Source organism: Electrophorus electricus, chromosome 2 (assembly GCF_013358815.1).
Source record: "Electrophorus electricus isolate fEleEle1 chromosome 2, fEleEle1.pri, whole genome shotgun sequence".
NCBI classification, from domain to species: Eukaryota; Metazoa; Chordata; class Actinopteri; order Gymnotiformes; family Gymnotidae; genus Electrophorus; species Electrophorus electricus.
Window position 1 is genome coordinate 15,745,613 of NC_049536.1, and position 105,296 is coordinate 15,850,908.

Here is a 105,296-nt window from a genome sequence, read left to right on the forward strand (position 1 = left end):
ATTCTATTGCTGGAGCCATTCTTTTGAAGTAGTACTGTCCATACAAATTCCTGAACTATCTTCATCACAAACAGCAGAATTGGTCACAGTCACTGCTGCTTGCATTCTGCAAAAGGGATGAACTTGTACCATTTATACTCAGCTTATGCCTAAACTGTATGGCACATTTATGCTCCCGTATGGGCATCAAGAGAATTGTGCAGAATTGTACAGCAAATGGGACAATCAAATCTAAACTGACAAAAACCACTTGAGACACTAGATTGAATTGAGTGGCACCTTGACTTAATGAGCAAATTGGATCACACATTTGATGCTACTGGAAGACCAATGCCAATTCCCAGTGACTGGCCAGAGTACTCAGGCCCACAATTGGAGGGAGAATTTTCAAAATACTTTTGCTGCAGAAACTGCGAAACATTGGTCCTTTTATCAACAGGTCAAAGAATTCAACTTACCCCACAAAGAACTAGTGAAACCAGACAAATTGTCAAAGCCAAACAATTGGGTTTATGTGAAGGAAATGAAAGTGGAGTGAATCAAGGGGCCAGGGACCCTACAAATTCATCTTTGCAACAGCAACAGCAGTTAAAGTAGCTGGAATGAATCCATGTATACATATCAGCCACTTCAGTCTAGTCCAGCAGCCTGCTAGAACTGAGAATAATATAACCATGTACCTGGAAACACGGATTAACAGGGACACAGTGAAATGCTAGTAACCTCACCTCCGGTCTCCAACATGCCTCAGTATGCGGTGCAAAGTCACTAGTGGCAAAATAACCAGGGAAAAAGAACATACTCAAATGCTTGTAGGTAATCTGAAGGTAAGGAAGGGCAGATTTGCAAATGAAGTGAGTAAATTGCTAGTAAAATCTCCTTAATTAACCCGCATGTAACATTTTTCAGTCTGGCAGAGTCACATATAGACTAAAAGAGCAAGAGAATATCCAGTTGAGCCATTAAAGACTGAATGAATATTACCTCACCAAACCCACACAATCAGAACTTAAATGAGTGACACATTATGGATATTGAGATGCATATGATATAATACACATGATTACACAAGGAAGAGTATGCTCGTCTCACAGTAACCCATTATATAGTAAAAAGAAACCCATTCATTTCCTTGGTGCACAACTTATTTACCCCCAATGGATGTGTTGGTATCCCCAAGGACTCTCGTCAGTGGATTTTATCGCTCCAGAGTCAGACACATTATCCCCTGTTATTAAATCCCTGCTACCAGTATATTGCAGAGTTCACTTTAAGATATTATTTCTGGTCTATAAATCACTTAATGGTGTAGGATCAGCATGCCTATCTGATGTTGAAGTGATGCAAGTCGAGCAGAACTCTAAGATCATTAGGAACTAGTCAGTCCTGCCCAAGGTAAAGACTAAGTATAGAGACGCAGCATTTAGCAATTATGTTGTTTATAAATGGAACCAGTTGTCAGAGAATAATAGAAAATTCCCAAAACTAGATGCTAGGTGCATACTCAATCCCTATGTTCAATTTCATTTTGTGCACTTTATATAGTTTATTAATGCAAATATTATCTTTATTTTTTCATTTTATTTATTTAAATTAACTTTAGTATTTTTCCTCTTAATTCATTTTGATTTTTTAATATTTCATTAATTATTTTCAAGATATATATATATATATATATATATATATATATATATATATATATATATATATATATATATATATATATATATATATATAATTTAACTTGATATTACTATATTTGTCTAGTCTAGTGACTAGACAGAATATGATTTCAAAGTCAAAGAGAACAGCTCTATATTTTCAATCAACACCATGTAAAAGGTGTCTGCTAGAGCTGCCAACATTCTCCATGGTACTGGGAAACAGTAGACAGATCCCAGAGATATTTCTGCTGATTGATGGTCAAAGAAATGCAGGCAAGTATTTGATGAGATGTGAGTGTCATATACACATTTTAGTCAACAGCCTCTTTATATCTTGATTTATGAAGACATATTCATATATTTATTTTGGTGGTATGTTTAGACTTCTGAAATGCAACAGTATTTAGAGCTAACATGTGCTGTTAAAGTGAAGAGGGACAGCCACATCTCACATATAATGTTCTTTTCTAATGCTCTTTTATTTCTATCAAACTCCTTTGGTGATAGGACAGCATTAAGACTACTTTCATCAAGTCAAAGTTCAAGACCATGACCAGTCACAATTGACTCAAAACCAAGTCTAAAAGTGCTTAAGACTAAGTCAAGACTGAGTCCAATGAGACGAAGGCAAGATCAGTACTAAGACTTAATTAGAATATAACTAAATCCATTCATTTTTTTTTTTTTGCACCCTAACCATAGTGGGTTCATTTGAAAGTCATCTGAAAGGGTAATAGAATACCCAAGGACCCCATAGAACCAGAGGCCTCAAATGTCCTACCCAACAATGAACACGCCAAAACTGTTTTCTCACTACCTATCCAAAGCCCCCTTTTTGGATGTACCACACCTCAAGCACCACACTGGTAGTGTACCTACACTCTCCCCAACACTATAACCTTACCCAAAGAGCTTTATCACTATGCGAAACAAGAGACATTTCAACATGACAGGTTTTAGTGTGTTTCAAAAATTTGTCTGCCTGTTAATTACACCAGGCATATTATTAAGTCTTTCAAAATCAATGCTTGGATGTGCACCACTGTAGACAGAAAAAGCATGTTTGTGGGATATATTAAAGAAAAAGGTGATAGTGATGGTGGCAGTGGAGGGTATGGATTCATATTTTGATTGTGAAAGTGGAAGATGAGGTTGCACTGTCTGATTTGAAAAAAGTATATTTGATATCTTGATGACGTTGTATAGATTACGTTAGAGTTGTGCCTATACAATTTGTATGGAAGGAGTTATCCCTGTTGCACTAAGGCCAGTGTGTCAAATGTCAAATCTTTTGAAAAGAAGGGTTTGTTCACTAAATTTCAGTGGTTTATCAAGAGAGGTCTTCATGGCATTCCTGGATGCATGCTTAAAGTATGCACAGACAGTTACTTGGAGTGTTTATAGACATTTTCAAACTCTCATTAACTCTTATTTCAAACTCTTATTAATCATTACTTACAGCTGCTCCCAGTTAATACTTCTATTTAACCCCCCCCACACATGCTGATTTCCAGCACCTCACATTTATCCTGCAAACCCTGAAGCTTAGCGTGCTTCCACATCTGACTTTTATGCACATCTACAGAACCTACTGAACTGCTCTTACACTGCCCTCAGCATTGCTTAGTTTTTAATAAAATACTGCTATTGCCTCCAGCACACGTATCTTGCTCCTGTGTTCAGCCATGTCATGAGGACATGAAAATTTGTGCTCTGTACAGCCTGATCCTGAACTTCCTGCTGGGCCATTGCCAGGTGATAAGAATGGACAGCATCTCCTTCACCTCAGTGACTCAGAACAGGAGCACCCCAGGGCTATCTGTTCATTCCTCTCCTATATTCCTTATTACACCCATGACTATAGAGTTACACACTGCTACAATGTCATCATTAAATGATCCTGATAGTATTGATCCCAGACGAAGACGAAACACCCTATAGATAAGAGGTTAGTTCCCTACAAAAAGACAAAGGGGCTGATAGTGGACTTTAGGAAGCTGGAGAGGGAATACACACCCATTCCTATTAATGGGACTACTGTAGAGATGGTCATCATCTTTAGGTTCCTCAATGGATAAGACATGGACTACACACACCATTCAAGTGGTGAGGAGGATGCAACTGCATCTCTTCTACCACAAAAGGTTGCAGAAGCTTACCATGATCCTCGGGAGCCTTGGGACATTTTAAACATGCATTGTGGAAAGCATTACAGTGTGAGGACAGTCCAACATATCATTGTGGTTCATCTTTCTTCACTACTGGAACTGTATACCAAATGCTGTCTGAAGATGTTCAAGAGGATTATAAGAGACCCCACCAGCCAAAGCCACAGTATGTTCTTGCTGCTACCACCTAGCAAATGGTTCAGAAGTATACAACCTAGAGCCAGCCAGCTGGGGGACAATTTCTTTCCACAGGATATCATGGTGCTGAACAGCCAGTAGCATTCCAGCATGGCCTGTACTTACACATTCTCACATTCACTCACACACAATTCTAGCCTCACCATATAAATCCTAGATACGCTGCAATTTATAGGCAAGGTTATATACAATAGCATGGACAATAATACATAAAATATTGTATGACTGTACACCACTACTATAGCTACACCACTCATTCTGTAATGTAATATACAGTGTCTACTCAGGGTTTGCATTGCAACAGTGAGCAGCATGTATGATGAATGTATGATATGTGTTAGATGTTCATATGATAGTGTGTTTGTTAATGTCTGTTTTATGTAGTTTTGCACATCTGTATATTTTATGCTGAATATGATATAGTATATTCACATGTATAGATTGTGTAACAATACTGCAAGAGTGTAAGAAGAAATAAAATTGTATGACTGATTGATGCCATGGTCAGAGTAAGAGACTGTTATTGAAGGTGTTTAGGTCAGTGGTTTAATTTGAGATAGAAAAATGTATTATATAATAGTATGAAGCTGGGTTAACGATACGTGGCAAATAGCAGTTACATTAACACTTCATCAGAGTCTGATAGAATGGGGTATGAAATAGGATTAAGGTCTCTCTTATAGGTGGTAATGCATATGTGTAACATGCTTATGGAATTCACACCACATTCCAGTGTCCATATGGTGGTATTTTTGTGCTCAGACTTTTCAAAGATCGACTGGTCTTATGTATCCTGTACCATATGGGCACATGAGCTTGTAAATGACATTTGCCAAGTTTTTCAAGAGCAATTGCTAGTCATTGGGTGGGGAAATGTAGATGTTTTCAAAATAATATTGTTCTGTTGAGATGAAAATAACAAAGGGGATTTACTATTATAATGACATGGACTACTCAAAAAGTTATTTCTCTTAAATAAGAAAAATGAAGGATCAGTAAAAGTGGTGTCATTTGCAAAGCTCATGATGTCCAAGTGATTGATGACATACTGAATATCTCTGGAGTAAAGGAATTGTATATGTTGGTAAACAGGACTAAATATTTCTTGGGATTGTTTCAAGGGCACAAAGGATAAATTTCATCTTTTACTTTTGTGTTGGGATTCTCCATTGATTGTTCAGAGTAACAGCATTCTACAAATAGTATATCTTACCTTTGGTACTGTGGTCCATGTAATTGATACACAAACTAGAATTAGCAAGGATGGTTCTCATAATGAAACTCACTACAACTTTAAAAGAAGGAATGGCAGAAGCCTATGAATGGAAATTGAATTATGCAGAGCCAGCAGCAGAGTGCCAGATGCTGGCTGGAACGTAACCATCCACCCCTGTGAAAGTTGGATACTGGAGTTTCTACTCTGAAGCTACAGCTGCTCTACGTTGCATCCATGACCAAGTTCAAAGTACAGAAGGCCACCAAAGATCTAAGGGAGGAGGCAAAGAAAGATGATTGCTGATTGTAAATATATACTGGGCTCAGGAAGGGAAATAATGAAAGGTGGTTTCCAGTTGACATCCCTGCAACTAAGCCACAGGCATTTGCAGAATTGCCACAGTAGACAAAAAGAAAATAATTTTTTGTCAAAACTAATTTTACATGTATTGGATTGTCTTTAATTAAGTTAAAATTAAAGTGTCATGATTGGTGCCCCACCCTGCCATCTCTGTCTCCTTGGTTACCTTATCTCATGTCTTTGTTTTGCTTCTGTGTTTTGGTTCTTCACTAGTTTCGTTTTCTCCGTCCATCATTTGTATCACCTGTCTCTTGTTTAGTCCTCATTTGTACTTAAAACTGTCATAAACCCTGTGTTTGTTTAGTATCATCGCTGGTCATTTTGAACCCATGCTTCTTTTGTGTTGCTGTTCATAGTTGTTAGTCCTACCTGTGTATGTATTAAGGCTTTTTTTGTCGTGCTTGCTCTGCCCTTGTATATCCCAGCCTGTGTCATGTTCTCAAGTTTGGATTTAGCATTGTTTTGTTCTAGCCTGTGTTCTGTGTTTTTCTGTGTGTATGTGTGCGTGCGTGTGTGTGTCTCATGGGGGACAAAGTTCACTCTGTATCTGAATTTGGAGGGGAGAGGTGGCATGCTGTCTGTTGAAATAGACAGAATGACATGCCTTTATTTCCAAGTAGGCAGTCGAGTAATCTGTTTGTGAACTAGATCCCTTGGAAAGATGAGCTTGCAAAACCTCTAACTTCTCCCATGTTCCGTGCCCCCAAAGGCTTTTGACACGAGTTTAATTGTTGACAAGGCTTAAAAAACCTTTTTAAAGGCATACAACAAACTGTCAATTCTCAGATTTCTGTCTTTTTAAAGGTACAAAAAAGGACAAAAAGAATGATCTTTTGGTCTGTTTAGGTTGCAGCAAGCATGACAGTTTTTTGTATACAATGCATATTGCACACAATGGCATGATATTTAGAAAAACCTTAAGAATGACAGACTGGGGAGTTGTGTAACATGATTAAATGTCTGTTCAAACTGCATATTTACACTTTAACATATTAACATGCATTCTCTTTATATTAACATGCATTCTCTTTTTATTACATAAAAAGAAATATGTCTCTCATGTACTGACTTCTCTCTCATTCCCAAAAATTCTCTTAACAGCAGTAGTGCTGACCATTGCATAAATGAAAGGGCTGCAAGTAAAGTCTTCTCCTCTACAGATGATTACTATTACTAATATTTGACACAGTGTAATAAGTTGGTAGTAGTGGTCGAAAAATCACGTTTACAGTAGGAAGTAAAACATAAATAACATTTATGTTTGTGTAATCTTTACATGGGAGAGTAAAAGCAGATCTTGTCTGGTCATTGTGCTGACATATTTTAGTGAAAAGTATAAAGAGAATCCTGTCTAACATGAAACACATATTAATGCAAGGTGTAAACAGATTCAGTGTTACTGTATTGTGTACAGTTTAGAGATACTGGTGCATCATCATTATTATTGTTATTATGATGATGTTATACTTATGTAGCGCCTTTCTCATACACAAAGACACTTTTCAATCAACACTTTGCATTTACATCCAATGAACACACACACCAGTGATAAGCAGCAGCCAATCATGCACAGTGTACTCTCAACCGGAAACCATAACCCCCTAGGTGACTGCACTAGACACATGGAAGGGAAGGGAGGATAACACCCAGGACGGAACACCATCCATCACTGGGCATACAGATACACAATCATTCACACACACTCACACCAGGACAATTTAGAGTAACCAACTGACCTAACCTTCATGTTTTTGGACTGTGGGAGGAAATCGGAGACCCCAGAGGAAACCAATGCAGACACAATGCAAACATGGAAACTCAATGTCATGGTGTGAGGATGGGGGTTTTTTTCTTTCATTTTTAATTGGCATGACCACATTCACCATGACATTTTTGTTTATTGAGATATCTTGTTGATTATGGTAGATCCTCTTTTGTTTCAGCAATATTAGTGATATATTTAAAAGTTTAAATTACTGATATTTCATTTCTAGCTCCTAGAAACATCCTTGTATTAAGAATGCCCTCAGCCCATAGTCCCAGTATTTTTTTCCAGTTTTTATTTATAAACACAGTAGTGTCACAGTTTACCCCCTTTGTCACTGTCTGTAAAGTTTACTCCTCTTTATGTCCCCAACCATGCTGTTTTAGTTTTTTTCTCCACCATGTTACCTTGGGTCTGTTTGATCATGTTGTCTGACTGGTTAAATGACTGTGATTCATGGACTGCCAAAAATTAATACATTGCTCTCTCACATATGCATCCTGCACCGACTTCATTTATGACCACAGATCTGGTAAGTGTATAGGTGCTTTCCATATGTTGCCAATGCTGGTTCAGCATGCACACAAGGAAAAACGATGCTTGTTTGTCTTTGGTAAAAGCAGTGATGTCAGGGAGGCAAGAAAATGGGCTGAGAAAGGGGGTCTGTGCTGGGGCTGAAGTAGCAGTCACACTCTAACTCCAGCATCAGCTATTCTCACACACTGTACCCAACCCTGCTCCTGGTCCACTCCTTGTACTTAGCCCTACTTCTTGCCTGGCACTTTGTGGCAGATAATTAGTGTTCTTTAGTCTTGCTCAAGAAACACACAAAGACTAAGTGAAGTTTTAGCCCTCACGGCTGGGGAGCATACATTTATTCAGTAAAAGCTGTCTCCAAACAAGGCACTTCGTACAAACATTTTAAAGGTCATAATATGGGTGCTGTCACATTTTATTGGTCATCAAGGACAAAGAAGATTTAACCAATTGGACACAAAAAATAATTCAGATTCTTCATTTACATTTCTTCCCAATTATAAACAGGTGGGTTGTTGCTTCCTTCATGGACTAGCAGTCCTAGCATTATCTCAGTGTGGTGAAGTTCAGGCATACCATTCCGGGGTGTATTCCCTTACAAAGGCTGGAACAAAGGCCCTCTTACTGTAATGTTGAGTGGTAGGGAGGCATACGAATGCACTGAGAAGAGCAAGTTTTAGTAGAGGCAAATCCAAAGTCATAATCGTTTGAACAGTCCAGTGTCATAGAGCCAACACGCAGAGTCTGGGAATACATAGCTAACCAAAAGGAAACAAAACACATGATGACAAACAGGGGCTAGGAATAACACAGAGGCTAAGAATCACAACAGCGACTAAAACAAACGAAGGCTATGTACATGTCATCAGCTAGGCCATAACACAAACAAGGCACAGATTAACAATGACCAGCAAGAAGACTGCACAAACATAGGGATTAAATACATGGTCTAATGAGTACTAAACAAGACACAGGTGCAACTCATGAGGGGCAGAGAAAACTAAACCAAGGAATGGAACCACAAGAAGGTAGTAAAGCAAACCAAGACAAGACAGGGAAACCACAGAGACAGGGACACTAGGAGGGTGGCCAATCAAGACACTTATCCACAAACCCAGAACATTAACTTTTGATAGTACTTAATATGGATTCATTGTGAACACAAAGTGTAATCCATGAGTAAAATAATATATGAATGAAATATAAAAGTATTACTACCACGCCTTGTACCCAGCCCTGCTGCTGGTCTCTTCATCACCTGTGCCATATTGGACCTTATTATTTATATGCCTTATGTTTCATTTAGTCTTTGTGGTCTCTGTTGAAGCTGCTGTTTTGTTCAGGTGGGTTTCCTTGTCTGTTTTTCTCATATTTCTTGCCATGATGTACTCACCTCCATTATTTAGACTGCCCAAAATAAAAAAGGTTTTCTCTCACACGTCCTGCCTTGACCTTCAATACTTTACACCCAATTAAATTGGTCTCTGAACAAGTGAAGAATTATCATATCAAAATAAGATCAGGTCAGTGTGTCAGGTCCATTTTAATTCCAAATTCATAGTGCTATAAAGACTGAAGTTAGAAGATAGAATGTGCAATGTTCAGTGCACTGAACTACACTGTGCAATTTACCATCATTTTAAACACTCCACACACCATCATAAAACAATTGTATCTTTAAAATATAATTTTCTAAACATTCTAAACTCAGAGGCATGAAGAGTTCCGTTGTCTGCACAAAGGCTGAAGACAGCACCTCTGACCACTAAACACTATAGGTTGCAAGCAAATGAGACTAACTGGCCACCCATTGGCTCCCGTGAATTAATCAAAAGCGCAAAATCTACTAAAGAAGTTAAATAAAATGAAGGACATACAAATAAAGGCCCTCGGTTGCCTACAGTTCTCTGCACACGTGCGAAGAGAAAGGAAATGAATATATACATTATACTTACTACTAGTTAATTTTTAATCCCAGAAAACACATTAGGTTGAAGTTCTAGGATGCAAACTGAATGCCGACATTTCTGGTGATGTCACCACTCACCATGCAGCCTCGTTAGACTGTTACAAGTGATCAATAGGCCACTAAGTAGGAGTAGGAACCGTCCCACCGCCGCTGCAGCCTAGGATTTGTGATGAAAGTGATGAAAGCGTTTTACTCAAGACACGGCATTTCAGGTGCCCCCAAATTCAATAAGATCTCTTCTTCAAAATACATTTAAGATAGCTTTGTTGGAGAAACTACACGTTGCTGAGTATCTTGCTAAAAAAAATATGCTGGCCAGCTACCTACCTAATCAAATTGTATATTTTGTGGTAGTTTTCAGATGTAGAACTAGGTAAGATAATGAAACCTAGATAGTGTCAGTTAACTTAGCTAACCTTAACTTCGCTAAATAGCTAACAAATTGTGTAGCTAATTTAGTGGTTCTGGGGAATTCAGTTAGCTAGCATTCGCTATCTCTTAGCTAGCTAAATTGATTAGCTATTAGTTGTGTGGTGGATCTAGCAAAACTGATCTAAGATGAGTTTGGTTTACAACTGTTAAGTTTAGGCAGTTGTGAGTAGTAACTTTCCTTTTGTGTTTGCTAATATTATTGTGTTTCTGAATAAGACTCTAATTAATGATGCCTACTGTACCTTCTTTCTAAGTAACCTACTTTAGAGCTGCAGCTAATGATAACTGTCAATATTTGTTAATTGGCATTTATTAATGCCAATTAAGCAATCATTGGCTATTTCACAGAGCACTAGTGGTTTGTGTTAAGTTGTATTGGTAGCGTTATGGTTGCTGAAACTGAGTATGTCACAAACAGCCAAACAGCACCACCTAGAATACTTTTCAGTAGCCTCCACTGGGGCAGATCAACAATTGAGAATTCTGTTGCTGTCCCTGTCAGGTGAATATCCACACTGGGATGTAAACTAGACAATTGGAATGTAATTTAATATAATTAATAAAGTATTTGAGTTGTTGCTGTTTGTCATACTATAAGGCCATCATTATATCTACTGCAAAATACTACTCCTAAAAGTAAGCCTATTTAGACAAAAATCAAAACAAAACATTAATTATTGCCAAAAATATGTGGCTGGAATTAATGTGCTTAATGGCATGTAGTCATCTGTATTCATGAGCACACACATCAGACAGAGTCTGATGGGAGGTTATTTAGCAGCAGTTCTCCTAAATCAGACTAAATCCTGTGACCCACATATGTCATCAGCTACTTTTGTGATTTACAGACATCCCAAGCTCTCTGCCTTTAAGTGTTATTCTCAGGCTATCATTATACTGTGTGCACACGCACATGCGCGCGCACACAGAGTAACGCTAGATCATGTCTCGGCTAAGGCTTATTATAGCAACACAGTATCTCCACTCCTGGTCTAAGTAAAGGCCTCCGGTCATGAGATCTTGCGCGTGCGCACACGCACACCATGTTTTTGTTTTTGTTTTTTTTACATGTACCCTACGTAAATGCATAAATAGCAGCAGAATGTTCCTCTCAGTAACACTCTGCTGCTGTGTTGAGTGGAAAGGAGACCAGTGTGTGTATTTAGTGTTACTGATGTGATCTTGAAAGCTTTTCTAAATTTGGCTCCATGGGGTTGAACTGGGACCACGATTGTTCTCCCCCATATGTTGAGGCAGTACAGTCACAATCTAAAATTGTCTTCCTCCCAGTGTCCCCTACCATGTGTGACAAAGTTTACCAAGACTTTCTTTCAATGTGTCACTCACTTGGCTGTCCTCTCACTTTCACCCCCTCTCCTGCACTGCTGACCTCTGTCCTATGCACAGGAACAGTGTCATCACCATGTGACAGAAAGCTGGAAATATGACAGCAGAGTGCTAGGGGATGAGGTCCTCTGTCTGGCTGCAGACATTCCAGCCATGCTTCTAATGAGTGACCTTCTATTGGGATGGCTAGACCATGCTACCTCCTGCGAATTTGAGGGAAAAATGGAGGTCAGATCTCAGTGTGCTGTCTGTGGATCAATGCCATAGCAACATTCTAAATAAACTGACTAATGGGATGACCAAAAAGAATGTGTTGAGGAATGTATAGAACCTTGCAAGGAATTACACAGTCTGTGTTTGTGTGTGTGTGTGTGTGTGTGTGCATGTTTGCTCCCGTCAACAGGACACATCTCAAAAAAGAGATGTCTAGAAAGGCACAGAATGTCTGAGAGGTCAAGGTGACTGGGACAAATTTTGATAGACAGAAAGACCACTATGCACATCTTGTCATATCTTTGTATATATATTTTCAGTGCACATTATAAAGACTGCTTCATTATGTAAAGACTCCTTTCAGCCCTGCAATTCACAAAGTACATAGGAATGAGGAATGGGAAATGGGAAAGTCTGTTTCTGGCTTGTTGGATCTCTTTCTCTTTGACTCTCTCTCCCTGCATGTTTTGCAGCAGAGGCCTGATCTATTTATAGCAGTGGCATGTCCACGTAATTCAGAGGAGCAGTTCCACCAGGGTAAATATGGCTCTGATATTTTTTGCCAGGCCAGAGACCAACACACAGCTACAGCAAGTTTCTCTGGCCAGGACTATTTCATCTACCTCATACATCACTCTATATATACACACTGTCATTCTCCCAAGCTCTTTTCCTATCAGATTTTATATTTCAAGCAACACTTACTCTGCAAAGAACTGGGTCTCATTGCTTTTCAGAAAAAAAAGATTTTGCCTAAATAACATTTTTATTAGACAGTCACCATAACCATGTTTTCATCATCTGTTCAGGAATGGACCTTTCACTTGATGTCCCCCATTCACGCTGTAATGCTATCATGGGAATTTTAGTGGAAAAAAGGTGAGAACTCGAAAAATGTTCTGTCCATGTTACGCTATTGTGGCTTGGCAAAGAGCAAGCTGTGTGTGCCACAGTGTACTCTAGAGGTCAAAGGGGGCAACCAACAGCACTCTGGCTCTGGCAGTGGAGAAAGTGAAAGAAAACAACAAGCAGCATTCTTAGAAAGCTTGAATACCAGGGTGGTTTAGACTCTGTCCTCCTGCCTAATGTGTAAATTCACTCTCTCTCAGTCCCTCTTTCTGTGTGTGCACGTATATGTTCATGGGTATAGACCCCTCTGTTTATCATATGTAGGTGAAAAGAAAGTTTTAGGAAAGCTAACTACATGTTTAAAGATTGGTTATTCCATTCTGTCTCCACTGTGCTGCCTGGCTGACAGATTTGCAAGGTTTTTGCTGGAATGGAAGAAGGGTGATTAAAGGGAACTGTCAGTACTAATTTTGACTCCACTTGGACATTTACCCATACAAAAACATTTTTGTTTAATGTTTTATCTGTGTCTTGTTCTTTCATAAATCGTAGATCAAATTTTTTTCTTACATCATTCAGTTGTCTGGGAATCTGAAGAAAACAACTGACATTTATAAAAGAGGCAAAGGATGCTTCTTGAAACATATATTTGGCAATTTTCTCTGTCAGAAATGGAAGATGTGAAACCAAACAGCTGAAGGCAAGGCCAAGATTTAAAAATTGTTTTGTAGATGTGGTTTCCTGTCTATACAAGTTGCCCAAAAAAGCCACACTTGCTTTTGCATTCAATGCTATAAGAGCAAACAAACATATATACAGATATTTATATGCAGATTATGGGAGAAGGGTCACTCTGATGCTGCAGGAGCAATCAAGGGGTTGATGCCCTCAAGGGTACCAGGTGGTACTGTATCAGCAGGCAGTGTTGCTGCTCTCTCTAGGGTCCCAGGCAGTGCTTTCAGCATGGGTAGCTGTGGTGCCCTGCAGGACACCAGATGATGCTGTCAGTACATGCCACATAGTGGTATACACTGGGACACCCAGCCTTTCAATTCATTTCATTGAAGGTGATGACAATGTGGTGGTCCCTGCAGCCTTGTCTTTCACCAACTGCGAGTCTTTGGCCCTTGGTTGTTGCAGGAAAGGCTGCTCCAGTGCGGATTCCCAAGCCCCTGACCTGCTTTTGGCTGCCTTTGGCCAGGAGAAGTCCCTGTCTTCCTTCCAAGGCCTCCCTCCCATGGGCCCACCTCTCCACTCTCCGTTAATCTGCAGTATAGGGACTGTGCACATGAGTACATGCAGGTAAGAGTTCAGGAATATATTTTGTTGCCAAAGACAGGTGTGGTGCAGTGTGCTACCATGGGTCTCTCTCCAAGACCTCTACTTTTAAGGATTCTGGCCTGTGCCTGGCATATGTGGTATGGCCCAAGATTGAGGCCTTGAAGAATAGGGGGTTAAGAAAAGAGGAAGACACAGTACATGGATGTGGGCCACCATTGTCCTCATGGTCTACTGGTCTGGACCCAATGATGACATCTGACTGGTGGTCCTCCAAGGTGGACAGCACTAGAATCAGTCTTTCAGAGGATGACAGACACACAGAAAAGGCATACAGAAACATACAGAGGCTCTTCATTGCAGTGCTACAGTGGAGGTGACCATAGCCCCAACATTCCTGTTGTGTTCCTTAGCTCTGGCTAGTGGTATGGAAGAGTCCATGGGCAGTGGATATAAATGCATGTTATGTCCATTACGCCTCTCCTGTGTGGACAAAATATGTGTTGAGTCTACCATGTCTGTATGGACATAAACATCTGTTGTGTCCAATGTTTGTGTCTCCTTCATGAAGGTTCCATTATTAACTGGTTCTTCCAGGCACAGAGAATCAGGTGCAGTGACAGGTATTTCTGCTGGTACCAGCGCAGGACCATCACCATCTGCTGGGAGAAGTTTAATGACTTCTGCAAGTTCTGGCACTGCCCCAGATGATCATGGGGCAGGTTTTTGGGTTGAGGGTCACAGCAGTGGCACCTCATCTTATCTGCAAAGCCAGCAAGCACTTCAAAAATAAACCCCACCTCTGAGTTTCATAAGTCCACATTCCATTAGCTGGTTCCCAGCATCTCCACAGCCACGCCAGCAGGTCTGGAAATAGGTTGGAGTTTCTTTCAGCTTGCTTCATCTTCTATCTTGATGCCATTTTTTCCTCTGCATTTTTACCTATTTTCAAACCCAGTAATGAAAGTAAATAACACACCTAACATCCACCCACACATAACTGAAGTGGAGCCCTAGCCTACAGCCATGTCTCTCTCCCCTCCAGGCTAGAGAGCCCAGCCTCCACCTAATGAGGACGATACTTATTAAGCACTTTAATACTGGTGCTCCGCCCTTAGGTTATACACAAGCATATGTAACTAGATGCAAACATTTCCAAACCTTGTATGCAAATACACTGGTATCCATAATCAAAATATATTTTAAAACCAGGCTTCCTACAGACAACTTGACAACACATTCTATCTATTAGTTTTCTTTCTTTCCTTCATTAAAATCGTAACCTTAAATGGTAGATTTTACTGATCAGTTGGATGTGATATTGTATGATATTTCAAAAGAATTTCTAATTGGGAGCCACAACCACCATGAGTCCTCTAATACACCCACTAATTACCTAATGTCCCATTTTTCCAGTCTGACCTATTAAAGAACTAAGTAGTATAAAGAGAATAATTTAGTTGAATTTCAAAAAGGTAATAAGAAAAGCTTGCTGCTAAATAAATCCATCCCTAACCCTAACCTTAACTATCCCACGAGTCACCTTGTGTGAATTCCTGCAGATTTGCAATCATGAAATGGTGTTGCAGTTTTTCAGTACTTTCCATACTACCCTGCTGTAGTCTCTGACTCTGCTATTTATTCAAACCTTGTGTTTCTCAGTACACACACACTGGCAACCTAGGAGTGCTTGCTATGGGGAATAGCAACACTGCAGAATCAGGCGGTTTACACCCATTCAAACGGGTAACGGGTAATATTGATCCCACATGCTCAATCCAGCCAGGGTTTGTTAGAACACAAGTCATTACCTCAACGGGTAAACCAGAAAGACAAATATTTGACCTTGGCTGAGGCAGGGAAGTCATGTGATCGGTTTTATGGCACTCAGATTTTCCACCCACAGTGAATGTGGGAGGGTGCAGGGAGTTAAAGGCACCTCCTTACGAGCAAGCACCCATGTTTACTTTAGTATATAACATCAAAAGATTACTAGACACATCAAACATTATGCATGAATATCTTATCACAGTACCATTATATGAGCTATCTGCAGTAAGGTTACACACGTTCCAACACTGATAAGCTGTTTAAGTGTTACTTTGTAGTACTAGTAGTAATGACTTGTACCAAGCCAAAATAACGTTTTGGTTTTTTGGTTTGTTTGGTTTTTTTTGCCATATGGAGTGCCTGTCATTAAAAGGTAAAAATGTGTTAACAAAATGCCAGGATGTCAGCTGGGTATGTCATTTTTCATTTCTAGGTGATCCTAGATGGTAAGGTTTTAGAAAAAGTCCTGGTTTCCTTCATTTTTGGTGTGAAAAAAATTGAGATATAAAAAGTGCTATATAAATAAATTTGAGTTGACATGACAATATTTACATCATCTCTGTTGTCATTTTTTTTCATATAACTAAAAGTTTGTTCTGGTCTAAGCTTTTGTTCTACAGATGAATTACAATGTGTTGAGTCTTTCCTTTCTCTTTACCTTTTCAGTATTATGTACCTTACAAAGATTTTAATCTGTCATGTTATAACAGATTATAATCAATTCTAAGTAACTATAACAGATTAGAATCTGATGGACATGAAGTATTAAAAGGTGAAAAAAGTTAACCTAGAGTGTCTACACAGTGGTCCTAATGGGGTCATTTCAGACATATTAAAGAGTCCTGTGAGAGAAAAATGTATAAGTATATAAACTATATAAGATGGAATAAGTCATAGATATTGACATGAACTCTGTAACCCTTTACACTCTATCCAAAAGGTTTTTCCATTCTAAACTCTTTACCTGAATAGAATTTCCACTGCACAGGCCCACTTCAGAGTTACTATCACAACTACTTAAAACCAGTATGGTAACATAACAAAACTAAATGGAAACCGTTCTGACAACGTAACACAAGAGCTAGCAGTGATCTGGTAAAGGGGAGGCACATTTCCTAGCATGGATCAAAGTGTGTTTGGGATGTCTCAGAGCTTAATAAACCCATGTATCATTTTACATGGGCATGCTGAATCATGGCCCAAAAACTTTCCACTGTTTTAACACTAAATTCTGCTGTTGGTGCCATCCCTAATGGCAACATATGAATTTGGGCTTGAACAGATCACATCAGAATGTAAGAACAAGCAGTGAAACCGAAGGTTCTGGGATGACAGGCCGTAAGGGAGCGTCTACTTTTTCTAGACGTCTGTCTTTGCTGATGTGGAGCAGCAGCTCTCTCTGCAAAATACTCATTTTATCCTCTCTATGAAAGATGAGTGAAACTCACTCTCCTTGAAACTGCAGGTCAGATCGCCCTCCAGTGGCAAAATGCCAAATTTATGAATGGAGACGAACATTTGAAAATGTTCACGTAATACACTTTTTTTTTTTTTAGGTTCATACTGTTGCAGTAAAATATTACTTGATACTTTATCATTTTAACAATCCTCTTCCAGTCAATCGTGGCTCAATCTTTTATTTATCTTGGAAAATCTACTTGACCATATTCTGTTCTACCAACACGACGCGACTACCCCATTGGTTCTTTCATAAATTTATTTTGGCAACCTTCCAGCCATGTCAGTTGAAACTAGGATTCTCCTTGCACTGTAAATAATGTAAGTCACATGGTTCTTACTTCAATTACCTAATGGTGTCAGGTTCTAACCAGTCTTATAGACTACAATAAAATGCCATTTTACCATCAAAGTTGTATATGAGGCACAAATGGCAACTTTCACTGACATGGTATGAGTAGAGCAGACAAAGAGAAAAGAAAAAAAAACTGATGTAATATATGTCATGAGACCAAATGCATGCGACACATAGGAAAAAACAAACAAACCCATCCCTAACTTGTGAAAGTCATTGACGTTCTGAGTATTACAAAATCATTAAGAATTGCTGATTGCGCACCTATACTGGCCCTATGCCATAGAAAAAAAACCCAAAAAAAAAACACCAAGCAATAAGCCAAAATGGCTAAGCAATAGCATACATGTAGTTTCTGCGCGAATCCGCAACCCAGCGATACTTTTAATCAGACCCTCATGATCCCTCTTACTGTAAAATTACTTCAGTTATTTTAGATGAGTGAGAAGACTTCAATTCAGCATAGATAACTGCCTTAAATATTTCATTCATTTCTGATGGCCGTCACTGACACAGGCTCAAGCTAGCTACTAGTTTGGAGCGCCTGCATTTGAACTGATGGGACAGGTGGACTCTTACAGTATATGCATTGTGATTTTGTGTATTCTGTGAGATATTATACAGTTTTGGGGGAGCAGTGGAATTCAGAAATTTATAAGGGATTATAATGGATATAATTTATAATTTCCCTGCTGAGAAAGAGTCAGCAACCACATGAACGGCAAGTAACTGTTAAACACTCAACAACAACAACAACAACAACAACAACAAAACACAACAGCACAGTGTTGTATCCTCAGTGACAGAGCAGAGTCATTAACTCCATGGTCAGTCAATGGCACACACTCTGCAGGCACCAGCTGACACTCCATGGCCTCCTGGGTAAGCCGTGAGGCATGGCTTTCGTCATGTCCGCCCCCTAGCCTGTTCACAGGGGCTCGTTTAAATCCCATCTAAACTTCAAGTTAATGTTTAGCAGTATTATGCCATCGCTACCAGGCTTTGCTGGCAGGGAGTGAAGGTCAATGTAGAGTGACTGAGCCGGTGACTGAGCCGCACAACATTAAAATCTAAACAAAGGCCAGAGACCAAGTCAAAACTACCTTACTTTAAAAATAACCGCCAGCACCCTGCTGGCAATAGGATGTGGGAACTGACGCTCAATCCCATTATTCCTGCCAACAATTAAGAACTTTGTGCTTGGAAGCAAAGCTCTCCCCTAGAACATTATGAGGTATAATGGAAATTCCATATAGCAGACTGCATGGGTTCTTTCTGTGTCTTTAAGCAGATATTCATGTACATGTGTGCTCATGCACATACATACAGCAAGAAAAGGGGGGGGGGAGGATATCTTACTCCAGTACACTGGAGAGACGCACATTTTTGGTGATTGACATTGCCCTTTATCCATTGAAGGCTCTAGGGATTGTGACAAATGTGACATGATCCCTGAATCAACTGGCAACTACCTGAATCATGCACACACACACATACACACACACTGAGTGTGAATATAAAGTACGTGCTTCTCAGCATGTCTGCTTTTTTTAAACTGAGAAAGGGCTTGTTCTGAGTTAACTACTTAATAACTGCTTGCATTGGTTTCTATTATTACATGCTCTCAGTATATAATGATGTGACAGGTGTAAATTAATAATAAATGAATTAATACATTAATTTTTAATAGATGTATTGATCATAGAAGTCCTGTGGACCAAAATCTTAGGAAAGCAGGCTTTTTAGAGTGTTGAGTAAAAAGCTTCATGAAAGCTTATTGTATAAACTTATACTCTAAAGCCAAACTGCTATATAAGATTGTCAGTATGGTGTATTTGATAATATCTCTGTTTTCATATTATAGTCATAATGTGCTCTCAATCTCTCGCTCTCTGTCCCATGCCCTCTCAGAGAAACTTTGACTTCTTTATTTTCATACCTCCCATTTTAGATTTTTTTTTGCCTCCCCCTTTTGTATTCCCTCCTTTATAATTTATGTTTAATGTCCTTAGACCCTTTTCTCCCAATATTTCTGTCTTCTGACTGAACAGTATCTTCTCACAGGCATCTGCACCCCCCACCTCTCCCTCCCTTTCTTTCTTTCTTTCTTTCTTTCTCTCTCTCTCTCTCTCTCTCTCTCTCTCTCTCTCTCTCTCTCTCTCTCTCTCTCTCTCTCTCTCTCTCTCTCTCTCTCTCTCTCTCTCTCTCTCTCTCTCTCTCTCTCTCTCTCTCAGGCAGCTGACAGTCTGGCAGTGCACCATGGCTGAGCTGAGCACTTTTGCAACGTGCAGCTTGCCATGTCCACTGTTGCTATGGGAACCTGCTACACATTGAAACAGTGAAAGAGTTGTGGGTCTTTATGCTGAGAACAGCAGCCACTGCTGGTGAAACCTCAAACTCATTCAGAGAATATACCTCTAACAAAAGCAAGATTTAGCAGGTCTGATGCAATCATGTTATTACAAATTTTAAAATCAGTCAATCAATCAATCTATCTATCAATCTCTCTCTCTCTCTATCTCTATCTTTATATATATATATATATATAAACTAGCACTGTTATTTTAAATCCACTAACTTTTCATTTGCCTTATCTAGTATGAGATCTCACCAGTCAGTGGCCATTTATGTTAACAGGCAACATTTTATGTTCCTGTTCCCTCACTTTCCAATTCTGCATGTATTGGGTGCTTCCATTAAATATGCACAAAATCACTTGGTGTAACGTAAGTTGTGACCAAATGACATCAGGACTCCCCATGGAAAACACTTTGTAAAGATGCACAGAAAACCAAAACTTTTGTTTTTGAGGCTAAAAAGGCTTTAACCTATAAGACACTCATCTTACAAAAGATAACAGTGGCACAGCAGCTGCTCAAAACGAGGAACAAATTTATGCGTAAGTACACTCACTTTCATGGTAGCACACACTGTAATTGGGATCTTGTTTCCAGACAGATCAAGTCTTGAGTTAAATAATGTGCTGTCAGTGATGATTCTCAATTTCATATGCATAGAACTACAGGTCGTGGGCGAGACTTGATCTTTGTCCAGGTTTGTGGGAGTCTCTCCTAGTAACATTTTGGGACAGATACTTCACATCGCTGTAGATTTCATGAAAAAGGTGTGCACAGACACACTGATTGAAACATCATCTGGTTGTATACTAAGTCACGTAGGCTTGATTATGTACTACTACCACATGACTCTTTTACCATGAGTGTGTTCTTACCAAAAAAATAGCTGAAATTAAAACCACACCCTCATAAATCATGAACTATGTGCATTCATGCCACAGTTTTGATTTCTGTGTTCACTGATCATATGAGCCAAAAACTACAATATACCAACAGTAAATATATAGAATTTCAAATAATAATAATAGTTTCGGAAATTTATTTCTGAAAATAATCTTGACGTTTTTGTCACTTGTCAGATAGATGTCACAACAAAGATGTAATAATCTCCAATGTCTTCATTTCACCAGATCACATGAATTAAACAGATTACATAAACATTTCAATACTATTTGGGTAATCTTACCAAAAGAGACCAACTGAACATTTAAGAATTATAGACTTTATAGAAGATTTAAGAATTCAACTTTTTTACATCATATTTTTTTTAATAATCAACAGTCTATAAGCCATAAAACACAGTTTGAGCTTAACAAGTCATTTAGTATTTTTATTCTTTTGTACGTTGCTTTTTATATGAGCATCTGCTAAATGCCATAAATGTGAAATGTAAATATTATTAGTAATGCCTTTAATCTATTAATCCTATCTTGTTTAGAGAAGTCTTCTGAGCCAATCAGTGCTAGGCATTTTCCAAACTGGAAAAATTGCAACCAATCAAAACAAAGCATTCATTAAAGGAGCTGAGCACCACATGATGCACTGCTAGTGAAACCCCTTTTTCCTCTGGCAAGTTTTCATATACAAACACAAACACACACACACACCACCACAAATGTCCACTGCACTGCACTGCACTTTGAGGAAAGAAGGTTATTTTAATAATCTGACCTACAAATACAAGGGCATATACACACTCGTAGCCCCCACCCCACCCCACATACACACACTTAGAGGTGTGATCTACAGCGTGACTTCACTGGCACAGGGGGACAGGGGGGTAGTTGTCTGTGATTGGAGTAGCAACTGTGGCATTGCAGCTGTGTGGGCCTACGTGAGCCTTGTCATGAACACACTCCTCCCGAACTCTCTCCTTCTCTCCTCTACCCCTCCTTTATTCACTTTCTGTCCCTCTTTCTCATTCCGACTCTCCCCTCCTTTCCCCCACCCTCACTCTCCCTCCTCTCTACCACACTGCCTCCCTCCTTGCTAGTGCTCTGAGCTCTTTCCCTGAGCCCTTGATAATGAGCTATGTGTCACTTTCAACCCTCAGCAGATATCAGAGACGTGTGCACAGACACGCAGGGACACCCTACCCAGTTCCCACGCACCTACTCACATGTGCAGGCAAAACCTGGGTCAAAGAAAAAGCCTCTCCTTCTTCTCTCTCTCTCTCCCTGATCCAGAGCAAAAAAGGAATACAAATACACTGAATGACTCTGAATGCAGGAAAGGGTTAAGGATAGAGGAAAAGAAGCTAACAGCTAGTGTTAAAAGTCAGTGCAGTAAACCAAGCTCCACCTGGTGAACACAAATAACCACCTGCCATCCTGTCACAGATCTATATTCTGCAAACAACTTCCACTGCCATACAAAGGACTAAAATCAGACAGACAAGGGTGAAGCCCTGCATTGGTGAATTAGAAGAATTATACACAGGAAGTAGATGCTTAGTTCATCTTCTCTGATGGTCAAAGTAAAAAGATGCACTTTTAGCCAAATCAGTTCTGAATGGTTCCTTATGACAATCTGTAAAACACAAATGATGAAACTGATTTCTGATCACTGTAAAAGGAAATTTCCACCAGCCTTGGAAACAATCTCTAGTTCTCCTTGCCACAATCAAAGACTTGGTCATATCGCCATCCAGTGGTCCCATAGTAGAACTGCATTTAAGTTCAAACAATGTGAATTCCTTATAATGATGCTTTAGGGTGCATTGTTGACTATGGGATATGGAGTCACAATTAAAATCAACATTCCATATTCAGTTTACATTTTGATAGTGCCATAAGATATTCCACAGCTCTGATTTTTATGATCATGAAATGTACTATTAGATTACTTCCAAAAAGCATCAAGTAGAAATGAACTAAATACAAAGACAGTGCAGCACACAGGGTGCTTGGAGTAACTTATCTCCTTCCAATTCTGCTAAACCTTGGACAGTGAGTAGGTAAAGATTTGGCTTGATTCTAGATGCTGAAGCATATTTTATCAGCGTGTAAGGTTAATCACAGGCATCAGATCCTTTGATCCTTAGCATGTTTATCTGATAATACGTGTATAGAGGTTCACTCATTGTCCATTAGTGTTAGTAGTAGAGCAATTAGGTTTGTGCATCAGGGGCAGTGTAGTGAAGAACGAGCACAAGTTATAAATATTGGTAGATGGGTTGAAGCACGAGTTTGGAAACTGGTAGGGGATGTAGGTAGAAAATGATAGGTCCAACTATGCTGAAGCCAGAATTGGCATTGCACTCAAAGTAAATAGATTGTTATTTTATACAGTCAATAATTCCTTTTGATGATGCAGTTAATGAAGCATTCAAAAGAATTAGATGAAATATGGAGACTTGGTGACTGAGGTGAGGGAACATGGGTGGCAGGTGTATATTAGGGCCCTAGAGATCAGTGCAAGGGGAGTTGTAGCTAAGAATGCCATATCTTTGCTTGTGGAATTTGGTTTTAGAAGCTATATGCTACAGGCAGCTGAAGGAATTATGTGAAGTATGTGAGCTTCTGTGGTTTTTGGTTTCTCAGGGAGAGAGGACTGGGCAGGGAAATGAATTATCATGTATAGAATGGTAGATCCAGATGGAACTGTTGGTACCGAGTATGCATTAATAGTGCCAGTAGGGCGAATTATGGCCCAATACCTGGGTAGGCCAGTACAAATTTTACAGTTTCTATAGTGACTGGTTGTGTGGAGGGAGGGCAGTGGCTAAATATATGCAAGTTAATTCAGTGTAATTTGTAAAGTCCATATGGACTTTAATGGTTTCAGGGGGCTTATAGCCTTATTGACCAGGGAAGTCAATATGGGATTATATTTAAAGAGGTTCAGTCTGTGGTTTAAAAGCGAGCTAGGAAGGGGGTGGGTCTGGTAACCTCTAAGACCTAGACCTCTCTGTTCAGCCTTTAGGTGTCATAGTCTTAATTCAGTGAAACAATGATGGAGGGAAATGTCGACCTAACAACCCCTGGTAGGAGTTTGTTCATTTCTATCCAAGGATATCTAGGATATTTGAGATCTCATCTTATGTATAACTAAATTCTGCCTTGCCTGTATGTACCTACCCAATTAATATCACTTAGGTCAAATAATTTAAAAATGCAGTGAAACATTAAAAAGATCAAACTTTTATTCACAATATAAAGTGACAATTTCTAAAGAAACAATTATGCAGTGAGTGGTATGGTATATTTATGACAATGCTTGGCTTGGTCAAAGCAGGAAACAAATGCATGATGATGCAAAAGACATGTCCAAAAAGAGCCAAGATTCAAATTCAGTTCTAATCCATATAAAACTAGTTAGCTAATATAATCTGGAATATATTATAAATTTGGAAAGAAAACCCAAACCCTACCAAAATTATGAGTCAAGTCCTTTCCTTTCTGAAGAGTTGATTGCAAGCAATTTCACTTGCAGATTGCCCCTGAGCAGGAAGTGCTGGACACAGATGTCCAAGCGGACCGCATTGACCTGATTGGCCTAATAAGGTCCAGTATAATGCAAACAGCTGCTATCCAAACACTGTACCCTGATCTTACATAGTAAAATACACACTGCTGGCACAGCACCCAAATATTTCCACAAAGTTAATGGGTATAAAAATAAAACCTGACATCTTTATAAAAACTAAAAGAGGCAACTGAACAATGTGCTCTGTCAAAATTAATTAATTGAGAAATTAAGATTAAATTTGTGTCATTGCTTAGTATAAGTACAAGGCAACAAAATGCAGTCTTCATTGTGAGTTGTGGTCAGAGCGTAGGGTGAGCCAATGTCCTGCACCCCTGGAGCTGGGAGGGTTAAGGCTTCACTCAAGGGCCCAATAGTGGTCGCATAGCAGAGCCAGGATTTGAACCGACAACCTTCCGATTGATGGCCCAAAGTCCTGACCACTAGGTTTCTATGGCTTGCATTCTGAATCTATGCACAAGCCTTTCATACCTATGCATGAAAAGCTGCTTCTACCGTCTGCTTAGAAAGTGATGTGGTAATTCAAATCAGATTACTGCCTCAAGATGGAATATTCTCAGTTTAACAAAAATTAAACACTGAGAAGTTCAAAATTAAGTGTTGAAAATGTAACCTTCATATAGCTCAGCACCAGAGCAGCTTGCATAAGTTTGAGAAAAAAACCAACAAAAAAAAAAACCCCAACAAAAAACACTTAAATAGCTTCATTCAAACATTTATTCAGTGCTGTAAGATAGACTACTAAAGAATGGGACAACGTTTTGCAAGTATAAGTGTTTACAGTACAGTTATTTCAGTGCTATGCCAAAGACAGTAGCTGTACCAGTTTTGGATACTGCAGCTATTTGCAAAACACCAGTTCAGAGTTCTGTTAGGGAATCAGCATATTCTTCCCTTTGATAGAGCATCATTCTTTTCAGTATCTCAGTGAAGTGAACAGACTCTGCCTCTGCCTGCCAGCCAGCAGCCGGGAACACATACCACATGACTACTCCCGTGGGATTGATGGAGACGACAAAATCTGTGGTGTCCTTCAGCATGGGCTGGACCTTCTGTGAGAACACGTCATACACCTGAGACAGCAGGTGAGGGAGGAAGAGGAAGTGAGTCAGAAAGCATAACCTTGCAAGCTTAAACCTTTTTGACTAATGATGTGATCTGACTAAAGATGCCAAGTAATAGTAAGAATGGCTAGGCCATCTACTAGCATCAGACAAACAGGCTGGTAAAATATAGGTAAAGGACCTTGCGACTGTTCTAGGTTAAAAAAAAAAAGAAAGCTGCTGACCATATAGGTGCCTTTAGTGTAATTGAGGGCCTTTAGAGACGTATGGTAGCGGTATGGCATGTCAGTCCTTCGGCTGAAGAAGACCAACGCACTTGCTTGGTTCGACAGTGGACGCCAGAAAACATCTATACCACTCTTCTCCTGAGAGAGAGAGAGAGAGAGAGAGAGAGAGAGAGAGAGAGAGAGAGAGAGAGAGAGAGAGAGAGAGAGAGAGAGAGAGAGAGAGAGAGAGAGAGAGAGAGAGAGAGAGAGAGAGAGAGGAGTGCATGTGAAAATAAAAAGAAGTTAGCGGGCCTTCCTCTGTCTTTTTACCCCACAGGTCTTACCTTTATCAGGCGTCTGCCTTGGATGCCTAAGGGGTCCTGGTTGATGGCGATAGCAGCTTTGTTCTGAAGTATAGCACGTGCCCCACTGTTTATGGTCCGCAAATCACTGGACATGAAGAGAGGAGCAGCCATTATTGCCCACAATGCCATCTGAGAACGTGACTGGTCCATGCTGAGGCCATAATCTCCAATGATCAACTGGGAACACAAAGTTTTCACATTTCCCATCACGACCATAAGTGACACATTAATCAAAATCTGAAATTAGACTATTAGATCTAGGCAAAAAAAAAAAAAAAAAAAAAAAAGATAAGAAGAACAACTAAACAGAACATTATTTTATTTTGTTGATCAGTGTTAATCAAGTCCAGAACCTGGTGCATAAATTTATAAATATTCTTCATATAAAAGCAAGAAATGTAAAACTACCAGTTAGGCATTATGAAAAAGAGTTTCAGATCCAAGCCTTCCAGTCTGTCATTTCCTATTGTTATCTAATTATTTTGTGTGAAGCACTTGGAACTGTGTGAAAAGTGCTACCTAAAGGTACTTTGCTAGCCAGGGCATCCTGTGATACTTTTCATGAAACTCTTATTCATAAAACTCTTATTCACATGAAGTTCAGGATGTTATATTACCCATATAAATTTGCATTTAACATTTAATCCCTAGCCTGAATGAGAACACTCCTTACCATATCAGGGTCATTCCAGTGTCCCGGACCAGCTGCTGGCTGGATGATGTCCTGATGGTCGGTAAACCAGTCCACGATGCTTAGGACACTGTCCCAAGAGTCCTCAATGTCTCCATAATTACGCCACAAGTTACAGATCTCTCCAAGTATGGTGTAGTTCACCTAGATATAAGGGGAAAAAATATGATGAGATGATCAGAGATCATACTACAAAACATGACAGAATTAGTCACAAGTAATTCCACCGAGTTGCTCTGTGTGTAATTCTTGGTAGATTTGCTATTGGTTTTTTCACTCACTTTTGGAGGAAGACCACCCTGGTAGCAAGGCCAGCTACAGGAATAACCAATGGGGCGATCAGTGGCGTTGAGAGCTTTTGACATGAGTGGGTAGCCTATTAAAGAGACAGAGCTGTCTATCAGAAAATAAATACAAAGCACAGTGTGGTTCTGGGTTGCCACATAGTTGAGAACTTCATTTACCATGTGGCAACACAATGGGGGGAAGGGGGGGTGTCTTTATTTTCTTGCTAACTTTGCTTAACTTGCATTCTTTTTTAAATAATTAAATCCACACTCTTCCAGTGGTCCATTTTACCTTGAATGCTGCAGGAACAGAAATTGTTCCACACTGCGTGACCAAATTCACCTTGGCCACAGACTGTTAAATAAAGATCTGCGTGCAGGTGTAGCAGTGTCAGGGCTGGCACCCCCATCTTCAAGAACAATTTTTCATGAAGAACCAGCTTCGACATCACACGATTAACAATTAATCCACAATTAATTCCATTAATCATATAATTAATGGAGGATGGCCATCTTTTTATCTGGATGAATATCTTTGAAGACATGTTTTCTGAATGTCCTTGCACTGTTTTAACCTTACACTAGGTGTCTTGCTATTTCTCAACAGCTTTGTTGAAATCATAGTTGTATATTACTGGTGGTGACTGTGTCCTGTGTTACGTTATATATTGAGTATCATTTTCTCTTTTGTCAGTTCTATAGACAACTATTTGATGCTATTTGAATATTATACATGATCTTACAAAGATACTGTCTTATTCATTGTTTTATAAACCTTGCATGAAACTTGAACCTGTGGCTGTAACATACAATAGTAGGTAAATGCCAAACTATGTCCTTTTGTCTTGAGCATCTCATAATATAATAGAGAATGATTATTTGCAAGTCAGAATGTCATTTTAGTAAAGAGCACAAAGCCTACCCTCCTACCAGCTGCCACAAGCAATTTAGTCTAAAGTCTCTTTACCCAAACTATTTTTTCAAGTTTTGAGCTTCCTGCTATTCTCACTTATCTTCAACCTTTATGTTCTCTGGTCGGTCTCTCACCCTGTTCCTGTACACTGGAGTTGGAAAAGCAGCCATCCAGTTTCAGCATGTCGATGCCCCACTCGGCGAAGGTCTGAGCATCCGTCTCAATTGTGTCCAGGGTGGTGCCAGGGTACCCTGCACAGGTGTAAGTGCCCATGTCTCCGTAGATACCCAGCTTCAGCCCACGGTCATGGACATAACGCGCCAGTTTAGCGATACCACCTGGAAACCTGTTGGTAGTGCACAATCAGATGCAAAAGTACATGAGAACCCACATACCACATTTCAGAATGAAATGACAACTTACTGGCACAACTGCTGTTGGCATATGGCAGATTTGTTCCACAAAGCACATGACAACAACTACACATCTTTATGAGACTGGGGAAGAAAAATATATAAGATAATAAATATCGTAAGACAATGATATTTTCACTTCTGAAGTGGATGAACTTTAAAACTTGCCTCTTTGGATCGGGCTGGAGGCGGCCCTTCGCATCCCTTGTCTTCGAAGACCAGCAGTCATCAATGTTGACGTAGACATAACCCAGCTCCCTCCAACCGTCCTCAGCCAGCCTGTCTGCCATGTCCCTGAATAGCACTTCACTGAGGAGGAAACAGACACGCGAAAAGAAGCAGGACTCAAAAGTGGAGAATGTGTCGAGCACATAGCACAGAGCACTCTGAGATTTGAGATGTCAGTTATAAACCTATACTTACTTAATACAATTTTGCGGGTCATTGTCACAGTCAATATCACAGCGGAATCGTTCCCATGCCAACCAGCCCATGGGTGGGGTCCTCATCAGACCATTGTCCAGTGCCTGGGTAGCTGCTGAGAATGCCAGCAGAAAAACAGCTGCTGCTTGATGCATACCTCAGAGAGAGCTGCAAAGAATAAAATGATGAAAAGAAGGACTCTTGTAACTAAGGAATTAAATATCACATCGAGATTACACAGCTAAATGCTAATTGTGATATACTGATATACTAAAGATACACCAACTTTAAATATTTACTACTGTAAGTGCTTGTTTTTTTTTTCTTGTAACATATATTAAGCAGTCATTACATGTTTACAGTTATCATTAAAACAAATGTTCTGAGAAAGAATAAAAAAGTGTCAGTGATTAAAAATTTAGCAGGCTAAAGGCAAACATTGTCTCACCATCCTAGCCAATCAGGAAAACTCTATACAAGGAGGCAGTCCTACCAGTCTGTCAATTATTCTGTGTGTGCATGTAGCACATAGAAAAATAGTCTGTGTTAAATATGCTTGTGTTTGGAAAGAGGGCTTTGGTGAAAGATTTAGATGTTGGGTGTAGCATTAAAGGGAGGTGCAGGTCAGGCAGACGTTAGCAAGAATTCAAGTGCAATAGCTTTAAACAGACTTAGCAACACTTAATTCAGACTGAGTTACATTGCTGAGGCCAAGGCAATTTACACAAGATTACTCCAATAACTCAATCACTTACATATCACTTATCAAGTGCTGACTCTCAGGAATTTTGTCAATGAAGCAATGAGTGAGATATTACTAATGACAAATCATCAAAAGAAAAAAGTACAAATAAAATGTGTTCACGCAGCCGGACATACTGTTCTTCCTGCATAGGCCTGTGCTGAACATCTTGTAACTTACAAGTTTTTGTCATAACCGTGCAGTTATATGTGCTACTGAACTTTAATTTAGAGCCATGTGAACTCACACCTCACAAAACACAAGTCACACAGGTAAACTATTTTCCCTCCAACATTGAACTTGACTCCTGTATCTTTTTTATATTACTTAATCAGACGACTATAACCATATCACTATAGCTGCTTTATCTAAGCAATAATTGTAGGTAAAAAGACTCAAATTTGATGCTGTCCTCAAAATAAGATGAATAAGCTGAACAGCACATGATATAACCTTATGACTGCTCACCTGACGGCACCATATGTGCCAGGTTCTCACACATTGGAGAACAGTGTACTAAAGGCCATGAGCTTTCACACCCACAAAAAGTCTTTTTATACAAACAGTAACTATAAAAAATAAGTCTGTATGCAACAATGACCCAAAATCTGAGACAATGACACAGATCTGAAACACACTTCTCTCTCTCAGTTCCTCGTTCCATACATAAAGGTTTAGTGATGAAGACCTCAAGGCTTCACCAGTGACTTTATAGTAAACATTTCTGTGTCTGAGCCTACAGAATTTGGGATTAAGACAAAGCTGTTACTGTAAGGTTTTTTTTTTTTAGATCTAGTCAGTTTAAGATGTACCTTATACAAGGGTAAAAACATGCACTGGATCAATTATTGTTCTAAAAGTCACCAAACAATACAGCTTATTTGAAGTTATGCAACAAGGGAAAACATGGCCTAGGACGGCGTCATTTTAGAGAAAAAAAGACGTCGCTTTGATAGTTGTGTTCTAATAGTGAATGTGAACACTAATAGCCTATTTCAGTAGCCTAGTAATAAGACATGTTACCGTGTAGGATATGTAAAGGATGCAGTCCTATGGAACACCCCTAGAAGATCTGAAAAACTAACTTCCCGTTTTGCCGGTTTTACTGCTCTGAGGCTACACATGGCCATTTTTTTTTATCAATATTCATATAATCATCTTTAGTTGTGTGTACTAGTCCACAGCAAACAGAGCAAACTACACGCCACCCTATTTCTGAAAGTGTAAAAACCTCCATAACGGCAAGGTGCGTTTATAGCTTGTGAAAATGCACAAATCAATAGTTGATTTTCGCGCGTATATTGTTCTATTTTAAACAACAGACACCTCCAGACCGATGGTTAAGATGACTGCAAGGCTCGGAGTAACATTTATTCCGGATAATGTACATATAATATAGTAGATAATTCCTATCAATCAGGAATCGCAATGCAACCAATCACATACGGAAGGCGTATTAGACTACTAAGCAATCGCGAACACAAAGTCGCCAATATTATTAGCTAGCTAGTTAATATAGTTTAAGGTAGCTTGCATTTTCGTTCAAAACTCTCCACGATGGACTTGTTACTACTTACCGAATCTACTTTCCTTTCACCTGAAACAAAGTCCTACAAGTCTAGATTATATTATATTTCAAGTATGAAGAAATTCCATCCGCAGCGTTTTTAGAATGAAGACTGATACGGTAAAGTTGATATAGAAAGCAGCAAGGGCTAGCGTGGAGTCATGTGGTCGGCAGATAGATCACGTGCTGACAGTATCAGCTGAGCGCGCGTCAGGCGGTAGGCATGGTTTAAAGGCTTCGGTTAAATGTTTCTAGTGCGCTAGTAAACGGCGCCATTCACGCTACGAGTGTGGAGGGGTCGTGAAAAGTCCCGGTAAAACAAAGTACATTTTAAAACAGAAAACAGATTTAAATAAATTTGATCTCTCTCTCTCTCTCTCTCTCTCTCTCTCTCTCTCTCTCTCTCTCTCTCTCTCTCTCTCTCTCTCTCTCTCTCTCTCTATATATATATATATATATATATATATATATACTTTTAATTTTACGTTGATCAAATTTATGTAAATCTTTTAAAATGTATGGTGATATATATATATATATATATATATATATATATATATATATATATATATATATATATAGAGAGAGAGAGAGAGAGAGAGAGAGAGCGAGAGAGAGAGAGAGAGAGAGAGAGAGAGAGTTGTCTTTTTTTTTTTTTTTTTTTTTTTTTTTTTTTTTTTTATGTTATTAAGCTAACTGAAGTCCAAGGTGCTGGTATTGCCATGTGATCCATTTTGAAACTGTTGACAGTGAGGTTCTACAAGTGTTCTAAAAGTGTTTTTTTCCCCATGCTAGGCAGCCATTCATTTTTACTTTTTTCATGGTTTATAGCACAGTCAAATAAGATTAGTTTTACACATTGGCGTAAAACTAAGCACCACAATATTGGAATTAATTTCAATATTAAGCCTTGCATTCATTTTATTTATTTTTTTTTATCATTATAGTTGTATGGTACTCGTTATCTCACAAATATCAGAAATGTGAAAATGTATACCTGTGTGGCAAGTTTAGAAAACATGCCAGCTAAATTTCTGAAATTGTTGTTTACTAGCTGAAAAATCTCTTTCACTCTTTTCACAGTCATTCAAGCTCTCCTATTGGCTCCCAGCATCACTTATTTATAAATTACTGCAGTGGTGTAAGATCCTCAAATCTAATCTCTTCATCTACATCTATTCCTGTGATTACCTTGCCTCATGTGCATTTATTCACATATGCAAATATACTGATGAGTTTCTACATTCACAGGGGTTAGGGGTGCAGGACCCCAGTGAAAGTGGGAAAACTGAGAATAAACTCTTGCCCCCCTGCCCCCAACTCTACTATTGACAATATTTAACACAAAGATAAAGAGTGTGGTGTTCCTAAACAGATCGCACAGTCTGCAGTTCTTTTGCACACTGAAACTTGTTTATGATGGGTTTTCCAGTCCTGTGGGTGCCACAGACAACTATTTTTTTCTTTTTATTATCAGAGAATTTGATTTATTGATTGCTTTTGGAATGTATACATATTTTAAATATTTTTTTACTTGAAAAAATATATGACAAAAAATGCTTTTACAATAAGGTACCTATGAACTATTAAAGGTTTATTAGTTGATTCTCTTCCTTTTCATACTAATTCAAATAAACTGTGAAATATTTGGTACAATAAAAAATAATAAAATAATTATTTTAGCAATGGCAACATGTGTATTAGGTTGCTGTGAAAAAATATTTGAAAAGTTGCGTTCTGGGACGAAATCATGTTTTCTGATTACAATGTGTTTACATCCTGTCAGTCACTTTACGAGACACTCCTCAGCACCCCATTACTCCATCCCCATCTCCACCTCTTTGACTAAGAAAGCATATGACAGAATCACTGTGTGTCCCGTATCACCTGGTGCTTGCACTGTGGTCAAAAAGAAAAACAAACATATACTATACTGCCAAAAATCATTAATGACAAGAAACAATAATTTACCATTTAGAAAACTGGTAATCAGTTATTTGCCAGGGGAGGGCATTGTAGTTGTAACACAAATGATGGAGTTCAGATGCTTGCAGTTCAAATCTAATAGTTCATGTTTATTAGGAGAGGGCAAATCCAAAGCCGTGAACAAAAAACAAAAACAGGTCACAAGCCAAAAAGGGCAAAAACAAAGAAAAAAGTACAAATGGGGCTGGCAAGAGAAAGCAAAAACAGCACAATTGGGTCACCTAATAGAGAAAATGAGGAAACAGTCCAAAAAGTACAAGACCAGTAATCAGTACAAGTAAGATAACAAACAAGAATGGGATAAAACAAAGGTGAAATCCAGAGAACAAAACAGGTCGTATATCTGGAAGGCTAATATAGGTAACGCTCCGTATGCAAAGATAAACCATGGCAATATTTCATAAAGAAAGAGTGAGATGAGACTGATTAAATAGACAAAGTAAAACAGAAACAAGTATAACACAGGTAATAATCAGGAAGGCAGAAAGCAGGAGCTGGCTGTGGTTAGTGAGACTGGTCGGAGTGATGGAATAAAATTGATGGGCGATATAGTCAGGGACAGTGAGCATGACAGTAGTCTTATCAGGTTGCTTGCAGTTTAATAGCTATCACATGGTTCAGATTTGCTAAGAACTTGTGAAATAATGAAGTATTATTAATAAGCAGCCTCAATGCTCAAAGGTGAAGTCATGACAGCTTTAGTAATGCTTGAAAACTGTAAATGAACTCTGCTGGACACTATAGATCTTGGAGGTGTGCTGTTGTTTATGAAATGAAAGGCAGAACCAAAGAGCAAAAAAAAAAAAAAAATTGTTCCAGTGTTGTTGTGTTCACTCATGTATCCACTAGAGGTCATGTTTCTTGAATGTTGACTAATGTACCTTTAAGAAGAAAAGAATGTGGCCATCTAAAAAACATCTCACAATTTTCCAAGAGAGCAAACTCTGAAAAAATTACTATGGTAAAATAAACAAGAGAAATAAAAGAGCAAAGGACAAAACACAAAGAACCTCTGTCACACCACATCACCATGGGGAAGAGTCCACACCTAGGCAGCACGATTCTCTTGAACCCCCATGCATTCCCCACCTATGTCACATAAACACACAGCTCCCAGTCAGACACGCCTCACCAACCCATACATATTAATACACTGTCCATGTCACAACTTTACTCACACACACACACACACACACACACACACACACATACACACACACACACACACACACACACACACAGACAATAAATAAATAAATAAATAAATAAACTGGCCACTTGTTTACCAACTTTATCTTTGTCCCTCTTACCATTCTGTTTCAGAAGTGTCCTCTGGAGGTTTTGTTGTTTTGTTACCTCATTTTTGTTCTTTAGATTTAATTTTTGTTTTTTTAATTAAGGAGCCTGCTTATGGACTCATTCCACTGAGGCAATACATCTGAATCAAGGTAGCCAGGAAAGTCCTCCAGATACCTCACCTTATGTCTGAACTGCTCAAGTAGAATACATAACACAGCAAAGAGACAAAAAAGTAGCAAGAGCCAAATTGAAGCTTTCTAAGCTTTCCAAGCAAGACCAGATGCCAAACTCAAACCCAAAGCCAATCATGAAAGTTACAAACTGCTCAGCCAAATTAGGAAGATCTTGCTGTTTCACAATGCAGTGTTCTGAAGAACTTACAGTACAAACAGCTAATATCAAAAGTGAAAGCAAGAAAGATTATTAAAGTATTGCCTAGGAAGAGATGCACAACATGAATTTGGATTTTCACATAAGATGATAAAAGCCAGTCAAAAGAAGCCACATTCCTTTGAATACCGGATCAAAGCAATCAAATATGGTAAAATAAAGCCCATGAAGTAAAACTGACACAATTTTCTGAAAGGACCACCATAGGCAGAAGGGATGCAATCACAAAGAGGTTACTTACTGATACCCTTAAAAATCAGTACATGAAATTCAAAGAGGAGAACCCAATGGAATACTGCATTAATGTGCTGTCAAACCCCCTCTAACAGTGCATGCATAAAGCGTGTTCCCTCTGACAAAACAATTACATGAAATTACTTGCATGAAATTACTTGCCCCCCAAACCAGGATGACAGACCTGAGGCATTCAGGGGCAAAACAAAACAGAAGAAAAGGAGAAAAAAAGATGGATATTCACAACTTTTGCATCTGACCACAATAATCTTTTTATGGAACCCTCCAAATCCTTCTTGAGGATTTCATCAGTATGCTTCAGGCAAAAATTAGAATGCATTTGCATATCTTCTAAACACAAGTACATCACACTGAAAAGTCTAATGGAAAATTTGACAAAATACATTGTACTCCAAGCTAACTTTGCAAATATGCCACAGAAATACAGGCAGTCCACTTCAGATTCTCAACAGCAAGTTGAGTCTGCAGTGGTAATAATAAACATATAAACAAATTTGATTTAGTTTGAAATAAAAATATAGCCTGACACTTCATCATACATTTATAAAATTGTGGTTAGCTAGTTTGCTAGTTGTTTATAGTATCTGCAGCTATTACATGTGTTACAGTAACAGTGTAACAAATTATAAAACTACTTGTCTATCATTTTTACCATCATATTCACATTTGTATGATTTATGCATATTTACTTTAGGATATAACTTATTGAGCATACTTATATGCCTAATGGTACTTATTCAGCATAATGTTTCTTCGAATCATCCTAAATTGTTTAGATTCAGATATCAGTATCTGGGCAAATCACATCGAGTGTGCTCAGCTGCTTCTGTACCAGCCCTCATTCTCGCAGCAGCTTTTGCCCACTGTCCATCAGGTTTACGCCTGAAGAAAAAACCTAAAGAAAACTTGGCTGTGAAGCCAATTTCTGATGTCAGTGAGGGACTATTTGGTAAATAGTTTGTTGTTCAGTATGACATTGATTGATATCCAGGCATCATTCAATATGCAGAGAGTTGTTATTAGAATAATGCACAGGGTTAGGGCCAACAGGATTTATTGGCCAGAGAAAGATTACATCATATGGTAAGACAATATTATAGGTCTTATCCCAGAACGTGCGATTTCTAGACATATGATGCTTGCTGACATGGTGTGGAAGGAACTTTGTTCTCATTTTGTCTAGGGATAAGGTTAAACACAGTTGAAATGTATGACTGTTCTATGAGTAATTTCACATTAGTTAAATATTTTGAAGTCTGTCAGTATCTTCATTACATTTTCATTTTTTATAAAAAGTTTGGCATGAACACCAGCATCCTGACAACTTCTTATAGACTTCTGAAATACTAGAACATTGTTTTTAATGTTACTGTTATTCTTTTGTAATGGTTCAGAAAGTTTAGAAATGGCTCAGAATGTTTAACATCTAGAGATGTCATGAAGTTTGTTATATTTGGATGTTAAAATTATGTAAATAAATTTTGCAAGTTTGTCATTACCGCAACATTCTGTCATTAGCAACATCACATGCTGTTAAATCAATGTTTATTTTAATCTTAATTTTTCTTTCTATAAACAATTTAATCTAAAGATAATTAGAAATGTAGTTGATCATTGTCTTGCAATACCTGTAAAAAAGAGGAATACTTTATCTTTTGTAGATATTAAAGTTAGATGGCTGCCCTGATGAGAGCTCAGAGTCAGCTCAGCAAAAATTGGATTTACCTTTTATTACTATCTCTTTTTGCAAATATAGTGCTATCATAAATTCAGTATGATCAACAAACACATTTGGAGTTTCTTTCATCATCCAGTTTAGGCTTTAAGCCAAGTTTTGACATTACAGACAATGTACTCCTTGGGTCTTTTGTTTACTCGTTTAGGAAGAATTGGAAGCACACCAGAGCTCTATGCAGAATCTGACAAAAAAACAACAAAGCTCCTTTGCACAGCACTCTGCTCGCTAATGCTCATTCTCTGTGCAGTGAGCTTTACGAGTGGCATTCACGGATTAGACACCAATGGGACATTAGGAACTACTGTGTTCTGCCAATTTATGTGGCTGGAACCTAATGTGCCCAACTGTGCTGTCACTCTGAAAGGTTTCTCTGTCTACCAACAAGATAGACTGAAAAACTGAGGCAAGTTGAGAAAGCCTGCTGAATATCAAAGTTAGACCCTTCAACCTCCCCAGAGAGTTCAACTCAGTCCTCCTCATAGCTGTTTACATCCCCCATAGGCAAATAAATCTTTAGCCCCTGATGAGCTGTTTAGAATTCTAAATGAACCAAAGAACTCACACCCGAAGGCTGCTTTCATTGTTTTGAGAGACCTTTAAGTGCAAATATGAAGAAGGTTATCCCTATATACTATCAACATATCACTTTTCCCACCAGGGGAGAGCAAACCCTGGACTGCCATAACACACCATTCAGAGGCTGTTACAAACCTATCCCCCACCCTACTTTTGGATAGGCAAACCACTGCTCCATCCAACTGCTGCCTGTATATAGGCAGAAACTGAAGCAGGTAAAACCAGTCTCTAGGGTCATTTACAAATGGAACACAAAGGCTGATGAGGTCTTACATGACTGCTTGGAGACAAATGATTGGCTGCTGATGTTTAAAGATGCTGCTGATGGCAACAACAATGAATACACAAAATCTATCGCAGGCTATATAAGTAAGTGCACCGACAACATTGTCCCAAAAAGCTACATTCTGCCCCTACTTCAACCAGAAATCATAGGTCAGATGAGAGATTTGAGCAAATATTTGAGCAAATAACCTCCATAAGGCCATCAAATATTCCAAGAGGGCTCACAGGAATAGCGTGCAGTAAACTACTATAGGTCTGATCCCAAGTCCATGTGGAATGGACAACACTACATCATGGTTAAAAAAAAATGAAAATGGGGCACTATTCATCCCTCCGCGTTGCTCCCAGGTGAGCTTAACATCTTTTATGCTCGTTTTGATGAGGACAAAAGAACACCTGCCATGCATCCACATGTGGGGGAGGGGGCTACCACCTTGAACCTAGAACAAGCCAACATGAGACAGTCCTTCACATAGATCAATCCCCTGCATCTCAGGCCATGTTTTCAGTGTATGCACCGATCTACTCACAGAGGTGTTCATTAACATATTCAACCTCTCCTTGAGTTAGTCACCACCCCCTTTGAGTCATTCATCTTTGTTCCTATCCAAAGAAACTAACCTATGCTTGAAAAAGAAAAGTCCTCAGTGATAGGCACACCAAGAAACTTAAAGTTGCTGATTGTTTCAACCTTATTCTCACCAATATATATTGTGAGGTTTCCACCTCCCTGCTGCCTCCTGTAATCCACAATAAAATCTTTAGTTTTATTGACATTGAAAAATGGTCCTGGCACCAGCTGGTTGCTGTCCATGATAAGCTCCAATGTCATTGTATCAAAGCAAACTTGAAGATGATATTAGAACTGTGTTTGGTAGCACTGATTATATGATTTTGGACTACTGGAGGCAGTAGGGAGGTGGACACCTCCCCATTTATATTGGTGATAATAAGATTGAAAGGGTCAGCAACTTTAAGTTCCTTTAAATTCCCATCACTGAAGACTTTTCTTGGACACTACACATGGACAACATGGCCAAGAAAGCTCATCAGCATCTCTATTTTCTAAGGACACCAGCATCCTCATGACCTTCTACAAGTGTGCAATTGAGAGCTTGCTGCTATTCTGCCCACAGTCACAGATTACTCCACAGCACATCACTGGCACAGGCTCCCGGCCATTAAGGATATCTTCTACCAATGGTATCTGTGGAAGGCACACAGCATCATCAAGGACCACAGTCACCCTTCAGGTTGTTCTCCTTGTTACCATCTGGCAGACAATACAAGAGCATGGCTGCATGTACAAGCAGGCTTAAGGACAGTTTTTTCCACCTGTTTTTAACATGCTTGTTTGCTCTTCTGCTCATTGCACTATTTACATAAATGCTATCATCTATTTGACTATTGATCATGTTGCTACTGATCACAACTGCTACTTAACCAATATGCAGTACTGCTCAACTTAATCTTCACTTTACTCTTTAATAACAATCCTTCTTTAGTATATGATAATAGTGTAGAAAGAGATATATTCAAGATATATCTTAAGTGTCTCTACTGAAGATTTTTAAGCTACAGATATGTATGTAGAGAGAGAGAGATTTCTATTCCATCTCTTTATTCACCCTCCCATAAATTATATACTGTCAAGCTCTGGTTGGCACCCAGCCAAGAACACACACAAATCCACCAGTTACAGCATGTAATCACTTTCCAGGTCCCAATAATCCACGTACTAATCGCTGAGCACACTATTTCCCATTTCACCTTTCCCTATTTATTCCCACAGGCTCCCCCCTGTCTGATGCTTCACATTAGCCTTATTGAAGACGTTATCTTCCATCCAAGAAGAACATCCTTTCTTAAATTAGAACCTCTTGACTTTTGTGTCCATCATTAAAATTTACCTGACTGGTGCCTTGCTCCTCTGTAGTCATGTCACAATCGCATGATAAACTAAACTAAGTTAAACTAGTTATTAGTAATATCATGGAATCACATTTACACAGCAATAAGAAAATGAAACATTATATTTTAAGTACTGTAACACCTTTTTTAAAATCAAGATTAACAATGCCAATCAGATAAGTTAATTTATAAACAAAAAAATAGAAAATCTTTTTCAGAAGTAAAAGAAAAACAGGTATAAAATGATTTTATTGTAAATAATTTTATTATTGTGACAAGCATTATAAAACTACAATAAATAAGTTTGAAAATTATTTTTGCTCAAATGCTTGAGTTAGTAGACATCCATGGTTTAAGCCAGTCGGTCTTAAATTTGCCCTAACTTTTCAGGTTTTACAGTTTAAGTAACATCTTAAAATTTGACTAGGTCTAGGGGGCTGTTTTCATTAATTTTAAGGAATTTTAATTTCTTTTGCCACAGACATGAACATGCCTTTTATGTTTGCTCAATAACTTTAGATTTCATGAACAACGTGGAACCATGGTTAAGTGCTAGAACAGGTCTTCATCACTTAACTCACATAGATTAGTCACCCCAGACACTGTCACTCTTACTCCAATTCTCAGGATCCCAGGCTAGCACCTAGTCCTTTCACCTCTTTCATCATTCCAGCCATCCAGACTATTAACCATACACCTCTCTGTGTTTTACCATTATCTTGTTTACTTAATTCTCTAAAGTCAAATGGCATTTTCTCTGTTTTTGCATGTTTTCTTAAATTTATTTTAAAAGTTCTTATTTATAGTATGATACCCATATGTTTCATATCCAAATGTTCAGACCAGTCTCAGCTCTTTTCATAATGAGGTACCATTTGACCTGGAGCACTGCATAAAGAAATAATGTGGATTTATTCTTAATATCAGCAAAATTGAAAGGGTAGATTCCATAGATTCAGGAAATGATTGGACTATATTTCTACGCTGTCTTATTGCAAAGATATTAATAAAAACACTGCAAAACATCAAAGCAGATGTGCCCATGCTTTCATCGACCACCACAAGTTAAGCCCAGTTTTTCTCTCAGCGCAGTGGTTATCACTGTCTCTAAAATTGCTCCATATTGTATATACTTTTTAAAACTCTTTTTGTGTTTTGACCATAGCCTGCTTAACATTTTGGCCCATTTTTTTCTGCCCACTTCTTTGGTCACTGTATTCACCTGTGTGACATTGACAGCACAGAAGGAGCAAGAGGTGAGGTTTCAACTAAGCAGTCTTTAGTTGTCCATGACCTAGAGAAAGAAAAGACAAAGGGAAAAGTAGACACAAGAAGAAGTCCATGTTCAGTGCTTGCCGGTAAGTCTACAGTCCATTAAAGTGCAGCGCTGACTTCAGGTACCTGTGGGCTTAAATAAAAAAGAAGAAAATAAGGAACAGGTGTGTTGGATTAGCAGTAAGCTGATTGTGAGCGTAGCAGTTGTGTGGTGCGATCCTGAGCAGGAGTGGGCGTGTCCCTCCTGCTGGACGACTGGCCTACTGTAACAGCCTGCCTACACATTTTACCAACTTCTGCCTGTTTTTTGGATATTCTTTTGCTTGGTCCCTGTATTTTGTTTACTGCATAAATAAAGTGCTCAGTCTTTCACTAGCCTGCACTCCACTATATTGCTATGGCAGTGTGACAGAGTGACATGAATAAATAGTTTAACATCTCCCCAATGGCCAGTGATAAGACTGGTCAAATGTTCACTGCAGTAGGATGAGTAAAGGGTCTGGTAACAAAAGTAATAAAATGAATTCTACCCCAAATCTTGCATCACTGCTGTAAACACATTTATGTCATTAAGTCTTGAAGGCTTTGCCTGGTTTAAAGATTTTTCATATATTTTTGTACAGAATTCTCATTGTGGGAGAACCTTGCACACCTGGGGACATCAGGTGAGAAGTCATAAGGTTATATCATAAAGTTATCATGTGCTGTTCAGCTACTTCTACTGTAACCTGATGTGAGGGCAGCATTGAATTTGAGTGTTTTTTCCTACCATTATTGCTTAGATAAGGTCGCTGAAGTGATAACCCAGCTCACTGCTTAGTTCAGCAATTATGTATTTTTCTAGAAGACCTTTATAGCTGTTATTGTGTCACCTTCTGTAGATGAGTAAACGTGAGATCCCATACTGTGTTTGACACCACCAATATGTTGCCTAATGTGTGAAGGTTCTTATAGCATTTTAATGCAGGATTGAAAGATCAAGCACTTTTACTCATCTTTTCCTTTAAATAATGTAACAAAAAGAAAAGTAGTCAAGGTTTTTTTGTGTTGTTGTTGTTGTTTTTAAAGTGTTGGCAATAAAACAATTAGATCTCCAGTCCAAGATCACTGAACTTAGAGGTGAAAACAGAGTTGGATCTAGTGACTGAGCCAACTGACATGGTATCAGTTATCATTATCATGCTATTAAAAGATAAAGAAATTCTGACCATAAAAAATGCACACAAACAGCAATAATACTCAGGCGGTGACCTTCAAAACAGTTATGTCTGGCATAAGGCGCAGTGTGTGCCAAGAAAACGTTTGCACACCAGCTTGAAATTTTGACACAAGACGTTTGGGTCCATGGATTCATGCTTTTCATGCCAAATTTCAACCGCTATCATCTCCACAGGGCAGAGCACCAGATTCTGGGCCCTGGGCACAGTAGTATGCCCCGGCTTCCCCCTTCATCTCTCCCAAAAAATATGAAAAAGTAAATATATTTACTGTCGTTTTCACTGAAACTGCTGAACAATTGGAACACCTGTTAGCTACCACGCAGCTAACAAAGGGATCCATTTGCAAATTTATTATTGACAAGGTACAAAACCAAGAGAAAACAATTAGAGTAAGGGGCACAGGCTTAGAGACCCATCAAAAAAACAGTACCAAAAACCCACAAGGAAGGAATCAGAAACTGAAGGAAAGTAGTCTCAATAACCAAGGAAAAGTAGCAGACAGAAACCATGGCTCAGAAATGCACACAACAGAGATGGCAAGACAAAGGTATACTTTAATACACTGAGTTAAATACGCAGAGAGTAACAACTCTTAATAGTTAGTGAGACTAGGCTTGTTGTGTTTATTTCGACTTGATTGGTTGAATACATGATTGTGAGATTGTGTGGCAGCACTCCTTAGAGCTTTGGGACATACACATGCAAATGCATATTTTAGTCAATGGCAATAAGCTAAACATGAACAGTAAACCTTTTTTCTAATGCACAGAATGTGATATTGGCTGAATGTGATAATGTGCCATTGGTCATTTAGATGGTTACTAGGTTGTTTGCAAAACACATTTGATTGTTCTACTCTATTTGCATTTTTTTTTTCATTTTGTTGCAGTTAAATTGCCTTTTTAGTCTAGTTAATTCTACAAGTTAGTACATGCTGCCTTACTGTGAACACTGTGGTAAAGGGACTAGGTTAAATTCAACACAATGGCTAGATGTGCACAGGAAAACTTACTATAGTGAAAGTGATATTAATGCTGGCGATGATGTCTCCTACATTGTCCACCAGGTGACAGCCCAAGTTAATAATTAGCAGCTTCAAATAGTTAGGCTACACTCCAGCCTTAGTCAATCATTTGAATTACAGCTTAACAGCAAAACTCAGCCCAATTTACAGTTGAATGCAACAGGCTATTGAATTGAGAACAGCAGAACAATCACCCTTCTCCACCAACCTAGAAATACACTGGAAATATTTGAAGAGTTGACACATCCAGACTGGCTTTAGTCAATTGCTTTATACGAAGTAATCTATTTCCTGATGCACAGCTTATGGAGCTACCCGCTCTTTTAGGGAGTGAACCAAAAAAATGGTTTATGTGCTCCTTGCGCCAGTTTTCTTAGTTGGTCTGCCAGGCTTTTCTGTCCAGAGAAAATCAAGCAAAAATATGGAGAAGGATTTTGGATAGAATGCAGATGCCTGCAGATGCCATCAGTAAATCTCATTCAGCAAAGACAATATACACCAAACAACACACCATTAAGGTAGAATGTCAGTTTAGTTTATGTTTCAACATTGGCTACATTGAGCAATGGAGCATCAGTTTCCATGACCCACCCCTCTACACTGGAAAAGTGTCAGATAAACAAGGGCAGTCAACTGAACTAATCAATTCTGCTGCTGAAGGGCTATGAAAGGTGTATACCATCTATACAAACAATCATGTCTGGCAACCCTAAAATATATCAAAAGAACTGATTAGTGGTTCAGGCTCCAAAGCTTCATACTAAATCAAACAGTGATTCCTTAGACTGATATCCGCAATTCTGTGGAATTTCTCTTTCATAGGTCTTCTAGATCTCTGGCTTGGCAAACTGTACAGTAAACTTTACAGTAAACTATACAGTAAATGTTTAAGTACAAAAGTAACATTTCTTAAATCTTGACAGACAGTTGCCTTGGAAATTTGTTCAGCATCAGTGATGTTATACAGGAAAACTCCCTTGGCAAAAAAAAACAACACAAATTTGTTTGGAACTAAGAGAATGTCCATGATGTGTCATGTGCAATAGGAAGGATGTTAATATTGTTCAGATAAGTGATCAATTGTACAGAAAAATGGTTAGATACTCTTCAGGGGAAGATAAAACATCCAAGCATGATCTGATCAGAGAATGCTACAGAATATTTGAACTTCAATATCAACTGACTCTTCCAGAAAAGGAGACGCTGTCTGACACTTTCTTCAGTCTGCAGGTTTCAGCTAAAGAGGCAGAGTAACACAGGGTTAGCTGAATTAACCTGCCAGTGAGCAGTAGTAATGCTGCTGTAGTAATTCACTCAGGTTTCAGCCGAACGCTCTTTGTGAAACATAAACCCTGAAATTTCTTTCAACTCTAAGCCATCTAACTGAGTTTTCACTAAACCCGCTTTCTGAAACAGGCCCCTGGGTGTACAAGTTTTCACGGACTTTTTCTGGTCTACACTGCGGATGTTTACTCAGTGTGGTTAATAACAGACATGAGTGTTTGTGTGAGTGTTTATTTGTTTAGTCAGATTGTCTATAATTGTGATTTAGATCATCAGACCACTGTTATGACATTGACTAGGTAACAAGGCTGTGGCAAGAGTGATGGGAAAACCGGCTGTCACGGTACAGCCTCCTCCTCCCCTCCAGATGTGTGTGTGTGTGTGTGTGTGTGTGTGTGTGTGTGTGTGTGTGCATGGCCACACCCTCCCCATGTATCAATACCTGTTCCTCGTTTCATGTTCTCACATACACCCCCCCACGCCGCCCCCATATATATATATATATATATATATATATATATATATATATATATATATATATATATATATATATATATATATATATATAAACATTAAATATAAATATATATATACATACAAATAACGGAGTAGCATCAAGAATGGAGTTTTGTCTATTTGTGTGCTTTTAATATTCAAACTCTCAGGAGTTTGATTCCCTCCTGCTCTCAGGAATTTACTAAGGTACTGTGGGGAAAGACCTTTCAGTGCTTTGTATGTCATTAGAAGGATGCTATAATGGTAGGTGTCATCATCACTGGGTCTGACTCCTGAGGACATTATCAGCTCTTCAGGCAGGGTGGTGGTGTCCTTCCTCACACTCATCATCACATCTTTATTGTAGAAGCCTGTGGCCAGGCAGGTCAGGGTCAGTTTGCCTGGGTCACTTATAGCTCTCTTATCCAATGTATATACATCCATTTTAGCTGTAGAGAGAGAACAGGTGCAAACACACAAGTTAACATTCAATCAGAAACCAGATTTCTATCATAAACATCACTTCTGTGAATAAGTGTGTGCACACCTTATTTACGAAGACAAAGGAATGTATCTATGATTTCAGCCTGTTCTCACACAGATGTAAATACTAGAGATGGCACGATACCAGTTTTTCTGTAGCAATCCAATACCAATACCAATACCTTGTATTTGAATGTTGCCCAATATCAATACCAATCTGATATTTTTTCATTAAAAACCTGCAACAGTAAACAAGTTGGTTAATGGTTTGTTCCTTACAAAATAATCTTTTTTTTTTTTCTTGTCTGGACTATCTGGTCTATCCTGAGGTAGTACAGGGAAGATCTCATCTCTGCTGATGTTACCTGAAAAGTATCTTATTCGTGCTGAAAATGACATACAGACAAATTTCAAATTAGCCAAGATTTATCAAGGTAAGACTTAGACTCCTATATTTCATTATAGAGAATTAGCTACAGTATGAAAATGAAAAAATTAATCTTTTTCAAACTGAATAAATGACCGAAGAGTGAAATTCAGTGCCAGTTGAAAGTTACAGCCACCATAGATGAAATTATTTTTTTTAAATTACTATCCTTTAAACTAAATGGACTTCTACATAATAACTTAAACCTACATATAATAACTTGGTCAGTTAGCTGGTGCATTTGGACCTCACCATGCATTTTTTGCAGAAGCTGGAGTTGATCTCCTGCACTTGCACCTGAACAGTAAAACAATATGAGGATATTTTTTACTAATTAAAGGAACAAAATAATGGAACTATATATCACACCTATAAGTCCATGGGCTAGGTACTACCATTACAGGCTTGATCATTTTGCTCTATCACCATTTCTGTCTTTTTACCTTAAATTAATAAGACTTCACTTATTAAAGGAATACGAGTTAATTTACTTGTAATCCAAATGTTTACCATAAACAAAATATATATTTACAAATCTGATTTTTTCCAAGACAAGTAAAACCTTTCTCATGAATCACTGAAACTTGTACACTGGGGCTCTCATACGAACAAGAGACTAGATACAAATATTTACTGCTTCATTTCACCTTATTTTAACACCACACTCAGGGTTTATGAACTGGAAAAAATAGCAGGATCTTTGGGAACTGGGTGCTCTTTTGTCACGGTAGGCCAGTCGTCCACCGGGAGGAACACGCCCACTTCTGACAAGGATTGTACCACTAACATAGGCCTTTCACAATCACCTGTCTTTTGATCAGGTACGCCTGATCATAATCACAACATGTCACTATATATTGCTGCAGGTTTGGAAAGACAGATGGCGGCACTTGAACAACAAAGGCAGGAAATCGGGGAAGTTCGATCGATGGTGCGGATCCTCAGCCAGTATGTTAACCGCCTGGTCGTGAGACCCAAAAGATGAACTACCTCCCCCGCCAGCCCTTCGGTACCTGAAGGGATAAAAGGCTTAATTGCCTCCTCCGAGTCGTATGGAGGAGATCCGTAATCCTGCGAGGGGTTCATAGTGCACTGTTTTGTGGTCATCAGCCGCAGTTATCCGGTCACGCAAAGCATCGTATATCATCTACAGGCTCATGGGTAAGGCTCACGACTGGGAGCGGCTCTGGTTACTAACAGCTCGCCATTACTGAGTGATTACGTGCATTTCGTGGGAGAGATGCAAGTGGTGTTTAACCATCCCCGCCAAGGGAGGCTCTGCGGACAAACGCTGCTACACTTAAAGGATTAAGATCAGCGGCGGAGTACGCTATGGAATTCTGGACTCTGGCAGCGGGGACGCGGTGGAATGAACCCACGCAGATTGATTCTTTTGTACATGGGCAGGAGGCTAGCACGCCGAATGAGGTGGTTCACCTCGGCATAACGTACGACCACCTTCTACAAGAAAAATGTCGGTGTATACAATGGAATTCCCCACTATGCAAGGTAACTGACCTGCCAGACCAACCAACAACCAGGAGGAGCCCATGCAGCAAGGACACAGCCCAAGAGGGGAGATCAATGGAGAAGCAACAGCGCGGTGAGTTGTTCTCCATCTCGCTCCATGTTTAAACTGCCGGTAGAGGTGTCATAAGCTTAGGTTGCTTCCACATCTTCCCTAGTTGACTCAGGGGCTGTGGGGAAGAGGCTGGGGATCAAGTCAATCGCTTTACCCTCTTCGCTAAGCGTACAAGCCCTGGACAGGGGCCTGGTAGGCTCTGGCTACATCATGCATGTCACTCCCCATGTACTCCTCGTCACCAAAGACGGACACTCAGAGCGCATCGCCTTTTTCCTCCTTCCATCCTTCTCCCACTCTAACACATTAGGGCTGCCATGGCTGAGGACTCACAACCTGCAGGTGATGTAGAAGGAGAATCCTGCAGTGGGTGCCCTCAGGCAGCCAGAAGTGCTTCACAAACAAGGCGATGCCACTACAAGCGACTTCAGTAGAGAGCCCCGGAGCCGATAGACCAATCTCCATTCCCCAAGAGTATGAGGACTTGGCACAAGTCTTTAGTCCCACAAAGGCCGCGTAGCTTCTGCCCCATTGGGACTGAGACTGTGCTATAACCCTCAAAGAGGGGGCAATACCCCCCAGGTGCAGAATCTATCCCCTCTCCCAGGAGGAGCAACAGGCAATGGACCAGTACATCACGGAGGCTCTGGAACAAAGGTACATCTGCCCCTCTACCTCTCTAGCCTCAGCCGGAGTCTTCTTTGGGAAAAAAAAGAAGGTTGGGGGCCTAAGACCCTGCGTGGACTACCAGGGGCTCAACAAACTGTTGGTACAGTACCCATATCCCCTTCCCCTGGTTCCAGCAGCATTGGAACAGCTGAAAGGAGCCAGGTTTTTCACTAAATTAGATCTGCATAGCGCCTATAATCTAATCTGGGTTAAGGAGGGTGACGAGTGGAAGATGGTCTTCAGCACATCTACTGGCCATTATGAATATCTGGTTTTGCTGTATGAGCTGTCCACGGCTCCGTCAATATTCCAGGCTTACATTAATGAGGTTCTTAGGGAGTTCTTGGGAACTATATAGATGACATCTTGATCCATTCCTCCTCCTGAAATTGATATGTACAAGATGTACGGGCCGTGCTCCGAACGCTGTTGCAGAACAAATTGTACTGCAAGGCAGAGAAGTGAGTTCCACCGCAAAGAGGTGGACTTCCTGGGCTATGTCATCCAAGAAGGGAGTGCACACATGCAACCAGGCAAAGTGGAGGCAGTAAGGGCCTGGCCCAGACCTCTCATACACAAGGTGCTCCTACGCTTTCTGGGCTTCGCCAACTTCTACTGGAGGTTCATCAGGTCCTTCAGCTTGCTAGCAAGGCCCCTCACTGACCGGCTCCGGGGCCTGGCCCAAAGGATCAAGTGGACTCCTGATGTAGAGAGCCTTCGTGGAGCTCAAGAACATTTTCTCAACAGCTCCTGTTACAACAGCTGGACCCAGAGAGATCTTTCGTGGTGGAGGTAGACGCCTCCGAAATAGGAGTGGGCGCTATGCTGTTTCAGCATGCAGGAGAGGGGGGTGGGGGTCTAAGGCCTATCGCATACTTCTCCCAGAAACTGAGTCTGGCAGAGTGGAACTACAGCATTAGAGACAGGGAGCTGTTGTCCATGAAGCTCACCTTTGAGGAATGGAAGCACTGGCTAGAGGACGTGCTCTCCTGACAACACCATGTGGAGGCACTGTTGACGAGCTTGGAGCCTGTTCTCTCTCCCTCTTGCTTCTTAGCTTCTCTGGAGTGGGAGCTGGACCGACATATAAAGACAGCCAACCCACATCCACAATGCCCACCTAATCGCCTCTATGTACCACCGAGATATCAAGGGTCTCGTTACATGGGTGCACACTTCTTTGGGGACAAGACACCCCGGTGCCACTCACACTGTTCAACTTATCAGGGTCCAATATTGGTGGCTGGCCATGAATAAGGAGATTGAGATACATGGACTGCACCCACAGTAAGACACCACACGTTTCCCGAGCGAGTAAGCTACTACCACTGCCAACACCCCTCTGACCGTGGTCTCACCTGGTGGTGGACTTTGTCATGGACCTGCCTGGGTCTGAGGGCAATACAGTCATCCTAAGTGTAGTGGACCAGTTCTCCAAAATGGTATGTTTTGTACCCTTTGGCAGCCCTGCCTACCACACTTGAAACAGCAGACATATTGTTCTGCTACCTGAAGACATCGTGTCCAACTGAGTCCCACCATTAACATCGCGGGTATAGAAAGAACTGTTAGGTAAGCTGAACATGGTAGTCATAACATCAGACTACTATCCTCAGACTAATGGGCAGGTGGAGCGGGTGAACCAGGAATTGAGTAAGTTCCTACGCCTCTACTGTCAACACCATCTGGAGACATGGAGCATGTTCCTACTGTGGGCAGAGTATGCGCAGAACTCGCTGTGTCACATGGGAACTGGCCTCATCCCATTTGAATATGTTTTAGGCTATCAACTGCCTCTCTATCCCTAGAACACCCCCTCGTCAGACCAGCCAGCAGTGGAGAGATGGTGCAAGAAAAGCAAATGGGTCTGGGAGGAGACACACCAGTGACTACGCAAAGCGATCACTGCCTACAAAAAGAAAAGCAGACAGGAAATGGGGGAAAAACCCCTCTATACACGATTGGACAGAGAGTGTGGGTCTCGACCAAGGACAGCTGTGCTGGTGCCACAGGCAAGCTCAGGGTGAGGTATGAGGGCCCTTACACTACAGGGTTGGCCTGACGTGGAGCAGTTGGGCATCCCGGGCCTTTCAGGTGTTAGCTCTGAAGCCTGTGACTGAGGGTCCCCTCGCCGAGGCGGAAAGCCCCTTGGGGGACCTGCCTCCACCTCTGAAAACGGAGGAGGGCCTGGCGTATAGGGTAAGGACCCTGCTGGACTCCTGGCGAAGAGGGAGGAGACTGCAATATCTGGTGGACTGGGAGGGGCAGTTAGGTTCCGGCCTCCCAGATATTGGACCCTGACATCATTGCCTCCTTCCACAGGTTGTACCTAGTGAAGCCTGCCCCGAGTAGGTGGGGCCGACCACATTCCAGGAGCCTGGTGGTGTCTTTTGGGGAAGGTTCTGTCGTGGTAGGCCGGTCCCCTACCGGGAGGGAAATGCCCACTTCTGACAAGGACCGTACCACTAACATACGCCATTCAATCACCTGTCTTTTGACCAGGGACATGTGATCATAATCACGTCACTATATATTCCTGCAGGTTTGGAAAGACAGTGCTATTTATTAGTGGATGAGACCTTCAGTGCCCGTTGGTGTAAACACTGTGTGATTATAGATAACATATGGAAAATAAAGAACGGTATGTTCTACCTCGCCTCTCGCTTCCTCTGTGCTGCCTATGTCATATTTTTACCTTCAGCAGGATAAGTATTTACATATTCAGAATCAGTTTGTAGCTACTCACCAATCATTACTTTATAAGGACAATGACAATCGCGGCTACAATCACAGCTCCGATCACAAGTCTAATCAGAGTGTTTTCCATTGAGGAGTCACTTTCCTCCATCTGTGTAATTCTCTTATTATAAAACACTAAAATTTAATTTACATTTAAATGCCATAATTCAAAGACTTATGATAACTAAACACAATAGGACCAGAGATATAATCCTATATCCCATATGGATATAATCCATAATCGTTTCACCCTACTTAAAGAACCTCCAGCTAGTCAAACACTAATCCAGGGTTGAGCTACAGAAAGCTTTTGAATATCAATGAATCAGTGGGTATGATGGTTTAGCCATGCTTCTCAATGGGGCATTGAGATCACTGAACACATGCAGGAAAGAAGTTCACAGCCTTATTTTCTGGAAGACATAGAAGCATTTGGTTCTGTGTGAAGTTGCAAAAGAAGGTTAATCAGAACTGCAGCATTCATCACCATAATAAAATGCTTAGGCATTTTGACAGACTTAATCCTGAAGATGTCCAGAAGAGGAGATGGGCTTGTGCTGGGCTGGTGCTACAGCAGCGAGACCTTTCTGGCTACTAATAACCAAGCATCCAGTGTCTCACGAGCACTTTCAACCCTGTTTGAAGATGTTACTGAAACTTCAGAGTACTTTGTACTCAGTCCAGAGACATTCATCTGCTGGCCTTTACCACCTGCTCTGGGGACTGCAGTGTCCTGGGCCAAAAAGAAAAAAAGAAACTGACTGACCAGCTACACATGAGGCTGCACTGTGGCTCAGCAAGGGTTTAACAGACTACTCTACAAAGCCATTTGATGCTGAAATTGGCCTCTTAACAGTGGCTTCCTCACTGGTGGTTGGAAATACTGTAGATGGTATTGCACCAAATGAGAGCACTCACAGATTCTGCAGCTTCCTTGATTATAGGCATTTATTTTGCACATCCATGCCTTCAAACCTCATTGGGTGCATTAACTAAAAGGGAGAAGAAAGGAAGCCACAGGCTCTACAAGTCTTCCATCTTTAGTCAAACTTAAATTGTTCACCAAACCACACAACTATGTTCTGCATGAGGACATGGCAATACAAAGTGTCTCCAACAATAGCCTGACTACAACAAGAACAATTCCATCATAGTTCCTACACCTATGGATATGCTCCTAACCATTTGTCAACTGACAAACAACTACTCCACTAAGATAGAGGTTAACAAAACAAGAAAGGCTTAACCCTATAACTGAGTGATGTCAGCCACAGATTCAGTGGGCTTAACAGGTGTGGAAGTCTCTCTCAAAAATTATTCCTGTCTGAGCCATTGCCCCCAACATGGTGTCCAGGTCCAACTGACTTGCAACACTACTGGGTAGCTCAGAGCTGCAGCTTGACTCCCACAAGCCAGTGTTGCTGAGAAGCACCTGACTTATAGCCCTGGAGCTCTTCTTGTAGCACCTGTGCGTCTTGTCTCCAAGGAAAACCAGTCCTACTAGACAGAATCTCTTCAGAGTCAGCCAAGGCCATGTGCTTAGGAGTAGCCATCAGCATACCTCTTATTTGTTCAACATTATTTTTTTGGCAGTATTCCTGCCACAACATCAAACACCACCATAACGATCTTACCCGTGTCAGCTACTGCATCGGGGTTAGAACGGCCTGAGTGCAACAGCCCGAGTACCAAAGGGCATAGAACAGGACATGCAGACTCCCACAACTTTGTGAGACATTTAATAACATTGAACAGAGCACTCACACAGAACAAAGCATTGAACATAAACCCATCTGAACAGTCTAACACAGACTACCTACACAACGATCACGACTGACTTACATACGCACACTACCTTAACATTGACATTGACAAGGTGCACACTGACAGCGGTTTAAATAGACATACAAACACTCAACGTCAAAACCCTGTACAGGTGTGCGCCCTCACGGAGGGTGTAGCTACAAACAAACAAACCCCCTGCGCGCAGCAGGCCATACCACGTGACTCGTGGGGGGACGAGCGTTCCGTGACAGTGGGCCTCTCTCAAAATCTGAATATTTTCCCGTTATGGCAGTTTCTAAAGGATGACTAACTAATAATAATAATAATAATAATAATAATAATAATAATAATAATAATAATAATAATCTTCTTGTTATATTTGACGCAGAACAAAGCAGCGTGTTTTTTCATTTCAAAAGGAATAACCTAAACATCCAATTTTGACAAAGCATCGTGCACGACGATGTCTTAAACGTGCATCACATCCGATCATCATAGTAGCATTTAGATGTGCATAGAAGTAACGATGATAAGTACGGCCAGCAATTACGGTTAGTTTAATACAGAGTGGTCTGTAATAATGAGCTCAGAATTTCTCAGCCAACATCTGATATATTGATATTTGTGCTCTTTTCTACTTAGTCAAAGTTGCTAGCAATTGCCACTTGATGCCCACCGTGCCCTTTTTAAGATTCAACTCTTCTTGAAAGGCCTGCTCGATTCTATAGATATATTTTTAATATTTTAATAATCATCACATAATAATTTCATCACGACATTAATTTATGCTGCAGACACAGCCAGAATGTGGGGTGAGCTTTATATTAAAAGTATATATTGTAAATGGGGCTGAATTTGCATGGCACGCAAATTGGTTCCTTATGTTTAACTGGTAGCTCATGTTAACTGGGAAATAATATAGAAATTGGTCCTACGAGAATCTCCTGCTGATCTTGTGACAGCTTTAGACAGCAGTAATTAGCTCGCTAGCTAAATTCAACTTCGGTTGCCTGTCAATACAACAGCCCGTGTGTTTTGAATGATAAAGCAGCAGTTTACAGTTCGGTAGGTTTCATTCTGACAACATAAATTCTGGGACGATTGAGTAATTCAGCTAGCTAACTAATTAAGACGAGTAACTTCAGATACCATGGTTCTTGGATCCCACGTCTACCTCGGTAAAGGGGCGTGGTAAATTGCGTTCCATTAGCTAGCTCGGACTAACGTGTTAGCTAAGGGTGTCAAGAGGTTGGGTTATGAGTTATGTCCCAGTGTGCTTTGGTTTATTACTGCAGAACGTATCTGCAGTTGCAGAAAACAGTCTCACAAAAAGGACTGTATACAAGTGTATACAGGCATAATAAAGGAAGAGAACTAGAGGGATTAGAGTCAGAGAGAGAGAGAGAGGCAGAGAGAGAGAGAGAAATCCAGAACAATGTCAGTACTGCCTAAAGTTATTAAGATACTTGATCTGAATTAGCAAGTCATCAGTTGGAAAAATAACCTATAACTATTCAGCCCTATTAAAAGCTAAAATAGGCTTTTGTGTGTCATGCTGCCCATTTCCCAAGTGCACTACAACTCCCAACATTCTGTTCCTCACCCAGAGAAAAACCCAACCAAAGTTCTTAAGATCAACATCATTGGACTATTACCTACATCTGTTCCTCATAGATTCAGTATATTAATACCTGCCATGTCTGTATTTTCTTTGTGAAGTATTGCCACTAGTGTTTATTGTGTGTACTCTTGGATGCCTGTTTGTGTTTCTGATCCTGTATCATATTGCTCTCTACTGACACGCAGATCTCAAGACGTATCTCAGGATGCTTGACTGACATTGTGTCATGGGCCCCCTTCTCTTCTCTTTGTATACTCGTTCTCTTGGTGATGTAATATCTCATGGTTTCTCCTACCACTGCTATGCCGATGACACTCAATTATTTCTTTTTTTTCCACCCTCTGACACACAGGTCTCCAGATGTATCTTGGCATGCTTGACTGACATTGCGTCATGGATGACAGCCCACCATTTGAAGCTCAACCCCAGTAAAACCAAGCTTCTGTACATCCCAGGTACTCCCAACCCTTACCATGACCTCACAGTTTCCTTCAAGAACTCCCTGATATCGCCATTTGAAGCTGCCCGTAGCCTGGGCATAACTTTGGACAACCAGTTGTCATTCTCATCTCATGTTTCAAATCTTACCCGGTCTTGCAGATTTCTCCTTTGTAACATACGAAGGCTTCGTCCCTTTCTCTCACAGGAAGCTGCCCAGGTACTTGTACAATCTCAAATCTCAAAGCTAGACTACTGCAACTCACTACTTGCTGGTCTTCTTCTAACAGCCATCAGACCTCTACAACTTGTCCAGATTGCAGCAGCATGACTGGTCTTCCATCTTCCAAAGTTCACACGTTACTCCACTGCTGTGCTCCCTTCATTGGCTTCCAGTAGCTGCACACATCAGATTTAAAACCTTGATGCTTGTCTACAAACCCAAACATGGACCAGCCCCTCCATACATGAGGTCAAAGCCTAATCCGTACCTTGAATATGTCGAACCTAAAGTATGGGTCAACTTGAAATACCATGCTTCAATTCTTGTGGTTGAGAATATTTTCTGTCCTGATTCCTAAATGGTGGAATGAACTTCCTTTTGCTGTCTAGACAGCAGAGTCCCTTGCAGTCTTCAAAGGCAGACTGAAGACCCATCTATTCGTGGAATATTTAAATGACCACTGACCCTGCACCTATATTAACAAACTGAAACTAGTACTTATTGTAGGGTATTGTTTATTACACTGATGTTGTCTAACAAACTCTAGTTTATTGCACTAATCATTGTCTAAGATAGAGTTTATGTATTTTGTACTTCTAGGCATCAGCATTTTTTTCCTATATTTCTACAGTATTCTAGATCATTGGTATATTGCACTCTAACCTACTCTACTGGCTAGGATGTATTCTATGAGTAAATGACAAAGCACTTTTTAAGTCGCTCTGGATAAGAGCATCTGCTAAATGCCATAAATGTAAATGTACTGATTCTGACCATTGCCTGTGTTCTGACTATTGTACTGGATTATCCTGTCCTGATTAAACCTGCAATTATTTTTATCCGCAAGCATCAGATTTTTTCTGCCTCGTGACATTGTGTACCTGTAGGTTGAGTTTTATATTCCTGTTTGTGTGGTTATCCTCTATCTGTTGGGGTCATGACCTCTAACAGCATCTGCATTCTCATATTCACCACCCTCTCTGCTCTCTCTTGTCTCTGCAATGCTAGAATGCGATTCACATCATCTCCAAGACATCTCTAAATTATTACAGATTCAATAAAACACAAAACTCTAGTGCCTGTCTATGTGTAAAGATATTGCAGTACAGCTGCACCTCTTTACTCAGGTGATGCTTGCTGCATGTTTAATAATTGTGCTTATTGAGCAGCAGTGGCTTCTTCTTTAAAGAAGATTTCTGTGGTCAAGTGTGAAAACAGCAGTGCTCTGGCCCTCAAGATTTTATGTGGTTCTTTAACCCTTAAAGTGAGGCATCTATATATATATATATACACATAATTACACATTTTGTTCTAAAACATGTTTACATTTTGTGTGTATATATATATATATATATATATATATATATATATATATATATATATATATATATATATATATATATATGATAGTTGAATGAATGTATAGAATGTTTCTTGCACAATGTTCTTATAAAGAATTTGCTAGGAGAAGGAGAATTATCAGGATTTGCTTTGTCTTGGTTCACTCAGTCAACCTCCTGGAGTGCTACATGAGACTTGAGCTTGAGAAAACCACTCAAGAAGAGATACACGTAGTTGTTAGGCTTTACAATGATCTGAATTTACATATTTTCTCAACTGCAAGGTTACATGTGCGTGACAGGCATTGTGGTTGCAAGTAGAAATAACTGACACTCAAGACTTCACATTCAAATACAATTAGCAGAGGTGTCAGGCTTATTAGACTCAACAATGTTTTATTTCCTCAACATGTTACTGCTCTGTCATTTCCCATATTCCTGTTATGTGTATTCACACTGAAACTGATCCATGGAGAACTTGCTCACCTGACTTTATGGAACATTCCAGGGTCATGTCTAATTTCTATACAGGGAAGCTCCGATTGTTTCATTAATGAAGTAAATGTCGGGTCTGTTGTTGACGTCACACCTTAACCACATGTCCTTTTACCTTCGTATCCACTATGTTAATGACAGACACGTCACAAGTTCTTCTATATCTCTCATGACTTCATGCCCACAGTGTGTCAACAGTACTTGTCTAAGATAATCTCTTTAATGTAATCACGATCATGTTAAATTAGCCAATACACTGAAAATATGAAGTTTGAGATTTGATGTCCTGACTCAGGCTGTTATTATTGTTAATCATTTTGGTTTAATGCATAACCCTCACCTGGTTTAGCAAAGCACACTGCTGCCCTTCTTAAAACATGACACTACAAACTGCTACAACCAGTTGTTACACTTCAACAGAACTTTGTTGACATTCTGAGAGGAGATTAGTAAACTGGGACTGGTCTGATTTATACAGGAAAAGAGAATAAGGACTGGAACTTGGAATGGGTGGATGGAACAGCACTGAACACTAGATAAGTTATCACTGATCTGAATCCTGTTCAAGATGTTATTACTGACTCTCGCACTTCAAATCTCAGAGAAACACTCTGATTATTTCTTGCAGCTAATGGAGAAATGGGGAACCCAATGGACCAAATTAACATGGTGTCATTACAGGCCATGTGTAACGGTGAGCGGTAAGGAGGTGGACGCATGTGCAGAGAAGAGGGAGATTTATTCAGGGCAAATCCAGACTCAGAGTCGTTATAACGGTCCAGGGTCATATTACCAACACGGAGAGTACAGGGATGCATGATTAACAAACAAAAACACACGAAGGCTAATGGGAAGCAGGCTATAACAAAAGATGCTAGGGAAAAACTCGGGGCTAAGAAATACGAAAGCTAGGATAAACACAAAGGTTCAAGAGAGGGTTTAGATGCTTGAACTAAACGAGGGACAGGCGTTGAAAATCAAACGAGGGGAGGAGAACTATGGAACGGAACTAAAAAACACAAGACAGGGAAAACACGGAAGCTGGGAAGGACTGATCGTGACACCATCTACAGAACTGGGCTGATTTTCCCTGTTTATTTGGATCTGCGAAAGGAATATTTTTACCTGAACCTGTATTAGAATGAATATTTGGTATTCATTTTGTCAGGGTTATTGATTTGGAAGCATACAAGTAGAGCTATGGGTTGGATACACCCCTTTTTCTGAAAATTACTAATATAATAATGTTGGATTTTATTCAACAATCTGAAGCTAAGTTTCTGTGTGTGGACTATGTGTGTGTAAGCAGGCAAAACATTAATTTTCAGTGTGTCCCAAGCCCAATGTGACGGAGCGTTCGCCTCCCGCGAGTCACGTGGTTTGGCCAGCCCCGTGCAGTAGGGGGACTTTCGTTTGTGGCCACGCCTGCACAAACCTGTACCTTGTTTTTCTGTGTGTATTTAAACTCACGTCAGGGTGTGCGGCGTCGTTGGTCATTGTAGATGTAATGTCTAAATGTAACATGTATGTTAGATGTATCCTTGTGTATTGTGTTCGTTTAACGTCAATCGTTTCTTGTTCATGTTTATCATTTGTAATACGTGAGTGCCGCTGTCGTTTATGTTATTAAATGTTTGTCCCTGTCGAGGAAGTCTGTGCGTCCTGCCTCGCGCCCTGCGGCACTCGGGCCACCATGCGTTACACCGAATACAAAAATACAGGCGATTAGTCAGGCAAAATAGGGGCAACAGGGGCAAAAAGAAACAACCACGACAATCCAAAAATCATCAGAGTAACCATGGTGAGCAGGAGCAGCAGATGATAGGCATGGTCCAAAAAGCAGGCGAAAACACAGTGCACAGGACAGACAACAACAGCAGGAGAAACAAGCTCAGGAACTGGCTAGACAAGAGGTTTTGCACTAAGGTATATGTGACAGAGGATTTTAAACAGTAAGTGATGCTAGTCCACAGTTGGGCACAGTGAGAGGTATGGCCAGCTAATAGTTCACATTTGTGTACAGTGAGGGGTGTGGCTAGTGACTAGAACATTGGTGAAGCTGATTGGCTAGTCTGCTGAAGGAGGAGTGAGGGGCATGACGTTCTTTTGATGCACAATAGTCTCAAATATACACACTCACCTTATTCTGTTGTCTCCTTCACAAGAGTTGCTTGATATCTCAATATTTGTAACAAATGTAATAAAGAACCCTCCGTATAGTCAAAGATTCCAGTCTGTACTCTAAAATGTGAATGCTCGGAAACAGCAGTGTCAAGTTATTTTCATTCAATAATTGATGTTTTCAATGAGGCTTCAGCAATATTTTATATGAAAGTAAGTGCTGTATAATCATTGTAGGAGCATTAGAATCGTAACCCTGCTGCTCTGATAGCATCTGGTGTTAACCTTCTTTTGGTCATAATTTATAACAGTAGTGTTTATAATAGTCCATATGACCTGTCCTCTGCTGGTCATAATGAATAAAATATGTAGAGTCTCTGTCCTCAGCCAATTAAATCTCCAATTTATTGTAATTACTAAATGTAATTACTAAATTTATACCTCATATTTGCCTGATCAGCAGAGCAACAACAATGTATATGGCCCAACTACTGCTGTTATATCTAACAAGCACAAACAAATAAACTTGCTTAAAGTCCCATAGCTGAAAATAAGGCTCTCTCAGAAAATAATCATTCAAAATGTAAGAGAAATGTAATTAGTTTTACCTACATATATCTAATATAGCAAATGTTTTGGAAAGAGCATTTTTAGGAGAATTAAAGGGGATCATAGGAAGAGAGACCTGAAAAAAGTGAGTTACAGTGATCAAGATGTGACGGAAGGAATGCCTGAACCAGTGATTCTGGGTCTCTGAATTTATGTGAAAAACACAGAACAGTCAGCTTCACTGTGACCGTTGAAGAAGGGTGATTACATTATTGAGTTTGTATGTGGCTGAAAGGAAAAAGCCATAAAGCAATGTCCATTCATTCTTTCAGTAGACCAGGCGGAAGAAGTCCTACATTCAAGGCCATTGTGACATATTAGAACAGACCAGACCTTTGCAGGTAACAGAGTTTTAATCTACAGTGGAGTAAACAACAATTGTAAAAGCAAAAAAAAAGAAAGAAAGGTGACCAAATCCAAGGGGGACAACCAGAATCACGGAGAATAAAACAATCCAGGGTACAAACCAGAAGACTGGGGTGGCTGTGTGACAGCCATCATCGTTAGCAAACTCACACAGTTTACTGGATCTTTAGTGGACACAACAAAGGTGAGGAGTGATCTCCAGAGTAAGGCATTTTAAGCCTTTACTTTTACACCGATTATAGAAGTCCAGTGTTTATCCTCTGTTGAACTGATACATTTTATGCATGTTAAGCTATGCATTTCAAGTACACAAGTTTAGAGACTGAGTAAGTGTGAACATGAGAATGTTTATGTGAACTTTGTATCAGGTATTTAATTTGACCAATGTTTAATCATATGTTACTATACTGAGTCAACTGATAATTTTAAGTCACACTGGATAAGAGAATGTCACAGCACAGCCCTCTCCTCCTACGCTCCTCCCCGTGTGTGTGTGTGTGTGTGTGTCTAGTGCCATGCCCCTAATGTGTTCATTGTTCCTGTCGCACATGTGTATTATGTTCATTGTGAGCACAGATATTTAAACCCTTGCTTTATTATTATTTGTCAGTTTGACCCCATGTATGCTGTGTATTGGCTGCTTCGTTTTGTTTTATTCTGTTACATTCTAAGTAGCATTATAGCTTAATGTACTTTGTGTTTGGTTTCATTTTGTTCCATATGTTAATAAACGCCTGTGTTGTGTGAACCATGGCTCATCTTTTCGTCCTGCCTCACCTGCTATGTCACAGGAACACCATCCACTGAAGGATGCCTCAAGCCAAGGGGAAGAAGAAAAAGGGGAAGAAGCAGCATAGCTGCTACTAATCAACCCATGCAGGAGAATCCTCCTACTTCTGGGTACACTCTCTGCCATCAGAACAGGGGAGAGTGTCCCTGCAGGATTTTGGGGGGAGGCCCTGGTGTGTGTGTGTGTATATATATATATATATATATATATATATATATATATATATACACACATACACACACACACAAAATATTATTTCTTTTATTTGTATAAGAGCATTTCAACTTTTATTTTACATTTCACTATTAATCCACTTTGTATCCCGTAGGGGACGAAATTCTTTTTTGGTTTCATCATTGGGAAGGCTGAAGGAAGCGTATGGAAATAAATTAACCTAAATAACCGTAAAAACCTGCTGCGTATGTAAATAAATTAATCCACTGAAATTCAATGGATAGATTCAATTAATGCAGAAATCATTCATTTGCTCAATTTTCTAAACCTCTTTCTAAACTCATGTTCACTTTTTTTAGTTCTACAGAGTGTAGTCCATTTGTTAATTTGCCTCCTTTTAAAGCTCATTTGTACTCTATATGTCAATGGTCATGGCACACAATACCACCACAGAGCAGGTATTCTCAGCACTGCAGTGACGCTGGTGTGGCAGCATGCTAGTGTGTGTCATTAGTGTCCAGTACGCCTTTAGTTTTTAAATATTTTGATGACACTGCTGGACTGACACTACCATCGTGTCTGTGTCACTGCAGTGCTGAGAATGAACCACCATGCAAATAATTTCTGACAATTGAAAAGGGTGCTAACAATTTTTTACTATTACTGTCTGCCTCCCTACCTGCCTGTGCATCATGCTAGGATTAACTAAAAAGGCTTGCCAGCCATGCAAAGTGCAAATAAATATTGGCTGTAAAAAGTGCAAGCTCAGTTCAGACAGTTCTCTGGTAAGTTAACTGATATATTACCACAAGAAATATTTAGTACATTTTTTTTTTTTTAAATGGTAATAATGTGTTGATTTATAGCTCCACACATTTTAATAGTTCCTCCTTCTCAGGAGGAGGAAGGCAGGATAGACAACTAAATTGCCTGTGTGCTTGAATACACAGTGCATCTTATTTTGATTCACTGACTCCATTTTCTGTGTTTGTAACATGGGCTCAAAGCCAGGTCAGATAAGTGATGACACCAACAGTTTACTGGGTGAGCAAATATGCTCTAACAACGGTGGGCCCATATGTGAAACAATTAGTTCGTAGAACCTGTAAAACAAGAAAAGTAAATAACCAAAAGGTGGGGAGTGAACACCTGCCACTTTGCTGCAAGGGGAACAATTACCTGCTAGTCTGCAGCAGCTATAAAACTACTTGCGCATATATTATGGGTAAGCAATAACTTAGCTGTCTCCTTCACAGATGGCAGTTTTAGCAGTGCAAAGAAGTGGCCAGTCTTGGAGAACCTGTCCACGACCACCAAAATCACCATGTTGCCCCTTGATGTGTGCAGCCCTGTAATAAAGTTGAATGACAGGTGAGACCAAGGGCGTGAAGGCACAGCCAGTGGGTGCAACAGACAGGTCTTGTCCTGTGGTCCTTGCACTAAGTGCAGGTGCGACAGGAGTTCACACAATGCTTGGACGTCGGGTTCCATCCGGGCCACCAAAACCGCCGACGGAGAAACTCAAGCGTCCGTGTGACTCCTAAGTGTGCCGAAAAGGGGGATGTATGTCCACACTTGAGGACCCGAACTCTAACTGCCTTGTGTACATACAACTGCCCCAGAGGGCCTCCACCTGGGTCTGGTTCAGCAAGGAGGGTCCCCACTGGACCGGCGCTAAGACATGGGCCCTGGGGATAAAGGTCGAGGGCAGAACAGAAGAAGGCAAGCATTCCCACTGGTGGGAGAGGGCATCTGGTTTAGTGTTCTTAGTGTGCAGCCGGTATGGTAAAGTAAAGTCAAACTGGGCAAAGAACAGTCCCCATCTGGCCTGGCACGGATTAAGTTGCTTGGCCTGCTGTATGTAAGCCAAGTTCTTGTGGTCTGTCCAGACCAGGAAGGGGTGTTTTGCCCCCTCGAGCCAGTGCCTCCATTCCTTGAGCGCAAGCTTGACCGCCAGTAATTCACGGTCACCCAAGTCATAGTTCCTTTTTGGAGGGGACAGATGCCGAGAGAAGTAGGCGCAGGGATGCAGTTTTTTTGTCCCCACCTGATCGCTGGGACAAAACTGCAGCAACACCCACCTCAGATGCATCTACCTCAATGATAAATGGAAGCTCTGCATCAGAGAGCTGAAAAATAGGAGCCATGATTAGACGGCACTTTAGTTCTTCGAATGCCTGCTGGGCTTCAGTGGACCAGCAGAACTGACCAGATGCCTTCCTGGTCAATGTGGTCAGTGGGGCTGCAACAGTGCTAAAGTTAACAAACCGGCAGTAAAATTGTGTGAAGCCCAGGAAGCTCTGGACCAGATGCACTGAGGTGGGTCTAGGCCAGTTCTCTACAGCCTGTCCCTTGGCAGGGTCCATGCATAACGTGTTGTGGGAGACAACAAATCCCAAAAAGGAGATGGTTTGGGCATGGAATATGGAATTCTCCATCTTGACGAAGAGGTGGTTCTTGAGTAGAAGCTGGAGGACTTACCTAACATGGATAACATGTTTGTCTACCATTTGGCTGTATATTAAAATGTCGTCCATGTAGACAAACACATACAGTTATGTGCAAAATAATAGGAGTCCAACATCACTAATGTATTTAATGACTGATTTTGGCAGAAAAGATAATACAAAAGGGAAAATAATTCATGACTAGGTGTAGCTGAGTAAAGGCAACCAACAGAATCAACAGTCATGGCATACACGCTGCTAATTGGGTGTAATTGACTCATTTAATGTAAGGGGTGTGTTCATAGCAGTTAATAGCCGTGTGGAGTTCAATTAGTGAGGTCATTCATTCTATGAAGAAACAGGTGTCAGTTATGGCCGTTATTTAATGAAGGGCAGCAAATGTTGTACCTGTTAGTTTTAGCCCTTGCTCAGTGAGTAAAATGGGTCGTTCCAGACATAGTACCGAAAGAGAAAAAACTTTGATCAAGACGTTGATCGGAGAGGGGAAAACAAAGAATTGCAGAAAATAATTGGCTGCTCAGTTAAAATGATCTCAACTGCTTCAAAATGGCAAACAAAACCAAAAACACGTGGTAGGAAAATAAATACTACCATCTGCGTAGATCATAGAATATGGCAAAGAAGCATCCAATGATCAGCTCAAGGGAAATCAAAGAAGATCTTCAGTTACCTGTGTGTACTGCATCAAATCAGAAGACGCCTATCTGAAGCCAAACTATTTGCAAGAAACCCTTGTAAAGTACCACTGCTGAAAAAAAAGACATGTTCAAAAGGTTAGTTTGCCAAAGAACACATTGACTGGCCTAAAGAGAAGTGGCACAACATTCTATGGACAGATGAGAGCAAGATTAATCCTATTGGGTCTAAAGGCCACAAGACAGTTTGTGAGATGACCCATAAACACTGAATTCAAGCTACAGTACACTGTGAAGACTGTAAAACATGGAGGTATAAGCATAATGGTTTGGAGTCAGACCCATTTATCACATACCAGGCACCATGGACCAGTTTGAATATATCAATACTGGAAGAGGTCATGTTGCCTTATGCTGAAGAAGAAATGGCCTTGAAATAGATCTTTCAGCAGGACAATGACCCCAAACACACCAGCAAGCAGGCAACATCCTGATTCCAGACTTACAAAATTGATGTTATGAAGTTACCAGCCCAATCTCCAGACCTCAGTCCGATTGAGAATTTGTGGCGTGACATCAAAAATGCTGTTTTTGGTGCAAAACCCAAGAATGCAGAAGAACTGTGGAATGTACTCCAGTCAGCTTGGGCTGATATCGGTTCGCAGGTGTCATATGTTAGTTGACTCCATGCCACACAGATGTAAAACAGTTATCACAAATAAAGGTTATACAACTAAATATTAGTTCAGTGATCATGAGAAAAGCTAAATCTGTAAACAATTTTCAATTTATACTGTAAATATTCGAGTTTGTAAACGAAAATGAAGACACTGCTATTTTCTGAACAGCCCATTATTCTTTTTTCTTCATTTTCAGTTTAAAAATGGATATTTTGTTCATGTTTTCATTTGGAATTGAATGTCCAGTGCTCCCAGTGCCTTTGTGTATATGGAAATAAAATGCTATTATGAGGATTGAGCTTTTTCTCAGTTGTTTTAAACACTGCTATTATTTTGCACATAACTGTACCTGTCAAGGGCTTCCCTTAGGACCTCGTTGATGTACCATTGGAAGACGGCAGGTGTGTTCATCAACCCAGATGGCATGACAAGATATTCGTAGTGCCCAGAGGGGGTGATGAACGCCCTCTTCCACTCGTCTTTCTCTTGGATTCTCACCAAGTTGTAGGTGCTGCGCAGGTCCAGTTTAGTAAAAATGAGATCATGAGGGGCAATGGATAGCAGTCCTTGACAGTTATTCTGTTAAGGCCCCGGTAGTCTATACAGGGGTGTAGTCCGCCATCTTTCTTCCCGACAAAGAATAACCCTGCACCAGCTGGAGAAGTAGACAGCCGGATGAACCCTAGGGCTAAGGCTTCCTGTATATATTCATCCATTGCCTGACATTCAGGCCCCGAAAGGGAGACTAAGCGGCCTGTATGGGGACTGATGCCCGGGGGGAGGTTTATTGCCATGTCATATGACCAGTTCAGAGGCAATAGTTGGGCCTTCTGTTTGCTAAATGCATCCCTCAGGTCCCATTATTCCTGGGGGACCCGAGACAGGTCCGGACTGTCGGGATTATGACCAGCCCCAGACCAAGGCTTGGGTAGCTGCAGACAGGAGGTCTGACATGTCGAACTCCAAGACAGCACTGACAGGCTCAGCCAGTCTACATGAGGATTATGTTGCTGAAGCCAGGGGTACCCCAAAATCAGTTGCAAGTTGGGAGCATAGATAACAAACAGCACAATCTGTTTGGTGTATTAGGCCGACCCGCAATGTGATTGGACAAGTTTGATGGCCAATAACCCCTGGCTCAAGGGACTGACCATCAATGGCAGCAACGGGTAGGGGTTCATCCAGTGGGACCAGCAACAGGGCTAACTTGTTAGCGTCAAGAAAGTTGCCCACCACTCCAGTCCACAAATGCCTGAAGACGTGTTTTCGACATTCCCCAAGCAATTGTGGTACTGAGGAACAACCCTTGAGCTCTTTTCCCCCAGCACTCAGGACAAGCTAGGCGAAGCTTTCACAGCACAGACACCTCCCTTCCCGCATCCAAGCGTTGCGCTCACTTCGAGAAAGGCAGGTGTGTCTGAGCGGCATTGGCTGGGGTCCAGACTCCCCCTGCTTGTCAGGCACATGAACAGGGCTAAGGGTATGCGGAGCTGCACGAGAGCCTTGACCGACATCTGGTCCCCATGCTCTGCACCTCTCCCATACATGATTGTCAATTTGCAACACCAGATTGATCAGGTAGTCGAGAGAGGCAGGAGTATCTTTAAGCTCCTCGTTGAGAACCTGGTGCAAAGCGGCCATCAGCGCTGTGGGATTCAACCCACTCTTGGCCGCCTTTGTGCGGAATTCGATGGCGTAATTAGCCACTGCTCTTTTTCCCCCTGATGTATATTAAGGAGACGGGAGGCCGTATCCCCTCCACTGACTGGATAGACAAAGGTCTACTTGAGGGCAGCAGCAAACTCTGCCAAAGAGGAACATACATCAATGTGGTGCTCCCAGACCAGAGCCCTCCCAGTCAGAAGGGAAATGATGTACACCACCTTTGCTTGCTCTGTGGGGAACCAAGAGGGCTTGAAAGCCATTGAGCATTGCTTCACCAGCATAGCACTCAGGGACAGGGAGCAACAACTCCGAACACAAGATAGGCAGGATTTGGGCTAGCTCTGCAGCAGCCCCAGCTGCCTCCTGACTAGGGGCAGCCAAAGGCACTGGTGTTTGTATAGCAGCAGGATTAGTCCATGTCAGGCCCTGTAACTGAGATAACCTGTTGCAGGGCCTGCACATGTTAACCAGTGGTCACCCCCTGATTAGTCAGAGCTACATTTACCTGTTCTAAGTCTCTGTTGTGCTGGGTCCATGGCTGGGTCTTTCTGTAATGCAGCTCAAACCCAAGTCAGATAGATGATGACACCGACAATCTACTGGGTGAGCTACCACACTTTAATGATGGTGGGCCCGTGTGCAAAACAGTTAGATCTTGGAACAGGTAAAACAAGAGAAGTAAAAAACTAAAAAGGTAGAGTCAATCCCCAGCTGCTTTGTTGCGAGGTGAGCAAACTCCCGCTAGACTGCAGCAGCTATAAAACAAACTCTGCGTATATCGTGCTTCAAAGGAATGGAGGAGGACAAAATGAGAGGAAAAACTAAACACCACACCGAGCATGGAAAAAGGGAAAACAAGGGATGCCATGGGAAGAATGGCAGCCCCGATGCACTGGGGAAAACCAAACTCTAAAACTTCTCAAACAAAACCAGAAAACAGGGAGGAATTTTAGCAGTTAATGGGCACCTCAAGAGAGAGACTGGCTTGAGAGGGAAAACTGGAGAAGGGAGGGGACATGTAAAAACCCAGAAACCCTCACAGAGCAGAAGAGAGGTGTAGCACAATGGCTCACAGACCTTAATACCCAGAGTTACCAGCTGAAGCTTTGCATAAAACTTGAGCAAAGCCCAAGCACTGAGTGACTGGACTTATATAGACCATGCACAGCTGTTGGGCATCAAGCCTGATTGGTAGTGTGCCTACCTCCCCCTGTTGGCCGGAGGGGGCCTCGACCTGGTGCCAACCCTTACAGGATGGGTCAAAGTAGCTTTAAAGAAGGGTCCAGCTCTTGACTCAGGTCTATTATGGTCAAGGTCTTCAGGAAGAATCTCAATATCCAGCAACCCTCATAAAGTGGTGCATGGAGAGACACATGATTCTTCCTCTGAGGTGGTCTGTAACCAGAGAAGATGTTGAACTGTTAAAATATTGCAAACTAGAGTTCCTGTGAGAGGCATTGGTGATGAGGGCAGGCCATATATTTTATCCAGAACATTCAACTTGCATTACTGTTTGTGAATTTTTTAGTGCTTTATAATAAGAAATTTTATTTCTTTTTTGACTACAGATGGGAAAAACAGTGACTCCTCAATAGAAAACATTCTGATTGGACCTGTGATTGGAGTTTGATTTTGAATATATGAATACTGATCCTGCTGACGGTAAAAAGTGCTCAGTTCCCTAAGATTTTGCTATTATTTCCAGTTCATAAACCCTGACTGTGACATTAAAATAAAGTGAAATGAAGCAGTAAATATTTGTATCTAAACTCTTGTTCATATGAGAGCCCTAGTGTACAAGTTGCAGTGATTACTGACTAAAGTTTTAATACTCTTGAAAAAAAATCTTTCTAGTGCACTAAGAGATGCCCATGTTCATGTGAAAAAGACTCTACATTCTAGCTATGCAGTGTAGAAAAAACACTGACTAAGATTGAGAGGTCACTTTTCAAATTGGTCAACTAGTATGGTTGAAAACATTCCAGATTAAAGACTATAATTGGTTTTACTGCTAAAATGGCCTCATTATACAAAGGTCCATCCCAAGTGAAATCTGACTTGAACTACAGGTTGATGAGAACAATTGATGGTGGCAAATGCAGAGATTCATCATGTGTCCAACATGGTTCTTTTCTTCAGCTGGGATGAAAAGGATGAAATGAAGAATAGAGGTCAGGCTGCAGACCATACAGTGGTTGGGGAGCATTGTTGGGTGTCCCTTGGGTGCGCTACCCTCAGCCACACATCCTGAGATGCCAACCTCCTTTGAACCCACTGATGTGTACCTTTACCCATGTTTACACACTGCAACCCACATGACTCAAACACTAGGCTTTAGGACACACTTGTGTGATTCCTCTGACATGGCCACACTTATTGCTTAAGCTTCCCCACCTTTGCATTATGTCACAGACAGATCCCTAGAGTAGAACTGACTGTGTAACAAACAATGCTCATCCATGCTTTGAAAAAGTAGAGATGTGCAAGTGTTATTGGAAAGTGATGCCCTATAAGAATTAGAGAAGGTGAACTTCCTTATCTATCTTTATTGTACCTTCATGTTCTTTTCTTGAGTTACTGTTTGTTTTTAAGTGAAAGTAGCACTTGCAATAGAGCTGCTAAAGGCCTTGGGGATAGAGAGTTTTAGTTACATTTTGTATGTAGTGCTGCACTTGTCCCAGGTCCCAGGACTGATATTGAAAACAAATGTACTAGAATGTCAATTTATTTAAAACTTTAAAAACGTTCCAAACGTAGTGGAGAAATTTGATATACATTCGTTACAAAGCACTGAGTTCAGATCACAATTGATCACGTAACCAGTGCAGGCTAATTTGTGCAGACCTTACGTGATTTAAACTGCGTTTTCTCTTCTCTTTGTGTCTTGCAGTGAAATCAAAACCACTTTCCCGCACATAATCGGGAACACACTTAAGAAGAGGTCTACGTCACTTTTTGAAGTACCCTCTAGAAGTTTCAACGGATGAGACACGAACGGCACACATCCTTACTGTTGTCTAATTTATTATAATACGCAACACTTGATTGATTTTCCTTCTTAAAGTGAAGGCTATTGAGTTGGTAATATACAGTATGAAGTATGAAGTTGACAGTCAAGGTGTGCCTTTGTTTACTGTAAGTGATTTGAGTCCCTGGCTTGGTTTCTAGGCAACAGGACCTGCACGGACTCCGACAAAGTAATAGTTAGCGGGTAAGTCGATTAAGTTGTGGCCATTGTAAACTAGCTAGCGAAAGACGGCGAAAAATAAATCTAACAACAGTGTTAATAACTTCATAATTTGAGTTTTGTTTGAGTGACAAGCTACATTTCCCAACCAGAACAGTTAATACAGAATTCCCTGTACTGGGTGCTTAGTTACAATGTTACAATTTTAACTGGTAAACTAACCACATACTTAATGGTGATTAGCTATCAACAATATTGACTAGCTCAGTTTGCGGGTAAGTAGATAAACTCTGAATTTTAAGTTTTATAGCGTGCATGGTAAATAATATACTTAAGATTTTATCATTCTTTCGTTGTGTATAAACAGCAAATGGCATGCTCAGTAGGCCTGCGTAGGTAATACGCGTAATATTTCCTTGTATCCTTGCAGAATGATTGTTTATTGCTTTGGCTTTATTGAAGAATGTATTAGTATTAGCTATAGGACATGTCATTTTAACTGTAAAAGGATACAGTGCATGATTGTCAGTAGCCAAAAATGCCATAAAAAAGCACACTGGTAGACAGATTGAATATTGTTGTACTGATGATCCACGTAAGATTTTCAGTCTTCTTGTTGCACAGAATCATTGTCTGAGGGTATATATGAGGGTATATATATATATATATATATATATATATATATATATATATATATATATATATATATATATATATATATATAGTACACGTTATATCCTGAAATGGTCACAGAACTACCACAGTGGACCAACCTTTTGGTCTTTAATTTCTTTTGTTTTAGGTAATGTTCCATAGTGATACCAGGTGAGGATGTCTGTTAAATTGATAAAAAGATGTGACACTGCAAGTGCTGTAAATCAGAGGCTGAAAGCTGAACGTGATGACATGGTGCCATCCATGGCCCAGAAGGTTGCCTACAGCCAAGACACGCAGAAGTGTTTCCAGAACATTCTGGGACCACTATCACTTTTCTCTCATGCAGACAAAGATGATGTGAAGAAAAGAGGTTACATTTTTCTTTTCATATACATTTTACATGATGTTTCTTTTGCACATTTTACACAATTAACATGCTACACTATCCATTACACCAATTCTAAACATACATTTATATATAAAGAACTCTTGGTTGGAGGAAATTAATTCATTTATATGATGAAATCATCCCTATGGGAGATATAATACTAGGTCCAACTAGTTAAAAAAATCAACATGATCTAGATGAGTTTGGGGGCCATTTTAAGAACAGAAGCTTTTTTTCTCCTGACTTCACAGATAGATCAGACATATGCAGTCAAGCCCTTTCTAACTGTTCACTGCTGGACATTGTAGTGAAAGATGCCAGCACTTTAAGTTAAATTATGGTGCTGGGAAACTCTTTCCCTTGGTGCTAGGATGGACTATAACTAAAGGGCACCTGTAACAAATACTAAAAAAAAGAATATACCAGCTCTTCTTATTGGAAAATTTGTCAAAAAAGGTTTTTTCTAGAGCAGTATTACTCAATAGCAGTTAGCTTGTTCACATAAAAATTAAGCATATTATAGCACATAAAACAAGACTGCGAGAAGCACAAACATTCAGCCACTACTTTCATAGCATCACCAAGAACAATGTAATGGTTTTTCATTTGGAAGGTTTATTGTACAGACATTATTTTATTATTGACAAAATAAGAATTGTTAATTTGTACTAGACATTTTATAGCTTTGAATGTTATGTAAAGGAATCCATAACCTATAATACTCTTTTTTCAAATTTATCAAACTGCCTTTGTCTTCTTTCTCACATATTTGTCTAACAAGTATTTAAGATGGACAACAATATGGGTCTTCTACAGGTTTATAATGCATTATAATAGAAAACCTTTACTCCTTTCTACTCCAAATAATTCCATCAAGACATTACTTGTGTCTCTTAGACAGGGCTCAGGAGGCAAGATCTGAGTCATCAGCCTCTGAGAAGATAATGAACGTTCCAGCCACGTTGTCTGAATTGTGCCAGCAGCTGAGAGGCAGGCTCAACCAGCAGTCACCCCCACTCTCCCACACTGAGGACCAGGAAATGCTGGTCAGTCTTTCTCTAGCCTCGCAGAAATCAGGTCTAAGATGGAAAAGAACTGAAACTGGACTTTAAATCAGAAGCCCCAACTAATAATTAATAATTCATGAGGAAATTAATGTGGAAAGGAGGGGAAAATAGGAGGCACTCAAAATAACTACCTCATGCATTTGTATACCGGTAAAAGCATTCTACCAGGAATACTTGGAAGAGTGTTAATTACATTATGATTACTAGAGATTTGGAATAATATTCAATGTGGAGACCATTATTGTTGGAATGCAAGTGTGCATCTGTATAAATCTGTATAGGTCTATGATTTCTTTTTTAAAAAGTCTGTAAATTCCCTGCTGGCTTTGTGGTTCCGAAGGTGTCACTCATCACGTCCAAGCTGGGACTGATCTGGCGGGACCTCTGCGGGATGCTCGGCGACCCCATGCTGACCTCGGACGAAAACAGGTGGCTACGGGGCAGGACCTTTGGTGAGGTGCTGCACATCTGCGAGCGGCTCTACCTGCACTACCTCCACCTGCTGGATGCCCTGGAGCGGCGCAGCGTCTTTAGCCCATGGGCCAACCGCAACCGCCTGGCTGCCCGCATGGCCTTAGACCTCAGCAGCCTGTAAGAGTGTCTAAAGCGGCTTCTGTCCTCTCATTCCACCCCTGAGCCAATTCTGTCATTTGCCGTACTCACTTTTTAAAGTTTTTTTTGGTAACAAATCCTCTAGGTGAGTCTAACAATAAGCATCCATGTACTTGTATTTTCGTTTAAGCACAGCAATCCATATGCAACTACATGAGGTTAGTGAATGTTTAACTAGGCTCCTGGCTATGTAGTAGATGTTATCCAGTGGCTTGGCTTGTGTCACCCCCCCACCCCTGTTACTGTTATTTCACAGTATATCTGTTTACAGTCTGAACGTTCACTCCATACGACGTCGCATCGCTATGGGTATCAAGGCAACACAGGACACGGGGTACCAACAGGTGGTGGAAATGATGCATGCTGATGCCTGTCCTCGTGAACTGGACCTCAGGTTACACGTAAAGCCCGGCTGTAAGAAATGTGCAGCAAGCAGGCAGCAGCAGACAACAGTGGAGAAAGAGCTTATAGAGGTTGTTAGGTGTTTGTTTGTGGGTGTGGGCATGTATGCATAAGAGAGACAAAAAGATCAATGGAGCATTTGAGGGTTTTTTTTATCTCCCTTCAGATCCAAGAAAAAATAGGAGAGTTGGATCTGGAATGTGTGTATAAACTCATACCCTGTCACCTGGAGCTGATAACCAGCAAAATGGAGACACTCTGTACGTTGCCCGTGGGCACAAACACACACACACAAAAGCTCTGTACACATGGGCACACACATACACACACACCCGAGCACTCATTGACCTTTCTACTGTCCATCACTGTCTCTCTCTCTCTCTTTATGTTCCCTGTCACCCTCACATACAGGCAGATGTTGTTAGTTACTGTGTATGATGTGTGTTTAGGTGCCACTCCCTGTTCAACATCTAAAGCAGAGGAAGAGGAAGATCAGTTGAAGACCACCACCCGGCTGAAGGTAATCCACTTTTATGGACTTAAACCTCTTGACCTCCTTATGCATGATACTAAATGTGTAAAAAAGACAAGAGCGATTGTCAAAGATTAATCCATTGAAGAGCTGGAGGTGTTATTGTTATCTAGTTTTGAAAGTTAACAGTAAAGTTTTATATTTTTCTGATGGCTTTCTCAGGGATGTAATTCCATGCCAGAGCTGCAGAGGGAGACACTGCTGGAGGAGCTGGAGATGGCAGCACTGCCTGCACGATCTCAGTCCTCTTTAGGGCTTCTGTCTATAAGCCCGGGTTCTGGCCTGGAGGAGCACATCACCCCTGCTGAGGATCTTAGGAGGTCCACTACACACTCACTGACAGTCACAGATACACCACCTAAGTTCTACTCTAGCATGTGAATTTGGAACAGATTTTTGCCAGTTAGAGGCGAATGAACACATTATTGTCAGTGGTTACATTATATCTGTCTGAAGCTCAGTTACAGAGAATAGCTGCTGTGGTACTCCACATCTTAAATGAGTGTTGAATCAGTGTTTGTATGTAGACTGTTACAGGACGCAAATCCTGTGGAAAAGTTTGACTCTGAGACAGATATCCCACCTCTCATCCGAGCTTTGAGCACCAGTGGCTCCAGCAAACTCAAACAACTGACCCACGTTCTGTGGGTAAACACAGACCCATCCACTCTCCACCCACATACACACACACATACATCCATATGGAGCACACAAGTATGAAGCACACATGCCACATATGCACCCTGGCCATAAGAGTTAACAGGCAGGATAAGTCTGAAAGGCAGGATAGAATATCTGACACAGAAATAATGAGTGCTCTGTGAGACAGTGCCGTGTATAATTGACAGTCAGGCAGATGGTGTTGTAGATGTTTCAATGCTTTTAGGGCATGTTTCTCTCATGCCTCTCTCCGTGTCCATGTTGGGACAGAGGCTGGAGGACGAAGAGGGCCGGCGAAGAGAGACGGAAGGTCAGGGCGAGGCAGAGAGGCCACAGCCACCCCAGGCGGAGGTGGTAAGCGTGAGCATGCCCACCCAGGGTGTGGTGTGGGCGGCGGCTTCCCGCGTCTCTGACAGAGTGTGCCTCGATACAATCAGCATCAGCATGTGCCCCCCTGTCTACAATGACCTCACTGGAGAGGTGCCGCAACTCCCCCGATATATCACACATACACTCAAACACACACACACACATGCTTGGGTATTACAGGAGCTATTTTTTAAATTGTGATTTCAAGATAACTGTGACATAAGGTATGTTTAATAATTCTTCATCATTTATCTACATTCCATTTAAATGCCTGTTTGAAGTGCTTTAATATGTTTAAATAGCATCTTAGTGATAACGGTGTTACTAAATATTTGTTCCAGATTGAAGCTTTGTCAGTTAAATGGTTGGATCGCAACCTGTTTGACAGGGATGAAATTAAAGATGTCTACGAAGAGTTATCTCAAAGTCTTCCGATTCAGTATTTAAACTTTGATGAGGTCGGTACCTTGCATGCCTTCCTGGCTCTGGGTCATACTTTTGTTTCAATTGTGTTCCTTATCATATGTGTTCATATCATACATTTTAAGTGGTACAAAACTTATAAAAGTGTGCATGAATGTTGTGTTTAAGTAATTAGGCTCTTTTTTGTATTACTGATTTTCTTAATATTTAATACAGATTCTGCTAAAACTCAAGCTTTTAAATGCAAAAAAAACATGTTTACCATAGTAAAATGATGATCATTTTGTTTTAATTGTGAGGACCCTATGATAGAGACTTGTCTGAACATTGGCATACCTGTACTTGACTTGAAAAGGAAGAATCACGAAAAGAAACTGATGAACTCTTCGCTACACATGCCAAATCCTTATGGCATATCTCACAGGTTACTCTCTCTTTCCATCTCCTTCTCACTGTTTCTCTTTCTCTCTTCATGAGCATTTTCACTAAAAGCAACAAAAAACAGCTATCATTTCCCATCTGTAGTCAGTAGGACATTACAGTATCAAGCAGCACGGGCAACATTTTTGAGAGCTCTGGGATCATGTATACAAAGTCGCAATAAAGTATAAGTTATAAGTGCAAGGTCGCAAAAGGTTTTGTGACATACATGTATAGTGTATCCAAACAACTAATTGTCAGCTGTGCAAAGTATGCTAGTGGCTGAATTGATGAAAATGCACCTCTCTGACTTTTCTCTTCTCAGTCTGCTCCATTACTCAGCTTTTTTTGTTTTTGTTTTTGTTTTGTTTTTGTCATGGTTTACTTCAGTCACTCTTCTCTTACTCCATGGTTTACTGAAAGCAGGAAGCGCACGGACATGATGGCAGATCATAAGAGGCCAACAGATGTGACGTCTCGTGCATATGCGGCATGGCACCGATGGTGGAAGTCTAATTTGACACCAAATGATTACCTTAATTACCTTTCTGACCAGGTGAATCTCTATTTGTATGTGATCATGTCCGTGTGTCTCTGAGGGTTTGTGTGTGAAATTATCGATGTGATTACTGGTATGAGAGATTACACTGTCCAACTCTTTCTTTCTGTTCAACGAAGCAGTCAGATTACCTGTCCGTGGTGTTTCACCTGTACGACAGTGATGACAGCGATGAGGAGGATGAGTGCGAGAAGCTCCTGCAGCTTCAGAGAGAGAGGAAAAGGTAATTCTTTCAAAAGATGAAGGAAATCATTGCTGCTTGCTTTCTTTTCAGTGCTGATATTCTCTTGGTCAAAGAAAAGGCTTATAAAGGGATAATAACAACAACCACCAGGTGGTGTGATGAATGAGGCACAACACACACTACCTGAAGGAGGCAAAACAAGAACACGTAACAGAAAAACATAAGCAACAGGCTGTGTGCAATGCCACCGACATACGATGTAGGCTAGTGGTGGGGTGCACCGTCACACTCTGAGTGTACATTAAAGCACATAGCTTCATGGTCATTAGTATGTTCATCTTTCTTAGTATGAAGAGCAATTTGATGTCAAATATAAATACTGAAAATCCTTTAATCCTCCAATCTCTGAGGAAAGCCTGAAAGCTGTTTTTCCAAAAGGCGTTTATAGTCAAAGCTACTGCAGAAAGTGTTTTTGATATAGTTTGATATTTTTTTAGTTAGCCACTGATATTTACTTATGATATCTCTCACCTATCTATGAAGATTCAAACGTAGATCTGATAAAACCTCTTGACAATGGTAGTGCTTTTCCTAATGTCCATATACCTCCATCCTAACATCTATCATCCTTTAACAGTACCTGTGATTATGTAATCTATAATCGCCCTTTACCTGCCACAGGTTATGAAACCCGGTCTTTAAAGGGGCTTTTACTGCATAAACCTGTTCATGTTCGTTTACATGGCTGTTCTCTCATCCCAGGAGGCAACTAGCAAAGACCGACGCCCTGAGGAGGCACAAGCAGGCCTACACACCCGGCCTCTGGAACGTCAACTCCGTGCTGCTGGGAGGTCTGGGAAAAGAGCCAGCATTGGATGGCAAGTTGCTCCCCCCCATTGCAACACCTCCCTTGAAAAGCTGTTTTAGTTAGTGTCACTGATTTTGATGCCATTTCATACTGGAAGTACTGGGGCAGCTGGCTCACTGATGGCGAGAATGTTGGCTAGTTTGGGTCTGAGGTGGAGCCGTCATTTGAGGGTTGATGACATCAGTGCCCCTCATTTCCACTTGGCACACTGTGTGTAGCCTTGAGCATTCAAACCCATATTGTTGTTGGGGAAGGGGTATTTTGTTACTTCTGACAGCTTTAAATAATAATAATAATAATAATAATAATACTTGTTATTTACTCTGTGTAAAGGTGAAAGGGCATTGCCATAAAGGCAAAATTTCATGTGTTTCAGAGGTGGAAGGAGCAGATGAGGAAATCCAGCATGTGGTGAGATTGTGTTGTTTTTTTTTTCTTTGGAGTGGAGATATTAAAGTTTTCTAGCATGTATTCATAATCTTTTATATTTCATAGCAATTTCAGATTATATCTAGTTTGCAGATATTTGACAGGGTCACAAACATAGATAAAGCTTAAGTTATTTGATGAAGCATTTTAGCATGAAGCATTTTTAAATGGCTATCCCCTTCTGCAAAACCTTAGATAATGAACAGGGCACCTGTGGAAACCTGTCCCTCACTGTCTAACAGTTGGATTTAAATCTCATAGATGTGCAAAATTTGTAGTAAATAACATGCACAGTAATCCCAGTGGAGTGTCTGAATGAATCTGTATACATAATGGTCACTGTTTACTTGTGTGTGTCTGGGGGGGGCTGCAGGTAAGGGGTGGGCAGGGGGCAGTGGACAACCACACCCACACCATGCCTGAGGGGGACGAGCAGGTGCAGGCCAGGCTGGAGAGAATCTGGACTACGCTGCACCTGTCTGAGACACAGAGGCTGGACATGGCCATCAAGTACAGCTCCGCCACACACCGTGACAGGCTGGAGGAGGTGGAGCACGACAGCCCACTTGTACCATCTATTGCTTCATCACCAATGTCTGTACACACAGTGCAAAATCCTATGTGTCCTCAGGCTATAGTGGCATGGGAGAAGGCAACTAATCTGATCCAGCAGAGGGAGAAAGTGCTGTTGCAGCTGGAGCAGTTTGAGAAAGTGGCATCTGATCCCAACAGGTTCTTCCAGCGAGGTGTCTATTTCATGGCTTCAGCTTGTAATCAGGAAACAAATAAACCACCAAAGCTTATGAACTGTTGAAGCCTTTATTTATTGCAGCATGACACGCCAAAGGAATGGCTGAATTGGGCTGCTTTTTTGTGTGTTACCTTCTTCCTGTATCTTGCTTAGAGGTACACATAAGCCCTGTCCCTCCCTGTCAAGGTTACAATGGTACCTCTGCTGCCAGGATGGAGGAGGCAAGCAGCAGAGAGAAACTTCAGTCTCAGATAGCAGCTCTGGACAAGTTGTTGTCCCAGATCATCCATCACATAGCTGTCACCTTCAAGGACACTGTCACCTATAAGGTGTGTACACATTTGGCGGGTTGGGTTAGGGATTTCCAACATTGCATTAACTGGCCTGGCACTGTTGCAGGGACGGCCATATGGAGAGAAGATGCGCTGGGACTGTGTGGAGATGCTCTACTGGCTACAGCAGGAGAGACGGGCTCAGGCTCTGGAGAAGCTGGTGGAGGGGAGGGGGATACTGCCAGCTAGGCTGCCCCCTATTAACTCCAGCCATATACTCTATCCCCACCTCCACCCTACCCCAGAGGAACACTTCCCACTAGCCATTGAGGAGAATATCCAGTGCAAGGAACTCCTGTGTTTTCCATGTACAAATATTGAAGCTAATGCTAAATAAAAAAAGTAGGTTTTGATTACCCTCTGCATTACATTTTATCATATGGAAACTGAACATCTAAAATGATTTTTAATGTTTATTTCTCAATTCATTTTGGGTTTTTTGAGAGTACAACAGAATTTGTATAAGTCAGGAAACTTCAAAATTATGCAAAACTGTGGTTATTGCATAGTCCTATAGGTGGCAGTAAGCGTGTTGTCCCTTTATAGAAGAGCACATTTAATTCAAGAGAAGGAGGAAAATAACCTGCCCCTTTGATACCTAAGACGTAGACGTTTTACTAAAGGTAGCGTAGCTAGCTCTTTTTATGCTTTTGTAAAGAACAGACTTGCTCTGATTCATTTCACTCAGCTCACACTTTCTTAACAAAATGATAGCAAGTTGTATGGGATGAAAGGGGTATGTTATGCTGTTTTTATGTGTCTGATTAAACGGTTCATAATATGAAGTGCAAGTTGTCATCCATTCATAGCTAGATAGTTAGCTAGCTAGCTAGCTCGCAGTTGATTAACTACCGTAGCATTAACTAACTAGGTTAATGGTATCTGGCCGATACAACAAACCCATATTAGCACAACAGCTAGCTAGAGTAAGGTAAACTGTGGAATAAGTTATTCCCTGGTAATAAAATTAACCCAATGTCGTTGCGGTATCTTAGCACAGTTGTCTAGCTAGCTCGTTGCTTTTGCAACTTTTGTAGGCAGTACCCGAAAACCAAGCTAGTTAGCTAGCTAGCTATCTCTAGCTGGCTGAGTAGCTATCTAGCTACATGTCAAACGTCCTATTTTCACTTTAGCAGGGGATTTTAATGTAGTTAACGCTTCTTTGTTGGCTGTGAGTTGTGAGTGGTTTGTCAGTTATTTGTTCTCAAGAAATAGCATACTACTTTTTAAAGGAATACTTAGTTTTTACTTAAAAGAACCCCGTTTACACGTTTAACCATTAGTCATTTAGAAAGTGATAGAATCTTGAAGTAAAGCTTTGCTCGCAATCACATCTTTGAGCCACTTTTCACGGAATCTCGTTTTTCCTGGGATATGTATTGTTCGGTTTGATTCAACTTGATAGTGGACTTCCACAGGCAGCGTTTGAAGTTTCATCTTGGAGATCCTGATGACAAAGTAGACAGACGCTGTGTTTTTAGGGATTGGGTGACGGTAGGTAGGAATACTCCACAGGGCCTTGTAATGATATTGTTTCTGGAACTCAAGCTCGGTTTCCTGGATAAACCTGATGCTAAACAGCCAGCTTGGGTGCATCTCCCACGTACCCATGTACTCCTTGATTTGTTCTTTCCCCAGCTCGACCGTAAAGTCTTTACAAGAGACCCAGTCAATATTCCAGTCAGACTGTTTACTCTCTGACTTAGATAAGGTCAGCATGCTGTGTGTGCCATCCAAAACAGTATTCACAAATTCTGATGACCTCAGGTCCAGTTGTTCGTCAGCCGGTGTGGTCTCCATTATGGTTACGATGGATGTATTCTTAGGTTAAAAAAAGTCCTCCTTTATAAAACGATCGAAGTTTGACGTTTATTTAGCTGGGTTAATGTTGTTGCGGGTTTCCATGGCGACCAATACTCTGGAAGCTGTTTCCGGGTATTCGGTCTTCGTAATGGCTAATTCAGAAATACCTTAGAATGTCACAATTTTCAGATTGTTTAGCGCATATTTTCCGTCAAATCGAATGGACTTTGCCCTAAACATGCAAGATATCATGCTCCAGAGCCTGCATTTCTTCTTTTGCTGCTAACTAAAGGTTTAATCTTTTCAGGTGGCTGTAAGGATGAGTAATCTTACTGCATACAAAGACAGACTTGTTCAGCAGATGGCAGCAAGCCAAAGTTAAGCACTACATGGATGAAAGCTTTACTCAGGTGTGGGAATTGGAAGGCTATGTACTGAGGATCTAAAAGCCCCACTCTAATAAATAATACCAGAGATCGCTTGAGTGGCCTCACCGCATGTCGCGTATCAAGAACACATTAGACTCTGTCTCCAAAGCCATTAGTGGGACAGTGAACACGGAGGTCTTCTCCAAGATAACACGCCTCCGACCCAGTGCTACCTCCATGGGCCAAAAAATACAGGTGAAAATGGAGAGCCCTGAGCCTGAATCTGCTGTGGTTGTGACTGTGTCAGCACCTGTGCATCTAAAACCCAAAGAGGAAGTGAAGGGCAAAGGCATTAGCAGAGATGCCCTCAAACTGCCAGTTAGCCCAGCCATGCCCCCAGGAGCTGTGTCCACAACGGTATCCAAACAGACCCTGCAGCGTTTCCAGCCAACAGCTTTCACCGTGGACATGGATGAGACCTACAACCACTTGGCTGAGCATGTGAACACATACTTTGGGAGCAGTAGCCAAGAGGAAAACAGGCCTCAAGGAAGGGGCGGAGACACCATTGCGCTGCCAAGTGCCACTCTCTACATTGGGACAAAGCAGTGTGTCCCTGTGCCACAGCCTGTGGCTCAGAAAGTTGACCCAGACCCACCCACCCCGCCTGCCCTTGACCAGACTGGTGTGGGCTCAAGTCATCCAACCACAGAGTGCACTGTGCCTGCTATCCCCAGCCCACAGAAAAAAGGCATCAGCAATTACTTGTCTTACAAGAGGCCCAAAATGCAGGCTTTTATGGGAAACTACATTGCCCCTCTGATTCCCAAGTTCAGGGCCGATTCTGCAAATAAGGACAAGGCACATGAAGTGGGCAAGGCTCAGAACACAGAGCAGGTGGAAACCAAGGCGCAGGGGAAGGAAAAGGTCCAAAGTGTGCTCTCCCAGAAGGAAAAGGTAACACAGACCACAGTAGAAAAAAGCATGCCAAAGACATTATAGCAAGCTTGTTGATCTCAGGCTTTATTAACAGTTGTAAAATAGGACTTACATACGACACCCTACTGGATCATGCACTATAAAACCTGGTTATATTTTTATAAATTCACTCAATACACACCTACCTGGCTGCTAGGTGTACTTATAATACACTATATAATACACTGATTTCCAGTTAAGCCTAATCACAATTCTCAATACACTAGGAATAAGCAGCAGCAATAAACTCTTAAATGCAACATCAATAGGCATAGAAACTTTGTATATGCTGACCAGAAGGTAACTAGGTTGGCTAAGCTGGGTTAGCTGAGTGTCACAAGAAACTACTTCCCAAAATAAACATGTTTTTGGCTTTGGCTATTAAAACATAGCAGTGATGTCTGGGAGTGGATGTGGATATAGTAACCATTGTCGCAGTGGATTGAATCACTCCAAGCCATGTATTATACAATGTAGCTTTACTTCAGGTGGTACTTTTCCACTGCGGTCCAGAGTTAAAGTCATTAAAGTCATTTATAGCAGTATTTCTCATGGCCGTGTTCAGGTCATGGTACATATTGTTTGCTCTAACCCAGCTGCCCTTATGCCTGAAGGAAGTATTCAGTATTCGTAATGGCTTAGTTTAGGCATGCTGGAAGCTTAGAAAAAAATTATGACCTGGGTTGAGAAACAGGCCCAACAAAATGCTGGTAGGTGTCCATTACTTGCTTGTCTTCTGATGTCATTGTGCTTCGCTGGGTATTATATCTCTTATGAAATTCCCAGGTTGGATGTGGATGTGAACCCTTAGAACTGTCAGATGCAAGCAAGTAGTGTCCTCTTGTCTGATTGAATTGTTCTGTGATTGGCATGTAGATCAAAGCACGTGTGAGTGTGGATAACAAGACTAGAGCACTGGCACAGGGTATAAGGAAAGTCATCAATATGAAGATCACAATCAGCAGGGTGGAAGAGCTGAGCTACCACCTGCTGGAATTCCCTGAGACTAGAGGGGTTGCTGTCACAGTAAGTCTGTGTTCCTGTAAATGTATGACTGTGTGTGTATATCTCATTGGTTTCTTATGAGTTTAAGTTATCATTATTATCTGTCTGTCTGTTTCTCTTTCTCTTCTCTCTACCCCCCCCACCCCCCCACCCCCCCACCCCCCAGGAGAAAGTAATCCCATATTTGCTGCGCTTGCGTCAGTCACAGGACCCTAATCTACAGGCTGCAGTGAGGCTGGCTCTTGCACTAGTGGGCTACACTGACCCCGTCAAGGGCAGAGGCATTCGAGTCCTCTCCATAGATGGTGGAGGGACAAGGTAGTTCCATTAGATGGAGACACAAGCATTTTCAGGGCTGAGATTTTCTTTGGATTTGGGTTAAAGGGTAGTGGAGGAGTACTTCTAATGGGAGTGAGTGATGTGTCCCTGCTGTTCTTCTCTTAGGGGACTGGTTGCACTGCAGACTTTGCACAGGCTGGAGAGTCTCACCGGGAAGCCAGTCTACCAGTTGTTTGATTATATCTGTGGAGTCAGCACAGGTACAGAGCTGTAGATGTCTTACTGAGACCCTTGCTCTCTTACTGGTTTTTGACCATAACTTGACATAAACCGTACAAACAGTCTTTCAGTGGTGGAGGTAGTGCATAACATGGAGGTTGTGCAGGATAAATCAATGTAAGCATCAAGTTGTGTGTGAGAGTAAAAATGTGCCCTTTACCAAAGAAAACCCCATACAGTTAAAACATCAAGCATTTTCTTTGTTAGGTTTAAAACCCTGATGCTGCCTACATAGCCAAAAACAGACCTACCTGTATTTGGAGCCCTTCATCCCTCAAGTACAGCACATCTTGAACTATCGCTCCTTATGACACAGGGACGACATGCCTCAAGTCTCTTTTCTGTACTAGCACTCAGATGAAGAATAAACTGGCCCCTAGACAGACCCGAAAAAACTGCCAATTTGAAATAACATATAAAAGTAAAATATTGTAGCAGTAGTAAAAAGTAGTTTAAGTGTCTAAATGTGACATTTACATGTACACAACAGCCTTTCTGAGATCTTAGTCCAAGACGCTGGACCTATCCATCACATTTGCATAGCTGAATAAAATGTGTTTAGTCTTATTTACATACACAGCAGCATATTCCAACTTTAAAACAGTAAATACTCCTTTCATGAAGCAAAAAAAGTTGACCCCCTAAGCATCATATTTTTAAAAAATAAAACAGGCTTTCTGATGCTGACATGACACCATTCCTTTAAAAATCTATCTGCAGTTATAATGCAATTATTCAGAAATACATTTCATGTAAAAGTCCACATTGCTTTTCTTCCCAACATCAAAAAATTGCATTGTTTTGAATTTTAATCTTAAATGGCATCTCCTTATCCTCCCAGAAATCTTTAGTTACTCATGTTTGTATTGTCATCATAAAGTTGTCACCGCATTTGTGTTATTGCAAGAAATTACAGCAATGTGTCACAAGAACTTTGTATGAGACACAGAGCCTCGACCTCAGCGTTTGCATGTCTGAATCTACCTTTAATAGTCAATTTCACAGTTAAATTTGGCCTGGACCACATGCTTTAGGGACAGTCCGACCTCGCTGTTTACGTGATTACAGCTTAGTTTGACTAGGAGTCTTAGATTGACTGTTGGTGTGCACGTAAATGTAGTTACCATTGTACTGCTGTAACATGGCATCAGTGAGAACTGAAGTGATTATCAGTGTGAGCAAAAAAAAAGGCAAATCAATTAGTTGTTCAGTGCAATGATGAGACCTTTTACTAGTTGGCTGTGCTGCCTGTATTTTGTTGAACAAAGTGCTTTGAGCTGTGGTATTTTCTTAGCAGAGGAAGCATGTGCCAATGACCAGACTTTTTTGCACATTAGGTTTACCTGTTGGCTGTCAACTTTAGCTGCTGCTAATAGCAGTGCAGGGGTGTGTGTGACCCTGACCGTGTTAAGCGAATATAAGATGAGCCTCAAGAATGAATATGAAAACAATACACGTCTGTATTCTAGTTTGTTGTACCATAAATTGTGTTCTGATACATTTTTGGCACCACTGTGGCACTGTTATGGTACACGGAATGTAGGAATATACCATGTCTATGCTCACTGACTGTGTTTCCGTTTCGTATAGTCTAAGCCAAATGTAAAGAAAATCCGATAACATTATTTTTGTACTGTAATATTAATAAAAATACATCAGCATCATCTTAGCTTCAGCAATTAGCAGTAGTTAACAGGGCTTGGGTGCCAGTTTGTGAAAGGCCCACGTTTGTAGCTGATGGTGAACTAACGTGGCTGCCGGGCAGGTGCCATCTTGGCCTTCATGCTGGGTGTGTTCCGCATCCCTCTGCCTGAGTGTGAGGAGCTCTATAGGAAGCTGGGCTCCGACGTCTTCAAGCAGAACCTGATCGTCGGCACAGTGAAGATGGGCTGGAGCCACGCCTTCTACGACAGCCAGATCTGGGAGGACATCCTCAAGTGAGACAATGAATCAGTGCTCTTTTCCCACAATTTATAATAGTACAAAGGCTGTGTACACCATCATGTGAAAGACAGTGGTACACTGCCTGTGTTACTGAAATGGGGTATGCTGTAGTGTCTGTTAAACATATTTTGAGTTCCTAAATTGTACTTTTAAATTGCAATTTAAATCTGACAGAGAGAGAATGGGGGATAGTATTATGATTGAAACCACCAAAGACCCAGATTGCCCAAAGGTGAGTTTCATTTAGACCCTTAGGTGACCATTCTTGTCTTGTTGAACCAACACTCTGTTTATTAGTGCTGCCTTCATCTTCCAGGTCGCAGCAGTGAGCACCATAGTAAACAGAGGGCTGCCGCTGAAGGCTTACATCTTCAGAAACTACAATTTCCTTCCAGGGGTGCGTTTCCACTACCTAGGTGGCTGCCAGCATATGATGTGGCAGGCGATCCGAGCATCATCTGCAGCCCCAGGCTATTTCCAGGAGTATGTTCTTGGGAACGACTTGCACCAGGTAAACTTGCCATTGCTGCTAGTGACTGTTGATTTGATTTGAAAATTCAGCCTTGTACTCTTAAGTGGGCCTTGATTATATTGCCAATAATTAAGTCATTTAAGGGGCAATGCTGAGATCAACAGTGTTTTAGTAGCTGTTATGGGCCATTAAAGTTTTAAAGTAGAAATAAAATGGAAAACTGTTGAATAAAGAGAGGTTGTCACATGGAACTGACATATTGTGAACTTCAAACACTGTTGTTACCTCTTTAAATGTAAGTCCTGCATAAGCGAAACAAGGTCTTAAATCAGACAAGTTCCAAAAATCCTAGACTGTCATGTAACAGTCTTGACTGATTCAAATTTATGCTCCTAAAATTTGCATACAAAAGCCCACATTCTACCCCAGGCCCAGACGAAACTTGAACAGTTCTGCAGGTATTGTGAAGAACAAACACATTGACAATGGAGAAACAGGATCCTGGATAAGTTGGTAGTTTGCTCTGCACATTTCACTCTGGACAATTTTTCAAACCATATATCAATAATATCAAGAAGGCTTTTCTCAGCTTTTGACATTGAAAAAGGGGAAATTATAACTTTATTCGAATATGACCGCAACCTCTAAGTAGATAGCTTTCTGTGCTATGTGGTTTTATCTGCTTTTTGTTGGTTGAAGACAGATCATCTTACATTGAAAGTTTCATAGTAAGCTAACAAGTTTAATTTACTTTGTGTCAATATTGAAACCAAGTGGTATAACTATCAAAAAAGTATGATAATCTTTTTTACACAGAGGTTACTTTTATTTTCCTGCATGTCATACTCAAAAAATATAAGATAATATAAAATGTATCTTTGTCAACTTTTGGTCAATTTGTTATTCAGTTTTATTTGAGAACTGAAATATCCTCAATTTCAGGCTCAAACATACAGTTGGATGCCAAAAGGCTGCATGGTTCACCTCTCTCAGCTAGCTAGTGAGCAATTGAGTTTGACCTGTTAATTCTGTGTGAGCCATCATAGTGCCTTGCCTGTAACAGAGCTAGTCACAGCAATTATTCATCAATTATTTGTGAACCCATCAAAAAAATAAAACAGCTAGTTTCATTCTAGGGCAAAATGATATGGATGTAAATAGGTCTATAAAACCTTGTCTGGTCATTTTTCGCCTTGAGCAAAGTCACATACCAACAAAGTCACATCAGAGAACAATTTTAAATAAGTGTATTTTAGGGAATCTTTAATGTTATAAATACAGATAGATCAAAATTGATTTAAATGTCTGATTTTAATGGATCTAAGGAGCTCAGTCAATCAGAGTGCTGTCATGTTATTCACTTGAGGCCTTGACAGTGACACTCAAAGCTTTTTTTAAAAAAAAAGGTCATTGAAGTTGACTGATATCCCCTGCACTGAGATCAGCATGTAGTGGTTTGAACACTTCAATAAATTGACAATTAAATTATGCTAATATTATTTTAAGATTCCTGGGAAAAATGTAATTAATGATTAACTATCTTTTAAACGAACTATTTATCAAATACTTATTTGTCTGCGGGTAATGAACAGGGTAACTAACAAATTAAATAATAAATAAATAATAATAAATTATAAAATAATAATTTTTCAAATTATGCAAGTTCCCAAAATGAAAGAAACATACAAACACAGTCTGAGGCTACACTGTTGACCAGACAGTACTTGCTTGTTATAATTTTGAGCCACTCTGAACAAGACTTAACCTTATACATAGCGGCCTATAACCACCGCCACTGCGCTCACTGAGCCTTTCAGACCACATGCTTATTTTGTCTATGGTCCGTCTGCCTTCCCATCGTCATTCCTTTAGAAGACTAATTTCCCTTCGTGGGATTCACTCTGTCTACCCAATTACCTTTCTATTACCGTTCCTGTCTATCTCCTCTGCTCACCTTTAGACTGTTCCTTCTTCTGAAGCATATGTTTTAATGTTTAATAGTGCTCTTGCTGACCTGATAGTCACTTGTGCCCCTACAAAAACTAAAACATTTTGAATAGTATTGAACTGTTCTCATTAAAAATCATAAATGACCTCCTCTTATCTTACTGTGCCCTCTCCATTGTTATCCTACTCAATTTAACTGCTGCTTTTGAAATGGCTTCTCATTCTATTCTACTTTCTAGGCTCCATGAGATGGGTATTAATGTTTCTGTTCTTAATTGGCTTACCTCCTACATCTCAGATAGAAAACAGTTCATTACTCTCTCAGGTCATACTTATTCTACTTCTGCCCTTTCTCAGGGGGTCCCTCAAGGTTTAGTTCTTCGACCTCTGCTATTTATTATCTACATCCTTCCATTTGATCATATGTGTCAAACTGGATTTTCATTGATATGAAAATGACACCCAGATATACTTAAGGATGAAACCAATTATTATCCCAACTCTCAGGTATTTGGAAACCTGGCTATGAAGCATAATTTTCTACATCAAAATTTTGCAGTGTCTCACAGTCTACTGCTGAATCTCTTATTCATGCCTTCATTTCCTTCATTTATCTATTTTCATAACTCTCTTCTCCCAGTATTGGGTTCTCAGACATGCTTTACAAACATCAGATGTTTCATAAGTCAGCCACATGTGTTGTGGCTCATACCTCCTCATCTCATCATACCCATTTTACATGTCCTTTGGTTTCTGCTTAAATTTCACATTTCAAAATTCTCCTCCTTACATTAAAAGCTCTTAAAATCTTGTTCCTGTCACAGTGCACCAGGCACCCAGCCCAAGGGACATGGCCACTGCCACACACATAAACACCACAACTTCCTTGTTCCCAATCCCATGATTTATTATTACCTGTACTGGTCCCTCATTTGCCTTTTGTTTCATCCTCTATTTAAGCTCACAGGAATGCTCTTCCAGTGCTGTGCATTGTTTCCTCAGTGCTGTACTAGACACTTTGAGTGTTACCTTTGCTCTACTGCATCCCAGCTCCTTGAGTTGTTCTGCAAGCGCCAGATTGCTACTATGCTTTATTTTTGCTTTTTTCCATGGAGAATAAACTCCAAATGTGCCCATGCATATCACTCCCTCCCTGCACCCATCACAGTTCGCTCTCATCTCTGCTCTCCTTCACCCCTATACTCCACCTGTACTCTCAGGTCGATCTGTTAGCTACCTCTCTGTTCTTGTCCTGTACATGTACTGTATTGTATTCTCTGTTATGTTTTTGCTGGCTCCGTATTTATGGTGTGATTTCTCTCTTATACTTTGTAAGCGTCTTTGGATTATTGAAAAGCGATGTATAAATTGAATGCATTATTTATTATTATTATTATTATTATTATTATTTACTCATGACTGGAAGCCACAGTCATGAGAGTGAGAGCAAAGTCCTTGGGCGGCATGTAGCAGCACGAAGGGCAACTCTATGCCATCCTGCTGTGCTGTCGCCCACTGAGCTCCGACCCAGCAGGGCCCTCAATGTGCCCGTTGTCTGGAAAGGGCTAGGAAACGGGCAGCCATGACACCAAATGAATGCGGCAATTCAGAAGCGCCCTCTGCCTGAAGAGACGTGAACCCCTCGAAGAGGCCGGCCCCATTGATCCAGGAAAGTGGCAGGCACGTAACTGATGGTGCTACCACAGTAAGATGAGAGGGAATTGTCTGTGCTGGAGAGCCTGCTTGGCCTATGGCGCAAGTGGAAATATTTGCCTGGTTGCCAAGGCTTTGGGAATTCATGGTAAATGACAGAAACAGCCAATTTTCTGTGGATCGAATTAAACCTTTTTGAGCGAGATAAGCCTTGCATATCAGACAAGTGGACCAGATACTTTTTTTTCAAGAATTCCTAATGTTAGAGGTGTGATCTGATTTTGTTTAGATTAATCTTTCAGTGTGTGTCAAACAGCACTTATTTTAACAAGACTAACAAATGCGAGAACTTTGTAGTTTTGCCTCATTTAAAGCCTGCTTGGATAAGTGGACCAGGTATGTTGTCTGTGTGGTCCTTACAGCCTGTAGTGTAAGATGGCAGATACCAGAAATGTTCATCTTATTTTGATTATATTAGAGAGTGAGATGATATCATGTGGTCTGTGGTGAATTGAAAACCTGAAAAACCCAGTGTACTATATAGAAAAGTATAGGTGTCAGTCTTTTTTTCCAACTTCCTCTTCTGATAAGCTTTTGTTTGTGAGATTTGTGACTTCTCACCAGGTATTAGAACATCAACACTGTGCATAATTCAGTTTGCTTTGGATAAACAGCTGAACTAATTGCATGTTTCTATATGTACCAGTGGAATAAAAATAATATAATGGGATTACTCACTCTGCAAAGACAGACATAAAGCTGTAAAATATGTCCTCCCATATGTCATTAAGAGTTTGTGTGCCAGAGCTGGTTATATGCACATAGGCCTGTGTGGTAGACTCACTGTTTGTCATCAGAGGGTTTTTTTTTTAATCTATTTATTTATTTATTTATTTTATATCCAGTGCAGAAATAGACCAGCTGGTGACTTGAATGAGATGATGGATTGATTCCAAGTGACCTTGAAAAGACAAAGTGCGCAACCCCACACCCTACCCTATGTGGAATAGATACTGGTGCTTATGCTTCTACCAAGGCTTTTACTGTAGGGGTGTGGGGCTGTGTGGGTGGGTGGGGGTGTGTGTATGTGTGTGTGTGTGTGTGTGTGTGTGTGTGTGTGTGTGAATAGACCTGTGTTATTGTGTTATTTATGAGGCCTGCATTTTAATGTTTTGTCTGCCTACTAACAGCATTGTTTCTTGAGTTAAACAAAATGGTTTCTAATGCATTTGGAGATAAATAACAGTGACCATGTTGAACAATCAGAGGATAGGAGGAGGGGATGAAATCTAGAACTTTTCCTTTGCTCTTTAACATACACTTATAAATACCCATAATTAATGCAACCCACCCCACCCCATGGCCCCTTTTGGGCATCTGCTGAGTCTGCATTGCCTGTGTAATGACTGCTTCTGCAGAGGTGTACTGAGCTGTACTGAGTACACTCAAGCCCCTCCCTCGTAGGCTGCGCCCAGGAGCCCCGCCCCCTCTCCTCACTTGTACCCATCCCCCACCTTGTTGAATCATAACTGGCAGACTTTGAAGGACAAGAGCTACCTGCCAGTCAGTCTAAATGCATGTCTCTTATGGAGAAGTGCAGCATTATAATACAGCACATATCACGTGACCTGCTCTACTTCAGGCTCATGTCCAGGAACAGTGTAATAGAGTTTTTAGAATTAATTTACTAACGCTACATCTTGTGACTCAGAACATATAGCTACATTCTTGCGTTTGAGTATGGCTGACTTCAGAAACTTTCTAAAATGCCATTTTAAATTTATGTCGCTTAAGATCCTTGCCAGGGCTTATGTTTAACCTGCTGGTTCTCCTGCTGTTATACAAGTATCACACACCATCTTTTTTGTGTATTTTGAGAGATGGTAGCATCATAGTTATGACCTCTCTCTCTGTCTGTCTGTCTGTCTGTCTGTCTGTCTTTGTTTCTTTTGTGTGTGCAGGACGGTGGCTTATTAATCAACAACCCAACGGCGCTGGCTATCCACGAGTGCAAGTGTCTGTGGCCCAACACGCCACTGCAGTGTGTGGTGTCCTTGGGCACAGGACGCTACGAGGCCACCAGCAAGAGTGCCTCTGGTACCTCCACCAGTCTGAAGACCAAGCTCACCCATGTAATCAGCAGCGCCACCGACACCGAAGGTGAGCAACTTGGCTCTCCTCAACTCGTGTCTGTTCCTGTACTGGCCAACAGTCATGGGGTCTCCAGTTAAGTGATTTAGCAAGGCTGTTCATGCAATTATAACTTTTCTTAATAGGTAAGGTGTGGGTAGATAGAGATATCGTTAGCTTGTCTTTTATGTATATATAAGTATACATACAAGCTGACATTTCTTCCCCATCCTCTTGCAGAGGTCCACACGATGCTAGACGCCCTCCTTCCCCCAGACACCTACTTCCGTTTCAACCCTTACATGAGCGAGGACATCCCACTGGACGAGAACCGGCGCGAGAAGCTCAATTTCCTGCAGGCTGAGGGCCAGCGCTACCTGGAGCGCAATGAAGCCAAGATGAAGAAGGCTGCCAGTGTGCTGTCTCAGAATAAGAGCGCCATCCAGAGGCTGGCCGAGTGGTTGCAGCTTAAGGCGGACATGTACGACGGCCTCCCCTTCCACTCCAAACTGTGACCATTGTCGAACCGTGGTGGCAGCATGGAGTGTTCGTAAAAGCACCGTCTAAACTGACATTGCACAAGCAGATGACCCCAAGACCATGAATAGGTCATTGGATTATCTCTGTGCAGCTCGCACTGTGCAGTCACTTTAGCAGCAGGCCAGTCTGAGCCACAGTTCTGTTGTTAAAATGACGATTCAGTAGCAAAGCTTATGAGCAAATTTGCATGATTTTGACAGGAACTGCAAGGTAATGAAAGGCTCATCGTGGGTACATCCTAATGTTTGCTGTGTTGATCATTCTCTCACCTGTCTCTGGTATGTCCTAGCCAGGGCCAATGAAGGCACTTTTTGGGAAGTTGAAGGTTTATTTAAATCATTAAAGAGCTTGACTTGAACATTTGGGTCAATGAAAGGTTTTGTGTTGTCTGCCTAAAAAGGCACTTTTAACTGATAGCATATTTTATCTTCATTGTTTTCTGTTTGTTTGTGTTCGGGTTCATTCAGAAATTGTTTTTAGTGTATAATTGTAGAAATTAGTTGTTGTCTCATTTGTGTCTCACCAAAGCCCTCTGTTGGTCAGTACTGTTTTAAAAGCAAACCATAGTTACCTTCAGTTTATTAACGTGCACTGTAATTTTAAAAGCACTTGGATATTGTTTATAATTTAAGTGATTGTGGGCTAAAAGATTTCTTTACAGCTCTAACCTGGATTTTTTTCTACTCTCAGTGGGATGATTGAGTATAGGTCATGTTCAACTTTGTTATATTTAATATTGTTAAATGCCATCACACAAAGCACTGTTGGGAGCAGCTTTTAATAGAGTTGAATTATCATCAAGTTACACAACACTAAACCAACTTCCTTAAATGGGCCATTGTGTTAACAGTTATTGTATAGTGTGTACTGTTGCAGCAAGATTCCATTTTAAATCCTAGTACCTCAGTGTTTCAGATGATGAGTTAAAATAATGGTGATTTTTGTTTTTCATTTTACTGGTTAGGTTTCAATAGGGAAAACAAAATAATTTTGCTGATTGTAGTAGGTATATATATATCCTCTACATGATGAGGACTTAAATCCTCCAATAATAATGTTATTTAAAATTATTTGAAATGAACATGTTAAACATTCATCATTGTCATATTCAAGAGTGAGTTTTCAGTACACAGTGGAACATTAAATCATTGTATGTAATGATGTTATGCAATTTACAAAAGTTCACAGAGTGCTTTAATAAGAGCAACTCTTTAGATTCTATAGAGAAACAAATGGCTCACTTCAGACTACAAGTTTGTGTCTTATCTGTGTATGTACTTAGTGTCAAAAGGTATTTCTGCATAATATTTGTTTGTATGTTTGTTTTTTAACTATATCTTGTAAATTGAAGGGGCCAAAACTTGTAGCAAAAATGCAGAAAACCATTTAGAAAGCCAAAAAAATCCACTTTTCCATTTTGGTGGAAAAACAAAATTGTCTCAAAGAAATCTAAAGAAGCAATTATTCTTCCTGAAGGCTCTGCAATTAACCACCAGTAGTTGGTGCTAAGAATTTAGTTTTAGACTTTTTTTGTTTTAGAGTTTGCGCTGCTTCTATAGCATCAGAATTGTTTAAGGGTGTGTTATGACCCCATCTAGGCTGTGAGGCTGTAACAAGGAAAAAAGTACAAATGACTAATGTAATGGAAGTTGTGAAAACATGAGCAGCAACAAAACAAACAGAAGCACAATTGGAAGGTGTTTTTCAGTGTATTTTACAGAGGTTATGATTCATAAACAAAAACAAAAACAAACTCGTGTAAATGTTTCCAGGAGTGACCCAAGCCAAAATAACAAACAAAACCCACACTAATTAAATAAAACTACACACTAACTAATACTAAGAAAACAAGAAACCTACAACAAACTTTTCTAACTCCCTAACACAAAAACAGAGACACAACCCACAACCAACAAAAATGGCAGTCACTCCCTACCACCAGTGTCCAACACCAAAATACCAAACAAACAATATTTACACAATCTATATGTATGTATATATACACAGCTACTGAAGCAAGAGGGGCGAAGCCAAAAACAAAGTCCAAAAATGGGGAAAAACAAGGTCATACACAAAACTTCATACAAATTTTAAATCACAGCAAAACAACTCCAAACTAACACAGTCTCCTTTCTCTCTCTTCTCCTTCTCTGTTCTGGGAGGGGCTTTTAAATAGCCAACACAGTTGGCTGGGAAACCCGGCAAGGAAGGGGCAATGTCTCAATCAGGGTGGAAATCCTGGCAATGGTCTGGAACACATATACACACAGGCATCCATCTTTCCGTAACAGGTGCTATAAGTGCTATAAGTTACTACATTGCATTACAGTGGAGAGTGAATCATCACAGGTACAAACCCTGTATATGTATCATACCTGTAGGCAATGCCATAACATTGAGTCATTTAATTTTTATTGGTCATGTCTAAGACCATAGGCCATGTTTTTGTAATATTGGCCCACATTAATACCAGAACCTCAAAACAGCCCTTTCCTGTTGTGTCTAGCCAATTTTAATGCATGGTATAGACATAGCTTATTAAAAATGCAAGCAGATTTGTTGTGATGGAGAGCATAACTTCTACTGGAACCACTAATCAGGAAGGAGCAGATTATATTTTGTCATACCAGATTTCACATCATCATCAAGATGAAATATATTCTGCTGTATTCTCTGACTTTCCTGCCACGTCCAGCTCCAGCCTTTCAGTAAGGGGCAAGAATTACTGGTATTGAGAACAGAATCCTAAAGCTGAAACATTAAGGTAACTGCACAGTTTAGTTCAGGCAATAAAGAGACCTGTCAAAAGCAGAGCAATGAGATTAGCCATACACAGTCTCTGCTGGCTCATGTGCTATACCATGCTACACACTTATACTTGCATGTTCTTGCAGATTCTTGTTGTGCTCATTCTCCAGTGAAGTAGCCTGTGAAATGTATCATTTTAAGTTAGCCCGTGAAGCATTTTCCCTATACTAAGCATCTTTGAAGTAGCTCCCAGCATAACCTTAGTTACTGGAGCTTTACCCACTATGAGGAATGTCTTCTCCATGGCTGGAAAAATAAAAGGATATGACAAATCCCACAGGTGTGTGTGAGAGGTGGCTGGGCATGTACACAGGGCTGTAGTTTCAGCTCCAACAAACATGCACTCAGGTTGAACTGGTGCCTCAGGACACTGCCAGAGCCTAGAGACAACCATTTGTGTGCTTTATGCTTTTGGCACATTCACCAAACACCAAACGTCCGTCGAAATTGATCATGTTTGGTCCGGTTTTCGAAATGCTCTTTCAAAAATGAAAATAAAAGCACACACTTTGTATTGTGTGATGAGTGATCCAGACCTTCTCTCTTCTCCTGCCACAGTACCAAGAGTTGGGAGCAGCAGGACTCTTAGGAACCAGATCAGCCTATTTATGTGTTCCCTAACAACCATCCCCTCACACATTCTTATATTTCCCGCCAAAACTGATAACATAACATTGTTATTAAATTGTTGTTTGTATTGGTACAGTGAAACATATGGTTACTGCTTGTAGCAATAATTATAACAAATAATAACAAGTCAATATTGCTTTGTCAGAAAATACACTGATCTATGCATACTTAATTTAAAAGAAAGCAAAACTGAACAGGAATGAATCGCAGCACTTCAAGCCAACTAAGTAATCCAAATCAGTTTACTGTATACACTGTGGGCACAATGATTAGGCAAGAGAGTATTTTGACCATATCCTCATTTTTATGCACATTTTCCAACTCCAAGCTGTATAAACTTGACTGCTTATTTGACTTAAGCATATGAGGTGATGTGTATTTGTATAATGAGTGAGGGTGTGACCTAAGGAGATCAACACCCTATGTCAAGGTGTGCATATTTATTAAGCAGTCTCTTTTCCTCAGGCAAAATGGGCTGAAAAAGAGATCTAATGAATTGTAAAAGTCTTTCAGAGGGATGCAGCACTCTTAAAATTGCTAAGATATTGGGGAGTGATCACATAACCATCAAGCGTTTTGTTGCAAATAGTCAACAGGGTCACAAGAACCATGTTGAGAAAAAAAGATGCAAATTAACTGCCAAAGATTTCAGAAGAATCAAACATGAAGCGACAAGGAACCCATTATCCTCCAGTGCTGTCATATTCCAGAACTGCAGCCTGCAGCCTATCTGGAGTGCCCAGAAATACAAGGTGTTCAGTATTCAGTGACATGTCCAAGGTAAGGGAGGCTCAAACCCAACCACAACTGAACAAGACACATAAGGTGAAATGTCAAGACTGTACCAAGAAAAATCTGAAGATAGAGCTTTCAAAGGTTTTATGGACTGATGAGATGAGAGGACCAGTTGGATGGGCCCATGGCTGGATCAGTAATGGGCAAAAAGATCCACTTTGACTCTGGAGGTGGAGTACTGTTATGGGCTAGTATTAGTTCAAAGTTCAAGTTCAAAGAGGTTTTATTGTCATTTCAGCTATATACAAGTACATAACAAAAATGAGACAATGTTCCTCCAGGACCATGGTGCAACACAAAACAACAGTGCAACAGACAACATGCTACACAAGTGCAAACAGTCCAATATAGTGCAAAAATGTCATTAAATAAACATTAAATAAACGATAATAAATACAGGACAGGACAAACACAAAATGAGTAGACAGTGCAATTATTTAGTCCAGTACACAGTACTGGGCATATGTAAAGCGAGTTGTGCATAGGAATCAGTGACATGCTACCCTGAACATAGCAGTCACTGGTAGCAGCCAGAACAGTTCAGAGTACAGTGTTGATTTAGTACAGTACTCTAGCAGCAAGTAGGATAATGTGCAAGACTGCAACAGGAGTGCATAGTTTGTTTGTGTGAGGTTTGTCTTCAGCACTAGTCCGATGCAAAATAATGTGTGAGTGTGTGTATAGATATGTATGTATGTATGCATGTATGTGTGTGTGTGTGTGTGTGTGTCTGTGTGTGACTGTGTATAAGCATGTATAAAAGTGCCCATTTTGGAATCTGAATTGGAATTTGAGTTAACCAGAGTTCAGGAGTCTAATGGCTTCTGGGAAGAAGCTGTTGCACAGTCTGGAGGTGCGGGACTGGATGCTGCAGTACCTTCTTCCAGATGGCAAAAGGGTGAACAGTTCATGTGAGGGGTGTGTGGGGTCTTTCACAATGTTGGTGGCTTTCCGGATGCAGCGTGTTATGTAGATGTTCGTGATGGAGGGAAGAGAGACCCCAATGATCTTCTCAGCTGTTCTCACTATTCTCTAGAGGGTCTTGCGGTCAAAGGTGGTGCAGTTCCCAAACCAGGTAACAATGCAGCTGCTCAGGATGCTCTCTACAGTACCTCTGTAGAAGGTAGTGAGGATGGGTGATGGGAGATGGGCTTCCCTCAGCTTCCAAAGGAAGTAAAGACGTTGCTGGGCTCTCTTGGTGATGGAACTGGTGTTCAGGGTCCAGGTGAGGTTCTCCGCTATGTGAACACCAAAGAACTTGATGTTCTTGATGATCTCCACCGAGGAGCCGTTGATGGCAAGTGGCGAGCGATCTCGCCTTGCTCTCCTGAAGTCTACAACCATTTCTTTTGTCTTGTCAACATTCAGATACAGGTTGTTGACCTTACACCAGCTCACCAGTTCTCGCACCTCCTCCCTGTATGCTGACTCGTTGTCTTTGTTGATGAGACCCACCACGGTCGTGTCATCAGCAAACTTGATGATGTGATTCGAACTGTGCATTGCTGCACAGTCATGAGTCAGCAGTGTGAACAGCAGAGGGCTGAGTACGCTGCCCTGGGGAGCACCAGTACTCAGTGTGGTGATGTTGGAAGTGCTGCTCCCAATCCGGACTGACTGAGGTCTACCAGTCAAGAAATCCAGGATCCAGTTGCAGAGGGAGGTGTTCAAGCCCAGTAAGCTCAACTTTCCAATCAGATGCTGAGGAACAATGGTGTTGAATGCTGAACTGAAGTCTATGAACAGCATTCTTACGTAGGTGCCCTTTTTATCCAGATGTGTGAGTACCAGATGAAGTGTGGTAGATGGCATCATCTGTAGAGCGGTTGAAGCGGTACGCAAACTGCAGGGAGTCCAGAGAAGGGGGAAGCTGGGTCTTGATATGTCTCATGACGAGTCTCTTGAAGCACTTCATGATGATGGATGTGAGTGCGATGGGACGGTAGTCGTTGAGACACGACACTGTGGGCTTCTTAGGCACGGGGACAATGGTGGTGGTCTTGAAGCATGTTGGGACCGCGGCGCAGCTCAGAGAGATTTTGAAGATGTCTGTCAGGACATCTGCAAGCTGGTCAGCACATTCTGTGAGCACACGACCCAGGATGTTGTCTGGTCCAGCAGCTTTCCATGGGTTAACTCCACGCAGAGTACAATTCACATCAGCCACTGTCAGGCACAGCACCTGGTCATTTTGCGGAGGGATGGACTTTTCCGCTGCAACGTTGTTCTGTGCTTCAAACCATGCATAGAAGTCATTCAGTGCATCTGGGAGGATGGCATCAATGTCACAGGAAGGTGATGTTTTCCTGTAGTTAATAATGGCCCGATTGCCCTCCCACATGCGCCGTGTTTCACCAGTGTCTTTGAAGTGTCCATGGATCCTCTGTGCGTGTGCACGCTTTGCTTCCCTGATAGCATGTGACAGTTTGGCTCTGAGTCACGGTTCCTCAGTAGCATGTGCACCTCAGCAGTCATCCATGGCTTCTGGTTGGGGCGTGTGGTGATGGTCTTGGAGACAGTAACATCATCAATGCACTTGCTGATGTAGCCAGTCACTGATGCTGTATACTCTTCCAGGTTAACAGTGCCACCGTCAGTAGCAGCCTCCTTGAACGTGATCCAAGTCGTCTGCTCAAAACAGTCCTGAAGAGCAGAGATGGCTCCTGCTGGCCAGGTTCTCACTTGCTTCAGAAACGGTTTCGAGCATCTGACGACCAGTCTATATGCAGGAATCAACATTACAGACATGTGATCAGAGTATCCGAGGTGGGGGCGGGGCTCCGCCCGGTATGCACCAGAAATGTTTGTGTAAACGAGATCCAACGTGTTCGCTCCTCTTGTTGCAAAGTTCACATGTTGATGGAATTTAGGCAGTACTGACTTGAGATTTGCGTGGTTGAAGTCTCTGACGACAATAAACAGTCTGTCTGGATGAACGTTCTGCAGTACACTAATCGCTCCATACAGCTCCTGGAGAGCCTCTTGTGTGTTCTGGGTGGAATGTACAGCGTGATTATAAACACGGAGATGAATTCCCGCGGTAAATTATTAATGATGAGCTAGTTGGACTTTTTCTGGTTGAAGATGGACTCAAAATCAACTCCCAAACCTACTGCCAGTTTTAAGAAGACACTTTCTTCAAGCAGAAGTACAGAAAAAAACCCTGCATTTTTCCAGAAGACCATGATTTTTATGCAGGACAATGCTCCATCGCATGCATCGAAGCGCTCCGCTGCATCACTAGTCAGTAAAGGCCTTAAAGATGACAGACTAATGACATGGCCCCCTTCCTAACCTGACCTAAACCCTATTCAGAAACTTTGGGCCCTTCTTAAACAGGGAGGTTTTATTTAGTTGCATAATAATTCTGCACACTAATAGTTGCCCAATAATTATGCACACATATATATTCTGCTAAGAAAGCCAAAACCTCACTTTTACTTTCTTAAATATTCAGGTTTGAAGTTTGTTAACATTTTGGATTGACTGAGAGCACTGTACTTGTTCAATAATAAAATGATAATGAAAACTCAAAAATTCAACTTAATAATTGTGCACACAGTATAGTATAATCAGTCTAGTTCCCATTCACTTATTTCTTTTCTTTTGTGCTTCAGCTGAAAAATTTTGTTCAACCATTCAGTCATGTCCGACTCTTGGATATTCTGTAGGCCAGTCCCCTCCAGTCCCCTCCATGCTTCCCTGTTCTTCATGGCTTCTTTCATTCTGTTCATTCTGTTCATTCCCGTTTCCTACTTGATAGTATCCAACGGGTCCTTGGTCTTCCCTGTTTCCTCCTACCACTGACCATTCCGAGTAGCATCTCCTTTTCCAGTGAATTTGCTCTCATCACATGTCCAAAATAGGTCAGTTTCTGTCTGGTGATTTTGCCTTCCAGGGACACCTCTAGGTTGATATGTTCCAGAACAGCTTTATTGGCAACTCTAGCTGTCCATGGGATTCATAGGCATTTTCTCCAGCACCACAGCTCAAAGGCGTTGATTTTTCTTCTGTCTGCTTTCGTCAGTGTCCACGTCTCACAGCCAAATGTCGTGATTGGGGACACGGTGGCTGTAATCAGCCTTTGCTTGGTGACCACGACATCCTTGCATTTCCATATTTGGTCCATGTTCACCATGGCTGCATGCTTCAGCGCTAATTGACGCTTAATCTGTGCTGTCAAGCCTCCACTGCTATCGATGAGGGATGCAAGGAATACAAAGCTATCAACCAGTTCTATTTATTCATTGTTGATCTTTATGTGGATTTCCTTGTCAGCAGTGGTCATGATCTTGGTCTTCTTGATGTTTAGCTGAAGTCCCATCTTCCCGCTTTCTTCTTTCAGCTTCAGGATCAGCTTCTTCAGGTCCTTCTCATTCTCTGCCAACAGGGTTGTATCGTCTGCATAGCTCAGATTGCTGATGGTTCTTCTGCCTACTTTCACCCCAATGCTCCAATTGTCTAAGTCCTGCTTCCTCATGATCACCTCCGACTAGAGGTTGAAAAGAAAAGGAGAGAGTATGCACCCTTGTCTTGTGCCCCTTTTCATCTTGAACCACTCCATGTCCCCATACCTGGTTTGCACTGTGGCTTCTTGATCGTCGTAGAGTGACCTGATCAACCTGATCAGGTGCATTGGCACGCCTACCTCTCTCAGTGCTACCCAAAGCTTGACATGCTCGATGCAGTCAAAAGCCTTGGTAGAGCTTCTTTTGGTACTCCCTTGGTAGAGCTTCTTTTGGTACTCCCTTGCCATTTCCATGATCCATCTCAGACTTGTGATGTGGTCAGGGGTCCCTCTGCCCTTGCAGAATCCAACTTGGACATCAGGAATGTGTCGATCAAGGATGTTGCCCAAGCGCTTCTGGATGATCTTTAGAAGCAACTTGGTGGCGTGAGGAATCAGGGCGATCAATTTATAGTTGACACAATCCCTGGTGTCTCCCTTCTTCAGCAGTGGGATGAAAACTGATCTTTTCCAGTCCTTTGGCCATGTACAGTCCACCATATCTTCCAGCATAGTGTTGTCAGTGCAGTTCTTGGGACTGGTTTGAGTAGCTCAGCAGGGATTCCATCGATGCCAGGTGCTTTGTTGTTTGGCAGCTGCCTCCGTGCTCACTCCACTTCACTTTCCATTTCCATTTCCATTTATGGCATTTAGCAGACATGCTTATCCAGAGCGACTTACAAAGGTGCTTTGTCATTTACTCATAGCATATATCCAAGTACAGTATAGTAGGTTAGAATTAAACATACCAGTGAACTAGAATACTGTAGAATACAGGGATGAATGCTGATACCTAGAAGTGCAAAATACATAAGGTCTATCTTAAACAATGATAATTGCTATAAACAATAAGTGCTAGAGTTTGTTAAAACGCATAAATAATGCCCTACAATAAGTAATAAATTAGTCAGTCAATAAGGGAGCAGTGGCAGTTGTCCTTTAAATATTCTGCAAATAGATGGGTCTTCAGTCTGCGTTTGAAGACTGCAAAGGACTCTGCTGTCCGGACAGCAAGCGGGAGTTAATTCCACCATCTTGGAGCCAGGGCAGAAAATAGTCTCGATGCTTGTCATCCATGAGACCTGAAGCAAGGTATTTCAAGCCGAGCTGTACTTGAGGTTCGAAGTACTCGAGGTACAGTTCGGGCTTTGACCATTGACCATTTGATCATGTATGAAGGGGCTGGTCCATTTTTGGATTTGTAGGCAAGCATCAAGGTTTTAAATCTGATGCGTGCAGCTACAGGGAGCCAATGAAGGGGGCGCAGCAGTGGAGTAACGTGTGAACTTCAGAAGATTGAAGACCAGTCATGCTGCTGCATTCTGGACAAGTTGTAGAGGTTTGATGGCTCTTAGAGGAAGACCAGAAAGTAGCGAGTTGCAGTAGTCTAGCTTTGAGATCACAAGAGACTGCACAAGCACCTGGGTAGGTTTCTGCGAAAGAAAGGGTCGAATCCTTTGTATGTTACAAAGGAGGAATCTGCAAGACTGGGTTAGATTAGAAACATGAGTTGAGAATGACAACTGGTTGTCCAAAGTTATGCCCAGGCTATGGGCAGCTTCAGATGGTGATACCAGGGAGTTCTCAAAGGAAACAGTGAGGTCATGGTAAGGGTTGGGAGTACCTGGGATGAACAGAAGCTCAGTTTTACTGGGGTTGAGTTTCAAGTGGTAGGCTGTCATCCATGACGCAATGTCAGTCAAGCATGCCAAGATACATCTGGAGACCTGTGTGTCAGAGGGTGGAAAAAAAAGAAATAATTGAGTGTCATCGGCATAGCAGTGGTAGGAGAAACCATGAGATATTACATCACCAAGAGAACGAGTATACAAAGAGAAGAGAAGGGGGCCCAATACTGAGCCATGTGGAACACCAGTGGAGAGTCTACACGGTTTGGATGTGGATCCTCTTCATGTCACCTGATAGGACCATCCATCCAGATAGGACTGAAACCATCTCCAAGCAGAGCCAGTCACACCAAGCCTGGAAAGAACAGAGAGAATGTTGTGGTTCACTGTGTCAAAGGCTGCTGAAAGGTCTAGAAGAATCAAAACAGATGACTGTTTGGCAGCTTTAGAGCCATGAAGTTTCTCAGTCACCGCTATGAGGGCCGTTTCTGTAGAATGTGCTGATTTATAGCCAGACTGATTGGGATCATGCAGCTGGTTCTGGGTGAGAAAAAGAGACAATTGATTATAAATTGCTCGTTCAAGGGCAGAGGAAAGAGGGAAGTGATACCGGTCTGTAGTTGGTAATGCTGGAGCTGTCAGGTGTGGCCTTCTTGAGGATTGGTACCACCCTGGCAGTTTTGAATGCAGTAGGCACATATCCAGAAGATAAAGAGTTGTTGATGATGACAGAGATGAAAGGAAGCAGATCTCTTGCGATTGTCTGGAACAGAGCAGAAGGAATTGGATCCAACGGACATGTAGTCGGATTGTTGGAAGTCAGGAGTTGAAGAATTTCATCTGTGGAGAGAGGAGGGCTGGGGGCAGGCGGGGAGGACTTAGCGGATCTGGAGGAGAGAGGGCACAGAAGATTCATTGATGAGGAGAGTGTAGAAATGAAAGTATTTGTAACTGTATATAAAGAGAGAGAGGATAGAAAATCAGGGTGAGGAAGGGTGGACAAAATAGTAAAAGTAAGGGAAGAGGGAGTTATTGAGCGCAGATTGTGACAGAGGAAGGAGGAACATGTCGGAGAGGACTGGATGGAAAGAGAAGGAAGGGAGAGAGAGAAGGATAGAAAGTGATGGTCCCAGGGGTGGAGGGGGGTGACTGCAATGTCCAACGTTGTGGTGGTATGGGTGAAGATCAGGTCCATGACAATGATAAGAAGTTTGATGGGGAAAGACACTGTAATGGCATGAAATTCAAAAGAGGAGATGGAAAGTGTAGAGAAGGAAAGTGGAGTGAAACGCCACTCTCAAGACATTAGTAAACCTGTGCCACAGGAGATTGTAATGATTGGAAATCTTGTTTAACACACTTCAGAACTAAAAGAACAGAGTTGCAAATAGTTTCCAACAGCTTGTTATCTGTTTTCTTGCAATGAACCAGTGTTTAAGGAGATTGTAATGATTGGAAATGCTGTTTCTTACAGTTCAGAACTAAAAGAACAGAGTTGCAAATAGTTTCCAACAGCATGTTATCTGTTTTCTTGCAATGAAACAGTGTTTAAGATGATTGGAAATGTTGTTTAATACAGTTCAAAACTAAAAGAACAGAGTTGCAAATAGTTTCCCCCTGCCAAGACACCTCAGAGAATGCATAAATGAAAAGGCAGAGGACAGGGCAGCCGGAGTCACCGAGTTCTCAGAGGTGATCCATGTTTCTGTCAGAGCCAGGAAGTGTAGGAAGTGGAGGGATGATAATGCTGAGATGAAGTCAGTCTTCTGGACAGCAGATTGGCAGTTCCAGAGCCCTCCTGCCACCACGATATGTAATGGTGTGAAGCCAGTGAGGTTGCTGAGATTGCGACGTCTATGATTGTGTCGAGGAGACCTGTGGGATATGTGGACAGGAATTGTGAAGCACATTTCAGATGCTTGATTTGTGGATGTATGAGATAAAGGATTGAAATAATATGAGAAGATACTTAGCTGAGTTTGTGAAGTCCTGTAGGTGAGATGTAGATGAACTGATTGAGAACACCACCATACCTCCTCCAGATGTTGATTAGGAGTCGTCCTAATTTAACTCAGTTCAATACGCCCACCCCTCAATTCACACCTAAGGTCAGGGTGAAACTACACCTGTAGTGAGTAATTACCGCTACCAAGCAACTAACAACTAGGTTTAGACAACAAGCCTTGAATTTCACAGAAATTAAGACAAAAGTAAGTGAACTCAGATCCTACCTTAACCAACAAGATGATAATCCAACGAGACAAACCAAAGCACACTTTCCAAAAGGTCTGGTTCCAGTTCCTCCTGGCCATTAAGTTCCTCTGAGTAGTCAGTCCTGGCACCAGTGTATAGATCCTCTAAGTATTCTTTCCATCTCTTCTTGATATCCTGCTGGTCACTGATTTCATTCCCATCATGCTCCTTGATGGTTGCGTGAAGACTTCTTCACTTGTTTCACAGTGGTCAATAATTCTCAGATGTGGCCCTTTTTATTGGCTTCTTTGAGGTTCGTGCATCAGGCATTCAGGAAGTTGTTTTTGTCTTTCCTGGCTTCTATTTAGAAGACAGCCTTGAGTCGCCTTGGCTCGTCCTGCCAGCCTTTAGCTTAGCCTCTCTTCTCTTATCAGCGATATGGAGGGAGGCTGCAGTTAGCCAGTTCCCACCATGCACTGGCTTCTTGTATGGAACGTGCTCTTGAGCAATGTCAGTGATGGTTTCCTTGATCTCTACCCACAGTTTGTCAGGGTCCCCTCCTTCCTTCCTGCGCAAGTCGAACCTGTTCCTTGTTTCATCTGCATATTGTGTGGGGATCTTGCTGACATCGAACTTCCTCTGCATGGCAGCGTGCTTGATCTTGCTGAAAAATTAACCAATTTTATCATCTAGTCTGTATATGCAGGAATGGTAAATGAAGACTTATCATAAATGAAAGGTGTCACAGAACATCTTTCAGTAAAATGAAAGAAAGTGATGTTTTTTGGACTAAAGATGTGGTGTGTGTAAATGTGTTTAAAGGTTTGAGAGAGTCACTTTTTCACCACCTTTGATGAAGGTGAATCTGCAGTCTCTGGACTGTGATAATCTTCAAGTAATTACGAAGTAAATTGATAGTCTTACTTTGCATTTTACAACCTTATGTATGCTAAAGAGAAAAGAAGACTCGAGGTAGGCCAACCACAATCTCCCTCAACCACAACACTGTTCAGGTATCATCACCGGTTTACTCTAAAAAGGTGTCTACTCCAAGACGTTTATAACTGATCTAGCTAAATCAAGACATTGTCTCTATTGCACTGGGTGTATGTTGCGATTGGGACAGATGAAGTTGTTTCCAGGTCAGTGGTCTAGTGAGGATACTGAATTAAATGGGATATTTCTGGTTTTCGTACTTCCGTATCCGAAGCACTGGCATGTTGCCGCTGTGAGATTTGAAATTGATTTGCGACTTGGCTGTCTGGCATATGGGTAATGAGAGTTATAACACTGG

The 105,296-nt window shown here is 40.9% G+C and overlaps 4 protein-coding genes across 7 annotated transcripts; 2 read left to right on the forward strand and 2 right to left on the reverse strand.

Annotated features, from left to right (window-relative positions):
• Window positions 1–24,118: 24,118 nt before the first annotated feature.
• Window positions 24,119–31,319, reverse strand: naga (N-acetylgalactosaminidase, alpha). The gene is made up of 9 exons (XM_027011136.2): window positions 31,166–31,319; window positions 28,847–29,014; window positions 28,592–28,732; window positions 28,145–28,356; window positions 27,092–27,186; window positions 26,793–26,954; window positions 26,099–26,296; window positions 25,773–25,913; window positions 24,119–25,557 (listed from the first exon to the last, which is right to left on the reverse strand). The coding sequence occupies exons 2-9, from the start codon at window positions 28,999–29,001 to the stop codon at window positions 25,345–25,347; spliced, it is 1,317 nt and encodes a 438-aa protein (XP_026866937.1). The 5' UTR covers window positions 29,002–29,014; window positions 31,166–31,319; the 3' UTR covers window positions 24,119–25,344.
• Window positions 31,320–69,196: 37,877 nt separating this feature from the next.
• ccdc87 (coiled-coil domain containing 87) lies at window positions 69,197–78,822 on the forward strand. 3 transcript variants are annotated; one of them, XM_027011110.2, is made up of 20 exons: window positions 69,197–69,414; window positions 70,193–70,417; window positions 71,333–71,481; window positions 71,843–72,093; window positions 72,386–72,587; window positions 72,683–72,776; window positions 72,966–73,036; window positions 73,211–73,368; window positions 73,576–73,696; window positions 73,979–74,188; window positions 74,419–74,535; window positions 74,800–74,924; window positions 75,347–75,476; window positions 75,599–75,702; window positions 76,426–76,541; window positions 76,908–76,942; window positions 77,334–77,507; window positions 77,592–77,706; window positions 77,898–78,040; window positions 78,111–78,822. In XM_027011110.2, exons 2-20 carry the CDS (start codon window positions 70,222–70,224, stop codon window positions 78,378–78,380), a joined length of 2,781 nt encoding a protein of 926 aa, XP_026866911.2. In that variant the 5' UTR covers window positions 69,197–69,414; window positions 70,193–70,221; the 3' UTR covers window positions 78,381–78,822. The 3 variants fall into 3 exon arrangements, with proteins under 3 accessions (XP_026866911.2, XP_026866912.2, XP_026866910.2); XM_027011111.2 differs by having other exon boundaries at window positions 75,602–75,702; window positions 78,111–78,397; XM_027011109.2 differs by lacking the exon at window positions 69,197–69,414 and adding an exon at window positions 69,458–69,665 and having other exon boundaries at window positions 78,111–78,397.
• pnpla8 (patatin-like phospholipase domain containing 8) lies at window positions 78,430–92,694 on the forward strand. Of its 2 annotated transcripts, none has more exons than XM_035523564.1 (10): window positions 78,430–78,779; window positions 80,154–81,171; window positions 82,069–82,218; window positions 82,364–82,515; window positions 82,642–82,736; window positions 84,521–84,692; window positions 84,874–84,931; window positions 85,016–85,210; window positions 90,733–90,931; window positions 91,142–92,694. In XM_035523564.1, exons 2-10 carry the CDS (start codon window positions 80,344–80,346, stop codon window positions 91,414–91,416), a joined length of 2,124 nt encoding a protein of 707 aa, XP_035379457.1. In that variant the 5' UTR covers window positions 78,430–78,779; window positions 80,154–80,343; the 3' UTR covers window positions 91,417–92,694. The 2 variants fall into 2 exon arrangements, with proteins under 2 accessions (XP_035379457.1, XP_035379458.1); XM_035523565.1 differs by lacking the exon at window positions 78,430–78,779 and adding an exon at window positions 79,463–79,537.
• On the reverse strand, window positions 78,883–80,093 carry akap14 (A-kinase anchoring protein 14). The gene has a single exon (XM_027011112.2). The coding sequence runs from the start codon at window positions 79,841–79,843 to the stop codon at window positions 79,331–79,333; it is 513 nt and encodes a 170-aa protein (XP_026866913.2). The 5' UTR covers window positions 79,844–80,093; the 3' UTR covers window positions 78,883–79,330.
• Window positions 92,695–105,296: the final 12,602 nt, after the last annotated feature.

Excerpts from the sequence above, each read along its gene's own strand:
- pnpla8 (XM_035523564.1), top strand. The coding sequence starts at position 80,344 with ATGTCGCGTATCAAGAACACATTAGACTCTGTCTCCAAAGCCATTAGT. Across the intron at positions 81,172-82,068 it reads TGCTCTCCCAGAAGGAAAAG|ATCAAAGCACGTGTGAGTGT; the intron begins GTAACACAGACC and ends ATTGGCATGTAG. Across the intron at positions 82,516-82,641 it reads ATAGATGGTGGAGGGACAAG|GGGACTGGTTGCACTGCAGA; the intron begins GTAGTTCCATTA and ends TTCTTCTCTTAG.
- ccdc87 (XM_027011110.2), top strand. The coding sequence starts at position 70,222 with ATGTCTGTTAAATTGATAAAAAGATGTGACACTGCAAGTGCTGTAAAT. Across the intron at positions 73,369-73,575 it reads CCTGCTGAGGATCTTAGGAG|ACTGTTACAGGACGCAAATC; the intron begins GTCCACTACACA and ends GTTTGTATGTAG. Across the intron at positions 75,703-76,425 it reads CTTCAGAGAGAGAGGAAAAG|GAGGCAACTAGCAAAGACCG; the intron begins GTAATTCTTTCA and ends CTCTCATCCCAG.
- akap14 (XM_027011112.2), bottom strand. The coding sequence starts at position 79,843 with ATGGAGACCACACCGGCTGACGAACAACTGGACCTGAGGTCATCAGAA.
- naga (XM_027011136.2), bottom strand. The coding sequence starts at position 29,001 with ATGCATCAAGCAGCAGCTGTTTTTCTGCTGGCATTCTCAGCAGCTACC. Across the intron at positions 28,357-28,591 it reads CTCCAGCCCGATCCAAAGAG|GTTTCCAGGTGGTATCGCTA; the intron begins GCAAGTTTTAAA and ends CACTACCAACAG. Across the intron at positions 25,558-25,772 it reads ACACTAAAGGCACCTATATG|GTGTATGACGTGTTCTCACA; the intron begins GTCAGCAGCTTT and ends CTGCTGTCTCAG.